At 38.0% G+C, this 102,792-nt stretch overlaps 2 protein-coding genes across 6 annotated transcripts; both read left to right on the top strand.

Moving 5' to 3' along the window:
- Positions 1-6,443: 6,443 nt before the first annotated feature.
- LOC131440213 (prion-like-(Q/N-rich) domain-bearing protein 25) lies at positions 6,444-66,616 on the top strand. Of its 5 annotated transcripts, none has more exons than XM_058611293.1 (8): positions 6,444-6,807; positions 58,883-59,178; positions 59,239-59,356; positions 59,502-59,777; positions 59,850-60,089; positions 60,147-60,695; positions 65,980-66,129; positions 66,197-66,616. In XM_058611293.1, exons 2-8 carry the CDS (start codon positions 59,068-59,070, stop codon positions 66,298-66,300), a joined length of 1,548 nt encoding a protein of 515 aa, XP_058467276.1. In that variant the 5' UTR covers positions 6,444-6,807; positions 58,883-59,067; the 3' UTR covers positions 66,301-66,616. The 5 variants fall into 5 exon arrangements, with proteins under 5 accessions (XP_058467276.1, XP_058467274.1, XP_058467277.1 ...); XM_058611291.1 differs by lacking the exon at positions 6,444-6,807 and adding an exon at positions 28,793-29,116; XM_058611294.1 differs by lacking the exon at positions 6,444-6,807 and adding an exon at positions 29,185-29,261.
- On the top strand, positions 17,789-22,724 carry LOC131440210 (uncharacterized protein K02A2.6-like). Its single transcript, XM_058611289.1, has one exon. It carries the CDS (start codon positions 18,098-18,100, stop codon positions 22,517-22,519), a length of 4,422 nt encoding a protein of 1,473 aa, XP_058467272.1. The 5' UTR covers positions 17,789-18,097; the 3' UTR covers positions 22,520-22,724.
- Positions 66,617-102,792: the final 36,176 nt, after the last annotated feature.

Below are 102,792 nucleotides of genomic sequence, written 5' to 3'. Positions count from 1 at the left end.
TGGATCGATCACACCTCCCTGCTATGGAAGCTGGTTCCTAAAACCGACGCAATTTGTTTTGGTGGCGTTGTTGTCAACAATATGTTAAGCTACGTTCATACCATACAATCAAGCCACACTGGTGTCAAAAGCTAATTTCTTCCAACCCAATATAAATATAACTTTAGTCTAGTATTCTCTATAAAACAAGTAATTTGACCTCTTTTTGAATAAGAAAAAGAAATTGTGGTTTATTATAGTTTAATTACAATCCATCGAAATCGTTTGCTTATGTTGGTGCAACCGCATGAAGAGAAATGTGAACGTGTGAACACTGCTTAAACAAAGTATTTGACAGCGAACTAAAGACTGTCCCGGAAAGTATGGACGCACTTTGATTTCGCTGTAAATAATTCACAAGTGTTAGATATTCAAATTTTATTAGATATACTGATAATGTGAGACTACAACAACAGAATAATTTTCTCAACATTTGCTACTTAGCGATTGTAGCTGGCGCACCTTCTTGCAAACGCTCCTCATTAAATTCCGTACAGACTTCTTGGCGACAAATTTTGACACTTTTTTCCAATCGCTTTCGAACTGTTCAATGGTTTCGGCTGCCGAGACATGTTTGCTAAGATATGCCTTCGTTAGTGCCCAAAATTCCTCAATTGGTCGAAGTTGTGGGCAATTTGGTGGATTCATGTCCATTCTACCGTTGATTTAGAGTAGGGGCAAGAAGCAAGATCTGGCCAGTAGACAACAGGATCCTTGTGGCTTCGAATCATGGGTAGAAGTCGTTTTTGTTAACATTTCTTAATGTATATTTCGCTGTTCATTGAAGCAGTGGTAATAAAGGGTTTCGAAATCTTACCGCAGCTACAAATTGCTTGCCAGACCATAGCTTTCTTACCAAATTTTTCGACTTCAATCGATGTCTCGGACTGGTTTAACACTTGCCCTTCTCGCACCGTATAATATTGTGGTCCCGACAAGGATTTGTAATCGAGTTTCACGTAGGTTTCGTCGTCCGTGATAATGCAGTTCAAATTTCCAGCAAGAATCGTATTGTACAGCTTTCGAACCCTCGGCCTGATCGATGCTTCTTGTTTCGGACTACGTTTTGGTTGTTTCTGCTTCTTATAGGCTCGAAGATTCAAACGTTCTTAGCACGAAGAACATTTGACTTCGAAGTGCCCACTTTTTTGGCCACATCCCGAACTGAAACCTCCTTCTTTTGTTCGAACGCCTTCAGTATACGTTTATCCAACTGAGGGTTAGCAGGACCTTTTTTTCGACGCGTTTTCGGTTTATCCTCATCGAACTTCTTGATTGCATTTCGCACGGCTTTTTCACTTACTTTTTCCATTTTTGCTATCTTTCTCAGTGACAGTCCGCGTTTTGTGCACCATTTGTACACAATTTTTCGACGTTGTTCTGCTGAAAGTCCACGCATTTCGAAACAAACTAATGAAAACGAATAAACAACTGCACAAGTGGTTAGAGAAAAGTATAAACAACAGGACGCAGCCAAAAAAAATTTACAGATTCTGAACCATTGCGAAATGGCAGCGGTTTTTGGTTGCGTCCATACTTTCTGGAACAGTCTTTAGAACCAAGGAACCAAAATTTTCGGCTTCAAGCCAATTGTATGCAGATGACAATCGTGCCATCGGGGTGAGTGGACAAGACTAATACTGCTTGAAATTAACAATATGTCATTAGGTGGTTTCGAGCATTCTTATGCCTGGAATTGGTCACCAATTTGAATTATCTTGATCCAATTGGGATGAATATTATCATATTATGTTCGTCCTGAACTGGTGAATTTAATTCAAAAAGGAGGACTATTGTTATCAGAAATAGGAGTAAATTGACATCTTATGATTCGTTAAGGAACTTTCAAACTTTTCCGATCCGGTTCGGTATCGGTACTAATGTTTGCAATGTCGGCGAAACTGATTGATCAGGTGTAAATACACCAGGTTTGAATGTACCTAAATTTCTCCAACTTTGACACAGATGTCACCTTCTAATTGAGAACCATTTCATACAATCATACGTAGTATTTCTTTGCGAAATACGCAAACTTAGTATAGACCTAAACTGCCCATACTTGCATATCAGTCCCATATGGAAAATCGGCATGTCGAGAAAAAGACGATTAAAATTTTATTTCTGAATTTTTTGATTTATTGTGTTACCTGATACTAAATAATGGTATTATTACATGAAATATCGGTAATACACCTTTGCTATTTCAATACTGCAACCGATGAAATTATTGAAATTTGCACAGAATGGGACCGATATGCGGGTACTTTGCATATGGGACAGACATGAGTTGATATTTTTTTCACATTCTACTGAACAAACCCTCAACTATTATTGCAATTTTTGAGCGCATATTAAGAATAGATTTCATTCCTCAAGCTAACTCAATATTGGCGAAAATCGATATGGGACTAATATGCGAGTATAGTCAGTAAATTGCTCAAAAGCAGTCGAAATGATTGAAAGAGTGAAAGTAAAAAAAAAAACTGTGACAGAATAACTAAAAGCTATCGTTAAATAAAATGATCACAGCATTTTAAGTAATCCTTTCATTGTGTATGTTACATATTATGACTTTACTGGTCAATCTAGTGTTAAATGCGCATCCTTACATTATATGATTTGACAAGCTCACTAACACCTGATTTTATTTTATTTTCATGGCGAGGAATAAACCCCGAGAGTGTCGCAGGAAAATAATGAATAATTGGTATAGAAAATACTCGTATCTTTAGTTGCAAATTGGTAACCGTAAAGGAATCTGTCGCTTGGATTACGAGGGTTCCCTCCTTCGTTGCTAGTGTTCATTTTGGCACTATAGCATACACACTTTAAAAAAAACCTGTGATTTTACATCTTATTAGATGCGCATAAATGGAGCGTCGCAGCTCACGCAAATTGACGTGGAAGAACATTTAATATTGTGTCTAAAACTCCATACATGAAATTCGTTGAAAAAAAAAATACTGAGAGCAACCGTCGCGACTTGAACCGAGAATCATTGGATCGCAAGTACGTCTGTTAATCGACCGAGCCACAGAAGCATACATTTGCTTGGCAGGTAAAAGGTGCATTTAAATTCATACAGTCGCACCTGCTAGCAGAACGCAAGTTACAGTCGAAACCAGTAAAATTCAAGCTCATCTAACATTAAGTCATTACAAATGAGATTTGAAAGTCATTTGACAAATTAGGTCTTTATAAATTACATCATACGAGGGATTATGTCACAGACTAACAGACAGGACACTCAAATTAGATTCTTCAAACATTTTAACAGTCATTTCGAATATTCCTTTAGTTGGGACAGTACTCGCATATGTCATGATGGCGCCACGTTACCCTATCAAAAATATCCTGTCTGTCATCTAGGGTGTGTTTATTTTTTCATTTACCAACAGAGTTGCCATTCATACAGAATTACCTGCAATGTATTGATTCGTATACGTCCATGCGAATTTCATGCAGGATACAGATTTAATACATATTGCCAAAACTATATACAGAATTGTGCCTGCTTCTCATCCTTCAACGCAATACAATATCAAACCCGTTTTGTTACAATATTTACTTACTTCTGGTCTGCCGCCACTTAATTTCAGGTGAAAATTACCAATACAATCAAAAACAGTCTAGAAGAACAACGTTGAGAAAAATAAATGGTCACCTTCCAACATCGCTAAAAAAATTAAAAAAATCAACGTAATGCAATAATTTATTGTGACGATTCATTTTCAAACATTATGATGAAATCAGGCATCCCTGCAAGCAGCTGATCGGTGTTGACAAACGAGGGAAAATCAACTAGTAAAAAAACTTTTACATAACACAAGGGGTGTACAGATAGTAAATAGTTCGCGCAGTACAATATAGGTGGAACTAGTGCATCACGAAAAATTATTTTTAAAAGAATTTACCCATACTGTCATGTCTGTTAGTCTGTGATTATGTGACCTGTAAAATTCAAATTTTTTTAGAGTGTAAGTATGAAATCCGAATTAATGCGGAATACAGTGCAACAATCGATTCCGTATGATTTTCGCCTCCAACCGATCGGTTCGGAAACCTATCGGAATTGAGTGACAAGAAACGAACTGAATTGTCAATTCGGGTTTCTTCCTCTTGTTCATCTTCTTCTGTTTGTCCAATTTTGCACGTTTTCGTACTGATTTTCAGTTGATTTAGAAATAAAAATTTTAAATTACTCAACATATAAAATTAAATCGTCAAGTATATAGAACTAGTAAATAACCTGTTGTTTCTAGAATTCCAGCAAAAACTGTTGAAATTTGCTAGAAACCAACAAAAAGACCAACCGTAATCAGCATCCTCCATTCCTCTATACATTTCCAATTCCACATGGAATTCTGACTAAACATTTTCGCCCATTCGGATTTGATTCGGAACTTTCAACAGCTGACTGTTCGATAGTTGAATTGATTACACAGCTCTCAGTAATGCAATGATTGAATTAGAGCCATGCTATTTTTATTTTCACGGTTTTGGATCCATCTATTTGCTGTTTTATCATGAAATTGTATTCGCACGTAACACGAACCATGGGGTTATGTTGTTTCACCTCCTCTTTCAAATGCGGTCATTTATTTATCCAATAATATCGCCAACTAGTTCGACTTCTCTGTTTGTGCAAAGGGAAGTTTAAATCGAAAATTGAATAATTTATTATGTGTACACATTGTTCAGTTACTACAGTTTTCAATTGATTTTTAGTGGAACGTTTTTCGTGTAGTTGGCATTTCAAATAAATGGATAAATTCCCCATACAACTTTGGAATGTCATTACTTAGTAATCATTAAAAATGACCATACTAATTCTAGTGTAAGGGACCCTATTCACAGCATTAACACGATACAACGTGCTCACCCATTGAGAACTTCACCGGAAGTCGTCGAAACAAACTGATGGAAAAAAATGATTGGCCACACAAGTGGTGAGAGAAAAGTGTAAACAACAGGACACTGCCATAAAAATGACAAATTCCGAATTATTGCGAAATGGAAACGATTTTCGAATGCGTTCATACTTTCGGGAACAGTCTTTATGAAATATCAAAATTCCCTTGAAATAATTCCTATAATGTTTTGAAAAATATTTTTATTATCTTCAGGGGTAATTTTCATCTCCCATCGCTTCATCTTTGAAGCATCCGGAGACTGGTTTTCAGTCCGACATTACTCCGACTCTTTTTCAGTATTCGGCGGTGTGAATCTCGGCAATTATTTTGCCGAGATTTAGCGAAAAACAAATAAGTGTGTAATTACAATTAATAAAATTATCGTCATGCAAGTTTGATATACTTCGATTAAATCTACGATATCATATAAATGATTGAGCATATGAAAGCTAAGCAGCCTTGTAATGGGTATTGTTTTTTATTACAATTTGACAGTATTTCGAGTTACATAGCCTCTCCATATACTACCGAGCTGTAGTATCCTGATATCCCGGGTGCTTGCATTTACTGCGGTCCCAGTTGACCATTTTTGTTTTTCTGTTTTGTCTATTTTGGTACACGAATAAAAGGGATTGGTTATTTGGAATTCATGAGACTATATAAATTATGTTCACGAGAACCATACTCCAACCACAGACTAACAGACGTAATATTTGACGGTGACGGATTGTAATCTAAAATTTATCAACAGCAGCAGAGCGGCCAGCTCCAAGTGGAATATAAGTCAAGGTCAGATATTACGCTATCTGAAATACTTCCCAGTTCACTTTCTCGATGACATTTTATTGATATCAGTGGTTCGCTATACTATTGAAAATACACCTTGTTTAAACTTCAATCACATTTTTGATGGAGACGCATCATAGCCGTTTCTTAATCTTTACCTAAAAAACGTATGGTGTCGGAAGGTGACACGCTTTTGTATTGCCCGACCAACCCATTCCGTTTTATTTACTGCCATATGGGTAAGCAAAACTATGCTAGATGTGTAACATGGTGGGAAAGATTAGGACGAATCGGACGGGTTGGGCAAGGAATCGGAAGTAATGGTACACCAAATAGAGAATCGATGAACTAACGAGAGAGTAAATAAATTATTTTTTGCTTCGTTTACACTCGGAAAGTGGTACGAATTTCTATGAGAGTTTTTGATGGCAGAAGAGAGCCGGAATCGGTCGCTATTTCGATAGCTACATAGTTGTTATAAAAGGTACTATGCATGTTATGACTGCAGAAGATAAAAACTTTGTTAAGTATTACTAAGACTGTACCGACGTTTGCAGAGCTTTTTATGCCCGAGCTTTTTCAAAGAGTATACGGTCGGTTACGGTCGTTTGGTAAGTTGGACCGAAAATCGCGATTTTCGTTCGCCTCTCCATAAATAGACGAAGACAGTGTTATGTGGACTACTCTTTTTTCTATGATACCCCGATGGATCATCGGTACGGGAGTAATTGCAACGTCATAGTTTGGAAGTAGTTTAGAAGGAAGAGTTGTAGCGGGCTAGAATATTCAGTTTACCTTGCATTTCTACTCAAAATGTTGCAATAAATTGACGGGTGTGTGATCAAAATTGGAAAATACGTTTAAAATGGCAATGATAGAATACTTAATTCGGAGACAGTGACAAACGGTTTTTGAAAAAAGTAATAATGGTTAGACTTTAAATTTTAAGTTCTAGTTTTATACAATCCGTTTTTAAGTTGAGTTATTTGGATATTTGTTGGCATATAAATAAGCTCCTCAATTGTACAGCTCACTTGAACATATCATCGTGATCTTCATAGTGACGCAGGTGAGTTTACAGTAAATAATATTAGAGTTGTAATAAAGGTTGTCTGGATTTGAATGCAAAATTTTGATGATATTTATTTTGGTATATGTTTAAATTTAGCTAGGTATATGATTGTGCTCTTAGAGAAGAAGTTACAAATCTAAAAGTAGCTGTACGAGTATTTCTAACAATATCTCTATAAAACATGAGTTAATGAGTTATGTTCTTATTGCGTTTGATGTATAATTTCACCAATGATTTGTGTAATGTCCCGAGGAAGAAAGGAACGAAAACTCTAGTGTCAAGCGTTATGAATACTAAAGCTGGTTGTGGCAATGCTAAGAATCATTCATCCCTTGATTCTAACTGTTGACGTGACTACGTCTGTGCGATTCAAAATTAGTCGTGCCAAAAAGTGTTGAATGTTTTCTGTTTTACTAAACGAAATAACATAATATTGCTCCATTCATAATTAATCAAATTAAATATTAACTTATATGTGATTCTCAAGTACGGATGACAATTACAAGGTGGTGAGCAGTTAGTAGATAGGTCGTTTTCAGGGGCGGTAAGTTCCAAAAAAAAGGGAGAGGGGGGCAAATAAAATGATCATTTTATTTGCCACAAAATACATCTTCATAAAGCAAACTATTCCAGTGGAGTGATTATTAAAATTTGAAGAAACACGAAACAATGGGCCGTATGAATAAAATGTAGTGAAGTCTGATGTTTGTAGTATCATCTCAAGAACAAAGTCCATAGAGTAAAATGCAGTTTGATGCATAAAAACAATTTCTACTGTAGTAATCTTTACTTTCGAATTTGATGATGGTATTTAAACAGGAATTTACAAAATATACAAAAAATTTTTATACAAAATATTTTCAAATATTCTAGTGGCCCTTAAATAAAATTTTTGGAGGGGCAAAAAGTTCCTTGCACCCCCATAGTTGTCGCACCTGACGGTTTTATTAGATGGAAATAAATGGTATAGATGATAGAGTTTTGATTTTCGTTCTATTTCGCAAAATTATCACAAAATCGGAAAGAATGAAATGGCTCGTCGTTACTAGGTTTTACTCGAATATGACATAACCTCATAAAAAGAGCTGGATGTATCTTGTTAGACCGTGTTTTATTAACATGCTCAATATAATTCAAATGCGATAGATTGAAAATTTAAACGAACCACCGATTGGCTTTTCGAGCAAGGATAATTTACAAGTAACCATATGCATTATATCATTGCACATTTACAACTCTATTTTTACATTGTTAATGTATAATTACACTAATCCTACATACTTCAAAGCAATGTGCATTAAATTTGCATTCAAAACGTACATGAGCATTATTTTACAACCTTCCGCCGTGCTATATATCGACATTCAATGCTATATTTTGGAGCAACGAAACTTTAATAATAACTATAAGAGTAATAATCCTATAAGAGTTTAATAATCGCCCTTTTTAGCTTTATAATAGCATTGTAAAAACATGTGCAACTCCGTTGCATTTAATCAAATTTTACGCGAATTTTTAAAGCTTAATTAATGTAAAGTTATAATGCGTCGTGGTTATTTGGGTTGTTATTGACTTTAGAAAGAGCAGTACATATTCGAACTACAGTGAGTAAATTTGAAACCATGTTTGTCAAAATCTATCCACTTTGGTAGGCCTTACGAGACATCGAACTAAAGTACACCTATACAAAAGGAGTCCACAAACTACTCTTTTTACAAGTAACCATTACGCATCAGTTATGAATGGACGACTTTCCAATGGATGAAGGCGCGACTAGTTTATGGACTGAGAAGAGACCGTCTCTCCCCCAAGGAAAAGATCATTAAGAAGGCCCAGCAAAAGACAAATTTGTAATGATTTCCTTTATACATGAATTAAAAATACCTTCTATTTTAATTTCTTCATTCCCCCGACGAAAGACCATTATGGCTAAGACCGGCGTTAAAGAAATCAAAAACTAACTAACTAACGGATTTATCGTGCTATGAAATTCTTCAATTTGTAATGTGATATAGGTACATTGGATTGCGATTCTACTTGACTTTGTTATGATTTAAGTTGGATTCAATCATTCAATTTTTTTGTAAGCGACTGATTATCAATCGAAAATTTATACACATGGTCAAAAGCCTTGTATCTTTACAGATCAGAGATTTCGAGATAGATTTGGATGATCAGAGGTGAAAAAAATATAGGATTAGTGGACTTGAAATGGGATTGTTCATAATAAATCCCCCAAATACATTTTTTTATTTAAAAGATATTTTTATTCAGGCCTATTTGCGTACAAACTTTACGTGGCCGATTGAGCCGATTTTTTAAATAATTTTTTTTTGAGTTGGATCTCGTTGTCACCCTTTTTCTAGGGGGAGAGGGGCTTCCATTTCTCTCCTGCAAGGATTGAGGGGCAGTTTGTTTGCGGTTCGTCTCGTCATCCATTGCCGCATCGATGGTATTGTTGTCGATTTCAGTCTTCTTTTCGTTGCTAGTTGCTGTAGATGCACCTTGTTGTACATTGGTTGCAGTTGCTGGTTGGTTGGAGAGTAAGTTGGTAACTGCAGCTGGTGTACTTTGTTCTATAGGGGATGATGATGGTTTCGTTGAAGGAGATGCTTCATTGTTGTTGGTGGCTGTCACAGGTGTACTGGGGTTGCTTAGGGTTGGTGTGAAGGAAGCGCCGTTGTCCTTTGGTGTAGTTGTCTCCTTGTCCAGTTTATCACATGGCTTACCGTAGTGAACAGCTTTTTGGCAATATTGACATGTGACCATCTGATTGTCATAGGTAACAAGTGATATGCACGGGATTCTTGTATCTTGACCGAAAGTCACATAAGAATGTATACCGGGGAAAAATTCTTCCACTTTTCTTTTTCGATGGAGAAAATCTCTCCGTATTGGGACATAGTTTTGGGAATATAAGAATCGTTGACGCTTGAGGGAAGACCATACACACGCACTTCTATAGCACTATCTTCCATATATACTGGAATATTGTATTTGATATTTTCATGCTCCACATAGTGTACATTATTATTGTCTTTAGCGAATTGAATTGCATCCAACTCTTTATAGAACTGGATATAAACAACATTATTTATCTTATTGCATTGAAGTTAATGCACACGTTTAATGTCAAGATGCATTTGCTCCTTAAGCAAACCTTCAAGTTCTCGTATCGAAGGTCGAATTTTGCATTGCCTGAAGTCAACAACAATTGTATTCTTTCGTGTCGGCGGTAGCTTTTGTTCGTTTGGTTCACTCATTTCGAGATCGTTCTATTGTTCACTACACAATACTGTACTTGGTTTCTTCTGTCCCGAACGTAAGCGGTTTTGTTTTATCGACTGACTTGGATGAGATGTGAAAGCGAACTGAACTGATCCTAATACATTTGTACACCGATAAGCAAATGGAAAGCGACTTTATGTGCCAGATGATGGGAACTCACATATAGTTCTAACTGAGCTAAATTCTCATTTTCACATTATATGATATTCTAATATATTTCCACTATTGGAAATGCCAATGAAAATTACATGGTGTATCAATATCATGTCAAACATATAAGAAAATCATATAAAACATTAAAAAAAATTTAAAGTTATTTTCATAAAGATTTCATATAGCGAATGGAATTTCCAGACTCAATAAAATTTATTAGCACCCCCTATAACAACTATTAGATAATCACACAACACATATTTGGACAATTTTTAGAGTGCATATTCTATTCAATCAGAATTTATATAGATAGATTCATGTAAAACATATGGCTTGTTGTATAACATTTATAAATAGCCTTTAATGCAGGCCATTATAGTTCCATATACCAGTAATATATAGATCAAATGATTACTATTGAATTAAACAATGAGCTTATTATATTAAGAATAATCAAAAGCTGCAATAAAGGATAGTTGCATTATTATAAAAGCTTTGTTATTTATTTTTATCATTTAATAATAATTTCGTTTTTACACTTACGTTTATCGGTGATTTTCTGTTATCGCGCTGTTCTTTCAGGATTCGAGCTTTACTACTGGTGAACAGAGCTGCAAATTGTCATTCATGTCAAATGACCTTGACAGACTGACTACAATCATCGTCAACTGTAATCGGTACGGTCAAAGTGTCTGTCAAATGAGATACTCAATAGTTCAATGACCAAGTAGAAGTATACTCAGTCAAAGACAGGTGACGCATTTTGTTCTCTCTCTCATTCTCCTATTCCCTGTTGAAGTAAAAAAATCCATGAGAGTACTAACATAAACATAAATTGATAAAGTTAAGTGTTCTTTGTAAAAAGTCATTGGATTTCGGAGTTTATTGGTGTACATGAGTTTAATTCAATGTTTATGCTGCTTGATTAATATTTAGTCACATCGTAATCAAGCAGTGACAGGAGAAATGAAGATAATATCAATCGCATCGGCAATCAATTAGCGTCCTGGTGAGCATAATATCAAGAGAATCTAAGTTATGGCAGATCGGCTCTCAGACACTCAATATATGATGATTGGTAGAGCCTGGTTGGCAGCAGTCCAGTGACATAAACTTTCCAATCTTCGTCGTGCAAAGTTTTTGTTGATAGTGACATTTAGCAGCTCTGCTGGTGAATCCCTGGAAGCACTTTCTGATATTAACTGTAAAGAAGTGTGACCCCAAAGATATTAAATAAAAAATAAATCATTTTACTAGTCAGTAATGAAAAAAAAAATGAAACAAACCTTACTATTTCATGATTCGTAAATATATCCTTAATGGGAGTTGAAAGAGCTAAAGTGTCTGCGATTATAAATTGCTTTATGATGCAGAAATCCCAGGTGAACTGCCTGAAGCAGCTGATGAATATCGAGGCCTCACCACATACATTATGAAATGGGATAGTTCTATCGAGATTTCATATAAATTGTATGTGAAATTCTTATCGATTCATTATTGTTACACTCATTTAGACTTCATGTACATTCTTAATAAAAAATATAAATTTCCATATGGCTTCAATGAGTTATACGATGCATACGATTCATATGACGAATCTAATGAATATAAAAAAAGATTTTTATTTCAGTGTAAAATACAGGGTTGCGCAAAGGAACCTGATATATATTATGCTTTGGTTACGCTGGAACTATTAGATATTCTTTCATTTTCATTTAATAAACGGAAAATACCACATACATTTGCTTGGTAGATACATCAATAGCTTCGATGCTTAGTAGCTAATAGTCAACAAGATTTCTCGGGAACTCCGTTCTGAGGCTCATGAAACAATCTTTATTCAAGAGCACAAGCATCAATCTTTATTCAAGAAGTACAATTGTAGGCCAACAAAACAAGCGTTATCGCTTTTATCTTTCATTTGTCTTCATTTTAAATCAATTCCAATTACGATTTTAAGACGATTTCAGGATTCGGAGAAATGACCCTTTCGGCGAAATGGTTTTCGGCGAAATGTCATTCGGCGAAATATCCCTTTCGGAGAAATGGCTTTCGGCGAAATAACCCTGATCCATAAATTCAACTTTTGCAGAAAAAATAAATTAAATATGGGTTTCTAAAATCAAAAGTAAGCAATAAGAATGTAAAAGTAAATTCGTTTCATAGTGGGATATTGTAATTATATAATAATAGCATTTATAATAAGATTATAAGAGATTAAATACAATTAATATGTTATCTTGGAACACAAGAATCTTATGACAAATAGAAAGTATGTATTTGATTTCCCACACGGCATTGATTTCCCTTATACTTTATTGTCCTTATTATCTGGACGAAGTTATCAAAATCAATCAATCGGGAACTGGAAAATTCTGCCATAAAATTGGAACAAAGCATGGACAATCGGCGAGATATTTTCATTCGGATTTCCATGTAGAAATCATAATGAAATCCTAAATAATACCAACTCCAGTGAAACAACCGATTCCGAATGAATTTCGCCTACAAAAACGGTTGATTCGGAAATCTGTCGGAATTGAGTTAGAAGATGCGGACTGGATTGTCAATTCGTCTTTTCTTATTCTTTTCCGATTTTGCACGTTTTCGTGCTGATTTTTTAGTTTATTTTTGTATAAAAACATTATATAACTGAATATATAAATTAAAAGTTTCAAGTTTTTCGGATATACAGAACTAGTAAATAACCAGATCTTCTTAGAAATCCAGAATAAACTATTGAAATTCGTTGGGAATTAACAAAAAGTTCTACCCTTCTCAATATCATCCATTCCTCTAGTTGGAGTGCAATAAAATGACGTAAGTCGCCTAACTTTTACACTAACACATTCACAAAATAAACGAACATTCAATGACATTTATTATGTCACTGTCAAACGGATTAATCGAACACCCAACTCTGGCGAAAAATCTAGCACTGAACCGATCAAGTACTGAAAAATCATGCAGTCGAGTAAGAATTCATTGCTCATTCCGTCATTTCGATAATGTGGGTCTTTGCCAGACATACACATCAAATGAGACAACCGTATTCACCAAGATTTCACTACATCGGTTCTGAAGGAGACATGACTGCCAGTCGTCTGCAATACTGCTAAAAGCCAAAGTGTGCGTTCTCTATCTTATTGCTCTCGTGTGTTTTCGTTTTTGTGAAGGGAAATAATTTCGGATAGCAAATGAAAAAAAATTATTGTTCATCTAAGCATTTTTTTGTAATGCTGGCATCAATAAAACATTCCAGCATTTTTATTATCAACCAATATAGTGTTCACAGATTTTGCACTTGCACTGAATTTTGGTTCGAAAACAGATTATTGAATGACCTGGCATCCTTGGATCGCGGACATTGTTCACACTGATAAAAGTTTGCACGGTTGATTTATATGTAAACAGCACTTCAATTCAATATGCTTTACCCCACTTGTGCGCAGCGGGCAGATTTCCCCCCAGGCGGCTGGCTATGTTTGCCAACCATTTTTGCCGGAATTCTGCCAGAATTCCGGCAAAAGTCTGGCAACAATGAAACAACCGTTTCCGGTAGAGAATTTCGCCTAGCGGTTATTAACGGTTATGTTTCTGTCAGATTCTTGCCATATAAGATTGGCAGAACCGTTTTGAATCGGTTCTACATTTTTAGCATCTTGATTTTATTTTTTCAATAAAAAAGTACATATTCAAGGCAACAGGCTATTACCCATCATATATGCTAATTATGGAAAATGTTACTGCCAATAACATTGCTTTTCCACTACCAAACATATCCACATTTAAATCTCATTTACCTCGTCTCATGATTCATTTTTGTATGTACATACGGGATTGACGAATATCAAATGAAGTCGAAAAAAAGTACGGGTGTGTAATGTCAGAGACATAACTGGATGTCGTGGATACGAATATGACACGCTTTATTTATGCTTCCGAATTCGAACTGATAGTTCATCGATTGTTTGAATTGTGCAACTTTCCCCTCTTTCATTACTAGAAATTTAAACGATGCGCTTAGACTAAATTACAGATTAGTTACATTCAACATTCTGAAACGCAATTAAATATTATGAAATGAGCAGTATAGTTCTTTATAATAAAAAAATAGTGACGATTTGAGTTAGTTCAGCACGCAGACTAAATTCTAAACCCATATTCCAGAACTAAGCTCTAAAACATGAAGACGATTTTTCGCCATGACTACCAGAATGGGTTTTATAGAGTACAGTAAAGTAAATTTCCGCATAATTCTTTAGGAGTATTATTATGGTTCTAAAAAGAACCGAATAGAAGACGTCTGGAATAAAGAACTGGATCCTGAGTTCAAGAACTAAATTTAGAACTAATAACAGACTCAGAATCCAGTTTCAATTCTTGAATTGCAATTTCGAAACTCAAATTAGTTCCGGAATACAGTTCCAGAATCCAGTTTCAGCACGCAGGCTCTGAATTCTAAACCTATATTGCGGAACTAAAATCTGAAAATTGAACTTCTCGTTACGACTACCGAAAACCAAATGATGGCAGGTGCTCTCTCCGTCGCTGCTGGTTGATGGTTTAACTCTCGCGATGGCAGTCTGCTCGCCTTGAAGGCCAGCAAGCGAATGAAAGTTGCTACCTGAGCGTTTGAGGTTTTAACCACGCAGAAGGCGCTCTTTCTGTCGCTGCTGGTTGATGGTTTAACTCTCGCGATGGCAGTCTGCTCGCCTTGAAGGCCAGCAAGCGAATGAAAGTTGCTACCTGGGCGTTTGAGGTTTTAACCACGCAGAAGGCGCTCTCTCCGTCGCTGCTGGTTGATGGTTTAACTCTCGCGATGGCAGTCTGCTCGCCTTGAAGGCCAGCAAGCGAATGAAAGTTGCTACCTGAGCGTTTGAGGTTTTAACAACGCAGAAGGCGCTCTCTTCGTCGCTGCTGGTTGATGGTTTAACTCTCGCGATGGCAGTCTGCTCGCCTTGAAGGCCAGCAAGCGAATGAAAGTTGCTACCTGAGCGTTTGAGGTTTTAACCACGCAGAAGGCGCTCTTTCCGTCGCTGCTGGTTGATGGTTTAACTCTCGCGATGGCAGTCTGCTCGCCTTGGAGGCCAGCAAGCGAATGAAAGTTGCTACCTGAGCGATTGAAGTTTTAACCACGCAGAAGGCGCTCTCTTCGTCGCTGCTGGTGATGATGATGATGATGGTCCCACCTCATACCCCTACAAAGGTGTGAGCAGAACGAGTTATCTAAATGATAATTAATATTTTTGCACATATCTTAACCAGTAAACAAAAGAAAACGATCTGATTAATCTAGCAGGTATAGATTCTTCTTCAAAAGAACGACTGACCACAAAATAACATTCAAATATCTCGGATTTACTATCCAGGGTTAATCAAGAAAATTTCCAACCCGGGAAGATCCTTGATCACATCAGGAATCGAACCCGATATCTTTACCAGTATCAGACAGTAATTCACCTGGCCCCTCCCGCCGGACCAGTTCATCGCTACACACATCAGCTACGATGGAGTAACGAGACTGCGGATGAGCAGAGCCAAGCCCAATTCCATCAACAACTGTCGATCCCAATTAGTTTCCCGGATCTATTCCTTAAATAATTATCCAACCTTGCGATCAAGGTCAAGAGCAAACTTAACACACTGAATGCTAAAGCTCTTCGGCCAGTCCTGTTCGCTTTCCAAATAGTCACTACCTGCTTCGCGCGCGAGGCTCAAACGTTTGTAGACTGCTCATTATTTTTAACTCTCAAACAAACTAAAAATCCATCATCATCATACCGAACATAGTAACTTAATACGTCTCACAATAATATATATAAACAAAAAAAAATACAATCTTCGTAATACGTAAAAAAATAAAAAATCTAAAAAAATTGAACTAACTAAATATTTGCTTACAAAGCGGACTTTATGTGTGAAATACATAACTTTTTGAACTCCACCAATGAGGCCGCGCGTTTGATCTCTCTTGGCATCGAATTGAAAAAACTTATTCCCTTGTACAACAATGAGTTTTGCGATCTGGCTAACAAAAAGCTTGGTGTTCTAGCATCAGACGCGTTTCTAGTATTGTACCTATGCAAATCAGTTCCTCTTTCAACTCGATCACACAAATATCGAGGCAGCATGCCATTTAATATCTTGAAAATAAATACCATGGTTAAGTAGTAAATTCTCTGTTTCACTGAAAGCCATTGTAATGCGTTCAGTAGAAAATCTGAGGAGGTATATCTACTACATTTTAGAATTAATCGCATGATCTTATTTTGCAGTCGCTGTAATCTCAAGATTTGTGTGTTATTAGCAAGAAACAGAATGGATGGGCAAAAGTCAATGTGTGGTGAAATGACTGTTTTATACAAAAGAATCTTACTATGGGTCGTTAAGTCATTTTTCAAACGACATAATACACCATATTTTTTGGCAATCTTCTTGATGACGTTATTGATATGAGATTTGCATGTTAACTTTTCATCAATTATGACTCCAAGATACTTCATTTCTCTAACGCGATCAATAATTTCACCATCAATTTCCACATTGGCGTCATGACCGGTGCTGACAGAAGAAATAACCATATATTTAGTTTTCGCGACGTTTAGTTTCAGTTGCTTAAATTTTAACCATCGAACCAGCGAACTTAGATCCTCGTTTAAATGTGCAACAGCTTCATTGAAATCTCTAGCCGTAATGAACAGAACAGTATCATCAGCAAACAAATTTATATCACAGAAACGTAAGACTCGCTTCATATCATTAATATACATGATAAATAGAATAGGACCTAACACACTTCCCTGAGGCACACCAAGTGAATTGCCGAGGGAACTAGACATTACATCGTTAAAAACAGTCTTTTGAGATCTACCATATAAATAGTTTTCAAACCATTCATGTGCCATTCCCCCGATGCCAAAACGCCGCAATGTCTGCAACAATAAAGGTCTTGAAATTGTTTCAAAGGCTCTCTTCAGATCCAAGAACACAGCAAAAATACTCTCTTTGGCTTCGATTTTCTCCTTCCATTTTGCCAATACTAGGTTCAAAGCGGTTTCACAAGAGTGACCCTTACGATATCCCGATTGTTCCGGTATTAGCAAACTGTTAGAGTTCAAATAGTTAATCAGCTGATCTTTAACAACAAGTTCCAAATTTTTTTCCAGCGTGTGCAGCATGTTAATGGGACGGTACTCCTCGGCTTTATCCGTTCCAGTAACCTTGGGGATAGGAACAACCAGAGATTCTTTCCACACTTTTGGCACGTGCCCCGTGTACAACGATTCATTTACCAGATCCAATACCCAATCCAATCAATACCCGTCGATTTTCCCAAATTAAAACAAATATTTTTCAGTTGTTCAAAAGCGATTGGTTGAAATTCATCAAGTCTACAATAGTTATTCATCGGCTGTGTTATTTCAACAGGTTCACCTACCAATTCAATACTTTGATTGATCTGCTGAACACTATTTATGAAATAACTGTTGAACTTTTCAGATATAATTTGTTCTGTGTGTTCTTCTATGTTGGAGACGTGACCATCCCTACAACCCAATAGTAATTGCTGGGCTCACTGGTGGCAGCCCGACTGTCACTCAGTTGATGCACCGACCAGCATCCGGTCTATGTGTCAGCATCAGAATGTAATATGTAGTAGAATAAGGAACACGCGTTTTTACCTCTAACTGTGCGTCTATTAATAAAGTCAGTTTTTAATGTTTGGGTCGTGTTATATTCATTATCGGTCACCTCCGAACACACCCACAACAGTGGCGACGAGGATTTAAGTTAAATTGGCGATCAGAAGCTAATCTTTATCACCCACGAGGAAACGAGAAGCATGGCGGAATCTAACCTCAATCCGGAGCATCAGCAACCGGGAACCGGCTTACCTGGCGGTCCACAGCACCCGGGAATGCAGCAAAACCATCTGCGTCATCCAGCTCCATTTTTCAACGGTCCACCATCATCGCAACAATCAGCGAATACCAGCTCATCTTCTACAGAAACCACCTACCAGCTCTTTCAGCAGCTAATGCAGCAGCAGCAAGATTTCTTCCGGAGTATCATATCATCGATCAATGTTCAGGTCCCTCCAAACCCTGAAATGATTCTCGACTCGCTGGCGAACAACATCAAAGAGTTTCGCTACGATCCGGACGGAAACATAACCTTCGCTGCATGGTATGGCAGATACGACGATTTGTTCGAGCAAGATGCCGCACGGTTGGACGATGAAGCGAAAGTCCGCTTGCTCATGCGGAAACTAGGATCAGCAGAACACGAACGTTACGTGAGTTATATCTTGCCGAAATCGCCAAAAGATTACAAATTCAGCGATACAGTGGAAAAGCTGAAAATTCTTTTCGGCGCTGCTGAGTCTGTCATCAGTAAACGGTATCGGTGTCTACAGGTAACCAAACAACCGACCGACGATTATGTTACGTACGCTTGTCGAATCAATAAGACTTGTGTTGAATTCGAGCTGAGCAAGCTGTCCGAAGAGCAGTTTAAATGCTTAATGTTTGTTTGCGGGCTAAAGTCAGAGGGAGACGGCGAAATACGAACGCGGCTGCTGGCGAAAATCGAAGAACGTGATGACGTCACACTAGAGCATCTTTCGGAAGATTGTCAGCGATTGTTGTGCCTGAAACGGGACACGGCAATGATCGAGTCATCAGCATCAACGTCATCAGTGAATTTCATCAAGCGAAAACAGCAGTTTTCAAAACGTCAACATAAGCCACCAGTGGAGTCAGCCGGACCAGACAAGAGCAAACAAATACCCTCTACACCCTGCTGGTACTGCGGGGGAATGCACTTCGTTCGAGACTGCACTCATCGGAGCCACAGATGCAAGGACTGCGGCAACATCGGACATCGCGAGGGATATTGTTCCTCTGCCAAGCGAAATTTCAAGATCAGCCGAAACAGAAAGCACCCAGGATCGTTAAAAACAAAAACCGTAAGTCTCCGTATAAATACCGTCGATCAAAAGCGCCGTTTTGTTAAAATTGTACTGAACGGTGTGAAGGTGCGTCTACAGTTGGACACGGGGTCTGACGTTAGCATCGTATCGAAACGCTTGTGGGAGAAAATAGGTAAACCACCCACTGCACCAGTAAATGAGCTAGCCTCAACAGCGTCAGGCGACCGATTGCAGTTTCTGTTTAAGTTCAGCTGTCTAGTTTCTTTCAACGGTGAACAACATCACTGTCAGTTTTACGTGGTCGAAAACCCGCTTTATCTTTTCGGAATCGATTTGATGGAAGCATTCGGTCTCTTTTCATTGCCCATTAACATGTACTGCAACAACGTCAGTGTTCCTGCTATCACTTTGCAGTCACTCAAAGCGGCATACCCGAGTGTATTTAGAAACGAGTTAGGGTTGTGCACGAAAACAAAAGTGAAATTGGAACGGAAACCAGATGCAACTCCAGTTTTTCGTCCGAAACGTCCAGTGGCTTATGCAGTACACAGCACGGTTGACAACGAACTTGACCGACTGGAACGAGCAAAAATCATCACGCCGGTAGACTTTTCGGACTGGGCAGCACCCATCGTCGTTGTCAGAAAAACGAACGGGTCCATTCGCATTTGCGGGGATTACTCTACAGGTCTCAACAATGCACTGCAACCGCATCAGTACCCGTTACCGCTACCGGAGGAGATTTTCAACAAGTTGGCTAATTGTACTGTATTTAGCCGAATCGACCTGTCGGATGCGTTCCTGCAAGTAGAGGTTGACGAAAGTAGTCGTGATTTACTAACCATCAACACCCATCGTGGACTCTACCGGTACAATCGTCTGCCACCGGGAGTCAAAACAGCACCGGGAGCTTTCCAGCAACTTATCGATACAATGCTGGCAGGTCTTTCTCATACGTGTGGTTATTTGGATGACGTCGTCGTTGGTGGTGTCACTACTGAGACACACTGGGAAAACCTTCGCGCAGTGTTTCAAAGAATCAGCGAGTTTGGATTTACCATTCGAGTGGAAAAGTGCATCTTCGCTCAGCCTCAAATCAAATATGTAGGTCATCTACTTGACCGCAATGGTCTTCGCCCAGATCCAGCAAAAGTTCAAGCCATTAACGAAATGCCACCGCCCACTGATGTATCTGGTGTTCGGTCCTTCCTTGGAGCAATAAATTACTACGGAAAATTTGTTCCTCGTATGCGCTGTCTGCGGTATCCTCTTGATGAGCTGCTCAAAGCGGATGCGAAATTCAAGTGGACAGCAGAATGCCAGGCGGCATTCATCAAATTTAAGGAGTTACTGAAATCTGACCTACTGTTGACACACTACAACCCTGCACTTGATATAGTGGTGTCGGCAGATGCGTCGTCTATTGGTGTTGGTGCTACTTTGTCACACAAATTTCCGGACGGCACTCTCAAAGTTGTATACCACGCTTCCAGAGCATTGACAGCGGCAGAGAAAAACTACAGTCAGCCCGATCGTGAAGGACTTGCGATAATTTTTGCGGTGACCAAGTTTCATAAAATGCTGTTTGGTCGTCGCTTTCATCTTCAGACAGATCACGAGCCGTTGCTGAGAATCTTCGGTTCAAGGAAAGGGATTCCTGTTTACACATCGAACCGATTACAACGTTGGGCTCTTACGCTGTTGCTTTATGAGTTCACCATCGAGCACGTCCCGACAGCGAAATTCGGCAATGCTGACATACTTTCCCGTCTGATCAGCCAGCACGTCAGGCCTGAGGAAGATTATGTGATTGCTTCGGTCTCTCTGGAAAATGACTTAAGGTCAGTTACACAAGATGCATTAACCGTTCTTCCTTTAAGTTTTAGGATCGTAAAACAGTCTACACAGTCCGATCCTATTACCAAGGCAGTTTATCGTTACCTCCTTGATGGGTGGCCTAAAACCGTTACCGATGCAGAGCTCAAACGGTTTTATGCTCGACGTGAATCCCTTACCACGGTACAAGGCTGCATACTATTCGGCGATCGACTGGTTATACCATCGCCCCATCGCAAGCGTAGTCTTCATCAACTTCATCGTGGCCACCCTGGAATTCAGCGAATGAAGGCGATTGCCAGGTCTTATGTTTATTGGCCAACTCTCGACAGCGACATTGTTGATTTCGTCAAATCCTGCCGTCAATGTGCGATGGCTGCGAAAACACCACCGAAGTCAGCGCCGTTGTCATGGCCTAAATCAACAAAACCGTGGCAGCGCGTTCACCTTGATTATGCTGGACCGATCGACGGGGAATACTACCTGGTTGTCGTAGACTCTTTCTCGAAATGGCCTGAAATTGTGCAGACGAGAAGTATCACTACAGCCGCCACAGTGAAAATCCTCAGAGATCTGTTCGCTCGCTTGGGAATGCCAGAGACGCTGGTGAGTGATAATGGATCCCAATTCACCAGTGCAGAGTTTCAATCGTACTGTACGAACAACGGCATCGAGCATCTTACAACAGCACCATTCCACCCTCAATCGAACGGTCAAGCCGAGCGATTCGTGGATACGTTTAAACGATCGATTAAAAAGATTAAGGAGGGGAGAGCGACAATGTGTGATGCTCTCAGTACATTTCTTCAGACTTACCGGAGTACACCTTGTTTTTCATCTCCAGACGGCAAATCACCAGCAGAAGTTTTGTTCGGTCGTCCGATTCGTACTAGTTTGGATCTGCTCCGTCCACCATCCGATAGTGTGCATTTGGAACAATCGAGTGAAACTCATCCCTTAAAGCGACAATTCATCGTTAAGGATACGGTGTATGCAAAAGTATTCGTCAAGAACCAATGGCACTGGGTTTCTGGAACAGTTTTGGAACGTGTAGGTCGTGCAATGTACAACGTTCGGCTCGAGAATGGTAAGCTTATTCGGTCCCACATTAATCAGCTTCGAGATCGTACTGATTCTGAGAGTCGCAGAGTACCAGCATTGACAGATAGAACGAAACTTCCTCTCAGCATTCTACTCGATGCTTGGAACCTTCCGGCTCGTTGCACACCAGATCCATTAGCACATTCAACACCAGTAGCACCCATTCCAAGCTGCTCTAGTTCGAGACAGTCGTCAGTACCGAATACCTTGTTGAGAAGGCCCACATTGTCATCGGAGTCTTCGTTGTCAGCATCGTCTTCGTCATCTTCGACAACGCCAAATTCAACATCAGAATTTCAGTCTGCTAATGAAGCCGACTCAGCTGTACAGGTTCCTCGCCGCTCTTCGCGTGTACGAAGAGCTCCGCAATGGTTCGATCCCTATCAGCTGTATTAGAAGGGGAGATGTTGGAGACGTGACCATCCCTACAACCCAATAGTAATTGCTGGGCTCACTGGTGGCAGCCCGACTGTCACTCAGTTGATGCACCGACCAGCATCCGGTCTATGTGTCAGCATCAGAATGTAATATGTAGTAGAATAAGGAACACGCGTTTTTACCTCTAACTGTGCGTCTATTAATAAAGTCAGTTTTTAATGTTTGGGTCGTGTTATATTCATTATCGGTCACCTCCGAACACACCCACAACATTCTATACCGTCAAAAGTTATACTTTTCGATGCACTATGTGTAGGCTTGATAAGCTGTTTGAGAATTTTCCATAACTCTCTACTGTTTTGTTGATTTTGATCGATTCTCCTCTGTATGTATTCATATCTAGTCTTCTTCAGTGCCCGTGAATAAATATTTCGTGCTTGTGTATATCTACTCCAGTGACTATCATTGTTAGTTCTACAGAATCTCTTGTACTGTTTATCCCTCTCCCGTTTTAACCGTAAGAGGTCTATTGAGTACCAACTACTCGAGCTGTTCAAACTAACATACTTTTCAATTACTAATTCATTAGTACACTTTTTCAGTATGTCAGTAAGAATAGATGCCCTGTGATCCAAATTTCCAGTCAACTGTGTACAACCCAAGCTTCTTGATACAAGTCGAGATATGGTTTGCTTTGAATAGTTTTTCCAACTCTTGATTTTCACCGTATCTTCCTCATTTCTAGAGCTACTCGTTACGGAAATTGCAATTGTTTCATGATCTGAAATCTTGCAATCGGATTCCGCATTTGAATAAACACCGTCGAAATTGGAATACACGTGATCTATCAATGTTTTACTGTATCTCGAAATTCTTGTAAATTCATTCACAGTTTGCCTCAAATTGAAGAATTCTGCTAACTGTTTCAATTGATTCGAACCTTGATCACTGAGCCAATCAATATTAAAATCTCCAGTAATAATATTTAGTTTACCAAAATCGACGAAATTCTCCCACCAGTTTTCTAGAATTTCCAGAAACTGGCGGTCGCTTGAACTTGGAGAGTGGTAAACGACTCCATAATTTCCCATCTGCATGCCTCTTTCAACTGATATACCCAAGAACCAATTATTTCCAACTGCTTCGTTTGATTGAATGCTGAATTTAATTGTTTCTCTGGCGTAAATTGCAACTCCACCCGTGTGCCTGGAATGGGACAAACAAAAAGCAACAGTGTAACCCGGAACACTGAACTGATCGAAAGCGTCAGAATCAACAATATGTGTCTCTGAGAGCAAAACTAATGAAGGATGTCTATCCTCTATAAGATGACGCATTGCGACATAATTAGAAGACAAACCGGCTATGTTCAAATACAAAATATCTGAATGCCTCCCATCGATTAGTTGCTATTCCATTGACATAATGTTGTTCTTTTTCGTTTCAAGCAACCTCAGATATACAGGACACTGCTTACTAAATGCTGGATGGTGAATGTCTAAATTCAATTTCCTTTCTTTGTTCATTTTCAGACAATTAACGCATTTGAATTCAGTTGAAGAACACTCAGATGTTCTATGTGCGGAATTACATTTGGAACAATTTTCACTGTTTAAACATTCGGTGCTCTTGTGACCAAACTCACCACACCTGAAACAGCGCAATACGTTGAACGACTCGAAAACCGAACACCTATCCCAGCCGACGCAAACCTTACCGGCGGCCATCAAACTAGAATAAGTATTTTTATCAACCTCAATTATAACACTGAATTTGTTATATTTGAAGCGTGGATTCTCAAAGTCAGCAACAACTTTTACATCTTCAATCGAAGTTTCCTGATTTTGACTTTTCAATAGGTCAATAAATACATCAGAGGAATATCGATCACTCATCCCAACTATTTTCAGTTTAGGTTTCCCGGGCTTGGGTATAACAGCATTGTATTCAGTACCTAAATTGCTTTCAATGTTTTCTTTCACTGACTGAATATCCTCTCCTGCTGCACACTCAACAATAATCGAGCCATCTTTACCATTTTTGAAATTACTAATTTTATGTGTTCTTGGATCCAACCTACCCTTCAGAAATTGTCTCGTGTCATCACTTGTTTGCGAAGACTCAATAGGTTTAATCATAATAACCGAGCGAGTCTCACGTTTTCTGTTACTTTTCGTTCTATTTCTAGCTAATTTACCAGAAAGAACATCCGCGTATGATTTTTTATTATTTTTATCAAAAACTTCGTCATTACTATCATTATCAACATTTTTATCATGTGGTTCATCATCAGTATTAGACATAATTTTTCTTTTGCGTCTGGGATTTCCATCTGACTCCGAATGAGTCTTTCTATCTGCAACAATTTTCTTTCTCTTCATTACGACCAATTCATTATCATTGCGCTGATTATTCTTAATCACGAAACTTTTCAAATCTCCCAACTTTTTGGCCACACTGTTTTCTAAACAGGCCATTTTGCTCTCCAGAGCATCATTGGAAGATCTGATCAGTCTCTCGATTCCACTCTCTATCGCGATATTAATATGTGCCTCGATACTCTCCCGCACAGCAGCAAACGAATCAGTGATGGATTTGAATTTCTCCATCTCCTTCTTCATATTACTAATGAGCGAAAGAACATCATCCTTTGGCATCATATTAGACACCGCGGCACCTTCCAAACAATCAGCACATTTAAACAAAAGCGCCGGTGTATCTGAAACCCAACCGGCCATGGCTCTCGTAAGCCCAGTACAGCGCTGGTGATAGCCATTCTCACAAACTGAACATGTTATTCTAATATCTGATATGGTTATTTTTTCCTTACACTTCACACATTCACCCATCATTCATGCACAAACCAAACCGGCCCGACACACAGCTGGGGGAGAAATTAAAGCAAAGTGAACCATGCAAAAACAATAGACAATGCATTCAATATACCACGGTACGACGCCGCTTTGTTTGAGCGACCGCCGCACGGCGATTACTGACACAATTTACAGCACAAAATAGAAGTATTTACAAAACACTTTCTACTTATCTGTTTAAAGCACAATTAGTCACTTGCTTAGTCGAAAAAATTTTCGCAAAAAGCCACCTATTTCACACAAAATTTATCACAATTTGACTCAGCACTAAAGACGCACAAGTTACCATGTTCGCCATTGGTTGATGGTTTAACTCTCGCGATGGCAGTCTGCTCGCCTTGAAGGCCAGCAAGCAAATGAAAGTTGCTACCTGAGCGTTTGAGGTTTTAACCACGCAGAAGGCGCTCTCTCCGTCGCTGCTGGTTGATGGTTTAACTCTCGCGATGGCAGTCTGCTCGCCTTGAAGGCCAGCAAGCGAATGAAAGTTGCTACCTGAGCGTTTGAGGTTTTAACCACGCAGAAGGCGCTCTCTTCGTCGCTGCTGGTTGATGGTTTAACTCTCGCGATGGCAGTCTGCTCGCCTTGAAGGCCAGCAAGCGAATGAAAGTTGTTACCTGAGCGTTTGAGGTTTTAACCACGCAGAAGGCTTTAACCACGCTCTCTCCGTCGCTGCTGGTTGATGGTTTAACTCTCGCGATAGCAGTCTGCTCGCCTTGAAGGCCAGCAAGCGAATGAAAGTTGCTACCTGAGCGTTTGAGGTTTTAACCACGCAGAAGGCGCTCTCTCCGTCGCTGCTGGTTGATGGTTTAACTCTCGCGATGGCAGTCTGCTCGCCTTGAAGGCCAGCAAGCGAATGAAAGTTGCTACCTGAGCGTTTGAGGTTTTAACCACGCAGAAGGCGCTCTCTTCGTCGCTGCTGGTTGATGGTTTAACTCTCGCGATGGCAGTCTGCTCGCTTTGAAGGCCAGCAAGCGAATGAAAGTTGTTACCTGAGCGTTTGAGGTTTTAACCACGCAGAAGGCGCTCTCTCCGTCGCTGCTGGTTGATGGTTTAACTCTCGCGATAGCAGTCTGCTCGCCTTGAAGGCCAGCAAGCGAATGAAAGTTGCTACCTGAGCGTTTGAGGTTTTAACCACGCAGAAGGCGCTCTCTCCGTCGCTGCTGGTTGAAGGTTTAACTCCCACGATGTCTGCTTCCATCGAACGCACGAAAAGAAATGATCGATTTTCACCACGGTTCCCCTTTTATTCGCATTCAGTTATAGATATGTGCCTGACTACCTCAAAATCGTCGTCCTTGCGCGAAAAACCCAAGCGAAAGTAAAGAGTTTTCCACATTATTTTGAAATTTTGAGAAAACTTAATTTTTGAGTTGTTTGTGGTTATCTCACACTGTTCAAAATATTATCCTAAATTCCTGATCATATTTTTGATGAAATGGTGAAAGAATTATGTTGCTACTATTAATACAAGTCGAGATATTCACGATTAAGTTCTGCCCATTCTTCCATATGGCTAATTTTGAAAAGGCACCCCATAGTAAAGTAAGTCGTATTCACGACAAAATAAAGAAAAAATGAAGAAGACAGAAATAAACAAATCACGCACGGCGAGATAATGACGCAATTTCGCTTGGATAATTTTGACAGCAGCCGGAATGCAGCCAGCCAAGCGGGACCATTTCATTACATAACCAAAACGATTTGTTTAAAGATTTCATGTGCAAATTCACTAAGATGCAAGATTAGATTATTTTTCACTTAGCTTCGATGTGTTTTTCATTTGAATGTGATGTGTTTTGCTGTTGAATCGAGCTACATGTGTTGAACACTTCATTTTCTAGTGGACAAATGCTTGTGCAAAACACTTGATTAGGCAAACTGTGTTTCAATTGAAATGTATGTGGAAAACAATGTGACATTCGTATGAAAATCATACAGAATCTAGAGGTAACGGTATATCTTATTATGTTATTATGCGTTTCAGATAAATGTAGCATAATTTCCATTAAATATCAACTGTTTTTCACTCATTTTATGAGTTAAGTGTATATTTTCATGAATTTCATGTGTTTTACAAGTAGTGATATAGTTCAAATGTTTTGCACATGATGTTAGCATGCAAATTATTTCCAGTGCACTTTTCGCACAGAGATGCCAGATTCACAGATTAATCTGTATTTCACAGATTTTCAATTTTCTGCACAGATTTAAAAATGACACAGATTTTTACAGATCTCTGAAATCGATCACAGACTGGCAATGAGTCCCAAAAAGTGTTCAATGTCCTAGGGAAAACTGAGAGAAAATGAATATCCGACAGAGCGGAAGTAGCAAGACCTTTTTTGCTCACCAAAATGATTCCGATCATCTTATTGTCATCATCTTACCGGAATGTCATAATTGAGTCACGGCTTGGCACGAGGTAGGAAGTTGCGAACACATAACCTTAATGTTCCGTGGGTTATTTCATCGGATGCAGTTTCGACGTAAGCTATTTCACCGAAAGTAGTAGCTTAATGAATTGTTTCATCGAATGGATCATTTCGCTAAACAGATTGTTTTAGTAATGTAACTAATTCAACACATTTGTTGTTTAGCTGAAAACAGACTAGGGTTTTTCATTAAAGTTATTAATTAACGATTCATCATTCCTCCTTTTGTACACAGATTTCTCGGAGCTTGTGGGCTTAGTTCGATGGTGCCTGGTTCGTTTTCAATTACCAGCTAGTTTATGAACCAAATGTATTTATTTGCTACTTGTATAACTCGAGTAAGCCGATTAGCGTGCATAAATTGCTTGTTGAATAATTGCACAAAAAACATAAATCTGATTTTATCACGTTGGGGTGACAATTTGTAGCACGTGGTGATTTCCATTAAATCGATACAACAGGAATATTTTTCGAATGTGTTTTTTTATTTCACGACAAGGTGAATAGCTTTTATTACTGCCACGATTAATTCCTGCTGTACAACTTCTGCGGTCTAGCGCTTCCGTTTCAGGATGTGCTTACAGTTTGCTGTCTGAGCTGTGTGGCTTTCCTTTGTACCTTACATGTAGCTTTTGCAGCCAAAACAAATGAAAAAGTGTGACACTGGTGGCATGGCGGAGTGACCTAGTTGTTTTAGTTGCGGTTCACGGATTAGATTGGTAATAAGAAAGGCTGATCGATGAGACCGTTCTTCTCGAGGATCGAAAACAATCGAAAGCGCTAGGTTTTGATATCTATTTCAATAGGATAAGTTGAGTGTTCAAACTATTAAATTGGGGAAAATCGAACGTATGTGCGACGATAGGCCAAGTACTACATTAGAATGTAGTACGATGCGGAAGAAAGAAACAGCAGTAAATATATGGACAAACAATTGGCTTGCTGTAATCATATTTATGTTCTGTTTTCCTCGTTCGTTCGGGAGTCGTCGACGTGTGTCTGGTCCGGTCATTAGTAAGATTTTCCATTCCAACGTTACCGGGTTCTTGGTGGTTGATGTTATTTCTTTTGTCAAACTCGGGCGCGTGTGTGATTAGTCATTTTTTCCGCTGGGTGATAATACATATTTTATTAGGGTCTTCTATCTTTAAAAAAAAGTGTCTTCCGCTAGACAGTAGAAACAGTACTATGTTGAAATGTGACCACAAGTGCAAGACGATTTTCCGCGGCAGCAGAGAAAATCGTGCTAATGTTGATTAAATTTGGACTGCCGGGAACAATCGATGTTGATGGTTTTTCTGGTGCAAAAGGTTGGCCTCCAAAAATGTATTAAAATTAGTGTGTTGTTCTCATAAATACATTTCGGATTCAGAACCAATCAAGGACAGAGTGGAATAAATTTGAATCATTTCTCCGTAGTCATAAAACACGGGTTGATTGGAGAAGTTAGTGCCGGTTTGTATAGTAATTGGAATCATGTAAACTAAGTATTGAGCTGGGATCTGTGTCAATTTTTATTAGTTCCTATTGTGATAGTAAAATGCTAGTAGCCACACAAGAGTTTAAATTTAAACGCCCAGTTGGGGTATGTGAAATCATCATTTCATATAGAAAGGATATGCAATCACTGTGACAATTAACTGTTGAATCGATGCCTGGAAGGGCGAATGTTATTTGAATCAGTTCGTAGAGATCGCAAAATATCAGTGTGTTTTACAGATGCAAGTGTGCGAGTTTGCAAATTCTTACGACTGAACTCGACTCGTACCCGATCCAAACCCGAGAATAACGGGACAGCCCGGTTTCATTTTTCGTATCGGGTATCGGGCTCGAATACCCGAAACCAGACCAAATTTTTGAACCCAGAAAGAAATAATCCGTACCCGACCCGATCCCGACAAACACTTTTCTTGTACACGACACGCTTCGGATGCGAATACCCGAAACCCGCCCATCTCCATTGTGTGTAGGTGCAAAAAATACAAACTTGATTTTTATCCGATATTGAACTTTATTTTTCCGACTTTGGAATTATTGGCCGACTAGTAGATGAATTTACAATTTCTACAGTGTAATTTTCAAGACGCTGAAAAGCCAATTAAAATCCTTTGAAGTAGCCATCCCAAGTAATATTTTTTATATTAATAAATACTTGTAGGTGTCTTCAATGCTATCACCCCTATTCTGTACGTTGATCGATTCGAAATATTCCGATCAAATGTGCAATTACCATTCTTCATTCAATTCGAGTTGGGTATGAATTCGAATATTATTCGTTCGAGTTGTTCAATTTTCGAACATTACTCGATCGACTTGCGTGCGTATTGCTTCCCACTTTGAAAAAAACGTTCAACGGTGGTCCTTCATTGGTCCAATACGTTGGATCATTGGTCCAATGAAAGTCCAATCAATCGTTCAACGGGAAGACAACACGGGGCCTTCGTCTGCCGATTTTGAAACAGACCGTTGAACCGAATGCAATTTTTTTCGTTCAACAAACCCGGCAGACAGAGGTCCATTGTTGAGCCATTTTTAACATGAGGAGCTGAAGCCCCGTTGGACTAGTTTTACTGCAGAATTTCTGAAGTTTTTTCCACTTATTTGTTTAAACTAACAATACATACCTGCACAATACTTCTACTTCACGTAGAATAACAACAAATATTCTTTCTATGTAAAGGTAACACTTAATTTTCACACTATTTTTGCAAGAGAAAAAACAACAACAAACCGTTCCAGTAAATTGAACGAATATTTCGTGCAATATGTCGTTCAACAAGCGCTCAAAAACCAACAAAATTGAACGGCCTGCTGAGAGGGTTCTGTTCGGTTTAGAATCGTTCTAATTTGTTTATACAAGTGTGACGGTTTCGTTTACTAAGAAATGAATAATATAAAAAGAACGTGTAAGTAGTAGTAAGTAAATTCGAACTCGAACGAAAGTGTAGATTCGTTTGTATCAGAAATCCGTCGTATTGCAGAATCGGGGTGTATATTACAGGGTCCGGCACTCGAAGTGTAAGCAACTTCAGACCGCTCGCGCAGCTGACGCACGGGCATCAGCTCTCTAGAAATTTGCTAAATGACAGTTCGGAGTTGTATTGTTTACAAGCGCAAGAAAGCATTTTGCCAAAAGTGAACGCGAAAAAAAAATCTTGACTTGAGAGAGCGAAGGAGTTGCTTCGTTTGGCCGAAAGCGGTCAATTTCCGAACATTGTATTTTCTGACGAGAAAATTTTTCCAATTCAGCAATTCGTAAACTCTCAAAACGATAGGGTTTACTTGACCGACCGTTCATACGAGAATTTGAGTCATCGATTGGCCACCAGGAGGCAGCACCCGCAACAGATAATGGTTTGGGCCGCTGTAACCACAGATGGGCGCTCTCCAATCGTTTTCATCGAGCCTGGCGTCAAGGTAAATGCGACATATTATCGGGAAAGTATTCTGGAGGTTGCTTTGAAGCCGTGGGCAGACAAACATTTCGGTGGCAGACCATGGACGTTTCAGCAGGACTCGGCACCGTCTCACAAAGCTCGAGTGAACCAAGAATGGCTGAAAAACAACGTTCCGAACTTCATCACGTCCACACAATGGCTCTCGAATTCACCAGATGCGAATCCAATGGATTATTCTCTTTGGGCCATTTTGGAGAGCAAAGTCCGAACTAAAAGATACACCAGTCTCGAGGCGCTGAAAAAAGTTATTGTCCGCGAGTGGGCCTAAATACCTGCAAGTCACATTCGGCAACTTGCGATTCGTTTTTTGACCGTCTCAAGACCATAGTTAAGGCAAAAGGTGGTCATATCGAGCAAAAGTGAATTGATTCTGAATTTTGTATTGTTTTTACACATTTTGTACTTTGAATTAAGTAAAAGTAATTTTCCAAACTGAATTTATGGCCTTTTTAATTGGTTACACTTCGAGTGCCGGACCCTGTATAAATCTTGCATTAAAACTGTATATTATAAATCTTGCATTAAAACTTAACCACAATAAGTGCATATTCCTCCCAAGTGGATCATTCTTCATAAGGTTTATAAAGCAAAGTGAAGAATCAGCTTAAACCGGCGTTAAAACTCCAAATTTTGAAACCAGCTTTACGCTCAACAATAAATTTATATACACATACGGAACTAGATTTATGGTAGAATTGAACAGACAATAATGTTTTAAATAGAATGTTTGAAAGCAATATTAAGGGTGTATGCATGGTTTTATTCTAGTAAATGTTGTTTTATTGATAATTCAGTTGTAAGTCCGGGTAAAAGGTTTTATAGAAGCTTTGAAAACTATTTTATTACTTGTCAAAAGAGGCACTTATTATAGTTGTCTATACGGACTGTAAATGAATACCGTGGTAACTAAGTACAGCGAAGCATGCTTAGTTTCGTCTAGTCAATTGGACTTTCTCACACACATTTCATGTGTTTTCATATGCAGGGTAGTTTAGGTTGTAAAACAATTTCCCCGGTTAGGAGTTAGGTACGGGTTCGAGTCCCGTCTCTGCGGTAACATTGTGTCAATTTTCTAATCTGTTCTCCTCGACTAAAACACAAATCGATAAAATTTGTCGTTATTGTCGAATCATCTACAAAACTCTTATAAATTATAATCAGAACCATATGGCATTCGAATTGTTACTTGGGATATAATACTTCAGTTGTGTTGGTTTGGTCTAGTTAGTTGATGGTCAAACGAATCGATTTCTGCTATACCGAGGTGAATGTTTGCATAGTTGACTTAACCAATTTTCACCAACTTTGGTTCAAATGATAGGTTCTACGATCCCACACGATATTCGTAAATTACATTGCGTAATTACAAGATTATCACCCCGATTCTGCAATCCGACGGATTTGTGATACGAACGAATCTACACTTTCGTTCGAGTTCGAATTTTGCATTCTTTATTCCGTTCGACCAGTGTTTTTTTTTTATTTAAAAGATATTTTATTCAGGCCTATTTTCGTACAAGCTTTACGTGGCCGATTTAGCTAAGTTTTTAGATAATTTTTTTTTATATTGGATCTCGTTGTCACCCTTTTTCTAGGGGGAGAGGAGCTTCCATTTTCCTCCTGCGAGGATTGAGGGGCAGTTTGTTCGTGGGTCGTCTCGTCATCCATTGCCGTGGTATTGTTGTTGATTTCGTTGCTAGTTGCTGTAGATGCGCCTTGTTGTACATTGGTTGCAGTTGCTGGTTGGTTCGATGGTAAGCTGTTAACTGCAGCTGGTGTACTTTGTTCTATAGGGGATACGTTGGATGGTTTCGTTGAAGGGGATACTTCCCTGTTGTTGGTGACTGTCACAGGTGCTTGGGGTTTGTGTAAAGGAAGCACCGTTGTCCTTTGGTATAGTTGTCTCCTTGTCCGGTTTATCACATGGCTTACCGTAGTGAACAGCTTTTTGGAAATATTGACATGTGGCCATCTGATTGTCATAGGTAACAAGTGATTTGCACGGTATTCTTGTGTCCAGACCGAATGTCACATAAGAAGGTATAGGCCTCCTCAAGCGCATGCGTAACAAACGTACGCCATTTAGAATACCGGGGAAAAAATCTTCCACTTTTCTTTTTCGATAGAGAGAATCTCTCCGTATTAGGACATAGTATAGCGCGAATATAAGAATCGTTGACGCTTGAGTGAAGATCATACACACGCACTTCTATAGCACTATCTTCCATATATACTGGAATGTTGTACTTGATATTTTCATGCTCCACATAGTGCACATTATTATTATCTTTAGCGAATTGAATTGCATCCAACTCTTTATAGAACTGGATATAAACAACATTATTGGTCTTATTGCATTGAAGTAAATGCACACGTTTAATGTCAAGATGCATTTGCTCATTAAGCAAACCTTCAAGCTCTCGTATCGAAGGTCGAATTTTGCACTGTCTGAAGTCAACAACAATTGTATTCTTTCGTACCGGCGGTAGCTTTTGTTCGTTTGGTTCACTCATTTTCGAGGTCTATTGTTCACTACACAATACTGTACTTGGTTTCTTCTGTCCCCAAACGTAAGCGGTTTTGTTTTATCGCCTGACTTGGATGAGATGTAAACCCGAACTGGTTCGACCAGTGTTGGTGATTGCCGAAAATTCTACAGAAGCTGCTCAATATTTATCAATATTGTATACAACATTTTCAATCCGGTAGAAGATGCTACAAGAACTCGAGTCTCTCAATGCATCAACCGCGATAGAATTTTTCTACATTTCTTCGCTCCACTTCATACTCTGAGTATTCACGGCCCTTAAACAAAAATTACAGTCTGATAATGATTGGTGCTGTGTGGAATTTACCAAGAGAGAATCGCAAGTTGACAATTATCGCAGAAAAACGAATCGATGATTCGACTTGATGATTCTCATACCTATTCATAGACACAATTTATTCAAAGGTTATATGTACATAGTTAGAATAAACGGTAATAGTAAAATCGATAGTCCCACGACAAAAGGGCCTAACTGCAAATGAGAGCCTCTCTTTGTTTACTTTCTCTTTTGATTATTACGGAGCCATTACTGCAATTTATCCAAAGTTTCCAATATAAATCGAAAGCTTGTGATTTTATCTTGAAAGTTTTGCGAAGAGTAATATATCAAATATAAAATCAGTGCAGTAAATCGTGAAAGAAAAAGTAAACAAAGAGAAACTTTCATTTGCAGTTAGGCCCTTTTGACTGTCGAAATGATTCTATCGCAATTATTCACTGCCCGTATACAGCAGCGAGCTAACCTTTGATTCTCAGACAGGTCATCGAGAGAAATTCGCTCTCACACTGGTGTATATTCTATGTTAAATGAACCATGCCGGTTTTTTGTTGCTGCGATGATATCCGTCTCTCTTTGATGGCACTGATTGAATCGTGTGAAGAGTTGCTAGTGAGCGTTCTTTGATACTATAAAAGCCATCCTTGCGTTCGACTTCTATAATTCGATCGACTTTCGTTCGGGAACGCTTGAAATTTCAAACACTAACCATCAGAGCTGTCAACACTACTTACACGTTCTTTTTATATTATTTATTTTTACCTTTTTTTATATATATAAAAAATAGGTATAGAATTCGCTCAAACTTTCGAAAAATTTTCCGAGGCCTGTGTGTGTGTGTGTATGTGTGTGTGTCTGTATGTGTGTTGTCAACTAAGAGGTCGAGATCTCAGAGATGGCTGGACCGATTTTGATCAAACTAGTCGCAAATGAAAGGTCTCCTCGTCACCCAGAACGCTATTGAATGGTTTTGAGATCGGATGTTTACTTTTTGAGTTATACGAAGTTTTATGTCAAAATTTTCAGTTTTTTGACAGTATCTGTCACATTTGACCTTGAAAACAGAATATGTTTCCAGACTTAGATTTCGCTCGGTAATACCTATCCAACAAGCCATAGATTGTTAAAATCCGTCCATTTTGAACGGAGATATCGATATTTTTGTGTAAGCCTTATTCCAGTAGAAGGAATTTTGAGCGCTGTATGAAAAAGCAATGCTTGGGAGCAACATGAAACACGATTTTTTATACTGTTACATATAATTGTTTCTAAGTACCAAAAAGACTGTGTACAGCATCCTTTTTTATGACAATTTGCCTCGGACCAATTTTAGCACGGTTCATTTTTGGCAACATAATCTTTCGAATATGGCATATGTAAACCAGATGATACCAGCATTATCGAGTTGGAAGTAATTCCATAATTATATTGATTTAAACTATTTACAGCAATAAATGCTGGAAGAACATGACTTCCATATACCATACGACTCAGTTCGTCGAGATCAGCAAATGTGTGTGTGACAAATAATTTCACTCAATTTTCTCGGAGATGGTTAAACCGTTTCCTATAAACTCAGATTCATATGAAAAGTCGTATACTCCCAAACAAGGTTCCTGAATTACGTTTGGATCCGACTTCTGATTGCGGAACCACAGGATGATATGTGAAACGAAATTAAAATAATGCAATTAATTTTTCTCGTAGATGGCTGAACCGATCTAAGATTCAAATGAAATCTAAGAATCATCTATGATTCAAATGAGAGGTCTTAAAATCCTATAAAACCTCTTACTTTTTAGTCAGATCCGACTTCTGGTTTAGAAAAAGCAGAGTGATTAGTATAAAAATGTCCATTTCACATAAATTAATCAGGTTTATCGGGTTTGCAGATTTGGATAGTCGATTACCAAATAAATTTATTTCAGTTTGAGCGGTATTCGTTTTTGGATTCGGAATGTACCCCCAAATTTTAATTCGCACTACAATTTCTCAAAGAATGTCTACACACTGCTCAGGTGAATTTAACTGATTTCGGCTACACCGATTTTAGAATTCCGGTTCCAGTATCGAATCGATTCTCAAAGCTCAATCAAAATTGGTGAATTTTATCCGATTCTGGAATTACAGATGATGAGTTTATAAATTTCATGTAAATTGTTTGGCGTAATAATTTATGGCAATTCGAATCATTTTGGGCTATGCTAATTCCTGAATACCGGCTCTGGAAGTACCATAAATAATGACGAAAAACTCTAAAGTGGAACTTACTTCAACATCTCATGGAATGTTCAATCGATTGTCGCACGCTAATATTGAAATTCGATATGTTTCGGCATTACAGGGTAATGAGTGATTAAAATCTCAATTTGCCGTTTAAAACGACGATAATTAAAATAATGTCATGAGAACTAAAACACCTAAGAGAATATCCATGCAAAAACACATGCGTATTGATAAAAAAAGGTATCATCTCACTGCTAGGTGGATTAATCACGTTTTTAGTAAACAAAACCGTCACACTTGTATAATCAAATTAGAACGAGTCCAAACCGAACAGAAGTGTTTCCCATCTGAAAAGTAGCACGTACGCTAGTCGATCGAGTAATGTTCGAAAATTGAACAACTCGAACGAATGATATTCGAGTTCCTACTCAAGTCGAACGGAATGCAGAATGTAAATTGCACATTCGATCGGAATATTTCGAGTCGATCGACGTACATAATAGGAGTGTATAATTGTTCAAAATTTCAAATCATCGTGTTGAGCAGAGATGCCAGGTAAAAATTTCAAATATCTGCAGACAGGGTCTGTAAATCTGAAAAAACATCTGCAGTCAGCAAGTATGTCTTGCTGGCAGCAATTTCTCTATAAAGTATGACACGCAAAACGACTTGGTGAGCAAAAAAAAGGTCTGCGATAATTTCAAAAGTCTGCAAAAGTCTGCAAGAATTTCAAAAGTCTGCGAGAATTTCAAAAGTCTGCACAACAAAAAATGTTTGCAGCACTATACCCAATTCTGCAGATTTACAGACAAATCTGCAGACCTGGCATCTCTGGTGTTGAGGGATGATACAAAAGGGGGAAAAGTTCTAATAAATACGAACAAACCGTATTCGACTATAGCGGTTCCCAGTTCTACGGTTTCATGTCCAATCGTTTAACTTCGTCGAATTGGTTCTCCTGTACAGCTTTTATCATCCGTTCTTTTTAAGTGGTAACATACCTTCCAGCCAGATCGAGCAGAAAAGCCCAATCTTTGAATTACTCTAAAAAATGTGAAAGTGATTTTATTTCAATGAATTAAAAAGCACCGAGAGTTTCATAATTCTAAAGTTGAAATCCTAAATCAGAATCCTGAATTTGAATTCCGAACACAAGTTAAGGAATTTAAATTCAGTTCCAAAATCTAGTCAAGAAAACAGGAATTGAACAGGAACTGATCGTCTAAATGAGACTGTTGGTCCGAAAATTGTCTCAAAAAATCATTCTATCGTTGTGAAAAATCTAAATATAATGCAGGAGATAGCTGACAGCATAAAGATTTAAAAAGCAAGTGTATTTACAATTTTACAATAGCGCTTGAATACAAAAAATGTTTTCACTATGTGACGTTTTTTCACAGCTGACCAATAACAACTTGTTGTTGTTACGCTGGCTAAATTCCATTAACTGGAATTCGAATTGCTACCGCATCCATCATATTCGTCAGTTCTAGCTCCCAGCGGCTATTTTCGGTTCTCAGATGCTTTCTGGAAATTGATTTGCTGCAAAGAGATTTGCATCGAATGACGAGAGCATCGATGAGATTGAAGTGTTTTTCTAGGCTAAGAATAAGTAGTATAAAAGTGGTTTAGAAATGTTGGAACGCCGTTGGATCAATTGTATTACTCTTTAAGGAGAATACGTTGAAGCATAAAATTGCTTCACATTATGCAATTGCTTCTTCATTTGAGTTGAGTTTCTGTCCTGCGAGTATTTTTTTGAGATCAGCGAATAGCCTAAAATACCTTCTCAGCTGACTGTTGTGCCTTTGGACGCTTCGGACGTAGTTCATCGGCTGCAGTGCACTCAGATGATGATCGTTCTAAATGCGTAGTGCAATTATGGATCCATGTTTCAACCATTGTCACATATCGACGTAAAAATCTGATTTACTATTTGTAAACATAGCCCAACACTGCTCTAATTAATCAACACGTTGTTTTTGATCGATGTGACAACACAATTTGAAATGAGCTTTTTCGTGATCAAATGTTCATGCATAATAATAAACAGTGTGCTGTGTGCCTTTAGATATCTTGACGGCCTTAGCTATCGCACGTAATTTCATTTTACAATTAGATAAAACAAATTTGTGAGCTTTTTTATGATTCCTGGAGTAGCAACCTCAATTGGACGACCAGAAATTCAGTAAATCAATAACAATTGGTTGTTTTCGATGGAGTAGAATCCAGATAACACGTTTGAAACAATTGCTGAGCTTGCACAGTATTTTTTCATCAAGATACAATGATAAAATAACATATTCTGCTTTCAAAATAAAATGAAACAAAATTTAATTTAGAAATTAAATTATCAAGTGAAGTAAATTTCAATATAAATAAACATCACTGCTTCATCACTGTTGATTATAATCAATAACAGCACGGTCATTTCAATTACATCTGCAGTGTCCAACCAGAATAGGTTTCCTGAGTTATTTTAGGCTAAGATTCTCACCATTTTTATGCAACTGGTTGGATGATGTCAAACTCATACCTCATGGCGGGACGATTGTCGTCGTTTGGCACTGAAACTAGAACAGAAAGTGTCGCAAAGAAAACGCTAAATTACACGATGTCCCATAAAATGTTTCAATAAAGAAGCACCTACAGGTGCACAATATAACTATTATTTTAGGGCTAGCGAACTGTTGAACATTTAAAAGATAGGCAGGGTTACAGTATCTAGTTTCATTTTCATTTGTCTTGAGCACCATCTTCATCTGTTCTTTTGCACCATATAATTCTATCGGCTACTTGCTCTATATTTTTTATTGCTTACCGGTTCATAATGCCTTCACTTTGAAAAACAATATTACATTGATGTATAGGGGAGTGAATCATCAATATTCAAAACGAACGCATCGATTGTCATCGCATCGTCTAGCCAACGAACATATTTTGTTTATGGCAGTTCATTCCTAACAAGTTGCAACAAATACTACCAATATTGTTTTGTTTCAGTTACTTTTAATGGATCGATAAAATTGAGAAGCTAAGCTAAATATGGGTGCAGGTACCCTATATACCTAACTTTTCTCCATTCAACAAATGTGAATAGGGAAAGCAAAGGGAGCCCTAAAGCATTAGCGGTAGACCCGGTAGACCAAAACTACATATACCGTCTTCGCCCACATGTCTACTAGGATACTACTAGGTTCTATGTCACAGGGAACACAAAGGTCATGAATCAAGAGACACACTTTTGGTAAGCATCAAATCGATACGAAACGGTGACGTCATTAGTCTATTGAATTGATATCGTGTCACTGCTCTGATCCGTGTAGGTAATTTTTAATTCCTTCATGCATAGCCAATTGGTGCTCAGTGTGTGAGTGTGTCATTTTTTACGAAGTTAAAATCAATTATTCAACTATTTCCCATGTTATGCCGTCTGGTTGTTTTTTGGGCTTGAAGTACAATTCTGCTCGCATTACAATGGTATTAGACGATCATACACACAGAAAAAAAAGTGAAAATAAATATATTCTGGGTAAGATGCAGCTTACTATTTGGACTCAAACGAACAGTTTGCGGGTTGAAACTACTCTACTTTGAATTGTTGTTTTCATGTTTCCCGGTATGGAATAAGTACGTTTTAATTGCTTGGGTTCAGCCAAATGTTTCTAAATTTTGCTGAGCAACATTAGCTGACGATTCAAAAACTCTCAACTGTCAAAATTTTGCGATGTATTTACTGCGAACTTTAGAAGTCATGTGGTTTTATATGCGATTTTTTTGCGGTACGTATCCCTCGCATAAAAAAACTTGAGTGTATTGAGGTTTTAACATTGAGGTCATTAGCCTTTCGAGCCAGAAAAAAACCTATGTTCTGGATTGGGAATCGAACCCAGGTGGGTTGCATGAAAGGCATCACGCAATACACGTCTCAGCGCATTGGCTTAAATCCAATAAACCTAGATAAACCTAGCTTCGCGGATTATGTTGGTTCGCGAGGTGGCATTAGTAGATCAACATAATCTGCTAATGCACTGATGAGCTGAATGCGAAACATAAATGATTCAAACTAGATTTAGCGCTGTACCTCCGTGACCGTCACTGACAGCGCTTCTAGTGAGAAACATGCATTTTAGGAGCATTTACGCACCCATTCTAAACCAGATGGCGCTTTTGGTGTCACGGGCTGCTCAATTACATTATTACACTGTGGAATCTAGATGTATTTTATTTATGGTATTGAGCAGCCCGGTTCAATGCATAGAGCGCTGGTCTTACAAGCCAGTTGTCGTATGTTCGAGCCCCGATCTGAAAGGATTCCTAGTGTCAGTAAATTCGTAGTACCAGCCTTGTAATGCTCCTGTACGCAATGAATCGACAGCGAAGTCTGTTGAAACAGTAAGTCCAAATGCCACAGAAGGAATGTAATGCCAAGACGTTGGAATGTGATGGTTAATATCAATTTCTTAAAAAAGGAAGAACCATAATGTTCTGTCCAGTTAGAATCCAGAATCACTTATTGTGTTGCAGCGGCACGGAAAGTGACCGCTGCAAGAGTTCTTTTACCTAGGCACCCACTTTCTGTGGAATAAATTTCACAGTGTTTCGTGCAATGAGTCAAAAGTTATTCCAGATGGATGCCGAGAGGAGAGAAAAAATTCTGCACACCAATTTTGATAATCCAACGTGGTTCGCAATAGAAATCGAAAAAACGCTGAAAATCGTCAAATCAACCGTGTATGATGTGCTCAAACGTTTCAGGGAGCGAAAGAGCGTTGATCGAGTTCATAGAGTTCGTTTGCGAGCAGGATATCGTTCTTATCGAGCCAGCAAGCAACCAAACAAAACGTTGAAGCAAATTTGCGTCACCAAAACTCGAGCTCCGAAATTATACCAGCAGGTTTTGCGAAGTACCAAGGGTTTCGGATAGCTTAAGTTTACTTTCATGGATAAATTTGTCAAAAAAAACTGATAATTTGGCAAGGGATATGCAGCTGCGGAGCAAAGACCAAAGTGTTAGTGGCGAATAAGACTATGGATCAGTGCCACTTTTACGTTTTAATGGTACGTTTTTTTTAAATAAATTATTTTTTGAGTTGGATCTCGTTGCCACCCTTTTTCTAGGGAGAGAGGAACTTCCATTTTCCTCCTGCGAGGATTGAGGGGCACTTCGTTCGTGGTTCGTCTCGTAATCCATTACCGCATCGATGGTATTGTTGTCGATTTCCGTCTTCTTTTCGTTGCTAGTTGCTGTAGATGCAGCTTGTTGTACATTGGTTGCAATAGCTGGTTGGTTGGAGGGTAAGTTGTCAACTGCAGCTGGTGTACTTTGTTCTATAGGGGATGATGATGGATTCGTTGAAGGGGATGCTTCATTGTTGTTGGTGGCTGTCACAGGTGTACTGGGGTTGCATGGGGTTGGTGTGAAGGAAGCACCGTTGTCCTTTGGTGTAGTTGTTTCCTTGTCCAGTTTATAACATGGCTTACCGTAGTGAACAGCTTTTTGGCAATATTGACATGTGGCCATCTGATTGTCATAGGTAACAAGTGATTTGTACGGAATTCTTGTATCTTGACCGAAAATCACATAAGAAGGTATAGCTTTCTTTAAGTGTATGCGTAATAAACGTACGTCATTCAGAATACCGGGGAAAAAATTCTTCCACTTTTCTTTTTCGATAGAGAGAATATCTCCGTATTGGGACATAGTTTTGCGAATATATGAATCAGTGTCGCTTGAGGGAAGATCATGCACACGCACTTCTATAGCACTATCATCCATATATACTGGAATGTTGTACTTAACGTTCTCGTGCTCCACATAGTGCACATTGTTATTGTGTTTTGCGAATTGAATTGCATCCAACTCTTTATAAAACTGGATGTAAATAACATTATTGGTCTTATTGCATTGAAGTAAATGCACACGTTTAATGTTAAGATGCATTTGCTCCTTAAGCAAACCTTCAAGTTCTCGCATCGAAGGTCGAATTTTGCACTGCCTGAAGTCAACAACAATTCTCGGTTAATTTTTCGAAAGGGCGTATAAGCAAGTTTCAGTTTCTCTTTGTTTACTTTCTCTTCTATTAATTACTAGGCGGTTTCCACGTTTATCACTCAACTCTTGAAATGATACCCGAAACTTTCGACTTTCAAACAGAATAGTGATATCAAAGAAAATTTTTTTAATCACATCACAATAATCGAAAGAGATAGAAACTAAAGAGAAACTGTCACTTGCTTATACGCCCGAATGAAAAATCAACCGAGAATTGTATTCTTTCGTGTCGGAGGTAGCTTTTGTTCGTTTGGTTCACCCATTTCGAGGTCGTTCTATTGTTCACTACTTAACACTGTACTTAGTTTCTTCTGTCCCGAACGTAAGCGGTTTTGTTTTATCGACTGACTTGGATTAGATGTGAAAGCGAACTTAATGTGCAATATTTGTCATAATAAATTGCAACATATCATTCTGTTGTTTATTATATTATTATTATTATATATTGAATTGAATTATATTACATTATTGTAAATATTGTTATTGTTATTATTATTATTATTATTCGTTATTATTATTATTATTATTATTATTATTATTATTATTATTATTATTATTATTATTATTATTATTATTATTAAAAGAGAAATATTTTGTTTCCTGCAGTACTGCGACGGAAGAAGACATCAACTATTATATATTGTATCATTGCATATTATTTCATATATTATATTGTGCTGCACAGCAAAAAATTATGAAATTTACAGGTGACGTAAATCCACATATGACACAATTCTTAAGAACATAATCCGTGAAACGACTGAATTTTACAAAAATGATATAAATATACGTCAAACATACCCAACCTTTAAATCAAACAAGTAAATTTACATGTGTTAGCTCCTAAAATATGTTGGAATTAATTAAATATAAGTTAGATTTACTGAATTATTTAGTCATTTTTGACGCTCATATATGTCGGTCTCAGAAAATGTAAATTTATACGATTTTTTTTCTAGGTGTGTATATTATATTATATTGTATTATATTATATTATATTATATTATATTATATTATATTATATTATATTATATTATATTATATTATATTATATTATATTATATTATATTATATTATATTATATTATATTATATTATATTATATTATATTATATTATATTATATTATATTATATTATATTATATTATACTAGCTGACCCGTCGAACTTTGTCTCAACCGATTTTTTTTGAATTTATGTTTTCGGACAGTAGAATTGTCAAACGTCTTATGCTGTTAATGTATTTTTCCATTATTTTACTGATTACTTGGCTGCGATGAATTCATCAAAAAATATTGTGAATGTTACGCAAAAAGTAAGTGAATTTACCGATCGCTATATCATCTTTTGAGTCAGTGCATCGAACAGCGATTGTAGATCTCTCTCAAACTAATAATTTCGACATATGGGATAAAAAGTGAAGCAAAAGTAACTAAAATAACTACTTTAAATTGGTTCCGCAAATTTACAAAAGCTGCTCTCGCGGCTTGTAGTTCGTCGCTTTTCGCTAGTCTGGTGATATTATTTAGTCGTGTTTGATGAATGATCGTAGCGTGACAATTACAGGAACATTTTTACTTTTAATTTATGACTTCTGGTCAGTCAGTAATTATTTAGTAAATTACTGACATATCAGAGACTCGGATGATTCGCATCGCTAAGTTCGACTCCTCTGGTAGAAGGTAAATGTCTAGATGCGAGAAACCTTCTTTCTCCTCTCACAATCTCTAGTTAGTTTGATATTGTTAAAAACCCGAAAGATAAAATGAGTAATTCTTGGACATTCCAAGTTACCATTCTTTTAAATATTGTGTCCACTAACTTTTACATGAACACTGCATTCGTGTAATAGTTGTATCAATAGTCGTCGCATTAGTCGACACCATGTCATTTTGTTTAGTACACAGAAAGAAATAATTAAATTTACACGACATGTAAATCAACAGTAACATGGAATAGACATGGGTTGAATCGAAATTTCGATTGAAAACTTTCATTGATGCAAAACTAAATCGGATTGCATTGAATTTTCAATTAATATAACCGTATCTTTCAATTATCGCTTAATTTTCGATTAAATTATATTGAAACCAACCGAATTCTAAAGTAACTTTATGTTTAATTACCTGCTCCAAATATGTGCATAAAAATAGATGTAAATTCACAAAATATTTCTCTCTGAGTACCCCACCTACGATTAACGAATGGTGGAGTTCGGTACTGAGAATCTATATCAAAAAGTTTAATATGAAAATAATGTGCAATTCTTTTGTTATAGCGGCGTGAACATGAGGATTGTACCAGTATTTAGCTTATCGCTCCAGTCAATGCATAAAATCTCACAACTAATGGTTTGAAATCCACCAAAATTTACCCGATGCAATTGAACGAACTTCAGCATGCTAAATGCAAAGCAAACCTCTTTGTTTGATCTCATTAGTTACGAGGTCTGTTCAAAAAGTACCCGGAATTCTCATTTTTCTAAAAAAATATTTATTTATTCGTCTACAGCTATATGGTTCCCTTCAAAGTAATCCCCCCTAGATATAATACACTTATGCCAGCGTTTTTTCCATTCTTCGAAACACCCCTGATAGTCACTTTTTGTAATGCTCTGTAGCACTCTCAGCGATTCTGCCTTTATCTCTTCAATCGATGAAAAACGCTGTCCTTTCATGGGCCTCTTCAACTTTGGGAACAGGAAAAAATCGCACGGAGCGATATCTGGTGAATAAGGAGGTTGGGGCATGATTAAAGTCTTGTTTGCGTTTGTTTTTTTGATCAAAATTCAGCAGTTTTGGAACGAATTTTGCTGCCACTCGTATCATGCCCAAAACATTTGAAAAAATATGATGGCATGAGCCAACTGATATGCCAACTTCATCAGCAACTTCTCTAATAGTGATTCGGCGATCATCCATAATCATTTTTTCCACTTTTCCCACATTTTCATCGATTATTGACGTGCTGGGTCGACCGGAGCGTTCGTCGTCTTCAACGTCTTCGCGGCCATCTTGGAAACGGTTATACCACTCGTAAACACTTGTTTTTTTCATAGCAGACTCACCGTAGGCTCTCTGTAACATTTCGCACACTTGGTTACACTTTATTTCATTTTTCACACAAAATTTAATACAAATTCTTTGACTCTTCAATTCTTCCATTGTTTAAACTAACAAAAATCGCCGAGCTAAAAAAAACACGTCTACACCAGCCGCTACAAGACAGAATGTAAACAATGAATACAGCTGAAAATTTCACCATACATTAGGGACATAGGTACCAACACAATAAAAAAAATTTTGACCACCGGACTCTCCAGACGCGCGCAATTAAAAAATTCCGGGAACTTTTTGAACAGACCTCGTAAACAGCAACGCAAAGTCTTGGCATTACATTCCTTTCGTGGAATTAGGCCTTTCTGTTTCAACAGACTTCGCAGCCGATTCTTAGCGTACAGAATCATTGCATGGCTAGTACTATGGATCTTACTGACGCTAAGAATCTTTCCAGGTCGGGGCTCGAACATACGACAGCTGGCTTGTAAGACCAGCGTCCTATGCATTGAACCGCCAACCCAAATTTAAACAGGAGAATCATATCATTGATTCGTACAAAAATCGTCCTATAATGTGATTTGTTCAACTCGCGCCTACGATGGCCAACATTCATCATCTAACTGATTACATTACACACAATGCATCTTCTGGTAAACAATATCAGAACTTTTGATCCTGTTTACGGTATAACTAGAACACTCATATGCGTTCCATAATTTAATCATTTGGCAAGCAATAATGTTGATACCCAATTAAGCACGTGGCTCGGAATGACGAATCACATGAATCAAATATGCATGTGAAAACTTTACACAAAACAACTCGTTGCGCGCCAAAAGATTCTTTCAACGATCTAGTATTCCTTTCATCGACGGCCAAACACTTATGCAACTCGTTATGCGCCAAACACCTATCGATGATCTAGCAATCATTGGCGACTTTTTCAATGGAAAATTCCATTATCCATACTAAACAACTTTATGGATTTTTCCCACTTTTCCAGTAAGTTTCCCTAATTGTTTTGATGTACGAGTTGCCATTACAGCTGAGAAGTCATCAAGTCGTACCGCGATAATAACATAGATTTCATCGATAAAAACATAAATCCACTCAACTGCCCGCAGCTCCGGTCCATCGAGAGATATTGAGCAATAATGCAGCGGAAGCTCATAGAAAAAGTTTTATATCGGTCTCCGGTTTCCGGTTCCGGAGGTATCGGAGGTTATCAAAAGCACCAAAATAAAAGGAAACAAGAAAGGCATCATTGCACCCACCTCTAGGAGGATTCAAATAGTATTTTTTTAATCTGAGCCAACACTACAATCGAGTGGTTTATATAAAGATAGATATATGCTTCAGGAAATATTTGTTTTTCACACGATCTGTTCAGGTGCCATAATTTATTACATGAGCCGTGGAATACATCGAACGTACATTGAATTTTCCTATGTTCGTATGTGGTTACGAGGGATTTATGTGGGCTTTCGTGAGTAAAAATGCAGTGACATCAATTTTGTGCCGGCAAAGGTCTAGAACATGTTTTGTGTTAAACTATAGTTAGCTTAGCAGTGTTGTAGTTGAAGAATGTATAAAGAACGAAAAATTGGGAACATAAAAAAACAACTAAAAATGAGATGACTAAATTTGAAAGAACGAAAGAACGGAAGAATGAAAGAAAGGAAGAACAGAAGAAGAGAAGAACGCATGTACGAAAGAATGGAATAATGAATGAACGGAAGGATGTAAGAATGATGCAACTTTCCTCAAAAAAGACTTCCTGCTTTTATTTATTTCTTTAATTCATATAACGCTTTTCGCTTTTAATCGCTTGTACGCTTGTGAATCTAACAGTTCAACCCTTGTCTGAATAGAGTTGTACATTTTCCATACCACAGCACGTGGCAAGGAATGCTTTCTCCAATCCATCACTTGGGCTCGGGGTTGCAGCCTTATGCGGTACATTGTTTATGATTCGAGTTTTATTGCCCAATGTCCGGTGGCGGCCTTCGTCGGTTGTTGGGTTATTCCTTCCATGTATCGAGTTAGACAAAAAGGAATCACGAAGCACAATAGACGTATCGTTGAAGTGCCCTCTTTGCGGCCACCAGTTCAAGTTTGTTGTGCTCGATAGTTAATTGTGTGTATTGGGCACAACAGTTCATAGGTACAGTGTTCAGAATTTGCGCTGACTTAAGGTGGGCTTTGTCTGTCCACCACAGATGACATGGCTCATATGCATTCTCGGTGGATAACATAGGTATATGGGCCTCCTGTTTCAGGTGATGGTTTTCGCCAGTGCACTTACCTACTTTGATTGTAACTAGCACTGAGTTGTTATGTTTGTGCAAATGCTGCATGAGCTACTCGATTTAGTGGCAGTTTGACAGTGAAGAGTCGCGTGCGCGTTGTCGCCTCGAATCGGTCGTCGCGTTCAACATAGGATAGCTTCAGTATTTGGCGGAAGTCCCCGGGAAAACCACAAAACGCACCAATGCAATGCAGTGGACAATTGCATTCGCATTGGTATCTATCTTTTTGCTAAGTTGTGATTATAACCAAGTTGAATCCGTTGTTATCTGTGTTCGGAACAAAAAATACGATGATGTTGTTGTTAGTAAGTGATTTGTTTGACCCAAGTCGTTTCAGGCATTGAATATAGGTTATTTTGCAATGGAATGTAGTAGATTATTGCATGTAGTTGTATTAATAGTAATATGATTAGTTAAGCCACCACACTATTCTGCTGATTACTCGGACTACAATCAACGGTTTGCGATGAATTAGAAGCCAAAATTTTCATAGAATTTTCAATATTTTTCTGTCGTTTTCATAGAACTGTCACTGACATTTTTTTTCTACGACATTCTCTTGGTTATTTTAGAATGTCTAATGAATATAATTGAAACTTGGAGTAGTATTATTACACGGAAAGAAATCCGTTATTGCTGTCATGATCGGAAAATCATAAAACCAATCATTTTAAAATCTTATGAAACCATGAGCAATAAGTCTTCTTTCACGAAAATTAATCATGGTCTGAAAATGCGTTACTTGAGGAATGTATTCCTTTCAAAGCTCGTAACTCCAATTTTTGTACTCGGATATCATTTTAAACCCTCTGCCTCAAGTGGATGTGATGGATTCAGGCGCGTATACAGGGGGGTGTTTTAGGGGTTCAAACCCCCTCCGAAACTCAAAAAAGTATGATATTATGTAAACTCTTTTTTCAAATAAGTAAAAAATAAAATGAATAATTTTCAACAAAGACTCCACAATAAAAAAATTTCAAATAATTATATAAAAAGTTCCATTTGTATGGAAATTGATCAACATGTTCTGAAACACCCCCCGAAATTTTTTTCTGGGTACGCGCCTGGATGGATTACTTAATAGATGAATGGAAAGGCAAAAGCAGACATTGAAAACTACTGAAAATGTTTATTTGATCCTGCGGCATATTCATTTCATAATCGTGTTGTTTTACCTAGCGGCTGGCAGAGAATTAACGACATAAGGATAATGAACCGAAAATTGACATCATAAGTGACTAAGCACGGCTTCGCTTTTCATTTGACAAACATCAATGTGCATTGCATTGTCTATAAATATATCTGTATGTATTCTTACATATGTGATGTGACTGTTGTTGTTAGAATAATATTCCGAGAGCTAGTGTAAATCGAAAAATAAATTCGACGGTGAATTTGGAACACCATCTAACGAAAATCAGATGACAGTTTTTTGTTCAACCACTTTAACTAATTTGTTTTATAGATATAACAACACAAGCTGCATTGATTCACCTAAATATTTTCAAACAAGATGATTTGACCAAAGAATTTTTGAAGAAAATAAAAAGGAAAAATCATTCCGCTGTATTAGCAAAAATTTGACACAAATTTTTTTTTTATATGAGGTTTGATTCACACGTGTTATTTCATGCAGTTCGTTTTAGTGTTTAAATTCTGAAACACAAAATCAAAACTGGTTTACTGCAATGAACGCAAGTAAACATGCTATTTTAGGCGTCATCGTTTTAAAAAATATAATATAATATAATATTTCAATTGTTAATGATTCAAACGCATATCATTCGCTACATTAGTTAAAATCGCGTAAAAATACGTGCATCACATCATTCTATTTAATTCATACTTGAAATCATCATGTTTAAATCATAACGCCTGAATTTATTTATTTTTTGTCTATAAATACGTTTATTTCATAGGCAATATACATCGTCGTGGCATCCACAATACATAGTACTTTAAACCTAATACATTTCGAATATCATATCAATATTTTGGTATTCATTAGTTAATCTAAACACTGTTTTTATCAAGCGATTTGCTGTTATAAATTACATTACATAAAATACATTCATTTTGTACATGATCTTATGACTATTTCAAGTTTGTTTGTCAGTTCATCACTTTTATTTAATATAAGATAGCTATTGGTTGAACTCATGGAAGAGAAAACAGTCTAACATAAAATGAAATTTAAATTGGAACTCCAATGGACTTAATGAAATAATAAAGAAGTTTCATGTAAGGAACGTCACGACAAGCAAGAATGTCGCGAACTGGGACATTGGATAGTCTACCTTGGGTATGCAAGGAATTTATTAGTTGAGATCTGACATCACAATACTCCACGCATGTCGAAATGACATGATCAATATCGATATAACCTTCGCCACAAGCACAATGATTAGTTTCGGAAATTCCAATTGGAAGGAGATGTGCATCTAACGTGTAGTGATTGAACATGAGTCTGGACATCACACGGATGAAGTCCCTACTCACATCCAGGCCCCTGAATCATGCCTTTATCGATATTTTAGGAATAATTGAGTGCATCCACCGACCCAGATCCCAAGACGCTTGCGAGTGTTCTTTGGCGAGACACGCTATAGAATTCGTTGAAAGCAATCGGTCTCTCATAAATTTCATCCTCAATAGCACCACGTTTAGCCAAAATATCGGCTCTTTCATTGCCTGGAATGGAGCAATGAGCCGGGACCCAAACTATTGTGATTTGATAATTATTATTCAATATGTCGTTCAGACACTGTTTTAATTTTCCCAAAAAAAAACGGGGAGCATTTGAGCGAATGGCTTCAATTGCACTCAGATTATCTGTGAAAAGAAAATAATGGTTTGGAGATAATGTGACGATTACACTCAAACTATAATGAACTGCTGCTAACTCTGCTATATAAACAGATGCAGGTTCTTGAAGCCTAAATGGAGCCGAAACATTATTGATGAATATACTAAACCTAGTAGCAAATACAAATTATTTGTATTTGCTAGTAGCCTCTTCAATTCGTGATCCGTCCGTGTAAAATATTTTCTCTGAATCAATATGCCTGAGCTTACTAGTAAATATTTTTGGGATTTCCATCGAGCGTTGGTGTTCCGGGATTCCACGCACTTCGCGCTGCATGGATGTGTCGAAAAATAGAGTTGAGTCATGAATCTTGTTTGAGATTGAAGCTCAACTAGCCTTTCGAAGTTATTAATAAACAGGGGATTCAGTACCTCGCATCTTATTAGCAGTCGCGATGGAAGCTCCAAAAACGATCTTTCAATAGAAGAACTCCCGCCAGAACTTCAAGAATCATTGTATGTGTCGAATGCATGCAGCCTAAAGCAATTCGCAAACAACGATACTGAATTCGCTCCAGTTTGATAATATGAGAGTTTGCAGCGGAACGAAAGCAAACGCATCCATATTCTATCACTGAAAGTATCGTTGTCTGATACAATTTTATCAGATCTTACGGATGAGCACTTCACCAAGATCCTGTTATTGTTCGAAGAAAATTTACTCTTTGTTGGCAGTATGTTATCAGATACCTAATGTGTCCTCCCCACGTGCATTTGGAATCAAACCACACCCCGAGGTATTTGAAAGTAAAAACCTGTTGGATCATTCTTCCCATCATATGCAGCTAAAGCTGCGAGGGATTGTGCTTTCTTGAAAAGACGACCAGCTCTGTTTTCTCCGCAGAGAATTCGATACCCAGATGAACAGCCCAAACGGACATTCATTCGTCCCTTTATTTCGAAGAATAACTTTTTTCGAAAAATTGTCTGATGCAGGACTACATTGCAATGGGTCTATATGAGTTGTGATTGGAAGCTGGTTTCCCCGGCTTTTGAATGGCGATAACTTTCACTTGCTTCCAGTCAGGTGGAACAATATTTTGCCCAAGAGACTTGTTGAACAATTCCAACAAACGTGTTTTGCAAGGTCGGGCAGATTGTTCACCAAGTTGAATTTAATTCTGTCCAACCCAGGAGCGTTATTGTTACAAGACATGAGTGCTATGGAAAATTCCATCATTGAAAAGGGGCTGTCAATGGTACCATTATTTGGAGAAGACTCCCTAATAATGCTATGCGTAGGAACATAATCTGGAATCGCCTGAATTTATGTTACAAAGATTATCGTTGCATAAACACGCTTGAAGTTCTACCCATCAACGTCAAGTGCGTTACGCTTAAATTTCAGCGAAATCTGCCCAAGTGGATCATGATTCGAGAACTTTCAATCATGGTGTATTATCATTACATGAAAATATACTATTTTCCCCAAATCATGATATGATTCTCGAACAGAAGATTTTTGGGAACTGAATTTTCATAGCCGTTATATCTCAACCCTTTGCAGAACACATGATGAATAAATTCGCCGATAAGCAAAAACTGAACCTTTCTGAAAATGTTCAGTGCGCGTAGGGTGGTTGATAAGTGAATAAGTGGTGGAGTAATATCATCAATAGAAGCAGCAAGTGCTGTGATTGATTATGTTTCGAATGATAATAGAAGCCTTAATAATCACAAAATATGTTATGCAGTTGATTAAAAAATATTAGCCAATTTAGCTTGAATATCATAGGCAGAAGTAACAGAAGCGCAGGTTATCGCTACACCAATTCAAACGCAGCGCCTACTGTGTGTTTAGGATATACTGACAATACTGCGCTCCTGTTACTTCTATAAATAAAATTCATGCTAAATAGCCATTTATTGAATTAAATCTAAATAGTACCGTGTAATCAACCAGCTGGAATTAAAACAGCCTTTCGTCGCTATAATCTCCTTTCGGAAAGTTGAAAAAAATATTGCTGTTCGTAATGACCACCCTGCGTGTATCGAAAATAATGCAGACATTATTTTTCAATTGCGAATTATTCATATATATTTTTATAGGTGAAAATATAATAATAAAATTTTGCACGAGCCACTTCGGTGATGGAAATTAAGCATCGAAATATCATCGGACACTCTTCTCCCTTTTGTTTATCTCTTTTGCGATATTTCTGTGAGTCAAAATTTGTCATCAAGCTGACACAAAAAACCACTTGTTAACTTGTGAGGTTCAGAATTTTGTGCCTGCTTGTTTAATGAATGAGAATTTCGGAACTGATTTCTCCAGTCACTGACTGACTGTTTTAAGAAAATCTCTTAAGGTGATTTTTTCATGAGTGATAATGAAATGAACTTTTCCTGATCATGATTTCCTCAACACTGTTGGCGGCTGATACAAACACAGTTGATGTGTTCACCTCGGCGAAAACATAAAAAATTGCTTCATATCAAAACAATACTTTGACATGTGTCAGATTCGCCATATTTAAATGGCAATATGAAAATAGTTGTCTGTCTCATACCCGGATACTCTTCCTCGATAAAGGATGCAGTGATTGGTTTGCATGAAAAAAAATTTTTTTTTGCCTCTGCTTGTTACGAATCCCAAGTAACAATTCGAATGCCTAATGATTTTGATTGTAATTTAAAGGAGTTTTGAAATTGATTTTTCATTCACTACCTGTTTTATGACGACTATAATAAATGTCTCTTTTGACAAGTAATATCATAGTTTTTAAAGCTTCTATAAAACTTTTTACCCAGACTAACAACTGGACTAAAAATAAAACAATGTGTACTAGAATAAAACCATGCAAACATTATTGTCAGTTAAATTCTTTCATAAATCTAGTTTTGTGTGTGTGGGTGTTCATTGGATGACAGTTTCACTCAGAGCAAATTTGAGGGTTCTAAAGTATATTTATGACACATTTGTTGTGGGCTATTTGAGTTATTGCTTCTTGGGTTAAGCGTAATATGCATTAAAGGAAATTTCATGGCCGCCATTATGATGTCCTATACCGTAGCATTTATTGACATCAAATATATATCGAAATGCAAAAACGAATAAAAATGATGGGCTTTAATGATTCATTTTCAGAACGTATACACAAGTTTTAATGCCACGAAATAGTTTTATACAAAAATGACGAAGAATCACAAAAAATAATTTTTAAAAATCATGGAGATTTTCGCAAAAACTGCATTTATTTCAAGGCGATTAGTTATAATTCTTATTTTTATCCAAACATTCACGATAAAAATAAAAGCGCATAAAGTTTTTACGTTCGGAAAAAACCTCAAACTTGTAAATAAAATCTAATATATTCTTACTGGTTGCATTCAAAGCAGACATGACACACACATAGCCATGAAAAATATTATCAAAACGACAATTTATTCATAGCGGAATTCATTCCTTCCGAATAATTTAAATGTTGATCGTAAGGCTGGTTTCAAAATTTTGTTGAATTTGGAGTTTTAACGCAGGTTTATGCTAATTCTTCACTTTGCTTTATAAACCTTATGAAGAATGGTCCACTTGGTACGAACATGCTCTTATAGAGGTTTTCAGTAGGCTTTCGTGAAGTTTAAAGTTTCAATGCAAGATTTATTATGTAGCATTGAAGACAGCTACAAGTATTTATTAATATTAAAATTGTTACTTGGGATATGTTGCCGCAACAAAATGTATTATTTTACTCCTTCACACGACAACAGCCGGTATTAATTATATTCCACCCTGTACAGTACAATAAGGTCACCAGCATTACTTGCTTTATGTTTGATTGGAAAAAAGCTGGTCATCCCGATGTTACGAAAATCGCTAATCCAATAGTTCTGTACCTATATCTTAAAATCCATACTGTTTGGGTTGGCGAGTATACTCAGGTGGCAGTAATCTAAGTATTAAGTGTCCTATACACTGATAACAAGCGCTTCATTAATGAGATAACGTAGCCGACGAATTATCGAACCTATTGCAGCTGGTCAGTATCTAACAGGTGTTTGAAGTAATTAGATCGATCCGGACGAAATCAAAATGCGACCGTTGTTGAAGTGTTTTATCGTGATAATAATCGTTCAAGGTATTTTTATTCGGCTTAGTGATATCTACTAACGTCTACTTGTATGAACGTGATTTGGTAGTTCCGTTAAAAAAATTTGTGATGTTCAGTGTTTTATTTATTGTTAAAAGATAAATTTTTGATTTTATTGGTGGTATTCAACAACAGAAAGGTTTAAGGCAACATTAATTCACTCTACCAATTTTCTTATCAACTAGGTGTTTCAATACTTTTGTTTGAAGTGAATGACTTGGATGTTTATAAAATGTAGTTCATAGTTCCAGTTAATTCTTCTGTTTCCTGAGTATAGCCATCATCTCTAAGCATTGAAAAGAGATGCATACTCCTCAACCGATACGTAACATAAACAAATAATTGTTCCATATCTCATACTGGAAAAATTGACTAGTTTCTTTTGTATTGAATATGTGACATCTTCTGTAATGACATCTGCTCTTACTGTTGAGCATTGGAATGTTCACAAAATTTAGAAGTAGTTACTCGTACTTAGTATTATTCTTCACAATATAATATATTAAAAATACTTCGGTACAATCAATTAGAATGGCCTGGCATTTTCGAGTCATGCTTCTGACAAGGTTATCCGAGCAACTTGTTGGAAGAGAACGAATTTTCCAAATTTCCGGAGAGAGTTTCTTTCAATTATTTGCAGTGTTTTTTTGCAAATTCGCTCATCAGGATGGCCCAGACATTTTTGATAGGTTTCGTAGCGCGATTGAGGCTCTCAAAATTGCTTTTTGAGTGGTTAGTGAAATGAACTCAATCGTTTTGTTATAAAAATAACTCCAATTAATTCAACTATAGAATCTTTACTATTTCGCCACTAATGTCACGAGATAGTAACAGACACAGATACTCGTATTTCGTTGTACTATTTGTTCCTATCTCCACAGAAAGTTTCACATACCATTCGATACAGTTCGTCAAAATCGCAGAAGGGGTGTGAGTGTAACATTTTTGTGCACTCACTTCTATCATTGTTACAACGAACTTAGGTCTTGTGGTCCTGCACAAAGTTACTGAATTTTATCCAGATCGGTTTTGGAATTACAGGGTGAATAAGGCAAGAAAATTTTTTTTTTTATATCGTTTATTTATACCCGGCTTTAACCTAATTTTGGTCGTTCGCCGGGGAGAAAATAATTCAAATACTGGCACTTAGATGACCTATCCGATTTTAACAAAATTAGTTTCAAATGAAAGAGCTTAGGGTCTCATAGCAAAATCGTAAGCTTTTATTAATAGTGTTTTTTTTAAATGATCGTGAAAAAAGAAACGAATTTCTCAAATCCGGTTCTAGAAAATTTCTTCTTTACAGATATTGTTAGTTGAAGGCTGAACAGACTCATTTCAGTCACAACGATTCTTGGTTCGGAAGCACCAAAAATAGTGATTAAAACTCATAAAAAGAACAATTTTTTCGAAGATGGTTTGACTGGTTTTCACAAATTTGGGTACGAATAAAAGTTCGTGTGATCCTATAGATTTTTATTAAAATGTATTCGGGTTCAACTTTCATACCAACTGAGCAAATGTCTGTGTGTGTATGTATGTGTGTATGTGACAAAAAATGTAACTCGATTTTCTCAGAGATGGCTGAACCGATTTTCACAAACTTAGATTCCAATGAAAGGTTTTCCGGAATAACAGGGTTATATGCAGGGACGCCTGTGATCAAGCCAAAATCTGGGAAAATCTGTGCTCGTATCCCGTGCCAGTATAGCAGATCGGAATCAATTTTGTGAGCAAAAATAGGTGATTGAAATCATTTTGATGAGTAAAAAAAAAGGTCTTGCTACCAACACGCTCTGTACCTTTTTACTTAACCGCTCTGTACTTTTTGGTGCTAAGCTGCGCTCGATTTCAAAAATCTGTGAAAAACTGTTATTTATTTCTAAATCTGTGGAAATCTGTGAAAATCTGTGCTATTTTTAAAATCTGTGCAGAAAGTTCAAAATCTGTGAAACACGGATTAATCTGTGAGCCTGGCATCCCTGGTTATATGTACCGAAAAAATGAAAAAAAAATTGTCTCAATTTTATTCCGATCCGACTTCCGGTTCCGGAATTACAAGGCAATATGTGCAAATCTATGAGAAAAGAGCACAATCGATTCTCTCGGAAATTTATTAACCGATTTTTACAAACAAAGATGCAAATGAAAGGTCTTTGAATTGTTTAAAAAGTCCTCAAGAACATGATCCAGATCCGATTTCTGGTTCCGGAATTACAGTGCGATTAGTAAAAATTTTCAATTTCGTGTGTATTTTTTTCTAAAGCGTTGGCGAAACGAGGTGCACATTTCAATAAAATTTACTGGTAAATTCATCTAGTTGGCAGACCTTGTTAGTTGGTGGATATATAAATCTACTTTGGGACTACTAGTGCCCGGTTTCTGCTTCCAAACGCACCGGTAATAGTGAAGAAAAGCTCCAAAACCGGACCTCGCTTCGATTTCGCAGCAACGGTTAAATCGACTTTCACAAATCATTATTCAAATTGAAGCTCTCAGTGTCTTAATAGATACTGTGCAATTTCATCTAGATCCGACTTCCGGTTCCGAAATTATAGGCAATGAGTATCAAAACTTTCAGACTGTCATACAAAATTATGCAAAATCGGTACGTGCTGGTACGGAAGAAGAAGAAAACGCATCCGCTTAGCACACAGCGTGCTTTGTTAAATTTTATTGCCACATTTAAATCTATATTAACTTGACATAGCTGTTTACAAATCGAAAAGATGATGGTAGTTTTCGATTTTACTCAAGTTTGAGAAAAAATCTTGTCAGAACATAAGTAATATGAGAAAGGTATCATTACACCACTAGGTGGATTAAAACAGGTTCTTCTAAATATAATTACCTGCTACAAAATTGAAGGATTTAGACTGAATAGTTGATTCATTGTAGTAAATTAAATTCCATTGCAGTGAAATTAAATTACCAAACAAAGAACAGATTTCACGCGCGTCTTGATTGTTTATCATTTTTACTTTATTATTTATGCGAAAAATTGACAATTAGTTATATTGGTTGATCTGGGCAGCCGGCTACCGAGAAAACGTTATCAATTTAAGAAACAAACAAGTATCTATGTTATCTCTGTTTTTAATATTGTAATATTTACGGATCTTTGCAATAGTTAATTTTTATCACTCAATTTATAATCGTGAAAGATAAGCAATAACATGAAGAAGAAAAAATATCAAATAATTTTAAAAATCTGATTACTGAAGGGAAAAAGAAACTCCTGCAATTGTCGCCTTTTACGACATGGAAACAGGAACCCAGGATCTATTCTTGTTTAATATTTTTTACGCCGGATTCTACACGGCATCTAGGGTAGTACTGTCCGGAAAAAGATAATAGGTACTATCAATCTCCTAGTGGACCACAGCCCCTGACCATTTCGGAAGTATTACAAATATAGATTAGAAAGTCCAAAACGGGACTTACTTCATTTTCATAGATGGCTTCTTATCACAAACTTATTAATTTTTGGTTTCTGATAACATTTCAAGCAAAGAGTATTTTTTCAAAAGAAAATAAACAAAGAGAAACTGTATTCTCACACGAGTATGTGACAATTCGTATCAGTCCGGACTTACTAAAACTAGAACATAGATCTGTACGATTGGGATAGCAGTTTATGGATTTACAAAAATCGATTTAGGCTTTTTTGCTACTTGAATGGCAAAATCAATTTGTTTGAATGGCGGTTGTTATCTGTATGTGTTCATGTTTGTCAAAATCCTTTGAATGTTAGCTGGATTTTTTTAATAAGAAAGAATTACACGTTCCAGTAACACTAAAATCGATTCGAATCTAACTAAAAGTTTTTCTTTGATTTGAAATTTTTTCAAATGTATCAGATAGAACTAGCTGTGAAAAATATTAGAATATTCTGAACGCAAAATAACACTCAAGGCCAATCACCTTTTCGATTCGAGATTACCGAAGTTCTAGGTTAGGTTAGTAGTACCATACTCTGCCTCGCATCCTAATTATGTAGCTCCCTTGTGTGCATACAGCGAGGGTGGCGTGTCTGGGAACCATAAAATTCTGAACAGCCGCACATTCACTAAATTTATTACCCTTTTGGACTCTCTTTCACCGTTATCGAGAATGAAAAATCAGTTTTTTTGTCTAGTTTGGGAGTAGTTTTCGGTTGTGCTCGCTGACGAAATATTCGTTTTTGCTTCCAGGATCTCGCAGTGTTCTCTGGCCATGCATTACGTCGGACGACTGCAGTAAGGTACCTCAAGCCCGGTGCTCTATTTACGGTTTTTGCCAGTGTCCGGCGGGTTATGTGTTTTCCACCGACGTCACACGTTGCCTACCGGAGTCGCTGTATGGGGTAGCGTGTCAAGAAGCGGTACAGTGTTCTCATATGCTTACCGGTGCCAAATGCGAGGCCGGTTTGTGTACCTGTGATACCAATTACACCTACGTCCGCGGACGATGCCGCCAGCTAGCAAATCTTCACGAACAGTGTAGTGAGGTAGGACCCTATGGAATTCGGGCAGCTGCATTGCGCAAAAACGAACGATTCTATTTGCAGGATATCGACTGTTTCTTCAGCTACAACCGAGAGGCCGTGGTCTGTCTGGATCGAACCTGCCAGTGTGCACCGGGATTCTACGAAAGAAGTACCAACGTTTGTCGACGCCAAGTTAATCGTAAGTAGAATAATTAGATACAGTATTTGTCTCAATCCTATCATTAGTTAGCCTAGAACTCTCTGCTCCCTTTTTTCAAATCTCCAGAACTAACCAATCATTTTATTACTTCACGTGAACCTAAAAACGATGATTTTTCTTGTAGTTGGCGAGGAATGTCTAGTGAATCAGGACTGTATCGGCGATACGTTAGAATGCCAAAACGATAAATGTGTAGATGTCACAAATGCAAAAACGTTTAGGGATGTCGCTGTTCAAGCTAGATCACTGGAAGAAGTGGAGACGAAAGACAGTACTTGGATTGATCCTGAACAGCAGACTATTCAACGAAGTAACTGCAATAATGAGATTGGAAATGATGTACGCAAAGAAAGCAGTTCTAGTGGTACAAGTGCGAAACGATGCGATACGACAGCAGTGTGTAAGTATTCTGATGCAAGTTCCGGGTTCCAGTTATTGATGTACATATTATATTTTAAACAATTGTTGACAGATGGAGATTCGTGCACCGACGAAATGCAGGAATGCCCTGGCTTGCCATATTCGGTGTGTAAAATGGGTCAATGCCATTGTCGAGAGGGATTCTACAGCGTGCAGGGAACTTGCAAGGCAGAACTGGGCGAGTTTGTTAGTTCCCCTGAAGATTGTGGAGGAGGCATTTTGTCTTCGCAAAGTAGATGCGCTTGCAAAAACAATCAGTTTTATAACTATAACATGAGGACCTGTTTAAAAGGTATTTCATATATGCGATAAGTAGAATTATGAAGTCAATAACCTAGTCGGTTGACAGGTGCTCTCGGCATCAACACGTCTTGCACTGCTAGCAGCCAGTGTTCGCCTTATGGAGAAGCTTATTGCCCGAAAGTGTCGCCCAAGAGATGCAATTGTTATCCGTACGCTGTGTATGACGCCCAAAGACAGATGTGTGTCCACAAGAAAGGTTACGAGGAATACTGCGAGGAAGACAAACACTGCTCGTTGGCAAATGCACGCTGCAGTGAGGTTAACACATGCGTTTGTAAGACAAACTTCATTCATGTTAACGAAAGTTGTAAAGCCGCGAAGAATGGAGCATGTGACACCGCAGACGAATGTGGTTTTGATAAGGCACAATGTGAGTATGATGAGCAAACTCAAACGAAGAAGTGTGACTGTGTGAAAGGGCACATCTATCTGGAAAATACGTGCCTAAAGGAAGCCGAAACGTATGAAGAGGAATGCGTAGCGAACGAACAGTGTCAGCCGTTGCTCGGGAAGCTAGCAAAATGTAAAGACAGCAAATGTCAGTGTGACGAAAGCGATACACATTACAAAGACGGACAGTGTCACGTGAAGAAGAGTGAGTAAACTTTCCTCCATCCAAGTTTTAAAATTGCTGTAAAAGTCATGCATGCGAGCTCAAATATTCGGTTATAATTTAAATCAAGTGCATGTGCACATGCTTTTATTTCCCTTCATAATTTTATTGGGCTCAACATTGAGGCGTTTGAAATTGTACGTGTTCCGATTTATATTCTCTTTTCCTGACACGCCTGATGCAGAATTCCGACGTCGTAGACGGTTCAGGAAACCCAATGGTAGGTTGAACAATGGCTGTAGATAGCTTGATAAAGGCAAACAGTTAAGTCAAAGCACCGATATTAAATTAGTTTCCATTGTTCTTCATACTATTATGTAGGTTCTTGTTCATTAAACTGTGAATATTTTGATTTACGGCTTTGCACTCATGCAGGGTCGACGGAAGCCCTGTTGGGAGCAGAGCTGCTAAATGTCACTATCAACTCACGACGAAAATTGGAAAGCTAATGTCACTGGACTGCTGCCAACCAGGCTCTGGTAGAGCCTCATCATATATTGAGTGTCTGAGAGCCGATCTGTCATAACTTAAATTCTCTTGATATTACACTCACCAGGACGCTCATTGATTGCCGATGCGATTGATATTATCTTCATTTCTCCTGTCACTGCTTGATTACGATGTGACTAAATTTTAATCAAGCAACATAAACATTGAATTAAATGCATTTACATGATTTACATCAATAAACTCCGAAGTCCGATGACTTTTTGCAAAGAACAATGAACTTTATCAATTTATGTTTATGTTAGTACTCTCATGGATTTTTTTTACTTCAACAGAGAATAGGAGAATGGGAGAGAAAGCAAAAAAGTGACTGAGTATACTTCTACTTGGTCATAGAACTATCGAGTATCTCATTTGACAGACACTTTGACCGTACTGATTACAGCTGACGATGATTTTTGTCAGTCTGTCAAGGTCATTTGACATAACTGACAATTTGCAGCTCTGGTTGGGAGTATACTGAACTACACGCCTGGAAATGTGGTTTAGGGGTTGAGGCCAGTAGTGCGCGTATTATACCTTATGATAAAAAAAGAACCGGAATTTTCATTTTAAAATTCCCGCGCTTGTCCAATCGGTAAACTTTTATTCTTTCAACGTTGGCAACACTTTTATACACATTCTGTCAAATTTTGACGCATATCGTACGATTAGTTTTTGTTCGGCGTCTATACAAAGAAGTTGAAAAATTTTCGTGTGGCGATTTTTATAATGGATGGAAATTTAGAACAACGTGCGTGCATCAAATTTTGTGTTGCAAATGGATTTAAGTGTTCCGAAACGTTGAAAAACGTTGTTAGAAAAGGCCTTTGGTGAATCGTGTCTAGGAAAAACACAGGCATACGAGTGGTATAAACGCTTCAAAGGTGGTCGTACAAGCTTGGATCATGATGAGATCCCTGGCCGCCCAACAACATCTGTTTTTTTCGATATTCGTGGTGTGGTGCACTATGAATTCCTTCCGGACGGTCAAACGGTTAATAAGGAATATTATTCGGCCGTTATGCGTCGTTGGCGTGAGGCCATTCGCAAAAAAGGCCAGACTTATGGAAGGAAAACTCATGGATTTTACACCACGATAATGCGCCGGCTCACACAGCGTTGGTTGTGTCGTAGTTTTTGACCAAAAACTCAACCAATATCATCAACCAAGCACCGTACTCTCCAGATATGGCCCCGTGTGACTTTTTCCTCTTCCCTAGATTCAAATTGCCATTGCGGGGAACGCGTTTTGAGACCATAGAGACCATAAAAGAGAATTCGCTGCGTGAACTAAAGGCCATACCTTCGGCAGCCTATAAAACTTGTATGGAAAATTGGATCAAGCGTTGGCATGCATGTATTGCCGTAGGAGAAGAGTACTTTGAAGACGATAATAAAGAAATTTATTAAAAATTGGAATTTTGCGTTTTTTTGAATAAAAACGATGCCAAAATGAAAAAAAAAATTCCTAGAAATTTGCCAAAACTGTTTACAAATTGAGATGGTTATGTTAGTTTTTACTCCAAGAAAGTTTCTAATTTTATTCAAGCATGGAACAAAAATTTTCTTGATAGAATATTCTAGTGATATTTTCGAATATATATGTAATATGGGAAAAGCATCAACCTTCTAACGAAACCATCAAACGTCCTTCCTTTGACTGAAATTGAATTACATCGCTGGGTTTACTTTAATCTCTTTCAACTCCTTCAATTTAAGCTTCCTATTATTAGTTTCCGGGAGAGTGGTTCAATGCACAGGGCGCTGGTCTTATAAGTCAGTTGTAGGATATTCGAGACCCGACCTGGAAAGATTCTTAGTGTCAGAATTGAGATTTCTACGTACAATTAGTGCATATATATATAGCACATATCACTTCGTAATTCCAGAACCGGAAGTTGGATTCGAATAAAATTCAGGTCCTTTGTATAGGATTACGAGACCTGTCATTTGAATCTAAGTTTATGGAAATCGGTTCAGCCATATCTGAGAAAATGGACTGCCCACATATACACACTTACAGATATTTGCAGAACTTGACGAACTGATTTGCAATTCCATACTGGAATTAATTTTTTTTACATTAGTCACCTTCTCATGATGTTTCAAATAGTTAATTCAATGTGTAGTACAACTTTCACATCGAATTTTAATTTAATTGGATTTAGTTTGATTTTTTTAAATGCGCTTCGATCAATGTCGGATTGAAGCGATGGTAACAATAATTTATACAATCACCAAAACTTTTAAAACACCAACACTGGAATCATAATGTAATTGATTTATTTATGGGTTTTGGCACCGCATGGGTAACAGTTTTGCAAAGTGTACATAACTTTTTTCCTGTTTTATGGTTCGTCTTCGACTCATAATTGCATTAGCAGTTTATTTTGAACTAAGTGAGTAGCGATTTTATACATGAGGGCTCAAATTGTACGATCCCCTGGTTATTCGGAGATTTGGATTATCATGGATTTTTATTATGAGAAGAAAGAAATAAATCAACCCCTGATACGAAACTGATCAGTTTCGGTATGCCAATACAAAAGCTGCATACCGATACCTTTACTTTAGTTTTACTTCAAAGCCTTGGTATTACATTCCTGTAGTGGAATTTGTCTTTCTGTTTCAACAGACTCCAATTCAGAGTGTATAGAAGCATTGCATGGCTGGTGCTACGATTCTACTGACATTACGAATCCTTCCAGGTCGGGGCTCGAACATACGACAACTGGTTTGTTAGAACAGTGCCCTATGCATTGAACCGCCAACCCGGGAGTTTTGCTCACATGTCATATTACTACGGACAAACAGTCGATTATGCTTATGACAGACATGTGATATCGGTATCACTGTACACCATTAAATCACATGTCTGTCACCCTGAATCACGGTGGTATCACGCGAGCATCATGATACAAGGGTGATTTCCGTACTACGGTCATTCATCGTTGTACTGCGCAAAATCACATCACTGTTTACTGCTACCAGCGCCATTGGCGAGCGATGGTGAACTCATGAAACAAATTCTTCTGAGCATCAAATAATAAACAACCATCGTCATATTTAAAAAAATCTCGGCAGCATAAAACTTATATACTTTGTAGCATATTTTCAAAAAGCAGTTAAACCAAGAAATATTCATCAATTTGGTGAAGTTTTGAAATACAAATATGGAAAACAATTTATTCATATTTGTTCACAAAATCAGCACTATTGAGTAATTGCTTTCTATTCAATGACAAGTAAATGTATTGTTGAAATGGATTTAAAAACATAATGATTCATATTTTGATTGCACATGTGGTAATAATAAACGATAAATATCCAATACATCAATAAACCAATTGTGTAAACATCCTGTTTATTGATGACCTATCGAAATTCCATTTATAACATTGGTCCCCTATATTCACTTCTGGAAACTCTAAATCTTCTTATTACTTCGTCTTGTGTCATTGGGTTGAATGCCGTTCGATGGAAAGAAAACTTGTTTTTAAATTGTTTAGAAAGAGTCTTATTTTGGGTATGAATAGAGAGAACAGCGAATCATGTCTTTCAGTGTGAGTAAATTGAAGCAGAACACGTACCAAGTTACACATTTAATTTAAGAAATACTTGTAATAGTTTACAGTGTTACTTCATAAATATAGCATAACAACTTTAAACTTCTCAAAATCCTAATAAAACCATTATCAGATTATATTCCAGTGTAGTAGACCGTTTTTCATAAGATTTCTGAAGCACTATGCTATTATATAATAGCATCAAACCTATATCAAATCTATTTCGGAATGATTTAAAATTCAAGAAGATTTTAAATTCAGCTTTATGATGAACATAATCTTTTTTATGAAAATTTCGTGATGAATAAACTGTTACGTTGACCGGATTTTTCTGAAATATGTGTGTGCCATGCCGTTTCTGATGGTTACATACTAATAATATCTTTATAATATAATTTATTTACTATTTTGAGACTCAATCTTAATAGTTTATGCGCTCTTATTTTTAACGTGAATATGCGGGTGAAAAAAGGAATTATGACTGAACACCGTGAAATTTATGCGGATTTAGCAAAAGTCGGTAACATTTACAAACAAAATTTAGTGATTCATCACCATTTTGGTAGAAATCAGCGTCGTTGCAAAAAAAATAGTGCTCGTGTTCCGAAAATTAGTTCTAAAAGCCTTTTATATTTCCTCCATTCTATATTTATATTTGTTTTTATTTTTTATCAGTGAATTTTACGGTAGAACATCAAAATTATAAACATCTAATTTTCTCTAACATCTAAACAATGAAGGAAAAAATCCTGTATCCCAGAACAAACGTGTCAAAAATGTACCTTAAAATCATTAAATTTGATATGAGTGATACTGTCATCCAATGAACACTCACACACAAATAGTTTAATAGCTAAGACAGAGAGACAAGATTATATCTGTCATAAATTAGTTACTAGTAATAATCTTCAATCCACAAAAATTTTTGGTTTCTATATTATCGATCATCGGAGCTGGGAAATTAAGCTAAATTTTTAATTTTTTCGTTTCACAGTACATTCATTCTGTGCGCAAAACATGTCTGTCACCTCATCGTTGTACGCGTACAACGTTGTACAGAAATCATTGTACGGAAATCACATGTCTGTCAGCGGTATTACGGGACATCCACAATTTAAATTGCTAGTTAATTCAAATGCATGCACGGTTTTTCTGTGATAGAGAAACTACGGTGTACTGAAAAAAATATCGAATAATTTGATTTCTTCCAGATCTGAGTGAACGATGCGACCGATCTAGTGAGTGTTTCGTTGATGACAAAGCCGATAATGTGGAGTGTCGCAACTCATCGTGCCAGTGCAACTTCGGTTTCACTCCGGATGTCGAACAACAGCGCTGTGTCAAATCTGTCAAGGGAAGAAGTAAGTGCTGCGGTTCATGACTGCAATGATATGATGTGCTAATTGAGTCTTTCCTTTATCCGTTCAGATGCATCCGGGCGACCCAGTGCGTTGAAAGTAACAACGCTTCTGCTGATAAGTGCAGCTGTGGTAATTACGGGATCAGCTTTACGAGATGCCTATTACGCCTAGTAACCAGTCCATAAGCTATTTGACCAAATTTGGATGAATGATTCCTGCATCCTCCGAGGGCCCAGTCAGACTTACGTAATTATTCGAGAATAGGAGTCGATTCATAATATAGTAATACAATGACAGACGAGGTTAATTATAACTATTATAAACTAATTACGCTGCATCATGTAAAGGACTCGTGTAATGTATGACGAAAGCGGCATATTTCTCTGCACATGTAGATAACAATTATGATAGTTTTGTTAAGAAGCAACGGTTATGATATTATGCAACAAAATGTAAAGCGTTTTGAAAATATAAGCAATAATTTAAACTCTTTAAATTGATTCATACTATATTTTCGAGTATACTGTATTTTGAAAAATGCTTTGTTTGAAACAGCGGCACCAGTTCAACTTTTCGCCTAACTTGTCAGTATTTTGCTTAAAATGGAAGTATTCGAATCGGTTGACATGTTGACAGCACCCGAATCCCGCGACATCTAATTGGGAGATGAATCAGACAAGAAAATAATATCACCTTTTGTGTGTAAAATATTCAATGTGCAGCTTTGCGAGTAATTGTAGATGTCCATTCTTGATGCTGCATTCACGTCATGCCAAATTTTTGCTTTTGGTGTATACGGAACCGCAAAACCTCTTAATTTTGTACTGTTGTCCAATAACCTAATTTTAGGTAATTGGGCCCTTGCAAACGTGTGCTGAAAGGTGATTCATATCTACTCAAGAGTAAGTTATATTTTTCTTCTAGTTTACAAACTTTTTTAACCCTGCTTGAAGATATTTGAAAATTTTTCCTGGTATCTCTATTAATACTTACATACAGAGCGTTATATTTAGTATCGGCTTCGGGTTTTCACGTAGTCACTCACTGCAGCTGCTGAGCCTGTGAATTACGAAGAGCAGAGCAATTGTTGCTTTTCGATGGCATTCTAATGATGAAAGCTGCTCGTTCTATTACCTCCAAATTAGTAAGTCAGCAAAAGGACAGTTAATATACACATATCGTGTTTACTAGGTTGCTTGATGATAGAAAGGTATCCTGAATAGTTGACTCGATACAACAATTTGTATCCCAACCCTTTCTTGGTTATCTTATGGCAAATATCTCGTAGTTTTAAGAGGGCCGAGTGTCATATACCATTCGACTCAGTTCGTCGAGATCACAAAATGTCTGTGTGTGTAGTATGTATGTGTGTGTGACAAATAATGTCACTCAATTTTCTCAGAGATGGCTGAACCGATGTTCACTAACTTGGATCCAAATGAAAGGTCTTGAGGTCCCATACAAAGTTCCTAAGTTTCATATGGATCCGACTTCCGGTTCCGGAATTACAGGGTGATATGTACCAAAGAAAGGAAAAAAATAGTCACACAAGTTTCTCAAAAATGGCTAAACCGATTTTTACAAACTTAGATTTAAATGAAAGGTCTTATAGCCTTATACAATTTTCCTGAGTTTTATTTGGTTCCCACTTCCGGTTCCGGAATTACAAGGAAATATGTGAAAATTTATGAAAAAATATGCAATCAATTTTCTCGGAAACTTCTTGATCAATTTTCACAAACTAAGAAGCAAATAATAGATCTTGAAATTCTTTAAAAAGTCCCCGAAAAGTTGATCCAGATCCGACTTACGGTTCCGGTATTACAGTGCGATTGGTGAAAATTTTCAATTTCATGAGTATTTTTTCACAAGCGATGGAGAAACGAGGTGCACATTTTTATAAAATTTACTGCTAAATTGATCTAGTTGACGGATCTTATTAGTTAGTAATGATATAAAACTACTTTGGGACTACTATTCCTCGGTTTCCGATTCCGAAAGCACCGGTAATAGTGAAGAAAATCTCCAAAAACGGAACTCCCGTCGATTTCTCAGCAACGGTTAAGCCGATTTTCACGATGATTCAAATTAAAGCTCTCATTGTCTTTAAATATACTGTGCAATTTCATCCTGATCCGACTTCCGGTTCCGAAATTATAGGGCGATGAGTGTCAAAACATTCAAATTCAAAATGATTATGCAGGGGAACGGGTATAGCGTGATGGGTAAGTCGATGCCTTTCACGCTGCCCACCTGGGTTCGATTCACAACCCCGCACATAGGATCAGAAAACTTTGCTGGCCCGAAGAGGTGAATGACAACAATGTTAAAACCCCGTCATCGAAAAAAACGACGATGCAAAACTGGTACGCGACGGTACGTGCGGCTTTGTTCCATTCACAGCGTGCTTTGTTCAATTTGGTTAGCGTGCAGGGTTGCCACATTAAAATTTATATTTTTCAGGTGAAAAGTATGTAAATTTCTAATCCTTTTATACAATTTGTACCTACTTGTTAGTGTTATTACAAAATTATGATAAAGATGCTTTTCAACAAAAGTGCACTTATTGCCTTTCTCATAAAGATTATACAATTGACCAGAGGAAATTGACCCGAAAGGCTAAATGTTCTATATAATTCGACACAGTTCATCGAGCTGAGCAATGTATGTGGGTGTGTGAGTATGTGTCAAATAATGTCACTCATAACAAAAAAAAATCTCGTAGTCCTGTAGGTTGCTATTGAATTTCACACTGTCATTTAAAGCGACGAAGGGTAAAATTCTTCTAGATTTGGCTAAAACTGGTTCAATTTGTAGGCTATATTAGTTACTTACTAAACGAACTGACTTTGGTTATACTGTTTCCAAGTTCCTGGTTCCAGAAGTACCAGAAGTAGTAGTCAAAAAGTTTAAAACGAGACTCACTCAATTTTCACAGAGATGATTTGATCGATTTCCACAAACAGACTCAAATAAAAGTTCCAACAGTCTTATAGGTTGCTGTTTAATTTCATCCGGGTCCGATTTCCGGTTTCAGAGCTATAGGGTAAAGTGTATTTAATCATTTGATGCGACGATGCAAAATAAAGAAAAATTCTTATCAACTTGACATATCTGTTTACAATTTGAAAAGGTTATGTTAGTTTATACCCAAAGAAAGTTTCTTATTTTATTTAAGATTGAAAAAAAAATTTATTCACAAAATCTTCTGATGATATTTTTGAAAATATTAGTATATAAGAAAGGCATTATTACACCACTAGGTGGTTTAAAACAGGTCTTTCTTGAGGTTTTGCTATTTTCCTAAATTTATTATAATTTGACATGTTCATGTCCTTGGACACTACACACCAAAAAAAAAAAATGATTCTAAAGATGACTTATTCCCTCATACGATGTAATTCATAAAGACCTAATTTGTCAAATGACGGAAAATCTTATTTGTAATGACTTAATGTTAGATGAGCTTGAATTTTACTGGTTTCGACTATAACTTGCGTTCTGCTAGCAGGTGCGACTGTATGAATTTAAATGCACCTTTTACCAGCGAAGCAGATGCATGCTTCTGTGGCTCGGTCGATTAACAGACGTACTTGCGATCCAATGATTCTCGGTTCAAGTTGCGACGGTTGTTCTCAGTATTCTTTTTTATTTATCTCAATGAATTTCATGTATGGAGTTTTGGACACAATATTAAATGTTCTTCCTCGTACATTTGCGTGAGCTGCGACGCTCCATTTATGTGCATCTAATAAGATGTAAAATCACAGATTTGTTTTTAAGTGTGTAGCTAAACGTTGTCCGCGGTATACTATTCCATGGTCTAGTGAAAATGGAACCATTGCGTTGCTTGGCGTTTTGAAGGCACTCCGAGAAAATAATTTTCCTGCTCCTTAGTCGCGATGTACATGTCGCTCTTCTAACCAGTCACTTCTTGTAAATCATCTATCCGGTTCCGTTTTTAGCTCGATACATGGTTGTAGATGACATTCCTAGTTTGCTTGCAACCTCTTGGACGGAGAGATAGGGGAGATTTCTTTTGAAATACCTGACAACTCTTTACAAACATTCTACGGCCTGTGGATTTCGATTTCTCTCCGATTCAGTCCGATTCCTGGCTATCCTAGCTATATCTTAGCACTTTTGTAACGCGTTGCCACTCTTACTTCGATGCCCGGTACACTTTTAGATGGATATGCGGACTCCGGCCTTCACGATCTAGTCTTCCAGGCTGTCGAAAAACGTTTTCTGAACACGTTCGTAACGTTGGTATTTTAACTAAGCGCGTGCAAAATGTTCACGCGTTGCTTCACTTATTTCGATGCCATTTTCAGAACTGATGAACAAATGTCAAGATCAAACAGTAGGCACTATGATACACACATACACACACACACACACACATGTACATAGAGCCGCTGGATCGACCTCAGTATCCTATCCATCTACTTGTAGACGGGTATCGGAGATACAGGTTCCAGGAGAACTTTCTTCGCCGGAGAAATCTCTGTCGATTTAGGCTAGTGTAACAGAAGTATTGGTGTCGGGTGACTCTCCGTCTGTATAGTCTAGATCCTTGCTCCGGAACAAAAATCTCGTGAATGGGAATTCTTCGTCAACTACATCGCTGGACGGACTCCGGCATCCTTCCGATCTTATTATTGGAAGTACCGATTCCAGAAGAACTTGCTAAGTCGAGGGACTCATCGTCGATTTAGAATAGATCAATCATCGGGGATTGGACCGAGTAGTTTCGTGACGTAGCCCCAATCGTTAGTCGTCTGGGTATCATAGCTCGGCATTCAACTAGCCGATTCCCAGAGGAGAAGTGGAATTGAGTACCCTTTTGTTCCGGAGGAATAGAGGTAAGAAGTCCAAGGTTTTTAGTAGGAATAGCAGAACAGCAGATAATAACAGAATTATATCCAATCAGAATCTGTTTCAGATACCTGTTAGCCATTACTGTTATATTAACTACTAACGAGAACATATTTATTACAAAATTTGTTAATAAAACTTGTTTCTGTTATAAACTTGTTGTTTTGATTGACTTGTGACACGGTGCGTTGTCTTAATGAAACAATTTTTTTTTCTTTTCCATATGCGGTCATTTCTTTTCAATTTAAACCTTCAAACGCTCCAATAACACTATATATTTTCAGTGTCAATGGTGTTTTCTTTCTCAAGAGAGTCGATAAATATTACACCTCGCACATCCCAAAATACCGAGGCCATAACTTTTTCAGCCGATTGTTGTGCTTTCGGGCGCTTTGAATGAGGTTCACCAGTTGCTGTTCACTCAGATGACAATCGTTTTGTTTCCGGAGTGAAGTGATGAATCCATGTTTCATCCATTGTCACATATCGATGAGAAAAATTCCGGACTCATACGTTTAAATATGGCCAAAAACTGCTCAGAATCATCAACACGGTCAACAGTGAGCAAACGCGGCACCCACTTTGAACAGAGCTTTCTCATAGTCAAATGCACATGCAATATAAAGCCATCACGTTCTTTCGATATCTTTACGATGTCAGCCAACTCTCGCTACTTTACTTTTCGATCATAAAAACGATTTTGTGGATTTTTTAAATGTTTTCTGGTGTTACTGCCTCATTTGGACGTACACTGCGTTCTGCATTGACCACGTTGTTTCTGACGGAGTGGAGTCTACATAATACTTTTCAAGCCATTGCTTCGCTTGAACGGTATTTTTTCGCATCAAGAAGCAGTGTAAAATTAAAACACGAAATTGTTTTTGATCCATTGTTCTGAAAATAACAAAAGTAGCGTCACTCTTAGCACCATAACTCACAAACTAATAAATAGAATAGCATGAAATTTCAACAACTATCTTTTAAAGTTGCAGTAAAACTAGCGCCATCTATGTGCTAGCCCCGGGACTTTTCAGCACATGTTTTATTATCCCAATCGAACATGTCGCACGGCAAACACTTTCATATTAAGATAAAAAAGCTCTCCTATTAGATATCGGTTATAAGCTTCTGTGTAATAGCAATATTATAGCAAGTGTACGGAGCTTAATGAGGATAAAATAAACTTCGTTCCGATTTTCAGAATCCAAATAAAAGCTATTTCAAAAGCTACGTCTGGGTAGCAGATTCCATCAACAAAATACGCAGTACACGACATGAATAGCATGTTTGCTACGCTACTATATTTTACTGTCAAAGTTGTATGACGTCACCATCGGCGACCATGCTGTCCATCTTTGTCAAATGCTTTCCATTAGTCTGTAAAAAAACACGTGGAAAACTACGCCTGTACGACGTCACGCAGCAGGTGGTAATCAGAGTGAATGACAAATGATTTTTACTCTGTCGGTGGGCTTATCTTGGGTTGCTGGTCCCGGCAGAGTGTGGGGGAAGTAAGAAAAGGTGCCCCACTTTGCCATTAGTTTCGAACATTAATAGCGGATATTGTGCTATCGTTGGCCGTATCACTAATGAACCGCTTCGCAATCTATTTTAGCATACATTTTGAGCAGCCGTGATGTTATCAGAAAATTGCTCCAACTAAATATGTTCAATGATGCATATTATTAGTATTTTTATGATGCTTTATAGTGGGCTCTATTTTCGAATCTCTGAAAAAAGCTCGACTATTAATTTGGGAATAGAACATTGAAATGTAGACCTTCCAAGGCACACTAGATGCAATCAACTTTGGCGGAAAAGCATTCTACATTGCATAACATACCGGCAGTAGTGCTTACACTCGTACGTCGAAGCCTACTAGTTAAAATGTAATTTGCTACGAAGTTCAATGCCGCCCGAACGTATTGTAATCATGGGTTGCAATTGGAAGTCCTAGCTAGGACTATGGTAGAGAACAAGGCATTTGCAGCAGGAGGTCTTGTCGATGTGAGATTATTCAAACAGAGATAGAAAAGGTTGGTCAGTTCGCCGAAAGGTCATGCATGTTGTATTCGCATTGGGTTTAGGAGCACTTCGTGATTCAGGGGTACTTTGCATGCAACAAGATGGATTGCTACCCCGAATGTCGAATCGTGGTGTTGCTGCTAGTGTGGAATATGAATATGACTTGCTGTGGTAGAAGAAATAGTGCTTCCCATTATGATAAATGGGGTGACGAGTGGTATTGTTTTTGCAATGCTTCGATTGCTGCATCCTCCTATGGCCACATTCTTCCGAGTGAGTGATTAGTGAGAACGTTTGGTTAGGCGCCATTGGCTATACAATTCTTCCGGCAAATAATCGATAGATTTTAAACGATAATACTGAACACTTTGCATTGAACGTTCTTGCTTCTGGATTGGTGGTTCAGGAAGTTATCACTGGAAAACATGAAACAAAATGGTTTCTATCTCAAAGATGGCTGAATCGATTTAATCCTTAACGGACTTCCACCTGATTTGATTCTTAAAAATTCGACATAAATATGATTTATCTAAAAAAGCAATGTTTCGAATGAACACTACTAGCAAACTATAAATCGCATGCTAAGGAGAAAGTGAATAAATTTTAATTATCTCTTTACACTATCTCTCTGCGAGCGAAAGTTGAATTGTTGATTCTTTCACGACACCTGCCGTTTGTGGAAGTTCACATTTCTGAACTCCTAGAAGTCGTGCAAGTTAGACGCGTTGAGAAAAATTTTACCAAAGACATCAGGCCATGGAAGAGTCACGCTAGCTTCCTATTAGGATACTTTCCATAGCCACAATTTATGTTTGCAACTATTACAAAACTAAAAAAAATGAAATGATGAATGTGCACTTCAACGAAAATAGCTACCACATGCATGTAGCATACGCAAGCTTCGTAATGTCTTCCTTACTATTCCTGTCATGAGTTATGAACCAGTTTTCCGGTCCTAATTGCTGACTTAATAGAATGCACGAAAAGGTCAAGATAACTGCATTGTGCAAATCAGAGAACTATTTTCTTTTTTCATCATCATGTATCTCTTATGTCGTTTTCGTTTTTAAATTGCACTACACCGGTGTAGCGAAAGCTGCACCTAAGTCGTTCGTTTTTACCAATTGCACTACACCAGTGCTACACTTTTTCTGCACCGATACCTCTGGTGTAGCACTCATCAAAAGTTTGGTGTAGCTCTGTGCAATGGAATCGTTAATTGTAGTCAATGGTTACTGTTTATGTTTTCGTCATTTTTGTTCGTTTATTCATGCCTCAGTGTAGCACTGCACCGGTGTAGTGCAAATTAAAAACGAAAACGCCATTAGTTTTAGTGTCATAGTGTCAAAAGTAATTCGTCATAATTTGGAAATTATGTATTCATTTATTCAAAAGAAGGGGAAAGTCTAAATAAAGAACAAACTGAAAACTATCCTCGATTGGGTGTAAAAACACTTTAATTTTTTCAGATTTTTATTTCTATGGTGACAATACTACAGCTATTACAATTTTGTATTGTTGCCATACTTATACACCAAAATAATCTCAAAGTATATTTTTTTAAACATTCCATGAAATGGAAAAAATGGAAATTTTTTTTAGCTAAAACTTTTTCTTCTCCAAACTGTATTTAAGCCTTCCTCAAATGGAAAGGCTATGAAATCGCTGTGAAAATTGATTTTACAACAGAGGCCCGCAAAGCCGAGTGTTATATATCATTCGACTTAGTTCGTCGAGATCACAAAATGTCTGTGTGTATATGTATGTATGTGAAAAATCATGTCACTCAATTTTCTCAGAAATTACTGAACCAATTTTCACAAACTCAGATTCAAATAATAATCTGCTATTAAATTTTATTTAATTTTATTAAAAGGATAGACTGCTATTAATTTTTATACCGATCCGACTTTCGGTTCCGGAGTTACAGGGTGATATTCACAAAAAAATGAAAGAAATAGTCACACACGTTTCTCAGAGATGGCTGAGCCGATGTAAGATTGAAATGAGAGGTCTTATGGCCTCATACAATCTTCATGAATTTCATTTGGAACCGACTTCCGGTTCTGGAATTACAAGGTAATATGTGCAAATTTATGAAAAAATGCGCACTCAGTTTTCTCGGAAATTTCTTCACCAATTTTCACAAACTAAGAAGCAATTAATAGATTGAAATTCTTTAAAATGTCCCGAAAAGTTGATCCAATTCCGACTTCCGGTTCCGGTATTACAGTGCGATTTGTGAAAATTTTCAATTTCATGAGTATTTCTTCACAAACGATGGCGAAATGAGGTGCATATTTTTATAAACCTTACTATTAACTTCATCTAGTTGGCAGATCTTGTTAGTTAGTGAATATATAAAACTATATTGGGATTACTAGTCCCCGGTTTCCGCTTCCGAAAGCACCAATAGTAGTGAAGAAAAGCTTCAAAAACGGAACTCGCTTCAATTTCTCAGCAACGCACAGACGTTCTAATCAATAAAAACCTGTTTTAATCCACCTAGTGGTGTAATGATGCCTTTCTCATGTACATATAATATTGTGGTATTCTATTTGTACTTCCGGAACCGGAAACCGGGAACCAGCATAGCCGGAATCGGTTTGTTTAGTTGCCTACTGATAATGACTATCGATTTGTGTAGTTTTGAGATCAGTTTAGAATTTTTTTTACGTGTTTTGTTTCGCCGGTTTAAGTGACGGTGTACAATATTGAACACACTTTACCCTATAACTCCGGAACCGGAAGTCGGATCCGGATGAAATTCAGGAATTCCGTATGGGACCACGAGACCTTTCATTTAAATCTAAGTTTGTGGAAATCGGTTAAACCATCGCTGAGAAAAGTGAGTGAGATCCATTTTGGTATATATGACGACTATTTCCGGTACTTCCGGAACCGGATACCGGGAACCAGGATAGCCGGAATCGGTTTGGTTAGTTGCCTTCTGATAATTACTATCGATTTGTGTAGTTTTGAGACCAGTTTAGAAATTTTTTTACGTGTTTTGTTTCGCCGGTTTAAGTGACGGTGTACAATATTGAACACACTTTACCCTATAACTCCGGAACCGGAAGTCGGATACGGATGAAATTCAGGAATTCCGTATGGGACCACGAGACCTTTCATTTGAATCTAGGTTTGTGGAAATCGGTCAAACCATCGCTGAGAAAAGTGAGTGAGATCCATTTTGGTATATATGACCACTATTTCCGGTACTTCCGGAACCGGATACCGGGAACCAGGATAGCCGGAATCGGTTTGTTTAGTTGCCTACTGATAATGACTATCGATTTGTGTAGTTTTGAGAAAAGTTTAGGATTTTTTTTACGTTTTTTATTTCGCCGGTTTAAGTGACGGTGTACAATATTGAACACACTTTACCCTGTAACTCCGGAACCGGAAGTCGGATCCGGATGAAATTCAGGGATTCCTTATGGGACCACGAGACCTTTCATTTGAATCTAAGTTTGTGGAAATCGGTCAAACCATCGCTGAGAAAAGTGAGTGAGATCCATTTTGGTATATATGACCACTATTTCCGGTACTTCCGGAACCGGATACCGGGAACCAGGATAGCCGGAATCGGTTTGGTTAGTTGCCTTCTGATAATTACTATCGATTTGTGTAGTTTTGAGACCAGTTTAGAATTTTTTTTACGTTTTTTGTTTCGCCGGTTTAAGTGACGGTGTACAATATTGAACACACTTTACTCTATAACTCCGGAACCGGAAGTCGGATCCGGATGAAATTCAGGAATTCCGTATGGGACCACGAGACCTTTCATTTGAATCTAAGTTTGTGGAAATCGGTCAAACCATCGCTGAGAAAAGTGAGTGAGATCTATTTTGGTATATATGACGACTATTTCCGGTACTTCCGGAACCGGATACCGGGAACCAGGATAGCCGGAATCGGTTTGGTTAGTTGCCTTCTGATAATTACTATCGATTTGTGTAGTTTTGAGACCAGTTTAGAAATTTTTTTACGTGTTTTGTTTCGCCGGTTTAAGTGACGGTGTACAATATTGAACACACTTTACCCTATAACTCCGGAACCGGAAGTCGGATACGGATGAAATTCAGGAATTCCGTATGGGACCACGAGACCTTTCATTTGAATCTAGGTTTGTGGAAATCGGTCAAACCATCGCTGAGAAAAGTGAGTGAGATCCATTTTGGTATATATGACCACTATTTCCGGTACTTCCGGAACCGGATACCGGGAACCAGGATAGCCGGAATCGGTTTGTTTAGTTGCCTACTGATAATGACTATCGATTTGTGTAGTTTTGAGAAAAGTTTAGGATTTTTTTATGTTTTTTGTTTCGCCGGTTTAAGTGACGGTGTACAATATTGAACACACTTTACCCTGTAACTCCGGAACCGGAAGTCGGATCCGGATGAAATTCAGGGATTCCTTATGGGACCACGAGACCTTTCATTTGAATCTAAGTTTGTGGAAATCGGTCAAACCATCGCTGAGAAAAGTGAGTGAGATCCATTTTGGTATATATGACCACTATTTCCGGTACTTCCGGAACCGGATACCGGGAACCAGGATAGCCGGAATCGGTTTGGTTAGTTGCCTTCTGATAATTACTATCGATTTGTGTAGTTTTGAGACCAGTTTAGAATTTTTTTTACGTTTTTTGTTTGGCCGGTTTAAGTGACGGTGTACAATATTGAACACACTTTACTCCATAACTCCGGAACCGGAAGTCGGATCCGGATGAAATTCAGGAATTCCGTATGGGACCACGAGACCTTTCATTTGAATCTAAGTTTGTGGAAATCGGTCAAACCATCGCTGAGAAAAGTGAGTGAGATCCATTTTGGTATATATGACCACTATTTCCGGTACTTCCGGAACCGGATACCGGGAACCAGGATAGCCGGAATCGGTTTGGTTAGTTGCCTTCTGATAATTACTATCGATTTGTGTAGTTTTGAGACCAGTTTAGAAATTTTTTTACGTGTTTTGTTTCGCCGGTTTAAGTGACGGTGTACAATATTGAACACACTTTACCCTATAACTCCGGAACCGGAAGTCGGATACGGATGAAATTCAGGAATTCCGTATGGGACCACGAGACCTTTCATTTGAATCTAGGTTTGTGGAAATCGGTCAAACCATCGCTGAGAAAAGTGAGTGAGATCCATTTTGGTATATATGACCACTATTTCCGGTACTTCCGGAACCGGATACCGGGAACCAGGATAGCCGGAATCGGTTTGTTTAGTTGCCTACTGATAATGACTATCGATTTGTGTAGTTTTGAGACCAGTTTAGGATTTTTTTTACGTTTTTTGTTTCGCCGGTTTAAGTGACGGTGTACAATATTGAACCCACTTTACCCTATAACTCCGGAACCGGAAGTCGGATCCGGATGAAATTCAGGAATTCCGTATGGGACCACGAGACCTTTCATTTGAATCTAAGTTTGTGGAAATCGGTCAAACCATCGCTGAGAAAAGTGAGTGAGATCCATTTTGGTATATATGACCACTATTTCCGGTACTTCCGGAACCGGATACCGGGAACCAGGATAGCCGGAATCGGTTTGTTTAGTTGCCTACTGATAATGACTATCGATTTGTGTAGTTTTGAGACCAGTTTAGGATTTTTTTTACGTTTTTTGTTTCGCCGGTTTAAGTGACGGTGTACAATATTGAACACACTTTACCCTATAACTCCGGAACCGGATGTCCGATCCGGATGAAATTCAGGAATTCCGTATGGGACCACGAGACCTTTCATTTGAATCTAAGTTTGTGGAAATCGGTCAAACCATCGCTGAGAAAAGTGAGTGAGATCCATTTTGGTATATATGACCACTATTTCCGGTACTTCCGGAACCGGATACCGGGAACCAGGATAGCCGGAATCGGTTTGTTTAGTTGCCTACTGATAATGACTATCGATTTGTGTAGTTTTGAGACCAGTTTAAAATTTTTTTTACGTTTTTTGTTTCGCCGGTTTAAGTGACGGTGTACAATATTGAACACACTTTACCCTATAACTCCGGAACCGGAAGTCGGATCCGGATGAAATTCAGGAATTCCGTATGGGACCACGAGACCTTTCATTTGCATCTAAGTTTGTGGAAATCGGTCAAACCATCGCTGAGAAAAGTGAGTGAGATCCATTTTGGTATATATGACCACTATTTCCGGTACTTCCGGAACCGGATACCGGGAACCAGGATAGCCGGAATCGGGTTGTTTAGTTGCCTACTGATAATGACTATCGATTTGTGTAGTTTTGAGACCAGTTTAGGATTTTTTTTACGTTTTTTGTTTCGCCGGTTTAAGTGACGGTGTACAATATTGAACACACTTTACCCTATAACTCCGGAACCGGAAGTCGGATCCGGATGAAATTCAGGAATTCCGTATGGGACCACGAGACCTTTCATTTGAATCTAAGTTTGTGGAAATCGGTCAAACCATCGCTGAGAAAAGTGAGTGAGATCCATTTTGGTATATATGACCACTATTTCCGGTACTTCCGGAACCGGATACCGGGAACCAGGATAACCGGAATCGGTTTGTTTAGTTGCCTACTGATAATGACTATCGATTTGTGTAGTTTTGAGACCAGTTTAGGATTTTTTTTACGTTTTTTGTTTCGCCGGTTTAAGTGACGGTGTACAATATTGAACACACTTTACCCTATAACTCCGGAACCGGAAGTCCGATCCGGATGAAATTCAGGAATTCCGTATGGGACCACGAGACCTTTCATTTGAATCTAAGTTTGTGGAAATCGGTCAAACCATCGCTGAGAAAAGTGAGTGAGATCCATTTTGGTATATATGACCACTATTTCCGGTACTTCCGGAACCGGGTACCGGGAAACAGGATAGCCGGAATCGGTTTGTTTAGTTGCCTACTGATAATGACTATCGATTTGTGTAGTTTTGAGACCAGTTTAGGATTTTTTTTACGTTTTTTGTTTCGCCGGTTTAAGTGACGGTGTACAATATTGAACACACTTTACCCTATAACTCCGGAACCGGAAGTCGGATGCGGATGAAATTCAGGAATTCCGTATGGGACCACGAGACCTTTCATTTGAATCTAAGTTTGTGGAAATCGGTCAAACCATCGCTGAGAAAAGTGAGTGAGATCCATTTTGGTATATATGACCACTATTTCCGGTACTTCCGGAACCGGATACCGGGAACCAGGATAGCCGGAATCGGTTTGTTTAGTTGCCTACTGATAATGACTATTGATTTGTGTAGTTTTGAGACCAGTTTAGGATTTTTTTTACGTTTTTTGTTTCGCCGGTTTAAGTGACGGTGTACAATATTGAACACACTTTACCCTATAACTCCGGAACCGGAAGTCCGATCCGGATGAAATTCAGGAATTCCGTATGGGACCACGAGACCTTTCATTTGAATCTAAGTTTGTGGAAATCGGTCAAACCATCGCTGAGAAAAGTGAGTGAGATCCATTTTGGTATATATGACCACTATTTCCGGTACTTCCGGAACCGGGTACCGGGAAACAGGATAGCCGGAATCGGTTTGTTTAGTTGCCTACTGATAATGACTATCGATTTGTGTAGTTTTGAGACCAGTTTAGGATTTTTTTTACGTTTTTTGTTTCGCCGGTTTAAGTGACGGTGTACAATATTGAACACACTTTACCCTATAACTCCGGAACCGGAAGTCGGATCCGGATGAAATTCAGGAATTCCGTATGGGACCACGAGACCTTTCATTTGAATCTAAGTTTGTCAAAATCGGTTCAGCCATCTCCGAGAAAACCTAGTGAGATTATTTGACACATACACACACACACACACACATACATACACACACACACACACACACACACACACACACAGACATTGCTCAGCTCGATGAACTGAGTCGAATGGTATATGACACTTGGCCCTCCGGGCTAATTTTCACTAGTCGGTTTTTCAAGTGATTGCATAACCTTTCTATATGAGAAAGGCAAAAATCTAAGTGGAACTCGATGGAATTTTTTTTAGGCCTTTTCAAAGTTAGTTTTAGTTATTGAATTACGGCAACCCCCTTTGAAACTAGTTTTCTAATCATAACTTGTTTCAAGTTCGTTTTCTTACATACTTTATATGGAATAATTGCAGAAAAGATGAAATCCCATAATTTTGTAGAAGGTAATGCATTGGTTTGTCCTTTGCTGGAAAAGTTGTACATCATTTTATCTATTTTTACCTAGGAAACCTTGTACTAAAGCGAAATATGCAACTTAATGCAGCAAAGTTTTACAATACTTATAGGAAAATATATTTCTAATCCAATTTATTTTCCAATGAGAATATCCTGAGTACTATTCGTGTGACTCATTTTCACTATGGTCATGCTGAAACCATGAATGGTTAAGAACAAAAAAATCATAATGAATATAAATTTATTTAACCATCCGCTAATTTAGTTTTGAATTTGAAAAGTCAGCTGTTTGAAATTTCGTACAAAATAATATAATAATTCTGTAAAACTTATTATCGAAAATCCCTAGAACAAATTCAGCAGCTGGAATTGGGAGGTGGATAATTTAATTGGAATAGAAACAATCACATCACCAGCAATCCGATTTAGTTTTATTTATTCGAGCAGTCAAATTTGAAACTGATATACACACTGAAACATTACATGTAACCAATACAGAAATAAATGACAGCGTTTTACTAAAATTTTCAGTAATTACGATGTAATTGATGAGCGCTTTAATAATGTATTCATTGCTTATTACTGCATTAACAGAAAACGATGTTTTACATTCTTAGTTACAGCTAATCATTTTGCAGAAACAAATTACGAAAATTTGCTAAGCATGCTGCCGTTCTATTTCGTCTATATTTATAACACGAGTAAAACGCTGCTTGAGTAATTTTAACAAAAAATTTCCAGATTTCAATTTTAAAAACGACATAAATCATGTATTTACTACTAGACATTCCTGAACATGTCCTTACTGTAAGTCAAGCAACTGGAAGTTTTACATGGGTGCTATAGTTGAATAAGTAAAACCAAGTACATCATATTAACAAGATTATTTTATTATTTTATTTTCACATGTTCGAATAGTTTCACTGTCAAAATAAAACTGATATACGCTGCCGTTCGATTTTTCATTATTTGAAACAGGAGTAATCTTTTTCCGGTTTCATAAATATTTGATGTTTACACTTTTGTACATTCGAATTCAACGTCTATCATTTGTTCTATTCAGAAAATATTTCAAATGTGTTTCACACAGAAAAATATTGTTTTATTTATTTATTTAATTGACACAGCGTAAGATTCCAAAGGTTTGCTTCATTACTGGAATCCGCCTTGATTTCGAAAACCGTATGAAAATACCATTTTATAAAAACACATGTTTATTTATAGATAGAGTAATATTCGAACCTATTCGAATATGCTAGGGGAAGGGAACCTATTTTATATTTTTTTATGTGATATCCGAGTAATGTGATAGAAAAAGATGGGGTAATGAAGACCCTTTAGTATTTGTAAATCGAATCTAACGCTAAACGAATTCGAGAAATCAAAGTATACTCTGATTCCATACGTCATACCGTGTGTTGTTCGTCAGGCAAATTATTGTGCTGTTAAAGGCTGTGGTTTAAGCTGTTAGAAATTACGAAAAAATGATTTACCAGTTAGTTTCACTAATTGTCAGGAAAAAAGGAGATTCAGAACAAATGATTGTTGTTCAGCGGAATCAAGAAACCCAAGGAAGTATTTGTTTGCTCCAGGCATTTCACCCGTTTCGATTGTGAAAATATATTCATAGAAATAGCTCGAAAAAAGCTAAAATGAACTGGTAAATGAAATTGATTTTTGTTTTATACACTTATACTGAATAATAGATAATGTTTAATGAGCGATCTCAGCGATTCTAATAATACTTCATTTTTCGGATAGCAAGAAAACAGATCTAACTAAGCGGTTCGAATCTAAAGCTCGATCGGAACTTGTATCCCAATTGACCCAAAACTATAGCGAACAAACTGATCTTGTATCACTAAAGAGTGCAGGGTAGTAGCATATCTCAAGGCACGGATGAAAAATTTGAAACGATTTTTGAAAACGAGACAAATGGATTGAATATCCTTGTGAAGCTATCGATCTTAGAGATGAGGGAAACGTTTCGTTTTCATTACTTCAAGAAGATGTTTTTAATTCTGTTCAGAAGGTTGAAAATCAATGTGCTATTGATTCATATGAAAAACTAGAGAAATTTTCCTTGAAACAACATAAAACAGGAGAGCTAAGGGAGGGATGCTCAGAAGCGTATTGTACGAACTTTGAAGCAAAAAAAAAATATTCAAAGGCCAAATCAATCAGTAGCTCTGAAGCTTTCGATGAGCAATTATCTTGGAGTTACAAGCCAAAAAGAACGATCCCTTGAGGAAGACGATGGAGCCGAATATGTATCTGGTTACATTGCTCGTAGCCTTATGAATGATTTTCCAACAATCGCAAAACGAACGGAAGAAGTAGCTTGTAACGAAACCTATGTGAAGGAACTTTCTTTCGGAAGACTACTTCAACCATCTCCGGAATGGATGTAACCAATAAAATGGATAGTTTTTTCAACTATCTACATAACATAAAATGTGGTAATTCTGATTTCATTGGGTTTAGAAATCCTAGAGATGTTGAGAAGCGAACTTTTGAACATTTCAAAAAACAGTTCCCTGACAATTCTGATAAGATTTTACACACATATATTTCTAAAAGAATAAATATTAGGATGAGGCATGAGGCTTGCGCAAAATGATTTAGGAAAGAAAAATGCACGAATACAAAATGAAGCGGAATACCAAGAGAAGTTCAGCTAAAATAGCTGATCATGTAACGCAGCTCTACGAAAAAATTCAAGAAAATTGAAACAAAACACCGATATAAAAATAACAATTTATGAAGTTTAAACTAAAATTCCCCATGTTTATTTCGACTTTTCATTAGAAGCATTAGATATATATCACCGGGATAGATGTCTGTAAATTGGAATAAAGAAAATGTATAGCATATTTCTTGGATATTAGTAGCTAGTAATCTTCATTTGAAAAGTTTGCCGTCATCCTCAGTTTCGATTCTTGGTAAAAAGTCTTACTAGATTTTTTTAATTTAATACTACGTGCTTTTGAGTGCTTTTGGGTGCTAGCATAAATCAAATAAACACATAGATTTCCCATTGTACGGAGACACTAACAGTGCTTCTAGTGAGAAATGGTTGTTCCTTTTCCCATTAGCTACTGTAGTTGTGTTAAATGCGCAGACAACTTTGTACATGCATTTTAGGAGCATTTACGCACCCATTTTTCACCAGACGGTGCTTTTGGTGTCACGGGTTGCTCAACTACATTACTAACGTTTCAACCTTCCGAGCGAACGGACGTGCTTTGTGTTTACTGCGAAAAAAACCAGTGCCGTGTGTGATAACGTGACCGGACGATCAAAACTAGATTATATCGCTATTGTGTAATAGACAATAGTGCTTTTTTCTGAGAGGTTTTTTGTACATTATACACTTAAGCAGTGCATTGTTGTGAGCGGACGATCGAAACAGTACCGTTAGCCGGTGATTGTTTGATCGATCAAGGCCAGATTTCAGTGGCCATTGTGATTATACTGTGCGGATTATAAGTGAGTGTGCTTTTTCCTCTCGGAGGTTTTTTGCACACCCTCGAAGCGGCGATACGCCGATCGACGAGGGCTTGGCCTTGGTGGCCCCCGTTGGATTAAAAGTTAAGTACTATTATTTTGTATATTTTTTTTTCTTCTTCATTCGACCGTTCATTACCCCCCCCCCCCCCCCCCTTCGAATCATTTATTTCTGCGCGGAGGTAGCTCCGCGACATGTCAAATTTGACTCCCGACCCCTCCGTTCTCGATGATCAGATGGAGACTTCTGTTGGCAGCAATAAGTCTCGCATAAAGAGTTATCCCGATGGGCTTGCACTCTCGGCCGGGCCTTACTCGGTTTATTTCCGGACCAAGGCTAAAGAAAAAAAATTGAATGTTTTGAAAATATCGCGGGATCTGTCCTCGCGATACAATACTATAAAAAGTATTGATAAAATACGACCAGATAAGCTCAGGGTTCTGTTCACCAGCTCAAAGCAGGCAAATGAGCTCGTTCAAAATGACCATTTTACGCGGGAGTACCGCGTCTACGTGCCAGCTCGCGAAGTAGAAATCGACGGTGTGGTCACCGATTCGAGTTTGACTTGCGAGGACGTTCTTAAGTACGGAGAGGGCTGTTTTAAGGACCCCTCACTTAAGAACGTCAAGATACTGGACTGCAAGCGATTGCATTCAGTATCGATCGCCGGGGATGGAACAAAGTCTTATCCCCAATCTGACTCTTATCGTGTGACCTTCGCCGGCTCTGCTTTGCCCAACAACATCCTCTTGGACCGGGTTCGTCTGCCTGTTCGTCTTTTTGTACCTCGAGTAATGAATTGTACCAATTGCAAACAATTGGGGCATACAGCTTCTCATTGCTGCAATAAGCCCCGGTGTGCTAACTGTGGGGAGGCTCATGCGGATGGCTCTTGCGGTAAGGATGCTGAAAAGTGTCTCTACTGCAAGGAGGGTCCGCATGACCTAATGGCATGTCCTGCGTATAAGCTGCGAGGAGATCGGATGAAGCGTTCCCTGAAGGAACACTCCAAGCGTTCCTTTGCCGAGATGCTTAAGAGTGCCACCCCTCCTAAACTGACAACGAACCCATATGCCTGCTTGTCAACTGACGAGAGCGATTCTGACGACCCTTTGGAAGGTCCATCATCGGCGGTCCCTCATAGCTGTAGGAAAAGAATGAATAAATCCTCTCATAAGCTACCTAGTAAGGGCTCGAAGGTGTCTTCCGAAGGGCTTCGAAAAGTTACAGCTAACGGGAATCGGGACAAACCACCGAAGCAAAAGGCTCCTGGTCTCGGAAAACTCAGTTCCGAGATGGAATTCCCACCACTTCCCGGGACAACAAAATCCCCAAACGTCCCTGAAAATCTATCAGAGAACCAACTAGGTGCTGGACTTATCAAGTTCTCTGATGTTGTGGACTGGATTTTTACAACTTTTAATATTTCTGACCCTCTTAAAAGCATTTTAATTGCTTTCATGCCAACAGTAAAAACATATTTAAAGCAGTTGACTGCAAATTGGCCCCTTCTCTCAGCGATTGTATCCTTCGATGGCTAAATCATCCATCGAGGTCACGGATCTAATCACTGTTTTACAGTGGAATTGCAGAAGTATTATCCCAAAAATAGATTCCCTTAAATTTCTAGTAAATAATCTGAAATGTGACGCATTTGCATTGTGCGAAACTTGGCTAACTTCTGAAATATCCTTAAACTTCCACGATTTTAACATTATTCGCCTGGATCGAGATGATCCCTACGGAGGAGTACTTTTGGGGATCAAAAAGTGCTATTCTTTTTATCGAATTAACCTCCCCTCGATATCAGGTATTGAAACTGTCGCATGTCATGTTACAATCAAAGGCAAGGATCTTTGCATTGCTTCAATCTATATTCCCCCAAGAGCCTCGGTTGGGCATCGGTGGCTCAGTGATATCATTGAGCTCCTTCCCGCACCGACGTTGGTTTTAGGAGACTTTAACTCACACGGTACGGGATGGGGCTGTCTTCACGACGATAACAGATCAACTATGATCCATGATATCTGCGACAACTTCAATATGACAATCTTGAATACGGGAGAAATGACACGGATTCCTGCACCACCAGCAAGACCAAGTGCGCTGGATTTATCACTTTGCTCGACATCGCTACGGTTGGATTGCACGTGGGAGGTAATTCCTGATCCCCACGGTAGCGATCATCTACCGATCGTAATATCAATCACCAGCGGCTCAAAACCATCGAAGACAATCAATGTTTCCTATGACCTCACACGAAATATTGATTGGAATAGCTATGCGACCGCGATATCTGAGAAACTTGAAAGAACACAACAACTTCCTCCGGAGGTAGAGTACACGTTTTTGGCTGGCTTGATTCTCGACACCGCGACTCAAGCTCAGACGAAACGTGTACCCGGCGCAAAAACTAACATCCGTCCTCCCAACCCGTGGTGGGACAAAGAGTGCACAAATTTAAACGCGGAGAGAGCCTCCGCGTATAAAATATTCAGAAAAAATGGAACACCTGATAATTACCGGAATTACGCGGCGTTAAAAGTTAAAATTAAGAACTTGATTAGAGCTAAGAAACGCGGTTACTGGCGTCGGTTCGTAGACGGCCTAACAAAAGAAACATCTATGAGCACTCTTTGGAACACAGCCCGACGAATGCGCAATCATAACACAACGAATGAAAGCGAGGAATATTCTAACCGCTGGATATTCGATTTCGCTAAAAAAGTATGTCCAGACTCTGTTCCGGAACAGAAGATCACCCGCGCCGCGACACCAAATACAAACGAAACACCGTTTTCGATGGTAGAGCTCTCACTTGCGCTCTTGTCATGTAACAATAAAGCCCCGGGATTAGACAGAATAAAATTCAATTTGTTGAAAAATCTGCCTGACCCCGCCAAAAGGCGCTTGCTGAGTTTATTCAATAAGTTCCTTGAGGACAACATTGTTCCACATGACTGGAGACAAGTGAAAGTGATATCCATTCAAAAACCAGGAAAACCAGCCTCCGATCACAATTCGTATCGGCCGATTGCTATGCTTTCCTGTATCCGGAAATTGTTCGAAAAAATGATTCTGTTTCGTCTAGACAATTGGGTCGAGACTAATGGCTTACTTTCAGATACACAATTTGGTTTCCGCAGGGGCAAAGGAACGAACGATTGTCTTGCGTTGCTCTCAACCGAAATTCAAATGGCATTTGCTCGTAAGGAACAAATGGCGTCAGTTTTCCTAGACATCAAGGGGGCTTTTGACTCAGTTTCTATAAATATCCTATCTGAGAAGTTGCATCAGCATGGTCTTTCACCAATTTTGAATAACTTTTTGTACAATCTATTGTCCGAAAAATACATGTATTTCGCGCATGGTGATTTGTCGACAATACGATTCAGTTACATGGGTCTTCCTCAGGGCTCATGCTTAAGCCCCCTTTTATACAATTTTTACGTAAACGACATCGATAAATGTATCAACACATCTTGCACGCTGAGACAACTTGCCGACGACAGCGTTGTGTCCATTATAGGACCCAAAGCTGGCGATCTGCAAGGGCCGTTACAAGATACTCTTGCCAACTTATCCACATGGGCTCTTCAAATGGGTATCGAGTTCTCTACGGAGAAAACTGAGCTGGTTGTATTTTCAAGGAAGCGAGAACCAGCACAACTACAGCTTCAACTAGGGGGTGAAAACATAGCTCAGGTCTTCACATTCAAATATCTCGGGGTCTGGTTCGACTCCAAAGGCACCTGGGGATGTCACATTAGGTATCTGAAACAAAAATGCCAGCAGAGAATCAATTTTCTTCGTACAATAACCGGAACTTTGTGGGGTGCCCACCCAGGAGACCTGATCAGATTGTACCAAACAACGATATTGTCCGTTATGGAATATGGATGCTTCTGCTTCCGATCCGCCGCGAACACCCATTTCATTAAGCTGGAAAGAATTCAGTATCGTTGTTTGCGTATTGCCTTGGGTTGCATGCAATCAACTCATACGATGAGTCTTGAAGTGTTGACGGGCGTCTTACCGTTGAAAAACCGGTTCTGGGATCTCTCATATCGTTTGCTCATTCGATGATACATTTTGAATCCTCTGGTGATTGAAAACTTCGAAAGGTTAGTTGAGCTTAATTCTCAAACCCGTTTTATGTCCTTGTATTTTGATTACATGGCTCAGAATATTAATCCTTCTTCGTTTGCTCCCAACCGTGCTCATTTCTTGGATACTTCTGATTCTACTGTGTTTTTCGACACATCCATGAGAGAAGAGATTCGTGGAATTCCGGAACACGTACGCCCTCGAGTGGCCCCTAATATATTTTATAATAAATTTAGAACAGTCAACTGTGAAAAGGTGTTTTACACTGATGGATCAAACATCGACAGGTCCACAGGCTTCGGCATCTTCAATCAAAACATCACCGCTTCTTACAAACTCAGTGATCCGGCTTCAGTTTACGTCGCAGAATTAGCTGCTATTCAGTACACCCTCGAGATCATTGAAACATTGCCCAAAGACCATTACGTCATTGTCACGGACAGTCTCAGTTCAATAGAAGCTCTCCGGGCAATGAAGCCAGGAAAGTATCCCCCATATTTCCTGGGGAAAATACGGGAACACTTGCGAACTTTATCTGAACGGTCTTATTCAATATCGTTAGTCTGGGTCCCTTCGCATTGTTCCATTCCGGGCAATGAAAAGGCAGACTCATTGGCTAAGGTGGGCGCATTACAAGGTGACATTTATGAAAGACCAATCTGCTTCAATGAATTTTTCAGTATTTCTCGTCAGAAAACTCTCGAAAGTTGGCAAACTTCATGGACGAATGACGAACTGGGACGATGGCTACACTCCATTATCCCTAAGGTATCGACGAAACCTTGGTTCAAGGGGATGAACGTGAGTCGTGATTTCATTCGCGTTATGTCACGACTCATGTCAAATCACTATACATTCAACGCACATCTCCGGCGTATCGGGATCGTGGAGAACGGGCTCTGCACCTGTGGCGACGGTTATCAGGACATCGAGCATGTCGTGTGGTCGTGCGTAGAGTATCGCGACGCCAGATCGGAGCTATTGGAATCCCTCAGGGCCCGAGGTAGACCGACTGAGGTTCCGGTTCGGGATGTGTTGGCGAGTCGGGATAGTTCATATATGCTTCTGATATACCAGTTCCTCAAACACATTAATATACAAGTGTAATCTGTTACATCTTGCTTAGAAAGTTCCTCCTATTTATCGACGTTATTTCAACTGTGGCTAAGAATTATTTTCACCTGCAGGCTCGACACTAACTTCCGCCGATTATCCCGATTCCTCATCTGTCCACCATCTTCATCGGAACTAACAAGATCTTTTTGCTGTCACTAACCTTTTCGCTTCCCCCCTCCCCGTCTCTTCTCCATCTCGATGTCAACTAATTAGATCTCTGTCGTTCTTAGTCATTTCGTTCCCATATCCCCATTTTACTTCGTTTTCCGCAATATTTACTTCTCTATATTTTTTCGTTATATTTACATCACCATCATCGCCCACGGAAGGTCGCTCTAGTCATGCGGGCCACCCGCCGGGTATTCGTAGCCTGGGGGTGTTTCCCGCGGACCCACACAGACCGAGGGATGCGGCCAACGTCATCTGGAAGACTCATGATATATTCCACCCACCGGCCGGTGCCGATCGCCAGCTGAAGGTTGGATCTGCCAAAGTCGACCACTGCGACCCCAATACAACATTATCCAATCATACTATCCTAGTTTTAAGTTAGTCGTTAATAAAATTAGAAAAAGTCCTTGGCACCTTAGAGCTAAAGCAGTGTGCCTAAAAAATAGTTATATTATTGAATAAAAAAAAAAAAAACTACATTACTAGTACACTGGGGAATCTAGGTTTATTTTATTTATGGTACTAGCCATAGATTTCAACTTTCAATATCCGATCACAAATTAATTGCATGTCATCAGTTTCTAGTACGGGAAATTCACAAATTCACGCAATCTATTGTGCTATATTCATCAAGCACAAATCTGTTTTTCATGTATGACGTCATTCCTGCTAACGACTAGATTTTTTTTTGTTTTTTCGGTCTCCAACAGCAGCATACCTCATGCTCTGCCCCACCTGTTTCTATCACATTGGTATCCGAGGGGCTGATAACTATTGAGTATAACCGAATTAAAATTTGCCTAGATTTCCCAACTTTTTATCCCGTTCGAAAAGTGAACTGGACAATCATTTTGTTATTTGGCGTGTAATGATGGATCCAGATTTCATCAACAGCTGCCAATCGATGCAAAAAGTTCTCCCCGATTCCCCATCAGCATGGTCAAACACGCATCCAAAACGCGCTCACGCTTGTGTTTCCAGTGCGGAGTCAGCATGCCCGAATCACAGGTAGGATAATTTATCGTTTGAAAAATCTCACCCAAAATATCGTTATCGCACAGTATACTATGATTATGAAAATGAATTTATGTTTGATATAGAAAATCATAAACTTCTCATTCCGGCACAGAGGATTCAAAAGTCGAAGAATTTTCATACCAATTTGTCAATGTAAATGTAATAGGAACCCTGTACAATTTCGTTGTACTTGATGGAAATGTAATTTTAGCTTTGTGTAATGTAATGAGACATTTCTCAATAGCTAGGAAAGCTATTATGTAGCGAATAATTTCCGTACTATGAAATTTTAACGATATATCGTCCGTCAGCTTGATTACCATATAGTATAAGGAGCTAACCTTTAAGCGCGAGCTAAAGTATTCAGTGAAACAACTGCCGACTAAAGTAAGCTAACCATTTGATGATCTTCTTCGTCCAGAGCATTAGGAGCTTTCTTGTAAAGGGCAACTAGTGACGGTAAGATAGTACGAATCGCTCCCACAGGCCAATCGGGCATGCAGTACTCGACCAGTGTTCACTTTTATGGAGGGCGTGGAAAACGAAATCAGAACTTTATCACCACATAACTATCGTTCCGTGTGTACAGGTTAGAGTAAGTTGTGATTTGCGGTCCTTTGCAAGGGATTGGAACAAAACCAACCAGACCTTTGGTCAGTACAGGCGATTTACCTTACTAGCTAAGCTTCGCATTGTTAAACAAAGAGGGAAATATTAGCTTGTGAAAGCCATTTGCGAACCAACCAACAAGAGCCTGAAAGTGAGCGGGAGGCCAACAAGGCTGATAATATCATCCTTACATACATTCTTACGTGCCTGGAAAGAAAGGCATGCTGCTGAAGGTGAATCTTTTAGTGCACGTCACCCTTGGTTTAGGGTGTCTTTTTATATGGTTTCAACACGCAACCGGTACATTTCGACGTAGTCATTCAGTAGACTTTTGACTTTGCTAGAAATTCAAGTCCACGTGTGAACGTCGAGGGTTATACCAATAGGTTCTAAGTCGTGGCCGTATCTGCTTGGCCTATAAAATTGTATGGAGGTTAATTTCAACGACACTAGTTGAACGCGGAACGGCCCTTTATGGAATTATTGCTGCTGATTTAAGTGAAATTTCACCGGAGGTAACGTTATCGGTTGTTTACTAGACCGGCGCAATGAAGAGTTTGAGAAATTTTACACAATAATTTAACTGTATTTCACTTTTTATGGCTCAAATCACTATACATACTAGAATCAGATCTGATCCTCGGATTGAGAAACGAGCTCAGGTAGGCAGCGTAGAAAGTAACGATGTATTATAAACGTAAATACTATAACTCGTAAGTTATCAGATCGTTCACCTCCAGACGAAAAAAAGCCTTATCAATATACTTGACACCCAAACATTTCTGAACTAAGGGCTTGTAGCATTTCCTCGTAGCGAGAAGCTCATGGTAACAAGCACCAGAACCATAAACATGGAACCACGCTATGCTCGATTGACGTTCATCATAAACGAAGCTTGGTTGTATAAAATACACCAAGAAAAAAGTAACTAAAAAGATGGCATCTTCCGACTAGAATGAGCTTCGTTCTCTGCGAGTAGTATTTCGCCGAATTATGTATGATTAGACATAAACATTTATTTTAATGCTTTGATTTCCCTGGTTTTTGGTGTTATTACTCTTAAATATCAAAATTTAATCAGTCTTCTGTGACTTTCGCACACTCATGCTAAAATCAAAAACTATTAGTAGGTCTAGGATCAACGGATTACAATGTATTCAGTGCCAATTCTCATATATACTTTACCTGCCTTACCTTGCCATTTTTCTTCCAGGGTGTCTTTTGCTGTATCAAGCATACGTCTCCATATAACTCGGTCCATGGCTGCTCATCGCCAGCCACTCAAGGCTTTGTAAATCGCTCTCCACTTGATCGATCCACCTTTCTCGCTGCGCTCCTCTTCTTCTTGTCCCAGCCGGATCAGATTCAAGAACCATTTTAACTGGACTGTCGTCGGACATCCTAACGACATCGTAATCATCCGATTTTAGTCCGTACAATGGGTGGTTCTCCTAGCAGCTGTTGTAATCCGTTGGTCATTCCGTCTTCCATCTGCACTCCGCTATAGATGGCCCGCAGCACCTTTCTTTCGAAAATACTAGGGGCGCGTTGGTCTTCTGCCAACATAGTCCAGGTCTCGTGGCCATAGAGAACAACCGGTCTGATGAGCTTTTTGTAGATGTTTAATCAAAATTAACCATGGTGGTCCACGTACGCACGATTTCCTGCTAAAATACGCCTCCGAATTCCTCTGCTGGTGTCAGTGAGCCCAAATACACGAACTCGTCAACCACCTCGATATCGTCATCGTCTATCAATATTCGTGGTGCGAATGTATTTTGTTTTCGACGTATTTGTAGCCAATCCGATACCCCTGGCTTCGGCTTTCAGTCCGATGTATGTTTCCATGCACCACTGAATTACACCATTTTGCCGCAGCCCTTCCTGAAATTTGAAGGAATTCGAGAGCGCCCCAGAAACTCGGATGTAACACATTAGTCGTCTATCTATTGTTACTTTGACCAATCACGTCAATTTTTTTTTCATAAATACGTTTATTTCTTAAGGCAGTTTACATAAGTTTTTCTTCGCCGTAGCATCACTTTTACACAATATTCTTATCCTAATTTAATTCTAACATAGTCACAACGTTTTGAATTTATTAAAACATATTCTCTTATTACTTAAATATCATCTTAGGTAACTTGTCATTAATTATGAAATCTACTCGGAAATATTATTTGAACCAAACGATTAACTTCTATAAATTATAAAATAAGCTGTTATTTTCAGACATTTTGTTGATAATTTCATAAACTGTTTCGAGTTTGTTTGTATCATTACATAATTTTTATTCTAATTTAGTTATTGGTTGAACTCATGGACGCAGCTGGGATCAGAACTAAGTCTTAAAAGGGCCTTTATTAAATTGAAACTCCAATTTTATTTATGAAATGATAAATAAGTTTCATGTATGAAAGGTCACGACAAGCAAGAATGTCTCGAACTGGGATATTGGATAGTCTACCTTGGGTACGCAAAGAATTTATTAGTTGAGATCTGACATCACGATACTCCACGCATGTCCAAACGACATGATCAATATCCCGATAACCTTCTCCGCAAGCACAATGATTAGTCTCGGAGAGCCCAATTCGAAGGAGATGTGCATCTAACGTGTAGTGATTGGACATGAGTCTGGACATCACACGAATGAAATCCCTACTCACATCCAGTCCCCTTTGTCGATATTTTCGGAATAATTGAGTGCATCCACCGACCCAGATCATCTTTATCCCAAGAAGCTTGCCAGCTGGCAAGTGTTCTTTGGCGAGACGAGCTATAGAATTCGTTGAAAACAATCGGTCTCTCATAAATTTCACCCTCAATAGCACCACGTTTGGCTAAAATATCGGCTCTTTCATTGCCTGGAATGGAGCAATGAGCCGGGACCCAGACTATAGTGATTAGATAATTATTGTTCAATATGTCGTTAAGGCACTGTTTTATTTTGCCCAGGAAAAACGGTCCAGTCTTGCCAGTCATGTTTGATCGAATCGCTTCAATTGCACTCAGACTATCTGTGAAGAGGAAATAATGGTTGGGAGATAATGTGACGATTACACTCAAACTATAATGAACTGCTGCTAGCTCTGCTATATAAACAGATGCAGGTTCTTGAAGCCTAAATGAGGCCGAAACATTATTGTTGAACATACCAAACCCTGTCGCTTCTTCAATTCGCGATCCGTCCGTGTAAAACATTTTCTCAGAGTCAATATGCCTGAACTTACTTGAAAATATTTTTGGGATTTCCGTCGAGCGTAGGTGATCCGGGATTCCACGCACTTCGCGCTGCATGGATGTGTCGAAAAATAAAGTTGAGTCAGGGACATTTAGGAGGCTGACATGGATAGGAATATATCTTGAAGGGTTGATTTCCTGTGACATATGGTTAAAATATACTGTCATGAATTTTGTTTGAGATCGAAGCTCGACTAGTCGTTCGAAATTATTAATTACCATGGGATTCAGCACCTCACATCTTATTAGCAGGCGTGATGAAAGCTCCCAAAATCGATCTTTTAATGGAAGAACTCCCGCCAGAACTTCAAGACTCATTGTATGTGTCGAATGCATGCAGCCTAAGGCAATTCGCAAACAACGGTACTGAATTCGCTCAAGTTTGATAATCTGTACACTCTGAATAAAAAAAATCAATTTCGGAAATTTCATGTATCTATGGTGATTTTCCAAGATCGAAAATTTTCAAACCCTAACCGCCGGGCAGCACCCTTCACCCATATCCAATTTAGCTTAAATTTTGCATGGAGACTTTTTTCGAGGTGCTTAAAATTTTGAGCACTACCGCTTTACGAAATTAGAGGTGATCGCATAATATTGGCACTCTCTGGAACCAAAAGTCATAGCCTTTTGATCTTTGAACTTGATCAATGATCCAATGGTAGCTTTCAAACGAGCCTAAACTAGTTAAAATCGGTTGGGCTATCTCTGAGAAAACTGAGCGGTAAAAAACAAAGCGTTTTTTCGGTTACATCAGTTATGACATCATATCTCCGGAACGAGAAATCATAGCCATTTGATCTTCGAACTTGATCAATAGCCCAACAGTAGCTTTCAAAGTCTAAGTTTGTTAAAATCGATTGAACCATCTCTGAGAAAGTTGAGCGGTATTAATATCGTCGAAAAGTGCACACACATACACACACAGACATTTTACGATCTCGTCGAACTGATTCGAATGGTATGTAACACATATATGTCTCCGAGGCAGCGTTCAAAAGTCGGGTTTTCAAGCAATTCTAATACCATATTCGTCAAAGTTGCTAGTTTTAAAACTGATTTCAACAATTTATAAAAGCATTAAGTTTAATTATTAATAATTTGTGGTCTCTGTTTTTTTTTTAATAATTTAGGGTTTCTTTTACATTTTTGAAAAATTTTCAGTAGGGGAGAGTCACCAGCTTGGGCCATGTTTCACTTGACATTTTTTATAACTGTAAATGAAAGGTGTTCAAAAATTCCGCTGTCTGATGTTCTATTATACCTCCTTAGTTTAATTGTATTTTTTTATGAACAGATTCTTTTGTAATCTCTACATAAAAACTTAAATTGAAAATTCGTTGACATTTGGCCCAAGACACCATCCACAGTGGGTTCCTTGGGTCACAACTATCATCATTGCTATAATTGGTAAAACTTTGAATGATACTTTGTAAAGTTAAAAATGGTTCAGATGGTATTTGTTCATTAATTCATTTCATTTTTTATAGAAGTATTATCGTAAATTATGATGTATGATTAGGCCAGTAAAATTGAAAAAAAAATTATTTCAAGCGAAATTAGATTCTACACTTGACGCAATATATTGAGGACTTTCTACGTTTATTGTCCGAAACGGACCATTTCAGGGCCATTGCTGATTCTTATCTTTATGTCTCTGTTCTTGTGCAGTGGCCCAAGGCACCCGATCATGCATCTTACGATCTTTATTTATGAAATATTTTTTGCAACATTCGAATTGTGACGAAATCTGTAAAACCGAATTTCGTTATTCTTACCAAAACTGAAGAAAAAGAAAACTTACATTCTGTAAAATTGGATGGAGGTCACTGAAATAGCTCACCTTACTCACAATAAAAAATTCAAGGAAATTTCTTCAATACTTCGATCAAACACGAGTGGCTGCCGATTTCCCCTTACCTTAAAATTTTATTCCTTGACAATTTCGGCTAGGAAAAACAATAACAATGTAAAGGTCATACATTTTTAGATACATTTTTTAATTGAATTTTCATTCAACGGGAGCTGATTTAAAATAATTTTTAATTTAAATTTCGACTTGAGGTTCCTAAAATTTCATTGACATCGATCTAGGCAAAAATATGTACACCTGTTTTTTCGTATTTATTTATTTAACCCCGGCTTTAACCTTATAAAAAGTTAGCCTGAATACACTTTTAATTTACACCTAAAATGCATAGAAATAAACGTACATGATACGAAACTAACAGTTCGCTTGTTACTATATATCACCAACTGGAAAGACGGTTTGGTATCGAAACTACGGATGACCACCGAAGAACGTTTCGAAAATTCATCATTCAGGAGAGGACATTCTCGTTATTATCCTGTTCGGTAGATCATAGAAAATATTTTTTTGGGTGTATTTCCTCCCGAAAATAAACTAACCGAAAATCCTGACCCCTAATATAAGTGCCGCATCAAGGCATAAACAAACTTACCTGAGCAACCGGGTCCTGTCCTAATTTCACGAATGATGATAGCTGGGGTAATGCAGTATAAATAGAGGAATATGAAAAATCGACAAAACTTCCATGTCACGCCGAGATACATAAAGGTAAAAATAAACGATAGGTTTTAGCAGTCACTTTGCCAAAGCTGGAAAAGAGAATACAGTTGGGGTGTGTTTAACATGTCATCAATTTAAATGACACTTGAATGTAGTATGCTATTCGTACTTCTCAAATTCTTTTGTTTTTTTTCTCTGAGTCAAAACTATATTTTTGTATTGCCGACACATCACAATGCGAGAGTCATTCCGACTGTGTGTGCTAGGATCACTGAAGCTTTCTACGTAATATGGATCACTATTGATAGGTCGTATTGGATGTGCTTCTGGATTGTAAACCTGAATTTAAATTTAACTTTAAATTAAGTTTGAATTGGGGTAAGCCGATGTAGCATGATTAATGCGATCATAGAAATTATCTGCTAACTAATTTGTGGGGCTATATGCGAAGAACTGTATTGGTTAACCATAATTGGCTCAAAACAAAAAAAAAAAAAACAGAGTACAGTTATTTGTAATTCTAATTAACAGCAGTATATTTTTTGAACTTATGAACATGTCAGGAGCATTTTTTGATTGGCTGGATTCCTTTTTCAGAGTTTTATAATCAGCCTTTGAAGTAAAGTTAGAAGAACAGAGGAATATGGGTAAAACGGGTATGATAGTGAACTTTGCTATTATAACCAGTCCCGTAACCAGGATTTTGTTTTGGGAGGGGCCCTCAGATAAAATATGTATTGTTTCTGAAACTTACTTATGTACTCAATTCTCGGTGTGCCTTCTACCGACGTTTTTACCAGACATTTTAAACTTTTTCACAGGAAATGTCATTATGGAGTATTCGAATAAAATGTTCGACTGTTCGGGCACAGTTCGGGCAAGTTTATTGTATTACATTTCTTTATGTCATGTTATTTCTGTAACATATGTCTAAGACCTTCTAAATATTTATATAGCACAACAATCCACAAAACTTGGGATAGTGCCATATATTCTGAGCCAGCCGATTCGTGGAGAACGGAAAACATCTTCTAAATTTATAGGTCACATTAGTAGATGGTCAAATTTACTTCAGATTTACTGGCTGCGGATTCAGGTTCCGGAAGTAGTGGTCTGAAATTCCAAAACGAAATTGACATAAATTTCTCAGAGATGAATTAACGTTTGAGCACAGATAATAGTACGAGGAAGCCAAATCAGATGAACGAGGATAGTGCACAAGTAACTAAAACCTAAACCGTTGATTTTAACCATGATAGCGATGCTCATGTGCTTCATGTAAGGCCCTTTCACAACGATTCCTGAAAACCGAAATTGTGATCTTTCCGTCCCTTCGAGACACTCGTGCCGCTTCGAAACACTCGTGCTGACTTCAGTCTTTTGTCATTCTTTTCTCTGGCGTATCACAATGGATTCAGCCAAACATGTACTCGAAGTACGCTTGCGTTCGTCTTTCTAGCCCAGATAACGTGCACTTTCTCTATCCGGTCGTCATTGTCATTTATTTTACCCCGGTTTCACCCTTCATTTTATGTGGTTTTTTACTCTGTTCTACTTCGTAGGACCTGTCACTGGGTACTTTATCGGAGTGGAGTTTTGACCATCACGTAACTCTCAAAACCTCTATCTCACGGTGTAATCTACAGAATCACCAGCCCCATAATATTTCTCAAACTTTGTTTTCGTTTCTGTTTCTGGTTTCGGGAGGAGCCAAGGTCCCTAGGCCCTACTTCTGGGTACTTGGCTGTCGATAACATTTAAAATATTGAAACCGTTGAATCTTGTGAAAAAACATTTCAATTTACTGAATACTCTCATATCAAGAAAATAACTAATAATTCCTTCTTAAATAGAATAGAACAATTAATCCGTTTGAATAATATTTATGCTCATTTTCCTTCAAAATTAGATACAAGTTTTCGTTTCGATAAGATCAGTTCATTCCATGTCGATTTTGATCAGTGTATTCCATGTCGTTACAGGACCATTTCGAATCATTTCATAGAAAAGAAACGCTTGTAACTTACAAACGAGTAACGCTTCGTAACGTCATAACTCACAAAAAAGTAACACATGTAACGCATATATCGTAACGCATGTTTTTAACTTTCAACCCGAAAAATGCTATGCTTCAATAAAAAGCAGTAACAAACATTTTTTTCCAATTTCACATACCTGAAGATGCTTTTGAAAACAACAATTTGATATTTGATTTTGAAATGATGGACTAAATTTTAAATTTGAGAACGTTCCTAAGTAATTCCTACTTAAATTGTGTAAAGTTTTTATTCCTATATTAATTTTATATTGAAAATAAATATTTTTTAAGATGATTTTGCTCTTTTTCTCTTACGAACAAAGAAAGGTAAGGCAAAAGCTTTAAAACTCGACTAATAAATATTGGAAAAAGGTATAGAGCATTCGACTCAGTTCATTGAATTCTGCAATGTTTCCTCAGATATGATTTTCACAAGCTTGGAGTCAAATGAATGCTTAAAGGTGAAATGTAGCGTCATAAAATACGCGCAAAATTTTATCCGCTTCAGTTGAACGAACCGTCGCACAAAGCATACCAAGACAAACGGACACATAGAAAAAAGAACTTTTTTCAATGATTGAGCGAAGTGGGCTTACCTATCGTTATATTGGCTTGTAAAAAAGACTGAACGTAATGAATTTTGAATCCTTCACACTTTGAATATATGCTAATTAAATCGTTATTGTTAGTGATAACTCTTACACTAGAGCTATAAATTATGAGTAATTATGAATGACTAACATGAGGTTATATGTATATGTATCGACCACCTTGCTAACCATGTATATGCCTGTTGTTTTTCAATATTTATCACATTGTTTGTATCACGATAACACTTGGTTTGTATTTCATTCAGTAGCTTGTCAATGATGAAGTTATAGTTTTTCTATAAAAATTGCTACAATCTAAAATAATACCTGTTATACGGCTTTATTGCTTCAGCAACATCAATGCATTGAACTCAACAGAATTTGACATTATTAGCATTATAAATGACAGTTACTTAGAAAATAAACAATTTCTTACAATACCCATTTTATTGTATTCAACTCGTTTTTATCTCAACACAAAACCCAATGCTGCATAAATTCGCGTCATAATTTTATATGTAATTTTTGTTCACGATATAATGCCACCGTGCCCACCGTGCATTTCTCACACCACCTCAATTTGAACCGCCGAGTTTAGCATTAAGCAGTTCAATTTGAACTGCTCTGCACTGATGAGTCAAAGACGAAACGTAAAAATAATATCATTCATTAGTTATTTTCCTCAGATTCTATAAGGTAGTTTTGTTTCACTGAATTGAGTCATTTTTGTTCATTTACAACTATTCTTCAGTACCAAAAAAAGTTGCTCATAGTTTTAAAATAGTCATTTTGTCATTCATATGCCGGTTGAAAGGAAACGACGAAAGAGGTGGAGAGCGATAGATTATTTGATGATGTCAATATATCCTTTCAACCTCAGTTGGTTCTCATGCCCCGATGCAATCGTAGCGTATGTTGGCAACTCAAAACTTCTCTGTTCGGAACCAGTCGGCTTAACTGTGCATGATTTTTTTATGGCAAATCAAATCGCCTGTATGCAATTTCATCTTACTTCGCGAAATCTATTTTTAGATTTGCACGGTAAAGCCTTTCCCCCCAACAAATGGGTAAACCTGAAAAGTCGCACTAAATTTCTGAACAAATTTAGATATAATATAGATATTTACATATCAAGGTTTGTAACAATTTTGTTATCACCTAGGTTAAATTGAGTTATAATTTTTGTTATTTTAACTATTAACGAGACCAAGATTATGACTAATTTAGATAGAAAAAAACAAAACAACCCCAGATACAATTTTGTTCTCCCTTGTTGATCGGGTAGAGATCACACAATCGGTAGGACTTTTGAAATTCAACTTGGTATCAAGAACGAAACTTAAATCTTTAACGGTAGACTCTCGTTTCAGTACATTCTGCGAATTGTTATAGTGGTAGCTAAAAAGCGAGTGTTTGCGATTAAACGACATAATGGAACATTTCGAAGCATTTAAAATAATTTTTTTGACGTTACACCACGTTTACAACTGACTGTAAAAAAATAGTGTCGTCGGGCGATCTTACTAGATGATATAGCTTAGAATCATCTGCGAAAGATAGTTTGTGGCATTTCAAGAGGAAGTTGTGATCATTAAAGTTGAGTAAGAATAAAAATGGTCTCAAGTGACTGCCTTGAGGGATTCCAGAACCTAAGGCAAACGATGCTGTAGTGCATTCACTGATTTTAACGAAAATTTCCCGACCAATAAGACTGAAACCAGTTGAGTAAAGATCCACTGAATCCAAGTTTTTCGAGCTTAGCAACTGCAATTTGGTGGTTTATCTTGTCGAAGGCTGCGGCGAAATCCGTATAGATAGCGTTGTAATTAATAGGAATTTTCGGAAAATATCAGTTAAGTCTATCATTGGGATTTTTGGGAATTATTTCGATGTTTTATACCAATTGACCAATTGCGTAACGGCCTTTATGCGAGCTAGTGTGTATGCCAGATGACTTTTATGCCAAACGACCGTATACCCAATGACCGTCGGTGAAATGAACGTACATGAATGCTCCGAATTGCTCGGAATCTCTCCCATTCGAAAAGTACAGGATAATTTCATAACAGCGACTTCGACAAAGCGGCAAGGTAGTCAAGGACATTCAGCAAAATCGAGCGTAATGGAAAAAAATGTGCTGATTCCGTGCCAGTTTCCCTTGTGTGGGCGCTATAACTTTGAACTTTCAACAAAAGTAATGTAAAAAAGCCATCAATGGACTTTCTAAACTTATTTCACAGGCCTTTTAGTGCATATTTATTTGCTTTTTGTCAGTCTTGTTTCATCAACTCGATTACTTCAAATTTTTTCTAATAAACAGGAATGATACCTTTTAGTGCATGACCTTGATAAATAAAAATAGAATGACCAAAGCCGAAAAAGCCGCTGTTTTTATTAAATATTCACAACTATGATAGTCTGTCTACATTTTCACCGTTTCCCCAAAAATAGCAAAGAGATAGTAGAATTGTGACTTTCGACTTTCAAATTGAGTTGTTTGAAATACGCACAAACCCAAACGGGTTTCCTGTTTGTATTGTCCAAGCCAGCATGGCACGCCGTAGAAAACTTTAAATCGGCGTGGTGAGCAGCCCAAAGGCATCGTAAAGACGACATGATTGGTGGAAACCGCGTGGTAGCAGACTTACTACCAAGAAC

Source organism: Malaya genurostris, chromosome 1 (genome assembly GCF_030247185.1).
Source record: "Malaya genurostris strain Urasoe2022 chromosome 1, Malgen_1.1, whole genome shotgun sequence".
Lineage (NCBI taxonomy): Eukaryota > Metazoa > Arthropoda > Insecta > Diptera > Culicidae > Malaya > Malaya genurostris.
The sequence above is the reverse complement of the archived record's forward strand: the minus strand, read 5'-3'. Positions and strand labels throughout refer to the sequence as shown.

What these genes read in the sequence shown, in the direction of transcription:
- LOC131440210 (XM_058611289.1), top strand. Translation starts at nt 18,098, where the DNA reads ATGGCGGAATCTAACCTCAATCCGGAGCATCAGCAACCGGGAACCGGC.
- LOC131440213 (XM_058611290.1), top strand. Translation starts at nt 47,924, where the DNA reads ATGCAGTGGACAATTGCATTCGCATTGGTATCTATCTTTTTGCTAAGT. An exon ending in TTGTCGACGCCAAGTTAATC is followed by an intron (nt 59,357 to 59,501) that starts GTAAGTAGAATA and finishes TTTTTCTTGTAG; the next exon opens with TTGGCGAGGAATGTCTAGTG. An exon ending in CATGAGGACCTGTTTAAAAG is followed by an intron (nt 60,090 to 60,146) that starts GTATTTCATATA and finishes GTCGGTTGACAG; the next exon opens with GTGCTCTCGGCATCAACACG.